Source organism: Empidonax traillii, unplaced genomic scaffold (genome assembly GCF_003031625.1).
Source record: "Empidonax traillii isolate 1590-97213 ecotype Southwest subspecies unplaced genomic scaffold, ASM303162v1 scaffold421:size509273, whole genome shotgun sequence".
Lineage (NCBI taxonomy): Eukaryota > Metazoa > Chordata > Aves > Passeriformes > Tyrannidae > Empidonax > Empidonax traillii.
Genome location: NW_020955614.1, coordinates 215,474 through 359,652, shown reverse-complemented (window position 1 = coordinate 359,652; position 144,179 = coordinate 215,474). Strand labels below are relative to the sequence as shown.

Here is a 144,179-nt window from a genome sequence, read left to right as displayed (position 1 = left end):
ATTATAGTTATTGATACATTGTGTCAGAGACAAAATACAGTTACTTCAACATTAAGTGGTAGTTCACAACTACGTTTTTAAATTTCCTCCTAAAAAATTTCATTTTATAGCCAATACTCAATTAGGTGCCTTATTTTCCAGACTGAAAAACAGGCAGAATTCTTTCAGTTAAATATCAACCACTGTTCCTGAATGTAATAAGCAATAGAAATCTAACAAATCCACAGATCACAAGAATATACACCATATTTGTAACACATCACATTTTTATACCTCAAAATGTAGAAATGTGCTTTAGTGAAAGAAATTGAAGCATTTGTTATTTTATCAACTTTACTTTCATTTAAAGGAGTCAAACAACTTTTTAAGAGAATGTATTTTCTTACCTCTATGTTGTTATTCATTAAACCACAGGCATCAGCGAAGTCTGGATGTTTGGTATTGATATAAGCTAACTCAATGGCCACGAGATTATGAACCTGCAATGCAATGACATTCACAGTTCAAAAATTCAGTTGGCTAATCTAATGCCAGTGAGGAGCAATGACCTTACAGTGCTGGGAAGTGTGGTCTAAGTGTCCATAGCAAAAGCCATTCTCACTGCCCAAGGACACTGAAGTTCTGATCCAGAAGGCAAGAAAATAATTCATTTATTCATCACAATACATTCAGTCCTTCAGCCACTTGGGATGTTACATCAGTTTAACCTTCATCAAGCTAACCCTCTCCAGCAATAAAAAACCAAAATTCAACAATCTAATGAGTGTAAACTATATAAAAACCACATACAACATGTGAACCAGTGGGAGATGGCTCACTGTGGGGGATAGTGAGTATACAAAGCAAATTTTGCTTTTCACATCAAACACAGCATCAATAACTGATATACTTTGTTTCCTTCCCAACAAGCAGCCCAAATCAGACTTTTATATTAAAGCATAATTACTCAAAGCTAGAAGTTGAATTTTTAGTTCTCACTAGCTAAAGGGCACTACAAGTCCCCAAAACACAATGAATAAGGACTATAATTTAATTTTCATCACTCCATCTTAAACTCCACAGTAAATGCACAGCTTCTGTTACAAGGGAGGGAAATACACTATATCAGAGGAACTAGGAGGTGTAGAATTGAAGTTTTAGTAAAATTCTTTTTGGGGAAATTGAAAAAGGGGACAATAAGCTGAAGAGGAATCTCCCCACCTCTTTGTTTTTTCTGAATTCATACTCTAATATAGAAGAAGTTTCAAACCATGTAGAAATTAAATAACTAGCTATTTAACAAATATAAGTTAAGATTCCTTTAACAACCTGGGTTCCTGACACTCCAACAAAAGCATCAAGGCTCCAGAAAACACACATTTTTACCAGCAAAATAACAGTAGATGGAAAATTACCATTTCATTTGTGACAGGAAGTCTTCTACGCAAAAGACAGGTTACTACTTCAACTATGGCATCGTGCAATTTAGGAAACCTCAGTAATTCCTGAAAACAAGCCAAAGATTTACTGATGAGACTTCTCCAAGTTTTAAAGCAAGTAGGGAGACAAACCATTACAAATCTAAACCTAAACTGTGCATTTTTACCTGGGTACTGTAATTACTACAGTGCTGGATAATCCTCTGCATTTCTTCGTGAACCAGCTCCACGCAGCGCAGGCTGGGCTCTTCTAAACGTTTGATTTGCCTTTTTACCAGCAACTCAAATGAAACTTCAGGAACAAACAAGGCAGGACGGGGACCCTGGTTCAAAAGGAGGGAAAAAGCTGCTGAATGGTGAATTAAAACAAGATGCATTTCTTAGTAGCATCTGATGAAGCCCAGAATAAATCAGGTCACAGTGCTCACACCCAACACTCAGAACAGGTCTTAAGACCTGTTACAAGAATTATTAAAAATAAAAGTTGTTATCTTTAAACTCTGCATTAAACAATGATTAGCAAGCATCCTTACAGAATCTTGGGAGATTTCTAGCTACTCCTGTCACCCTAGGCTTACAACTTTGAACAAATTCTTTTCACATTTGTGGATCCAAGTTTAATTGAAATTTATTAAAAAAGGCAAAGACATCTTCTTACTAATGTTGGAGACAAAAATTGCCATTATTTATTTGACAGTCCTGGGCATACAATACCACACCAACAAGATAGGTGGGTTTCAGTGTCACTGATTCACAGTGTTTGGGATAATTTCATACAGATTAATGCTTAGCTAAACATAAAACATTTCTTACCTGAAATTTCCTTTCTTTTTTTTTTTTTTTTAATTAAATGAGCTTTAGAAACACAAAGATGTTATATGCAACATAAAAACATGACATCTTTCCTGTTACTAAACACCATTTTTTAATTTTACATGTATAGAAGGATAGAACATGCACATTGCCGCAGAGCACCTCACAAGCTCCAAGACCATGCAGAAACCTGACTGTGTTTCCACACCCAACAGGACACAGTACAAAAGTAGACTGATGTGCCTGACACACAGAGTCAAGCTCTAAAGAGTGAACATTCTATATATAGGATTCTCCAAAATTTAAAAGTGAGCTTACTCTTAGCAATACCAATTCCCATATTCTCAAGAAACCAACTCTGTCGTGCAAACACTGAACCATTGCAGAGTTGTGCCCCTTACACAGAATTAAAATATCTGACTGTGTCCTAGCCCATACATCTCAGACTGAGTTGTCATAACTAACAGAAGTGCTTAATGCAATAGAAATGCAGAGTCAGTCTTCCATCACCATTCTGTTATATATTAACAGCTTCAGCACAGAGTTTCCAAAGCCTGGCCTGAGCTTTATTTCAGCCTGTAAATAACAGCAAGGAGGTGGAACCATTTACCTTAAACTCATTCCATACAGAGTAATGTCTCCAAATTCGGATATTGTAATTTTTCCACTTAAAGTACTAAAAATCAGGATTCAGCCTCTTCATATCAACTCATTCAGCTGATATCATTAATTCAAAGGACTGAAGAAGCACAAATTTGTTGAAACCTTATCTTCCTATCCAACACAGAGCCACAACACTTAGATATACAGAGGAACACTCACGGTAGCATTTCTAATGGCAGTCAGAATATCAATTGTGTTAAGGCCACCCAGTGGGTCAACAGATTCCAAAGTTCTTCCAAAGGTCTCATGAAAAATATAGCAGATTCTAGCTCCACCACATCTGAAAGAGTAAAATAACAACTGAAGTAGCAAACAAGAAAAAAGCTCTAATTGGAAGCATTTTTTACAGCTGTTTGGATTCAAAACATTTTGCAGTGTGTTATGCTCCAGAGCAGTGCTGTTGCCAACGAAAGCCAGTAAGAGCCACTGGATCAATCTAACCACTTAGTCAATATTCTAGGAGAAATTTGGTACTTACAGCTCTGAAGTCTCTATGTATTTTGCTGTTCCTTCAATAGTGTTACAATATTCTGTGGCAAATTTGGTAATAAGCTGCAATAAAGTAGCACTTTTGTCTTCAACGGGTTCCCCATAGCTGTTCAGTAGAGACTGGTACTGAGCAGCTAAAACATTAATTCTGGTTTTCAGTTCTGGCAAGCAATCCCTGATATGATGCATCAGTAGTCTAAAAATAGAAAACAGCCCCTCATTAGCAGGAAGGAAAGGTTTCAGTATTACTATCTCTATCAGAACAGAGAAGAGACAAAAATAATCACCAAAGGAAAACAATTACTCAGAAAAATTACAGTGAATTCAAAAACTGAGAGAATCAGAGTTTGGAATCCTAGTTTTCCTCAATGTATCCCTCTACAGCACCAAAAGAGAAACTAAAGTTAAAAAGGAAGGTATGCACACCTTTCTGACACATCAGTTTATATGTTAGAGCAATACCTGTTCAGTGTTCTAGCAAGATACTTGGTTCCGTTTCGGTTGGCTAGGGAAGGGTACTTCTTCTGAAGAAAACCATACTCATCACGAATGGAATCAGCCACACTCTTCTTGTTGTTAATGTCCAACTGACTCCTGAAGGTAAAAGGCAGAGTTGCACACCAGTTAAGAGATGCAAAGAAAAAAAAAATTCATCCTTATGCTTGTCTGGACAGGACATCTAACAACTGATTTTTGCTTTACACACATAAAAAAAAAAAACAACTTGAAAAGGTTTTATTTTTTGTTCCATGCTGCATAGTCAACAAATCAGTATGGGGAGCAGCTGTACACAGACTAAGCAAAGCTTTTATTAAAACCACATGAGATTTGACCTCACTAAAGCAAAAACTGAAGTGAGCAGTGATGTAGCCATATGCAGTTAGCACTAAAGTACACGGGATCTGTACTGGATCAGCGCTAATGTGAACAGCTGAGCAGAAGTATTCCTCAAGCTGAAGAACAACAGTGGAAAGAAGTGATGACACTACAGTTCTTTTGGAAGAAGTGTCTCTATTTCTTTCCAAATTACCAGCTGGTTGAATGGAAGAACAAAAGCTTTTGAGAAGTGAGCAACGAGCTCCTCGCTTGCTTATTCAGAAGTTTATTTCAACATTCTCACCCTATTCTTAAAACTACATTCATGGTTAAAAAAAGCTAAAAGCATTACTTCATAGAAGCACACTTTTAAAAATAGCATCAGTGGGCCCAGACAGACCTATTCACGACTCCAATGATGCCAAGCTTGACTGGAATCACTCTTCCCATGAGCACATCCATAGCATCAGTGCCAGCATCCATGAGATCCAGCTTTGTGATAACAGCAAGAGTTCTTCGACCTATCAAAAGGAAAACACACTCATAGGGATGCTTTGTTTTGATCAGAGTAACTAAAACACATAATACAGCAAAGTAAAGCAAAAAGTGACCTCTCTTTGTTTAACAGGTAAATACTGCACATCTAAACTAACAGGCTAATATGCCCAGGATTTGTCTGGACCCTAATATTTCCTGAGCTCTAGAGTCTGAAAAAAAACTGCCTAGAACTTTTTCTTTAAAAACATAATACACTTTTTGAGTCTTAAAAAAAAAAAAAAACAAACAACACAGCATCTCAGCAAAATCAGTAAGTTCTTTGGTCTTGAAACTCTCATGTGAGTGTACCTACTTTAGTAATTCAAGTTCTTCTTACATACCACTCCTCCTACTGAACCTGCAACATGATCTGCCTCTCCAGACCTTTAAGTTTCAGAATTCTGGGAAGTGATCCAGAAGACACAGTTATTCATCTTTACAGGGGTAAATTAAAAGGGGTCTGCTACCTTGAACCAGGACAATTTGACTAAGCAGACTGTCAGAAGAGGTTATGGAGCAGACAAGCCAAAGCAGATTTCAAATTTGAAAACAAACAAGAAATGTTACACTTTATAGGGAGAAAAATTTGAGGGTAAAGCATAACACTAAACTTTAGCCTAATTTCTGTATATCTATTTTCCAAGTGGACTATTCCATATTCTTTCAAATCACACAGTGCCATTTGTTAGTCAGTGGTGCTGACAGCACTTTCCAAAAGCAAGAAGCAGGCATTCAGTAGCTTTAGATCTGTTCCAAAGTAATTGGGTAAATATAAAATTATAATCCTCTTTTTAGATTAAATTAAATCAGTCATTTCTGCCACATATATGCAGGGCATCAAAATGGATACTAACAGTGTATATTAATTTTAATCTTACTAAAGTCCCTAAACTAACAGCTAGAAAGTCAATTACTACCTGCAGAACAGGATGGCATATTTTCTCCACTAAAATAAATAACACTGGACAATAAAACTCAAAGTTGCTTTAACAGACCTCTGCAAACTACTAAAACCCCCAATATTCTGTAAAACCATTTGCTGGTGTGAAAACAGAAGTAACTGTTTTGACCACATGTTCATAAGCCAGAAATCTGTCAGATATTAATTCAACCCAGCATTTCCTGAGTTGCAGAGACTGCAGCAAGCAGTCTTTAAGAAAATATAAAAATCATATTTTCTAGGAAACGTGGTGACATTTGCTTTTCTTACTACATTTTGCCCAAACAATGTCAGTTTTATTTTAGGATCTAATTTAGAGTATAAGTTGAGTTACAGCATCCAGTTTTGCTGCTTACCATCTGGATCCACTTCACGTGCTATTTTAAGTGCTTCTGAGGTGGCCATGTCTGTATTAGCGGCTGTGACTGCCAGAATAATCGAGTTCGGGTTGCTGATGAACTGAAGGATTAGCTCTCTTATTTGAAGTTCAATGTCCTTAGGCTGATCACCAACAGGCACCTAGACAAAAGCAAAACAGAACTGTTCAAAATTGTGTATTCATGCCTGTGTGACACTTGGTGTCCAAGAACCACCGGCACAACTGGCAGAGTGTGCACAGGCAGGGAAAGAAGTCATCTTGTAATCTTCGTGTCACAGAAAATTATTCCATATGAAACCTGAACAAACAGAACCTCAACATTTCCTCTAATGTATCCTCACTTTATACAACTTCTTACACAAAACACACATAACAACTTCTGGAGAAGCAATGTGGGAAACATTTTTAAACTTGCCAAATGCTCATCTCCCTGCAGGAACAGCTATGGTACTTGGAGTGCTACTTCTGTGAAAAGGAATGTGCAGCCCACATAACGCTTCCAGTGGGTTGTATATAGGAAGACCTTAAGCAACTCTACCTCTTACATCAGCACAGAGCATCCGAAACCCAAATCTTACACCAGAGGACAGTGACATGCCAAATTTATTTAACACTATTTAAACTTGAGGAAAACTGTCTATCTAACAATACAGGATAATGCTAAAGAGTGAACATGCACACCTTGTTAAAAAATACCATTCACAGAGAGCCAGAAAAGAAGGATTCCGCATCTTACCTTTGTCATTCCAGGTAAATCCACAAGAGTCAGATTCACAACGTTAGCTGAAAAAATCTTAAGATGAATAGGTTCAGGACTGATCCCCTAGGAATATATTAATTAAAAAAAAATAATTAGTGTACTGGGTTATTTAAATGTATCATTGAGAAAACCGAAAGCTGTAGGTAGTTACATACTAGAAAAACTTTCTTTCATCATACACCTACAAGGTAAGGAAAAGAAGCCAGACACACCTGTCAACTAATTTCTTTGTAATTGGCAGCAGCCCTGTTTTCTCCATCATAAAATGCAAAAAAGCTTTTATATGTGAGTGATTATATAGATATGCAAGAATAGAATACTCAATTTTATAATTACACATTAAGCCATATATGTGGAAAAATGAAAGCAAGTTCAACTAAAAGTTCATTTTTTTAACTATTATTACACAAGTTTGAAGTAAATCAACAATTGTCTGTCTTTTATCTGAAGTCATTTATCTCATGGACACAGTGAAAAAATGTCAAGACAGCAAGCAGCATTGCTGTGCTCTTCATTAGAACAGGTAAAATGCTTTTCACTTCTAGCAGCAAGAGAATCCATGGAAAGACAAAGATGGACAGTACATTTACCTTATTATTTCCCGAAATCCTCTCCGTTTCATTTTCTATTTCCTGACGAATTTCATCAAAATCTGTATAAATCTGAAGGAAGTAACAAAATGTTTAAAAATGAAAGACAGCATCGAGTTACCTAAATGCAAAACAATGCTCTCTTCTCCAAGAGACAGTGAATAACTCTCCTAAGTATACAGAATATGAGAAAAAATTAGAATTACAGTTAGCCCTTAAGCTGATGCTAACAGGATGCTAAAAACTGCAGAAACTGGAATCTTAGTATTTAATCTGTTGACCGATACTGTGAGATGGAAGTTGTTACCACTTATTATGCATCAATGTCAGCCACATTATTAACTGATGTTCACCTAAAGAGAATGCAAACACTTAATTCCATTTAGAAACTAGCTGCAATCCTTTTAAGTTAAAACAACATGTAGCCTGAACCTGTTCTCATCTTGAAGAGAATGAAGAATAAGGGCAGAGTTTCATTTTCACATTTTTCCGCTCTTGTCAAAACTATTCTCCTTCCACCAATCCAAAATAAGTTAGCACAGAGCTACCCTTGCACAGGTTCCCTCTGCAATTCTCTCTAGCTTTCCTTCCACTTCTAGGACTGTTTTAAGTAATAAATACTTATGAAATTCATCTGCCAACAAAAATATGACTTTCTTCAAGCAAAGAATTAAGCTTCGACTCTTTTATTTAAGTCTTCGGTCATCACAGTTTCTGCTCCTCGACCCTGATGCACATTCCTTCTTTTTCATAGCTTTCTAATAGATCTCTGAAGTTGCCAGCTCTTCAGTGGACTGAAATGACTTATGATTAAGCATATCCTCAATATTCTACCATATAGTATAACAGGCAGAATTATCTCCTTTTCAGGAAAGTCAAGGAAACAGATAATAGACTTATGTATATATACATATTTATGACAGTGCTAAACAGAGTAAACATACCTTATTTTTGGTATGAAGAAATTTACCCCATTCTGCAGCATCTACCTCTGAAAACAAAGAATTGATACATGAGGAAGAAGAAGTAGATGTTTCAATTTTTCCAAGAGCCTGATTGTTGAAAGCTACAATGTGATTTTATTTTTTTCAAGCAGTAAAAGAAAAATGAGTTAGCTTTCTACAGTTAGATGTTAAATAGCTCAGTAAAAATACATTTATGATTCTGCTTGTTGAGACATTTGCATCTTGTTACTGTGTTTGTCTCTCTTACACAAGGTCCACTTTCCTAACTGTGACTGAGACAATCAGCTGTCCTGCAATCTTTCAGAAATGGTCTAGTTCAGTAAATATCAGCTTGCAACAGAAAACAAAAGAAATATTAGCAACAGCTTAAAACACCTGGGGGAAAAAAAATAAAAAAAAGAAAAAAGATGGCTTGTAGCTTCTTTTCTTTTACCATGCAAGTGAGATCAAATTTCAGCTGAAAGAAAACGTTAGAAAAACCTGTAGGACCAAAACCAAGCAAACAGAAAATACATAAGAATTCTGCATAACAAAGAAGCCGTAAGAGAACATGTCTCTTCCCAAATCTGTCAAGGACCAAACATCTTCACTCTTGTCAGTCACCACTTAAGTCCAGAATTACTTGGGGGCTGTGCAAGAGCAGACCGAGAAACAGCAAAGGAGGTTTTGTCAATTCCTGCTTCGTAGCACAGGCAGCAGATTTGAGTCACAGTTTGAGATATTCACACTTTCACAATTAGGTTTCCAACTACTAGTGGTAAATTCTACTTCCAATTTTTAGTTTGTGGTCGTTTCCTCTCTGCTCCCTGACACAGCAGTCTGCTCTAGAAGAATAGTCCACCAGAAATCTGGCTATTTGGCAAACATACAAATTACCTACAATCAAGTCATCTTTCAAAACATTCTTTTCACTTAAGTTGAAATTCAAGATACTGATCAACAAAGTTTTTTTTAAAGGATTTGGGAATCCAAAGGGCAGGAAGCTCTATGAAGCAACAACGGCACAGAAGAAAAGTAAAAATCATCTCATACTAATGCAACAAAATCAGAAAACTAAAAATCAACCAGATAACAAGACTCAGCAAAATAATCAAACAACACAAGAGCTGAAGTGTAAAAGGAAAAGTGTAATCAACAATAACGTGGCATGAAATGTATGTGGTTAGTGTATATAAACATGCATTTTATGTGAAGGGAGAAAAAGCAAGTGGATAAAGGCAACCTTTAGAAAGGTGTCTTGGATTTTTCCATGTAGCAGGGTCTGCAGTTAAAGAGAAACAGCATTGAATGGTATTTAACATTTTTAACATCATATTTAATATAGCATTTTATTAACTTTCAGTACCAGATTCTATTACAAAGATCACAAATGCATGCAGACAGATGAAAATGCTATTCTAGTACTGATGAGAGCATGTAACATATTAACACTATGCACACAAATAAGATTTTAAATAAACACAGATAAATGAAGCATATCAGATACTCTGTACAACTAGTTTACTGGATGACGAGTATTGCTGCCATTCACCTAATTCCAACAGCTCACGACGTTTTTTCTATCTCAGCACAGAAAACAGCACCATTAGGGCTCCACAAAGCTGAACTTCTTTGGTGAAATGCTTCTCAACACTTACTCATGACAAGAACCAAAAAGAGTAAGAAAATATTTGTAATGTCCTGGAAGTAAGATTACTGTACGGGAAAGAAATCTGAGGTTTTGCATCAATATTTCTAAGACTCCATTAAACAATTACATCAGTTCTGAGACAGATTTAAGAAGAGACAACATAGATATCACCCTTTTCAACCTTAAATTTTCTCAAAGTATTTATGGAAATCTCATTACAAAAAAAAAAATCATTGAAGAGTTGTTGATGAATTTACAACTCTATTTTTATGTCATGTCTGTACAACTGCACAAAAGTGCAAGAATCAAAACAAACTGGTTAAGATATTTTTGGTTAGTGCCTGGTTGGTACAAAATGCAAACAGCACAGCAACAATCACCTAATCTGTCTGGAAAGTTCAGAACATCTGGAGAGTTATTTTAATGTCTTGCTCAGATGAGTAAGTCAAAGGCATGTGTATTATCAATGGAAATACGCTGATTTTGATAGATTGCATCCATTAAGGACAGACTTTTATACCCTAAACTTTTATCCTTACTGTTCCACAGGCACATGAGCTGTAAGAAACCATCGTTAGGAGGAAGCTTTTGTTTGTCTTGGTTGGTAAAGAGGCAAAATTACATCTCAGTCTCCAAAGGAAGTGCAAAATTAAAGGATTCCTTCATTACAGGTTATTGTACAGGCTTAGCTTATTTCCCCTTCAGAGGAAATAAAGCAACATGCACATATAGAAAAAAACTACAGTGTCTTCAGGATTGCATTGCTCATCTCCTCTTCAAAATTAAATCCAAGAGAGTAAAGAGAGGCATAAAGCCAGGAAGAAAATTATACAGCAATATACTGCCACTGCTACATTAGGGAGACATGGACCAAGCACTCTCCTGTTCTGTCCCTCCTCAGGAGATGATGTCCTTCTCAGACACACTGTTTTAGTCTCAAATTATTGGCTTTGTAGGAGCATAGGAATTTGCAGCTAGGTACTAGGCTTGATTCTACATATAAATAAATGAGTTTTTTCAGTATAATCTATTAACTTCTTAAAATATCTTCGAAAGGACAGAACAGGAGAGTGCAGTATATTGAATATCTCTGTTGTACTTGGCTTTGCAGAAGCACAGGAGAAAAACCTGGCAATCCAGTTGGCGTCAGGGATGGAAAAAAACGGTCCAAGATGCACTCAAGTCAGAGACATTGCATTTTAACTTGCTAACACCTACGGAAAAAATTCCCAATTGATCTAATTTTACACAAAGAATTTGCATGCTCTAAATGAAAGGATGCTCAAGGCAAGGAGAAAATATTTTAATTAGCCTACATTCAACAACTCAGTGTTCTGGTTTACATGCAGAACATTTTTTTTATCACTAGTTTAACTGGTAAATCAGTTTTCTCCTAGTTATGTTACTTTCTGGAAGCTTTTCAGGCAAAACCTTGAGGTGAATTAATCATCTGATTACATTCAAAAGTCAACATTAGGTAAAAGTGTGCATCTTGGTCATTAAAGAAATGAGTATTAGAGATGTTAAGAAATTATTAAGACAGCGGCTGTCAAGAACAAACAGATCCTGCCTTTCAAAAACGAAAAACAAACAAAACAAGCAACATAAAAACAACAAAAAAGAAAACAAAACAACAACAACAAACAAACCACCATGTCTCCCAAATAAAGCAAGCGTCTTTATTTTTCTGGCTTTTCACATCTTGGAGTAAGACCTGAAAACTTAAAACTAATATACATGACAACTAGACATATTACAGTATTTTTCTCAGGACTGCCATCCACCAAATTGTACTTGTTACATCCTACACTACAATACTCCTTTAAGAAGCTCAAATACAGTACAAAGTTTAGCAACTTTAGTTATTCATTTATCTCTTCTCCCTTTCTAAAGCAGTAGAAATGTTATTCATACACAATGGGAACACAGAAAAACTATTCAGGGTCACAAAAAGCCACCACCATAGAAGATTTCTTGCAGCGTGGCAATGAGAACTTCCCAGTTACTAAATTCCTAGCTTTCTGATTTTCTGTATCTTCACAGCTGCTGGATCCAGAAGGTGACTTCTCCCCCCACCCCATCACCTCATCCTTTCCTAGCTCTCTTCATCTAAACAAAAAATAAAAAGCCAACTTGTGAAAAAAGCATGCACGTATCTTCCAATCCCTTCTGCGTGTTGAACCATTTTTTCCATCCCTGACGCGAACTGGATTGCAACCTTTTTCTCCCGTGCTTCTGCAAAGCCAAGTACAACGAAGCAGGTCACACTGTTCTGGAGCTGGGGGTAAGAGATTCCTCTTTGAAATACAGAGCAAAAAAGCTGATGAAACAGTGCTGTTTTATCAAGCAACAGATCTGTATTAATTAATCATGTGTTCTATATCAACTCTATCTGTTCAGAATGTGAACAATGTTCAGTTTCCTATCTTACTACAAAAAAAACCCCCAAACCTATAAACATTTACCGATTGACCATTGATATGTTCCCTCTTCTTTTCTATTTCTGAACCAATGGGTAAACTACCAGAATAGATTTTGCTACAAGACCAATTTATTAATTCACAAGACCAGGCCCAGTTCTCTGGTTAAGTCCTGTTTGTCTTGCAATTGGATCAGAGAACACCCCAGTGTGGTATCACCAAAAACATACCATATGTGCTGAATCACTGGAGCCCAACAATAAACAGCAAAAGCACAATGAGAACATTTCCTTCAGGCCAGATCACACACATCTCTCTAGAATATATATCACTCTGAAATATCATGTTATGAAAACAAAGAACTTCGTATTTAATTGAAAAATTATCTCTGTTATTTTCTGACAGTCTTGATTTATTGTAGCGACCACAGTACAAAGGTCTCACATAGCTCATCCCTGACTTTGGGGAAAACGCAAGGATGATCTTTAGTGCTGTATATTAGAAAATTAAAGGTAGTCCAAATGTCTGGCTGCAATTTTTCTCAACAATCTTTCCAATGTGCTCCCAAGAATCAAATAAATAAATTTTAAAAAATCCAAAAGCAAAACCAAAAAACTTCCACACCAACCCAACAAAACCCCTGAATTGATATGAACTGATAGTCGTTGACAGCTCACATGCATCAGATGCCAAAATTAAGCCATTGGAGAGACACAAATTTTCCTTTGTAGCCATAAAGACAAGGCAATTGTCCATGCTTAAACAAATAGCACAGCAGTCAGAAATGCTTTGTGTTAAAAGCAGGGAAGATGCAAACACTCCAACAATGGTAAAATTTAAACTTGTAAGAATCACAGACTAGTACCTATTTCTAAATGGCTGTGTTAATATACAATACTAGTAGACATACAGAGCAAGCACTAGGATGGATAAAGGTGACAACCACAAAGCAGAAGTCCCAAACAGAGACAGCTGTATAGGAGTATCTGTACATACAGAGAGTTCAGCGCCAGCATTCAGAAAGTAGCATGCCAAGACTGATACTCTCTTGTCCAATAATCAATATGTAAAGAAGAAACCCCTCATCTTGACAAAATCCTTTTCTGCAAGACTATTTCTCTCTGGGAAATCCCAAACACATATTCAACCTTATCTCCACATTCACCTCATACAAAGAAAATTATGACCTCTAATGGCATAGTGACTTATTACAATGTCAGGCAGCACAGCCAGGGTAAGAGGTTGTCGTTCTTTTTTCTTTCCAAGCTACTTGATCCCATCTTCTCAGATCTGACAGGACAATCTGGACACTAAACTAGATCAGTGACAAAACCATTTAGACCATGATTTGCCTGAGTTTTGGAGAGAAGAGGCATTTCAAACTCAACTGGTAAGTCATAAAGGTTTCTCTGTTCTTACTAAACAAGCCCACATCTCTCTCACAGGAACAAGATGAGATTATAACAAGTACATCTTGCATATTGATTTTTTTCAAAAAAAAAAATCTAAATGGGCCTCTTAAATAATAATTTAGCCCAACATCCTTATGCAGTAATATCATTATCCTATTTTAAATTTAAAAGTCGAATCCTTAGATCAAATGCAACCTACAACAGAAAGGCTCTGCCTTGACTCAGAATACTTTAATTACAAAAACACCTTTTATACCTGTAAAGTTGTAGAACAGAACAAAGCAGTATTTTACCCTGCAACTCAGAACCAAAGCGTTCTGAAAAGTACTAGATACTATACGCTGCACAACACAAGCAGTGTCAAACTACATTTAGAGCGAGCAAATCTGCCATTTTTAAAAGACTGCCCTGAGACTCTGAATTCTCCATCCTTGTAGGTTTCCAAGACCCAACTGGATAAAGACCCAAGCAAACTGGTGTTGAGCTCAGTTGGCCCTTTTTTGTGGAAGAGATTGGACTAGAGACCTTCTGAGATAATTTCCAACCTCAGCTGTCCTACAATCTCTCACGTGGATTGCACACTAAAAGTTCTTAATTATTATCAACCCTAATTGTGTTCTCTGCTTGTGACAATAATGAAGACTGGAGCTTAAACCTTTAAACCTGCCCAGTGTTAGCTCTTCAGAAACCAGAGGCTAAAAATACTGCAGGAAAAGAAATACTGTAAAGAATTTCTGGTATCTTGGCTTATTGTCACTAGAAATAAATTCAGAAAAATATACCCCTGCTGCTCAAGAGCATTAGTTGGTATAGAATGAACATTAGAAGTCCCAAGGAATAACTGAGATCATGTTCTTGATCTGATGAAGAATAATACAGAAACATTACAGATGACAAACTTCAAACTGGACAGCCTCAGAATATTTAAAGTGCTGTCCTTGATGTGCTTGGACTCCCAGTGCAGCCCAGTAAAGTGCCATCTGTAAGCTATAGGACATGCCCATTAAATCCTGTTTGCATCTACTACAAGTTTGTTTTCATTTCTCCTTCTGCTCCATTCAGAAATTACCTCATTCCTAACCTCCTTCTAAAACGTCACTCATCCTCTGAATGAAACACTTGATTTATACAACAAAAGAGGAGGGGAAGAAAAACACACACACACAAAATCATGTTCTCTACACTCTACACAGTTATCTTAATAACCAAAATGCTTTCTTTGGCCTATTTTCCTCAAAAGCATTTCTTAAGAACAGGAAAGCTTAAAACACTAAGGATATTTTGAATGTCCTAAAAATTTTGACTTCATGACATTTGCTACATGGACAAAACAGATGTGGCAACAGCCGTGTTTTCTTCCAAGCAATTTTTAAAAAAAAATACACTTGAGTTTTAAGACAACAACTGATTTTTCAGTTAAAGGAACAAGAAAGATTTTTAAGTCTCTTTCCAACAAGGCAAAGCAGACTGTTGGATCACACTTACCATTTTCATCTCCAGCTCCTTTCCGACCATCCTCTGGGGAAACGTGCACCAGCTGCAGGATGAGGGGTCTCCGGGTGACAACTCCAGTACCTCGTGGGAGCAGATCCCTTCCCACAAGACTTTCCAACACAGAACTCTTTCCACTGCTCTGAAAATTGGAATACAGCTACATTACATTCTTAAACATAAAAATGCTGTGATATTTTAGTTTTAGTTTGCTTTCATCTAACTTGCAAACAGTTACCGAAGGATACAAGTCTACTACAAACCAGTAACTGCCTAAACCCACTCGGGATATTTAAAAACCATGGGACACCTAAAAAACATGTAGATAGATATATTTTCTGTCTCTTAAGGCTAAACTAAATACTTAACAGTTTTTTTCAGAAAAATTGGTATCTTATTTAGCATTTTCTACCACAAATATTGAACTCTCCAGATACAAGACAGAATTTCCTTCTGAGCATTATAAAGAAGGCAAAATGTATTATGCAACTTTCTAACATCTTTCAGTAACACTTTACTCAATAAACTAAAGAATTTAACTCCCTGTTAGTATTTGTGAAATTATCATGGGCTGACCCTGTTAATACCAACAGCAGAAGTACACAAACAGATATTAAATATGTATACTTGAGTATATTAAGCTGTTACAGTCTCATATTCCTTTCAGTTTGAGGTTTGATTGTGCGTTTGGGTTTTTGTTTTGTATCAGCTTCATAAGTGCAGACATTGTTTTATACTCTAAACACAGAAACAAACGTTGTTTTGTGCCCTCCCATACTCTGTCTGTGTATATATTTAAGTATTTACAACTTAATTGACTGCAAATATCTGTCTATATTACAACGAAAAGTAAAATAGGCTTTAACTGTCTACATTTAAAGTGTTCTCCTGTAGCACTGCTGTATAAAATGCAGAATTGGTCCCACAAGCAGCTGTGAATATATGGGGTTTAAAAATGATTCAAGACCAATACCATATTAAAACTAACAATAAACAAGAGACCAGCAATGTCAACATAATACTCTGAAAGTCTGATTGAGGACATTCTGTTCTTTTAATAGGACTGTATTAAACTCTTCCAGTTTTCTGCAGGTGGAAAGTCAAAAAACAACCTGCTCTGACAGTCACTGTCACCAGCTATGAAATGTTTCTATATTAATGCTACTACCAAGCAATTCTTGTTTAAAAAACCAAAAACAAACAAACAAAAAACAACCCAAACAAACAAACAAAAACAACAACCAAACAAAACACAAAAACTGAAAAAAAACCACCCCACAAAGGAACAGATGCTTCTGGCAGCTGGAATGTGCATTCCTGCCATACAACCTCCACTCAGCCTAGCAGTTCTGAAATAACAGACTTGAGACTTCAAGTAATGAGTATATAAACTCGTAATATAAGAGAAAAGCAGTGATGAATATCTTTAAATCTTGCACATTTAGTGACATTTCCTAAAAATTAAAATTAGATCAGAGACCAAGTAATATATCACTATCAGACAGGACATTTCTGATAACGCAGTAAAACGTATATGAGAGCCTTAGAACCTATTGAAATAGGAATTGTATGCAGAAGCACAAAATAAATACTAAAATGCAAGACCAAACCCATAGAAAATCTGAACAAATTAAAGCCTTCTTTCATTCTATCACCTTATTGTATATGCTTTATGGAACAGAAAAAACAGCTATTTTATCAAAAATATCATTCGTCTCAACAGGTGAACAAGAAATCAATGTGGATTATGTATATTTTCCAGTTTTCCAAATTTGACAGCAGTGAGCTCACTGATCTAGAAGGACCAGGGTCAGATGAAAAAGAAATACAGCCACCCAAGATTTTTTTTTTTCCTTTAGAAGCCTCCCCTAGAAAGTAATTAATAATTTTCTTCTTCAACTGACCTTCTCCGAACTAACTTTAGATACTTTCCCTGAAAGGAGCTTTTAACAGACCATTGGGCACTGAAGTCTTACCAAAAAGTAACTTAAGAACAACCTGACCAAAGCATGGATTAGCTCTGGAAACCTCCATGAGACAGCTCCTGTCTGGCACATTTCTGAAGAATTACAGGTATTACAGACCATGAGAAAAACAAACTTCACAGTGATGACAAATAACAAACCACTTCTTAACTTGTTTTAAAGAAGTGCAATGCCAGCTCAAAAAGATGAGAGATTATAAAGGCTCATCCACTGCACTGAAAAAAAACCAAACCCAAAACCCACCAGTTTCATTTATTAAAAACATTTTGAACATCAAAATGGATGTGCCACTTGGGGATATGGTCTAGGGGTGATTACGGTGCTGCTGGGTTGATGGTTGGACTACAGGATCTTGAAGGTCTCTACCAACCTCAGTGATTCTGCGATCTCTTCAGCAAGATTTCTTACACATGGATAAATTATCACTCAGTCTCAAAGGGCTGGAGGTGAGACTTAGAGGAAGTGGCTTCTCCTGAACATATAATCCAAGCACACAAGGGATAATAAATCCCATAATAAATAGCTCCTTATCAAGAACCTCATCAAGACATGAAACCAAAATCCATGGGAGAAGTTGCTGCACTGCTCATTGGTCTTTCCAAAGGAGCAGGAACGCAGGAAGCTAAAATGGGCACACACCAAACCATGTATAGAACTAAAATACCGTGTCTTACACCACTCCCACAGTTATCTCTGGACGGAGAAGGAACGATCTGGATCCTTTGCAAATGCGAAGTCATACACTAAATGAGACATTACAGTACTCCACACATCAGGAAATTTATTTTAAATTGCATTACGTTCCCAACTAAAGCAATTTGTTGTTGGAATACGATACATTATCTGATGACACACTCCTTAATCTGGGTTCCGTCGACTTCCATTACCAAGAATTGTCTGGGGGCATGGTCAGGAAAGCAGCAAACATGAAGTTGATCTTTTTCTGCCAGCAGGAGGAAGTGAGGGATGTGGGTCTCCTAACTATACAAAATCAGTTCAGCCAGTCCCTCATATAACAGGTGAAGACAGAGACTAATACTGATGACCAAGGGTACCACAGAATTTTTGGTGATGAGTCTGCAGAAGCATCGCATTTGTTTTGGCATCTCATTGCAATGGTCATCACGATTTTAAGTGTGGACAGAAATCCATAGATTCACTTCATGATGGGTCCGGAAAAGCATTAACAAACTCTAACCTTTCACAGCAGATCAGTCAGATTTTTCCTCTCGACCTTAATATCTGATCCTAATTTGAAATATCTATCAGCTGTGATAAATGGAGGAACTTTATACAGATTGCTCAGAAAATAAATGGGCAAATACAGGAACATCTGTGTCACTTCTTTAACCCTTGTGTCAAACCTCCACTGCTAAGTGCTTAACACTCTGCTGTGTTAAACAGCATCAGTCTCACAGATAAGCACCTAAGTTTGATGGATGATAAAACCATTTTCCCCAGAAATGCTAAGATAAGATGAGATGATTGCACACAGGACTTAAGTACTTTATTTACATCATATATACTGTCAGAGTGTGTTGAAATCTTATCAGCTTTCTCACTGCCTCCTTAACACCTGTATGTTAATTTTCGTCAACATCATCTTCAGGTTAATTTAGAGCAATTAAAGATGAAGGGCAGAATCACTGGGACACAACTGTGCACTTACTCTCACAAATTTAGAAGCTGCAAACTGTAAGAACTGTGATCCAGTCCAAAATGCCAGCATCTCTACTTTTAACAGTTGTCATGAACTGGCTTTTGCCTCCCCATCCTTCATTTCTTCTTTACTTGTCCCTGTATATTTCAATTCTGTGCATTTAAGTACCAAAAGCCATTTGCTCCCATCCATTACACTAATTCTTACAAGAAAATGTAGGTTGCAATCTGCTGTTTTACTGACCACATTTTTCAGGAATTCAGAAGCAGCAGACAGCAGTGTATGACTTCGTAATTATCCAGCTTCATTAACAGCAAGAGATGTCACTTCCAGAAACACTTCAGGGTTGCTGATAAGCCAAAAGGAAGAGACTCTATTGAAAATTTTCAAGTAACACTATCAGCAGCCATTCCCATTCATCTCAAACATTTACTTCACTGGCTTCCTTACTCTATTAACATTCCTATTTTAAGAGACTTATACCTTATACCCCATAGCATGCAAAGATGTTTTCTCCATATTGAGAAGAGAACCTTGGCCCAATCTTCTTGCACTGTTGATGGTTACCCTCCACTTTGAACCCCACCTATAGGTAAAAAGGCCTAGAAGACCCTGATGGTGAAGACCAGGGCAAAGAAAGGATCAAGTACCTCAGCCTTGTCCCTATTTGCTGTCACTAAATCTCCTGTCACAGTCAACAGCGAGTCTGTATTTCCCTTGTTTCTCTTTTCTTTTTTAAATGATACAGTTAAAAGATATAGCTGATACAGTGCTGGAAGTTCCTGTTGCCTTTGATGTCCCTTTCCAGTCACGTTGGCTTTCTTACTACATCTCCACATATGCAGCAGTATTTTTATACCCTTGGGCGAGCTTGTCCTCACTTCTACCTCCTGCATGAGTCTTCTGTGTTGAAGCTCAGTCATGAGTTTACCCCACACTGCTCTCCTTACACCTCTGTTCATTTTCCCAAGCAAGTTTATGGACCGCTGTTTTGTGCTTCAGTGAGGTTGTCCTTAAAGGGTAACCTGTAACTCACTGGGTCTCACCAATTTGATCAGTAAATAAGCAAAGTCTACTCTTTATTCTTACAAAGTCCATACAGCAAGAAGGCAATAAACACAAGACTCACCTGGAGTCTCACCAATGCATGAGAACCACGAGATTTCTTATAGTCATTTGCTCAGAGTGAGTGGTTGACAGAGTGAACAGTTGATTGTTGGCTATTTCAAATATTATTAAATATTATTAAAATTATAATGGACTTGTATCAGCTACAACAGATTTTTAAGTCATCTCACAAGAATCTCCTGCCTTTCTTTGTGGAACCAATGCACAATGCATCTGTGGAAAAAAACCTTTGTAAGGAAACATGTCCACTAAAGTACTGGAAAACTTACAAAAAGAAAATTAGTTGAAAGGGGTCTAAAACTTAGCTCATTACTTTTGCTAGGATAAACTGATAATTTTCGTATTATCTAATCAAATAGTAAACAAAGGGGAAGAACTCATGCAGCACAACACAGATTTGCTACAGGACAGGACAAGAAAATAAAGGGGCAGTGATATCAGTATTCTCTATGACTTTTCAGTGGCACAATCATGACAAGTATTTGCAAATGACAGTAAGGAGCTGAGAAGCAGGAGAGACTTCTCAGTGAGACCTAATAATTACTGAAGAATTCTATTAAGAAAAGCAATGCATCTGCTTTGACACCCAAGGTGGAATGGCGGCAATTCTGCAGTTTCTGTCATACAGGAACTATAAAAGTCCTCCTGGCTAAATCATGCCCTTAGCTGTATATACATAAACAATTCACTAAATTTTCATTCCTTTATTGGGAAATAGAAGCTAATGCATTCTTGCTAGGATCTCATCCACAGGAATATTACCCAGATAGGTGCTTTGAAAAGAAGTTACTTGCAGTAGCTACCCTGGAAGAGTTCAACATGCTAGAACTAAAAAGCAACAATATTTTTTTTTCTTTTCTTATTTGCAAACATGAATTACTCTGAAATAAAAGGTCAGCATACAATGCATTTCCAGATCAGTTCCACAAGGGAACTGCTTTGCTTGGAACAGCTATTATGACAAAATTTTCCTATTCAAACTAGGAACACCCCAAGCTAGGCTGGTTCTAAACAGCTAACAAAATTAAAAGTTTATTTACTTATCAGAAGAGAACGTTAAAGCTGTAAGCAGGGCACAATGAATTATTTTAACACATCGTTTGAAACAAAATTACACTTCTAAAAGATGCAGAAGAATTAACAGGGTGATCCCAAATTGAGAAAGCAGTAAAACCAGCACAATGCACTGCTCATTGTTGCAAAATACATTTCACTGTGAAAGACCTTGTCTGAATAACAAGATATTGTTCCTTCAGGCCATTCCCCATTTAGTTGAATAGAGAACCTTCCTGAATCACTCAGGAAGAAACTGAAGTCACAGGAACTACCTCCACATAAAACAGCTTATGTACTAATAGTAAGGAATGGTAGGACTGGCACAGTTCAGTCAAAATTCTTCAGAAATCCTGTATTTACACCGTATCTAACTCGTGCCAAGTGAGTATTTGAAGATTCACATATCAGAGCCAGATAAACTGACCTTATTCTACTAAATTCATGACTTACAGTAAAGTGAGTCAAAATAAAGCCAATTTGTATCTTCCAATTTAAGAAGTTCTCAACAACAGAGATCTGGGGATTTTTCAAGAATTTCACTGCCATTTTCTCTCCAGATTCTGAGAAACATTTCCCTGGGCTGTCTGCTTTAATACTCTTGCCACTTCTTTTCCTGAAAACATTGTTTCTTTTGCACTGTCCCTGCTGGACAACATACAAGATCCATCTGTTTTAATTAACTACAGGTTTTCTACAAAAGATAATTACCAATCAGAAGATGAACTTGACCCTGGCAATAAGTAGGGAAAAACAAACACAAAAAAACCCCAACAAAACAAACAAACAAAACCAAGCAAAAAACAACAACAACAAAAAAAAACCAACCTGAGGAGAGGGGGAAATTAACAAAAAAGAAAAAAAAATAAAATCACAAACAACTTCATTCATATCTTTCAACAACTGTGTATTCTGTGCACTCTTCCTACCCTTCCAAAATAACTGTGCATTTGCAAACAATAAAATTAGTATCTTCATTTAAACTACATTTATTATTGCTTTCACATGAAAAATCTGTAGAGCCAAAATGCAGGATCAGAGTTGCTAGACTTATTATTTTCTTTTAATTCATACGAAGTCTGCACTTAGACCCAGTGAAAATGCCATCCTTCCAATCATAGAAGCCTTCAGGACCTAGATGGTGCAGCTATTCAGAACTACAAAGAGCCCCTCACAGAAAAGAAACAGCACAACACTAAATGTTATTTGCACTGTATAATATTACCAGCAAAACTTATATTATGTCTGGTAAATGTAAACAGCTAATTAATGTCAGCCTCACTTTGCTGCTTGCCTGAAACACACACCAGAACTGTCAGGGCATGATTTGACACGAGCAAAGGATGGCAAAAAGGAAAACAGTTACACCCAAAACCAGATCCAGTAAATGTCAGATATCAAAGCAAACAGAAAAAAATAAAAAACTAAAACCAAACCCAGAAGTTTGCAAAACATTTGGGAGAAAAACAAGCTCTCCCCAGCCAGTGCTGACGTTATGCTCTAGTTACATGCCCTTTTACAAATGTAGGTAGAAATGTCTTTTTGCATCTGCTTGAAATCCCAGTGGGGAAAAAAAAAAAAAAAAAAAAAAGGAAAGAAATTCCCAAGCTGAACATAGCCTGGGGTTTTCCTGGTCTCCTGAAATCTATTTCACCTAAAACTGTTCTTTTGCCAACATAATGTAGGCTACATCGAACCAGCTGAAGTAGCTTAAATTTCTGTTTGCCTGACAGGGAAAGGTCAAGGAAGCTCCGTACAGTGCCTGAAACTGAAGACCAAGAGGCCAGTCTCAAATCAGATGCTTTGCATCCACTGGATTCTTCTCCTTATCCCAGCCAGGACTGTTACAGTAGCTTCTCATTGCTGTGAACTTCTTAACAGACAAATTATCATCCTCACTGTTTAGCTTAATAGAATATACACTTATTCAAGTGTATTTGCTATCTCAGATCGAGAAACCTTCCTCCCTGGCAACAAAAAGTGCTTTGGTCTTGAAATACCAAACATGATACTTATTCCAAACAGGAAAAAAAAAAAAGAAATAAATGTAACATTCAACTGTGAGCCAATCCCAGTGAATCATCCAACAGAACAGACTATGTTAAATATTGTCAACTACACCTCCCTATTTAAAGTCCTGAAACTGTATTAACTGAATATTAAGCAAAAGTACTCTATAAATGCACACCTGAAGGTTCGCTTAAAAATCTCACTGTGAATTTCATTAGTTGTTAGATCCATTTTCCCACAACATCTCAACTAACTCAATTAACTACCACATGCAAATAAAGCCCAGAGAGTGTTTTTAAAATGTCAGTATTGGAAGAATTTTGCTACATATAACTAGGATATAACTAGGTTGATGACTCCTAAAAACCCAGAAGATATTCCAAGAATTAATGACCTCCCCCGAAAAAAGCCAGACAATTCATTCTTACATACCTCTAGGCAGATATTTTGTTGTCTGGTTGGGTTTTTTTTAATTTTTTCTAAATCTCATGGCCACTTTTGTAGCGTAGACATTTAATTTTTGTGATATGTACCCTTAAAATACAAAAGGTGATAACTACCCAAATTGCTTTTCTTCCTCTTGCCTCCTTTTATTATAGTTTTAATGTGTTTGGTTGAGGCACTTCGATACCACCTTGTTATCCCTTACAAATACAGATCACAAAGCACTTGTATAAAACACATCAGAACACTGAGTGTTACAGCATTGTTGAGCAAATATTGTTTATATAATATTCCCAGCATGGATGGGGGTTCTTTGCACTTCAGTAATACAGCTCTAAAAATAGAACTGAAATACTGAATTGGGGAAAAAACAGAACACCTCTCTGGGAATGGCAGAAAAACCCTGAAACGGTGAGGAAAAATTGGCACTCGGAAGGTGTCCTCTGAGTTCCATCACCAGCAGAGTCCTGAATTTTCCTAACAGATCCTGCATTAGGAGACGTAAAAAACTTACACAATATTTAGGTGAAGAATGAGAGGAATTCTCATATGGCCGAGTCATGGGAAAACAACTAGAAGTGCAAGAGGTTATTTGAATGCGTAAAATTTACTGAGAAATATTTTGTAGTTAGTACCAAAAAGTATCTAGAGAAAAGAAAAATTAAAACATTACAATTGCTTAGAACACAAGAGCAGTAGAAAATTAATCCCAAAACAGAAGAGGGGCAAAGAGAACATGGGAAACAGAAAACACTCAAAGCTAAATTAAGGCTTATAAGCTGTTTCTAGTTCTACATATTCTAGAAAAGAAAGAATTAACTTGATGCACAGAAGTAAAAAGAAATGAGAACTGGAGAAAGACACAAGCACAAAATAATACAGGAGTAAAGAAGAGAGAGAGGAGACAGGTGAGAAAAATAAACAGCAAGCACTACTCAAAAAAGAATTTTTCTTCTCCTTGCTGAATATATAAAAAGGTCATTTAAGAAAAGCAACTGGCAAATTGGAAGGAAAAAAGCACAGCTCAATTAACAGAGTTATAGGAACTGGCAGCATTTCTTTCCTACAAAGAAAAATGGAGGTGCAAAATTTAGAACTGCTTATTGGGAATATTATTCAAAGAAGAAAAAGTAAAGACAGCATATGCCAGTAGGCTACAAACAAATCAGCTCTGTGAACAAAACTAAAGGCCGAGGCCGTGTAGCACTTAACCAAAAATATCTCAAGAAACAAGACTGTCTCAAGGCACATTTTAAAAAACCAAGGCACCAAGCTTCCAGCAACAAAACTATCAGCTCTAGGGCCATATTTGAGATATCTCCAGAAGTCTGGCCTGCAATAAACTAACTTCAAATGAATAAATGAATAAAACTTTATTTAAATTAAAACTAATTGTATAAAATAACCATCTGTGGAATTACCATGTGGGTAAAGACTTATTTCTCCCAACAACCCTGACTAAACACAAAAAAACACCCCAAGATACAGCTTGCTAGAGATTTTGGTATGAATTTTTCTGGAGTCTACAAAAGAGTTGATTTTGGCACGATAGGAAATTTCATACTAACTCAAGGAGGGTTATGAATATACTGAAAACAGCACTAAACTGACATGGATACTGACAGGTAGACCACTGAAGTCAAATGCATGTCAATACTGTCTTAGCTCTCAGTATTTATTTATAAAAGTATTTACACTTAGGAAAAAGAAACTAGGAACAAGTTGCTTCAAAGTATTTTTAAAAAATGCCACTTCAATGCATTTCATAAAGTGAAACTTCAAAAAATACTTTCTTAATCTTACGCAGAAAATGCCACATCTCTGCACTGCACTTTCTATTGCAGATCTAAACTGAAACACAGAAACAAATTAAAAAAAAAATACAGCTTGCTTGTATAAATTTTAATGTAATTAAGATTAAATGTCTTCATAAAGCAATTGACTCCTATTAGCCACAACATCAGCCAGTATCTAACACAGCTTACCAGTGCAGAGTCCCTCCCACCCAATCCAAGTATTTTAGATCTAGTCTATTAAGCGGCTGAAATAAAGTCAGTGAACCTACCCGATGTATACTGGGAAAACAGAATGACTGCTGGTTGCCTCACAACCAGTTTGACACTGCAGATGGCTTTGAGCAAAGCTATTCCATGCTTCAGCAACATGTAAGCTTTAAAACATACAACTCACGTTTTAGACCATATAATGAAACCCCTGACTGCAGAGCAGTTGGCATTAAAGTCTCTGGTAGGCAAGCTATTGTCTAGTAGCACAGCACACTCAATAGATACTGTTAATGTCACAGGAACGAGAGATCCATTACCTTCAAGTTTTAGTTCTGTTTAACGTTTCATTTCCTATTCCCTTATGCCTCATGCAGTTCTGGTCAGGGATATTCAGCTGCCAAAAGTTCTGCTGGAGAACAGCATGCCATTTGAAGAGATACGAAAGGGTCTGAGCTATCTCCAAGCCCAGCAGGAGCACCACCGGGCTGAGACACACACGTTGCAACTGTTGCACCCGACAGCGGCCGGCCTCGCCTCTCACCTTCCGTCCCCATCACGGGCTAAGACAAAGAGGTCCCAACGGCAGGAGAACCGAGAGCAAAGGGAAGCGATCCACGCCTGCAAGATGCCGTTCCGCTACCACATCCCTTTTATTCAGCCCTGGCTTCCCGGCGGCTGCCGGGGAAGGGAAGCCCCGGCCCGGGCGGCGATGGCGGTCCCGCTGACGCGCCGGGGCGGCCACCCATACCCCCGCTGCGGGGGCCGGAGCCACGGGAGAAGGGTGCCCGGCCCTCCCCGCAGCCCCTCCGGAGCTCCTCGGTCGAGAAGCGCCCAGAGGCGGGCGAGTGGTGCAAGAGGCGCTGCTTCACCGCACCGTGAGAGCGACGGGGAGGCAGCGGAGCCCGGGGAGGGAGCGCAGGGGGGGAGGGGGGACGCGGCCACCGAGGGCGTCCCGCCCGCCCTCTCCTGTCGCGTCTCCCCGTGCCCTTGGCGGGGGCAGCCGCGGGGCTGCAGCGGCGGGGGCGCGATGGACGCCCCGATTTCGCCCTCGGCGCGGCGAACGTGCCCGCCCCGCCCCGCCCCGGCCCGGCTCACCTGCGTGCCCACCACCACGATCTGCGGCAGCTGGATGATGTCGGCCCCCACCGTGTTGAAGACGTCCTGCAGCTTGTTAATAACAGGGATGAGCGCCTCCATGGCGGCGGGGGGCGGGGCGGGACGGGCCCGGCAGAGGCGGCGGCGGACGGACGCGACGGGCCCCGCGGCTCCCTCAGCCGCCCCCTGCGCCTGCCGCCATCGGCGCCGGCCCCCGCGCACGGCACGGCCCCCGGCAGCCCCCGCGCGCAGCGCAGTCGCCGCCCGGCATCATGGGAGGTGTAGTCCATGAGGGAGGGCGGGGCCTGCCCCCGCCCTGCCCGGGTGGCTGCGGGCGCGTACCGCGGGCCCTTCCCAGGTTTGGGTTCGTGTTTTGGTACGACAGTGCCAATCGTCTACGGGGATCACCAGTGGCAGAGCATCTCATAAGTTCACAGATTCACAGAATCGAATGGGTTGGAAAATACCTCTGAGATCATCGAGTCCAACCTATGACCCAGCACCACCCCGTCAACTAGACCACGGCACTCAGTGCCACAGCCAGTCTTTCCTCAAACACCTCTTTCCTCTCACCACCTCCCTGGGCAGCCCATTCCAACGTCAAATCACCTTTTCCAGTTTCTACCCTGGTGTAGAAATTCTTCCTGATGTCCACCCTAAATCTCCCATGGTGCAGCTTGAGACTATGTCCTCTTTTCCTGTCCCTGGTTACCCAGAAGAAGAGACCAACCCCTAGCTGGCTACGACCACCTCTCAGGAAGGTGTAGAAAGTGATAAAGTCACCCCTGAGCCTCCTCCAGGTTAAACACCCTCAGTTCCCTCAGCCACTCTTCATAGGACATGTGCTCCGGACCCTTCACCAGCTCCGTTTCCCTTCTCCTGACTCGCTCCAGTGGGTGCCACAGGCAGCCCATGTAGGGCAGGCTGGCCTCATCACCACACGGAGTTTTCAGCAAACAGCAGCAAGTAGCCACATTTATTTGAAACACTATGTTTTGTAAATCCCTCGAAAAACAGAAAGCAACCAAAGGTGTGCCCCCACTGCCCTCCTCACTGCTTCACCAGATCTGGCAGTGCTCCTGACTGAATACAGCAAGGACAGGTGCTGAATGGCAAATTGCCAGAGCTTGGCAGCATCTGGTGTCACAAAGCCAACAGAGCACAAAAATGAAGCAGCTGGGGGTGGGGAAGAAGCATTATGGAGGTCTCTTAGAGGAGAGAACAGGACTGGAGAAGACCTGCTCTTACAAACTGTTCAGTGAAAACAATGTTCTTCCATTTCTTTTCACATATTGAGAATTCACATATTGACAATGGACACATTTAAAACAGCTATATTTATTCTGTTCGCTTTCTCGTGGATATTTTTGGTTTTGCTAGACTCTCAGATAATCATCTGAAATTTTGTAACTAAGATGTATAATAGTAGGCTTGGTTGAGGTGACTGGCACATACATCTTGGGAAGTGGGAAACTGTGTGAGAGCTAATACTCTGCTGCGTTATAAAAAAAGACAGAATGAAAGCAGAGGATGCCTTGTGATGTGAGATCACAACAAATAAGCTGTCACATCTTCAAATGTCTTTCCCTTGAATGCTTCTTCTCAAAGATAGATTGTGAATACACCAGCACTGAGTTTAATTCTGAATTTGTCCTTTCTTGTAAGCCAACAGAGTAAAAGTGCTTCTAAAAGTTTGGAGTTTTAGAAGGCAACAGAATTTGTATTCTTAGTTTACATGAATTAATCTTTTCCAGTCTTCATGTCCTGAAACACTCAAAGGTCGAAGGAAAGAACAAATTCGCACTGCTTGTCAGAGGGCTAATCTTTTGTGATAAAACCATAAAGATGGTTGAGCAAATTGAAACACTCAAAAATTAGTGTATTCAGCACAGACAAAAACAGTTAATGTGTGTAAAATTTTGTGAAGAAGGTCCTGAATGCCCTGTTGGTGAGGGGTTTTTGTCATAGCCATACAAACATGATTGTCCAGTAGTTTTGCCCATCAGCTTTCAGCGTGTCACAGCCAATTGCTCTCAGAGTCCATTGATACCAGAAGGCCATTTGGCATCTCCCTCCTAGCTTCCAGGAAAATAGCAAATGTTTCCTGCGTTGTACATCTGACACAGCAAATAATCTTTTAAAGGGGTTTGCTGTTTCCTATCTAGCCTCATTTCCTCTCTCTCCTTGAGTCCCTGGAAGGAAAAGAAAAGAAGAAAGAAAGAAAAGCATCCCAGTTGCGCAGGACCAGAAGCTGCTGGCACCCAAAGCAGATAGAGAACAACCAACTTATTTCTCTGCATAAATCTCTGCTCCCACTGCTTTTATTTTGACATATGATCTCATGGACACCACTGTGAAATGGAGCAAGTGCATCCTGGTTTATATTTTAATTTAGGCCAGAAGTAGGACATCTCAGAAAGAATGTAGAACTGGAAAAGGGTCAGAGAGGGACAACAAGGATGATGAAAGGTGTGGAACAGCTTCCATATAAAGACCAACTAAGTAAGCTAGAAGCTTCACTCTACAGAAGAAATGGAACTGGGTAGCAAGGATCAGAGGTCTGTGTAATCATTAGCAACCTGGAGTGGGTGGAAGAGCATCAGATTTCTTTACTCTCCCTTCCAATACAGGTATTTGGGAACATCAAATGAAAGTAGGAGCCAGCTCAGAACAAAACAAAGACAGCCCTTCATGGGTGGGTTGGTGACCTCTTGAGCACCTTGCCAAAGGATGTTGTAGACAGTAAAAGTTTAAACTGGTTCAGGTGCTGTATGGACAAGTTTAATAGAGAGAAATGTAGTGCATTCATATAAAAAGCTATGCAGGAATCAAATCTAGCTCTGGATGTTTCTGAGCTGACCATGGGTGTAAGCTGGGAGTGTAGCCTGCAGAACCACTGTGTGTGCTCACCCTTCAGTCTGTCCCACTATGGCTATTCTTAGACTTTTATCAGTGTAATATTTCAAGAAGCATACAGAGGAAATATCACTTGCAGAACCAAGCTGAGATAACCTAGCCTGCCCAGAGTAGATGTCAAAAGGCCTAGCAGGGGCTGGACACACAAATGGAGAAGTACAAAGCAGATGAAGGAAGTGAATTAATAAAGAAATGCAAGAAGAAAGTATTGAAGAAGATACAAAGCTAAGAAACATCAGAATGTGAAGTTTAACACATTTTACATTTCTGGCTAAAAAGTGAGAGCTGGAAATACCTCTGATATGAAGTGTCACGTCCTTCACCAACCAACAGTTACCTCGGCCCAACTGAGGACTCTGCCAAAGCAATAAATATTTTACAAGCAATGGTTAGCTGTAGCTTTAACTTTCCATGGCTGACTTACATTGCACAGAATAAGAAACTCAGAGATCTGATAAAAGGCAGTAGTAGTCAGACAGGTTATTTACTAAAAGTTAATTGATATGAGGACACAGGAACTGCCACACTGAATCTAACCGGGTATCAATCTACCTCAGGACATCCTCTCTAAAACCATCCGGCATCAGCCGTCTGGGGAAAACATAAAAATGCAGTAATAAGATTTTCTGATTCCAAAACTCTACATTAAATAAATTTGATATTGCTGTAAGATCTGAAATAGACAGTTCAATATTTCTTCTGTTTTCTGTTCCTGGAGATGAGATTGCTTTATTCACCATATAATAGGGGTTTTGTCCTATCACACTAAATTCTTGGCTCTAGTGACAAGATCTGACAGTAAATTTCATTATTTAATTATATATTGTGCAAAAAATCAATTTGTTATGACTTTGATATTTGTCATCTTCTAATTTCATTATAAGCCTCCTTGGTTTTATGTTTGGAATCAGGAGAACAACATTTCCAGTCTTACTTCTCCATGATATGAATTTCTTTCTAGTTTTGCAACATCATCTGCTTCCATTTTTGCTTAGACAGCTGAGTCTCTTTCTATGGGCATACTGACATTAATGGACAAGTCATTTGCCATTTAATCCATTTATGCCAGACGAAGAAACCACAAACTGGCACCTCAGCAAAGCATATTTTCCTGCCACCCTATTTGTCTAGGGAATTATTACCATGCTGAAACATACCGAGTATGTAACATGGCATTTGTGCTACATACAGTCATACTGCTTTATAATGCACAAACACTGTTAGCAAAATACTTCTGTAAATTATTCTTTAAGTAATGTCACCTTTTGCAACCGTGCAATACAGCAATCACATGGGTCTGGCAGAGCCTGATTTTTATGTGAAGCCAAATTGCATGGTGTTTCTGTATTCTCCAGAGCAATCTCATCACAGAAGTAACTGTAACAGTTTCTTATACCAAACATCTGCACAATGAACACCATTAGAAGCTGACATAAATAAATTCCTGAAATCCCTTGACAGAATGACTCTCCATTTGGATGTTCTGCACAAACTGATGTATTCTAAACCTTGCTCTTTTTTTTTTTTTTTTTTTTTTTCCAGAAGAAACAGAAATCAGAGGCTTGAAATCCACAGTCCAGAGATTCTGCTGAATTGGCAGTGTGCTCTCTTGCGTGCTGGCTGTAAGAAGGTCATAGTGCTGAAAGGAATTCCCGACGTACAAGGAACTTGTTATCTGTGCTGACACCCAGTCTTTGAAAAAACAAAATTATCCTGGGGCAGAGATGCAATTTTGCTGGATAATATGATGAACTAAACAACTGAGAGTTCTTTATATTCTCTTACTCTCTCCACTGAAAAGTTATCTAAATTCATTGGATATTTGGCGTGTCACACAACTGCTGGTAAAACACACTTGTGGAACAAAAAGCAGTTTCAAGTTAAGGAAGGGGAGGGCACACGAGTTTAAGAGGCATAGGGCAAATGCAGCAGTCAAACCTCATAAATCAGTAACGAAGCCCGAGCACTCTGGTGTTTGTAAGACATTTGCATTTCTGGCAAGGCCAATAGAGTTAAAAGCTTCAGTTGGAGATTAAAGTGATCTCTGTATCGTTCTTAACTGCTGTATAGCAGTGCCCTCTCCCCTCTGCAATGGGTGTGGTCAAACTTCTTGAAAAAAATAAACACAATAGTTAATAATTGCTTCAGTAAATTATTTTCCCCACTCCAGTGGTTTGCTGTCCAATTTTCAGACGAAGACTTTTTATATTAAAGGACCAAGATTTGGGGAATAAAAGCAATATCCTCCTGTCTGCTATCAAGGAAGTAACCTTTATTGCTGAACAAAATGCACACTTAGCATTCAGATGAGGCAATATAACTAGAGAAGAAAAAAACTTAATTCAACCAAACCTTACCTCAACCAAAACTTGCTGGTATTCATGAAGAAATTAGTTTGTATCTTCTGCTTCTGGATCTAGTAGTTTAAATAAGGCTATCTCCTGTGGACTTTTTAGATAAAATACTGTGGCAAGATGATAATTGGGCACCTGCTTGTGATTGGCAGTTTAAATTTGAAATGTAACAACTCAGCATATGTGATTTGCATCATCATGCCCTGCTTATAAGACTAATGGATACTTGAAGTTTACTTATCTAAAGCTTTTTAGTTCAGGTCAGTATTGCAGTTCTGGAATGGACACTTGATGTCTCACCTGCCATGCTTTGCTTTGCATCACAGAGTTGTCTTGGAGTACCTGAATGCAAGTCTTTTCATGTGAAACAGAATTGTAAGATGCACTTCAGCAACTAAAGGGCATTCAGTTAACAGGACCACCTTAGTGCTAGTCCAAATTGAATTCCAAAATACAAAATAGGTAAGGTAGGTCTTTTGTAAATGTTGTGTCCCTGAGCCTTGAGCTAAAAGATTTGGATTCCCTTTGCAAGTCAAGCAACATTCAAGTAAGGTGGAACAGGCAAAGCAGGGAGTTCTACATATTAGGCAGTACATCTAAACAGAACTACAGTTGAAATGGTATCTTCTTCCATTAATTTTATTTCACACAGTGAAAAGGCTCCCCTATTCAGCAGCAATCAGAGCCTAACCCCCATTTTCCTGAAGGAGGGACCCTTGCCTAGAGTTTGGAAAAATGAGTTAGGCATACGACTCAAAACATGTTCAAAAGAGAGCACAAACGTCCAACCTTGCTTCAAAACACAAACTCACGGAGATAGAGAGTTCATTTCCACATGTTCTCCACACAAGAGTGCTGGGACTGCCCAGCTCTGAGACAGCAGTAGGAAGGGACTATAGAGAACATGAGGCCAGTGGAGGCCAAAGAGAGGGTAATCTCAGATTCTGCTCCCAAATCAACCTCTGCTTCTTCAACCATGTGCTATTTTAATACTGCAAATGCATAAACCAAATCCAGAAACCTCTGGAATCTTCAATTTAAATAGGGTGGATTCAGTAAACTAATACAAAGAAATTTTGGGATCTAGAAACTCAACTTCAACTGGCTAAGTCTTATCCTAGATTCCTAGTTAAAGCCCTATTTCATAAAGAGATGCCTCAGACAGCAGAAATTTACTTCCATTAGCAAACTAAACCATATTCAAGATTGGAGTTGAAATTTTTAGTGAATTTTCTTGATAAGAACCTGATGGCTGGAGACTATGTAAGTTCTGACTGGGGATAGCAGTCATTGAAAAAAAAAATCATTGAAAAAGAACCAAACTCCAACTGTAAAGATTATAGCTAACAACTGGAAAACTTACCTGGCTGTGTGATGGATTCTTCATAATTTAAGTCTTTAAATCAGGGAAAGTAAAGTAAAAGATATGCCATAACAGAAAGAAACGTAACAGTTTGAGATGATGGGCAGGCAGCACATCCTGCTCATGACACCCGTGTTATGCTTTTGAAACAGAAACAGCAACACAGACATGGTGTGGACCTCAAGCAACCAAACTCCCCTGTGTGTATCCTGACTTTTTACATGAACTGGGTCTGGTGAGGCTAAATATTGTCATGGCTGCCTGGTGCACAGGGCCAAGGAGACAGAGAGTAACCAGCTCCCAGACAAAAACCATCACAATCATAAAGATCGCTCCACTTTTCTATTAGACACGCCACAGGACCCTCCAGAGCAAAAAATTTCTTTAAAGCAAACGAGCTCGAAGTACTGTGTTTGCCAAGGGCTGGTGTGCCATTTCTCTCACATCAGGAAGCTCATACAGTGCCAAGAACAATTCCGTGGTAATGAGGCAGTATTAGTCAGGCTCTCTGGGAGAGCCAGAGGAGGCAACACCTACCACTTCCTTACCAACCTTGTACTTGATGGGCTCCTGGACAATTTGCTACCACCAAGAAATATCAGTGCTTATTAAACCTGCTGATTTAAAGGAATTAAGTAGGTTGTGATTGCGGATTTCCTGTAGCTTGAATGTTTTTAATTGTGTTTTCTTGTTAAAGCACATTGTAGGGTAAATTCTGTTATTTTGTTCCATGCAGAAGGCATGGCATTGTGTTTAATGAGGAAAATAATGGGTTTGGAGCAGCATTAATCACAGTGCGGAAAAAAAATCAGAAAAATTAGTCGGAAAAGTTGCATAAATGGAGAGGGAAGCATCAATTGCTGTGGTCCATCAGTGCTTATTTCAAATACTAATTTGTTTACTGTGTTTGCAAAGAGAAGAAGTAGAAACTAAACCAAATTCTTGAATGCAACTCCTTCCAGACAGGAACTAACAGGAACTAACTCTGTTTGAGAGAAGTCTTTTCTGCAATACCGTGCCCACCTGCAGAAGAATACCTAAATCAGATACAATCAAAATGGGTTTAATGTGTACAGACAATTGAAATTGGAGGCAACTGCAAATGGTTTGGTAAACCACACTTGGAAAAGGAGTAGCTGCAGCTTAAGTGGCACTTCCTTAAACTGAATCTGTGCTTAGCCAGTGAGGGATGATCATCCAGCTAATTGCCTGATCAGTTTTTTTGTTTTGCAGCACCACTTTAATTCAGTGCACAAGAGATCATGCTGAGCAGCTCACAAAATTTACTGGCCACATTCTTACTAAAGAAATCTGGACCTAAACCCAGGATTGCAGGGACCACACCTTGTATCTTTCCTACCTGTCATAGCATTATATACACTCAGAATAATATATATATAATAAACTCAGAATACATCTTTCACTGACTTAGCAGTACTTGTGAGTAGCCAGCACTTCAGAAAATTAGATACCAGTGTACCAAAGCACACACACAACTGGAAATGCCACTTAAAGATTTAATCAGCAAAGAGAACAGTAGGTGGACAAAAAACCAAAACAACAAAAACAAAAAAAAGGGACAAAAAACTTCAGTCAGCAATACTGATTTAATGATGCTTTTATTTTACAGGATACAAATTTCTTTTCTTTTTAAGTACTCAACATGAATTAAAGTGCTTAATTTTTACAATCTCCACCCCCCATTAGGACCAAATATACATATATTACAGAAAATATGTACAATATCTTCATTTTTTTTTACATTCATATACTTATTGACCATAAAAATGATGACAAATTTGCACAACTTACAATGGCATTTATATTTCACCTTTTTAATATTATTCACTTTCTGGCAAAACCAAAACAAATTTAAACATCTTCCAAATATTAGTAATTTTTTTAAAAAAGGGCTTTTGCAATTTAAACCAGAAATGTTTCCATAATGAAGGGGAATTAACATGTAGAGCCTGTAATTCTGATGTCAAACATTACCGCTGATCCAACTCCTACTAAAATTAATGCATTAATCTGCTGTGAGGGCTGAAGAATAGAAAATTTACTAATAGAAAAAACAATATTTCTGTTGCAAACTGTTCCCTAAATGCAATAAAATTTGGCTTCTTGAAGATACTAGGGCACATACATGCAAAAATGCTTTGACACAGTTCCCCCTTTTCTGAATGTTTACCCCATAAATAGTTAATGAATCTATGATGGTGAACTATAAACAGAAATAGGCTGGTGTTATGCAGTGGTTGCAAACATGTTTTATTCAAAGAAATCTGGTTGGGGATTTCAATAGAGAAAAAACCATGTTTTACATTCGTGCTAGGAAGAGGAAGGAGGGAAACAAAATGCCGTAGTTGAGTCTGGGAAGAAATGTAGTTAGGAGGTTTCAAAGGAAGCTGATTGAACGCCTTACTGGAATTTACATGTTTTGGGGGTTTTTTTGTTTGATTTTTTTAGGCTGAAATAGTAAACATGTCACAACAGCAGATCTACTTCTGTCAATTTTGTCTTCTGAAAAGCACACTCGACACAGACAATACACATTCTCTTTTGAATGAGCACAGTGTATTTTTTGATTGTAAAATACTGCTTGAAAACAAGTCATCTGAATAATTGTCTCATATATAAATACACATATATACATATACACACATACATATACATATGTGTATGTACACACACATGTAATCATTAAGTTAATGTTATATTCTGTTAAAGGAAAAGGATTTAGGAAACAATCTGACTAGCAGATTAAAACTCCTATCCAAGGAACATACTTCACTACAGTCCCACAGGTCAGAACCAGCTAGGTAAATTCCTCACACCAACAGGGCTACAGACAAGAAAACAAAATATTAACTCCATATATTTCATTTCAGATTTCAAATAACAGCACACCACAGACTAAAAATGATACCCATTTCACCAGTGAATTTATCTTAGGGATAGTCAATTCTGCCACAAAATTGTTTTTCTTCAATCATTTACTTTTGGATATAAATTTCCAGCTGATTACATACACCCTTACATCAAGTACCTCCAACTGAAACTCATCTGAAGTCCACCTGACCACTCGGACTCCAGATAAGTCTGTAAGTCAGCAGCAACCAAACTGGTGAAAGTTTCATCTTCCACAAGTGTCTTTATATATGTAAGGCAGATTCTAAGTGAATTTAAATCACTGAAGGTGGAATAGCTCCAGCAGGTGTATGCTAGTTTATACCAGCTAAAGATCTCTAAACAGACTCATGGAGAAAGCCCCTTTGTTATTGCCTAGATTTATTTCTACCTGTAATGTTTATTTCTTTCCTGAAAGCCTTTCCTTGGGTATAAGGAAGCAATATCCTCTGTTAATTTTTATTTTATTTTGTCTTTAAATGAAAAGCTGAGCATTTTTTATACTAGCTATGTGGTGATGAACCAAAAGAACCTGTCAATGTTCCACATCTTTCACATTTGATTTTTTTTAATTATTATATATGTATATATATTTTTCCTTCTGACTCCACTTGGAAATCTTTAGAGCATACTTCTATAATCTCACCTAAATTTTACTTAGATGCTAGTGTATTTATTCTACATTTAATCAGTGCCTTGTCTTCATCCATAATTTGAAAACATGAAGAATAAACCCCCTCTTTTCTAGGATAGGGATTTAGAATCTTTGAGGAGATATACAAAGCACTTTGAGATAGTTTTGCATGAAAAGGTGCCACTATATATTTGCGTGCAATTAAAGTGGTTTCATATTCTAGGCCAAATAGAAGAGAATGTTTCGCATTCTCGATATCTATTTTGCACATACAAGTTAAATACATTTTTGAATAAACAAAACTACTCAGAGTAAAGGGATTTGAAAGCACTCAGATCTAGGTTTTATAGCAGCTCTTCAACCAAGAAGGAGTACCTGATACCCGAAAAGAATTTTTAGATGGTTTGGACGAGCGGCGCAGACATGCAGATGTCACGATACACTATTTTCCCATGGGGGAGAGGGGGGAATAAGTAATTTCAAAAAATATATTACTATGCTCCAAAAAATATTAATGATAAAATTAAGCCATTTTTCTGGTTGAACACAGATAAAACAGCACAAAATAACTTTTGATCTGCTTTAAATCGCACAGAAGACTGATCACTTTTAAAGTGAGAAACAAGCATTTCTTGAACTCAAGAATTGCAAAGCTTAAATAATTCAGCAGAGCCATTCACATACATTCATGTATTATGAATGAATGCTCAGTTACAGTTTATTCCTTACACAAACAGCTTTATGCTAATAAATTTAATGCCTTTTTTCCTGTAAGAGGAATAGTAGAAGGGGAAACAGTTTCTACCTTGTTAGAATGATGGTTTTAATTTGACTGCTTTGGTCATAACCACTTAAGCCACAGCAGTTACAACCTTGAATTTGTTCCTTGGCAGTCATGATTTACAATTTAAAGTTTTGGATGCTGTAGGAGGGCTTGTCCGTGGAGAATGAAGAAAACAGGGTGGTTACATTTAAAGCAATTTCTTCATCTTCTGATGCCCTTTAATATGGCTAGTACATACTTGACCTACAAAATGCACACAGAACTGTATATTTGAGTGCCAAGGCATTCTGACTCAGAAGAGAACAATTCTGACCAAGGAACTGATTATGAGAATATGAAATAGGTTTCACTAGGGTAAATAAAATACCCTGTGCTATATAAATTTTAATGGCTAAGAGCACACACGAGGCTAACATCAAAATAATAACTCCAAATGATTTCAAATTGTTTATGCCCAAACACAGGGCTTCATCTGGGAGATGCTGCAACCGTTCAAGCAGCTTCAGCTACTCAATACCACTATAACAATAAGGTAGCACCAAAATGGCTGCTTCCAATAATTTTTCCTAGTAATTTAGCTGGAATAGGGCTTCCTACTTGACTTAGAATTCAGTTTGCAGGAGCTTAGAAAGCAGAATGCATGCAGCACCAGTCTGTGTGGGATGTTGGTCAGCTGGAGGATAGGAAGGCTCTTCCAGGACCTGGAAAGGCTGGATTGATGGGTCAAGCCACCTGTATGAGATTCAACAAGGCAAAGTGCCAGGATGTACACAAGTGTCACAACGTGACAGTACTGCCCAGGCAGTACTACAGGCTTGGGGAAGAGTGTCTGGAAAGCTGCCCAGTGGAAAAGGACCTGAGATGCTGGTCAACAGCCACTGAACATAAGCCAGCAGTGTACCCACATGGCCAAGAAGGCCAATGGTATCCTGGCCTGTATCAGCAATAGTGTCCAGCAGGATCAGGGCAGTGACTGTCCCCCTGTAGTTGGCACTGGTGAGGCCACACCTTGAATCCTGTGATCAGTTTTGGGTCCCTCACAACAAGAAAGACATTGAGGTGCTGGAGTGTGTCCAGAGAAGGGCAACAGAGGTGGTGAAAGGTCTGGAGCACAAGTCTGATAACGAGTGACTGAGGGAAGGGGGTTTGTTTAGTCTGGAGAAAAGGAGACTCACAGGGGCCCTAATCACTCTCTACAACTACTTAAAAGGAGATTACAGTGAGGTGGGGGTTGGTCTCTTCTCCCACATAACAAACAACAAGACAAGAAGAAATAGCAAGTTGCACCAGGGGAGGTTAAATTTTTTATCAGGAAATATTTCTTCACCACGAGGGTGGTCAAGCATTAGAACAGGCTGCCCAGTGAAGGAGTTAAGCCACCATCCCAGTAGCTATTGAAAAGACGTGTAGATGTGGCACTTAGGGACATGATTTACTGGTGGACTTGGCAGTCCTGGGTAATTGCTGGATTCAATGATCTTAGAGGTCTTTTCCAACTGAATCAATTCTATGATTACAGTCATCGCATCATATTATTTTCAGTATAGCTCAGTCCATCTTATCTTCTAAGGCAACGTTTTCCCTTATACTCTACAACTTGACTATGGGAAACAGTTTTTATACATTGGCATATGGTAAGACAACTCTCCATATCCCACAATTGCACTTGAGGCTCTTGTAGAAGATACCCACTTTGGGGAGATGGCCATTAAAGAAAGATAGCCGCTGAGAGTTCTTCTTGCTTACCTGAATGTTCCCCCATCCCTCGCCAAGGAGTACACAAGATGACATGTACTAGCTAGGGATACCTTGGCAAAGATCTGATGGTACTCACCAACGTGAAGAAAAACAGGCCTGAGCTGCCTATTAATAAAGGTAAACACAGCTGACAGCAGGAGTAACTTAAAATCTCTGAGAGAATTACAGAAGAGCTTGCACATAAGATAAAAGTAATACTAGGGTAACACGCAGAATAATCTGTACACATGGAGCACCCAAGAAAGAATTCAGAACTGACAGGCACCAAGTCAGCTGCAGAGTTAGTACTCTACAATACCGTGTCCTGATCAATACTAACACTGATGTAAAGCTCTGACAATTAAAGGCTACGGTAGATTTTGGATTTGGGCAGGTGAGAGCAAATTCCGTCCTACTAACATTAAGTTGCATGACATTCTTCTTGTGAAGGAACAATGGACACTGCATGCTCATGTGCGCTTGACGCTAAAAATTTAACAATCCATTGTTAAATGCAAAACAAGTTGGGTTTGGGTTTTTTTTCCCTATAATGTCGCAAAAAGAGTAAAGTGGGAATGGGAGTTCAGTGAGTACTTTCGGCAAACTCATTATAAAAAAGTAACAATTTAAATCTGCCCTCATATTACTAAATAAAATTGGACTTTAACCTGAGCTCTTCAGCTTGACAGGATTTAAAACACAAATTGCAGATATATTGAGAAGACTCCTGCATGTTCTTACGACAAGTTGATTGTAGAAGTTACATATTTTTCCTACTTAAAGGGTTCAGAAAAGGAAAGACAGCAATGATTTTACTTGTCTACTTGATAGTCAATCACTACTTCTCAGTTTGTTGTATTTCATCCAAGGATAATGACAGCAAAAGTTCTGGGGAGGTCATTTGCTTCTATGTATAAAAAAACTCTAACAGGAATGAAAGTTAATAAGGAACTTAATATTGTAAAGCTAACAAGTCCTTATTCACAGAAGCAGGAAACAAATGTTAATGTTAGTTAACACAACTTAAGATTTGCAAGCTCAGACTTCATACTGAATTTTTATAAACAGCCTCCACCTTACAACAATAATCCTTGAAGACTGTTGTCATAAATATTACAGGATCTAATCTTCTGCAGAAATTAAAAAACTTAAGTTCAGAATGTTCTTTTGTTTCAATAACCATAGTAGCAAAAGTAAATGTTCCCAGCAGGTTATTAGAATCTGTTGCTTTTCTCAAACCACATATTGCATTTGAGTAACAAACTACTGCACTCTTGAAAGCTACCAGTGATAGGACACGGAAGAAAAGCGACTACTCATTTAAAACACAACTGGAACTCATATGTCCATTGCATGCCACTTACATTACTGCTATTCTTTTGATGCATAAAAATATCTTAAAGTGTCAGCTATTAAAACAAGTCACTGAACAGTATTTTTCAATTTAGGACTGTGTTTAATTTCAAATAGAAAACATGCTTTTTTAAAATAAATTATTCACTAATAGGAACCCAGCATCATGAAATCAAAGCACAAATCAAGTATTGTACATTTTTAATACTGTACATATATTATATATAGTTTTCTCATATATTAGGCATTTATTTCTAGATTGAAAATCATTAGTTTTTTTTGTTCCTTGATAAATTGAAACCTTAAAAGCCAATATACTGGTGAAAGCAATTTGCATTACTTTAATTAAAAAGAGACAAGTGAATACAACATATGTACAGATCTGTGGAAATCAATCCATAAACTACATACATTAAACCAAACTGTCCCTGCATATTTAAGTACAGATCTATTTTGGCAATGTGGAGGTATATCTTTTATCCTGTTGCAAGTCCTAACATGTAAGTAGGAAGCTTAAAATATTTGCATTCTTAATGAAAGTAGCAAATGTTAACTGAAGAGCAACTGGATTTTCAAAAAAAAAAAAAAATGCATTACGAGAAACAAGTAGTACAGTAAAGTTAGTAAGTATTTTTAATAGCATTCACATTTTTTTAAAAAGTCTCTTAAATGGACCTGTACATCTCTTTTATTGACAGAACATAAATATAAGAAAAAGATCCCTAAAAAGACCAGAATTTTTCCCGAACATAAAGTGCCAAGATGTGTATGGTAGTAAGAAGTTTATTTTTCTTTTTTTTTTTCTTTTTTCTTTTTTTTTTTTTGATTGAGCAAAGAAAGGTTAACACAAAGGTTAACCACAATTTCAATTGAAATCTTTTAAAAATGCCATGTGTTCTTGAGCTTCAGCATTCAGATCTTTTAGAAGATTCAGGCTGCTCTTCTAAATTCACTTGCAGTTCATTTTGACATTCTGGTGTCTCACCTTTGACAGCTAAATGGATAACTTTTAGCCATTTCTGTTTCAGTTCCTCATTGTCAGCAGCAAAGCTGTGCACAGACTTAGACTGGGTCAGTTTGAAGCTGTGTGGGAGGTCAGCACTTCTTGGAGTGTCATCCACTGTATAGCCCAGAAGCGGAATTGTAGCCAGAGCTTTAACATCCTAAGAAGAAGAAGTTCTTGGTTAAGAACAGACTACTAATCTGCCCACTACCTCTTGTTTACTACACAGGCTGGTGAAAACACTTGGATCTTTCCTGCATTCCCGAGCTATTTGACTTTTCTTCTCCAGATGTCAGTGACAATAATCACTAAAATCTTTTCCGTTGTCTCTGCACATACCTGTGGAGCACCGTACATGTAGAGCACAAGAGCTTCCTGTTTAGGTATAACACACCAAGCTTTCTGCCAGGGCTTCGACTTTTCCATGTACTGAAGGAAGCTACATATGACACTGTTTCCAGAAACTTCTGCAGATTCAATCTGGGAGATGGTATAAAGCATAAAAAGGAAAATAAACATTCCTTAAATAAAGATTAAAAAGATACAGAACACAAAAGCAGAAATTTATCATCATTCATATAAAATTTTGGATAGTATCTGCAAAAGAGCTTCAAGAAATACCCAAGAAAGATCATGAAGGACTGAATTTATGAAGAATATAAATACTAAACACATATTAAATACAAATGTATTGCTTTAACATGTGTAATCTATTCCTTTTTTCATCAGTAATTTTGGATTATAGACTTCTAGATCTCTCTAAAATTCATTTTGCCACCATAACTAGCCTTTCTCTGTATCTGAGTATCTACAACTATGTCTGATTTCCAAAATAATATCATTAGGCATTGAAGTGCCACTAATTATCCAACATGACAACTAGTCTCTTTTGATAGTCAAAATATTACGACAGGATCAGATCCAAATACATCTCTAAGAATAACATAAGCATGGAAGCACTAATCCTAGAGAAAAGATTAGGTTAATTGCTTAAAATCTGAAGACAGATTAGAGACAATTAGAAAGAACACAATGATTATGTGTTAAAATTTCCTTGCACTGACTTTTTTCCTCTCCCAGCAGCAACACTGTCTGAATGCTGCAACATGGTACCAGCCACTCCATTGCCAAGAGATCCAGCTTGCAGACAAACACTTCTGAGACACTCTGTAACTCCTTCAACTACCTTAAAAAAGCTATCATGCCAAGAAACAGCAGTATCTTGACTTTAAGGGAAGCTGGTGGAGTTCTGTGCTCCTTACTCTGTCTCGCTGAAGAGAGTATAGTCAATCCATATTGGTTAGCCTACACTTAAGAACTGTATATGGAATTATAATCTGTATTTTAATTTTGCCTTCTTTTCTTATTGGCATTTAGCTCTAGGGTCCATTATTCTTTACTAATTCCCAAGATAAAGAAATGCCTCGACAAAGTTAGGATGCTCTTTCTCTAGTGTATGACATGAATTTTAAAAGGGCCTATCAAGGGGCATTTAAGAAATGTGAAGTTTATTACAATTCTAAAATGCCTCGTTCTCCTCCGATCATAAGAGAAACATGGTTCTTTATTGTCTGATTGAGACCTTGAATTTTTAGATGTCAGAACCTGAGAGCAGCTTGACACCTTAAAGGTACATTGTATATACTGATCAAAACTATCTTACTACTCAAGACTCTGAATAGCAAAATTCTCCCCCATTCTCCTCTTTTCTATCCCCAGTTCTTTCAGTCTGGGTATATGTTTTCAAGAGTCACTGCAGTTGCTGGGGGGTTTGTTGCCATGAAAGCTTAAATGCAAAAGAAGAAAAGATTTATAAGGAAAAGTAAGGTCTTATCACAGGAGCTGATGTAACTGAAACAAGCAAACAACCTCTGGGGTCTGTAATTCCCCCTTAAAAAAAGTTGCAAGAAACAAAGCAGTATTGCAAAGGTGGATGCTGAAAGCCAAAATCTATTGAATGGGATGTATTTGATCCATGTGGTTTTGATTTCTCAAACAAAAATAAGCCCTGCAGGAATGCTACCATTTTTCACCCACCAATGAGCCAAAATCATAGCATCCAGACATATATACTATTATTGAATTACATACCTCCAAGATGCCTTTCTTCTTCTTTTCTTCACTATCTGTACAACCAATTATAACATGATAGCAGTCCTTACAGACTTTGTTCAATTTATTGCCATCATATTCAAGATGTGCCTTGTAATCAGAACATTTCCAGCAAACCACCTTAGAAACAAAAAAGACAACATACATAAAAAATTTAAGTATTTATGAAGCTTTATGAAAATATAATTTAATTAAAAATTAGTATTATTCTACTTTGTAAATTTTAATTATATAGAACAAGAAAGATAATGCCTTTATAACATGTCAAAAATAACTTAATTGAAAATAATTATTTTCCAAATGTTTGCCATTACTTCTAACTAGAAGTGCCTTTTACTATTTACATGGTACAAATTTTGTACTTTGCTTAAAATCACATTAGGCTTTCAATTACATCTGTAGATTAAAGTTAGGTATAGAATCAGAATATAGCACAAGTCATGCTGCAGGAAGAAAATCCTCCAGTTTCTTTAGATGCCAATGTGAAAAGGTAAATTTACCATATGGTTTTCTATCAGAAATGAGATTCTGTGAATGAATGAAAACTACAATTGATATGCCCTTTTAATGATTAAAAAAATATGATAAAATCAGAAATGACTAGTTGTTTAACCTGCTACTAAACATTAGTGGGTTAAAATTCATATATAATTTATACTTTTAGAACTGATAAGCCACACTGATTTTTCCCAATTTTTCTTTTCATTACAGATATAAAGGAAATGCAAGACAGATTTGAGAGAAGTTTTTTCATGAGAAATATCTTCCCACAGAATTCTTCTTTCAGGTTAAAAATGAAGCTCTGAATAAAAAATATAAGTGTGGTTGTTTCAAGAAAGAAAGGTAAACAAATGGACTTGAACCACTCAGACACATGAACAGAATTTTACTGTGGACCAGCACTTTGCAGTACTAATTTAGATCACTACCTTCAGCTAGTAGCTCTAGGGAATAATAGAGAAGTATTCCCAATTAGTCACTGCTGGAAAGCCATTGCTGACCCAAATTAACTCCCATGAAAAAATGTTTTAAAATTAAAGTGCAAGGAGATGCGATAGAACAGGAATAGAGGGAAGTAGTTAGGAGTCTAAACAAAAGGGGAAAATAAAAAGGAAGGGTGCAGTTTTAAGATTAATGGAGTTTTAAAACAGAATGATTGGGGGGGGAAAAAAAACTGGAATCAATAATTCAGAGCTTCTGAAAAAGTCTCAAGTGTCCTGCAAAGCATAAACGCAGCGTTATGAATGCAGTAAGACTTCATTTCACATAAAAGCATTAGAAAGAAATCACTCAATATATCCTGTAACACAAATATTAAATCTGGTCTTGTACCACCCTCTGGTGGAGAAAGGCATAGCTGCTGCATGGCAAGAGAAGGAAACACGGTATGTTTCCTCTTCTTTTTTAACTTCTGAAAACTCTCAAGTCATACCACTATTTGGATATGTTTCTGTAGCATCCTACACGGAAAATAGCAGCAATATTCTTTCCCCATCCTAATATTCTCGCCTTCCCTGATGCATGTTCACACAGTTACACACTGAACACAGCTGGGAACAGCTCCAAGTTAACCCAGTGAATAACTGCAGGGTTTCATGGTCTTCTTGCAAAGAGGAGAGAAGATGTAGCAGAACGGAAAGCGAAGGCAGCCAGTGCTGCCAGAAATAATGCTGGATTATGCCAGCTTAATATGGTCTGGAAACTGTTCATGTTACTGGAGGCCACTCAAAACTAACAATACAGTATGTCCAGGGCTTGGGACATTTTACACAAACATGCATCTTCCACTGCTCCAAATGACTTCCAAATTTACCATGCCAGCTAAAGCAGACAGAGGGTCCTTTGTGGTATGCACAGCTGCTTCTTTCAGCTACAAGTGCAGCGACAAACTCCACAGCAATGGAACAGGCTGCCCAGAGAAGCTGTGGATGCCCCATCTCTGGAAGTGTTGAAGGCCAGGTTGGATGGGACTCTTGAGCAACCTGGTCTAGTAGAAGGTGTCCCTACCCATGGCAGGGGGGTTGGAATTTTAGATGATCTCTTTAAGATCCCTCCCAACCCAAGCCATTCTATGATGATAAGGAGCCATAGGAAGCCAAGCAGATGCTTGGAGACATTCCCAAGCCTGCTGACCAGCTACAGGCACTAGGGCTTCGCACTCACATGTCCACATGCTCTGCAGTGGTGCCTTCTCCTTGTCAGGGCATTAAATGGCTCCTTGCACTTCATGCACATGGTCACTTCATTGTCCCGTATCCACCTCGGTGCTCTCTTCCCAAGCTCAGCGTTCTGAAGTAGAGGCAGGAGGAGGTTAGAGAATAAAATAAAAAAAAAGGTAGCAAAATGTTGCACAGTACTTGGAACAGAGAAAATAATTATTCTCTTCCTCTGGAAAGGAAATGGCAAAACATAGTTCAAGATGCATTTTGAAATCTATAAAAGAAATAACAAAGGACCCAGTCAAAAATCACGATGCATCACTGAAAGGGTGCTCTGTTACGAGTTTCAAGAAAGAAAGAGGCTTGTTTATAGGATTTGGAAATATGAAGGAAAACAATTACCAACAAGATGACTACTCTCTAATTACTCTGCTATAAGAACAATGAGCTTGAAAACAAAGTTTCTGCCAAACTTTTTCCACTTATTGAAGAACAAAATGTGTACTAAGAAGGTTACAAAGGAATAACAGCAACTTACAGAAACCTCAACAGGCATGTCTTCATATTCTTTAGCAATAGCGTTTCTGAAAGTTTCATTCCTCTGCTGAAAAGCTTCAATAGTACTCTGAAGTGCCTAAGAGAACAGGGGAGAAATTCCTCAAACATGGTGAATTTAAAACAGACTCAGCATTCTGACCAGTTATCAATCAGTATAGGGGAGGTACAGACAGAAAATATGAATATTACTTTTTTGATTGCTTACGTGAAAAAATGTTTAGAAAATAAAAAATGGAGATGAATTTACCTTTATCCATTCTTCTTTATCTTGTTCAGAACTAAAAGAAATATTTGACACATTAGTCCAAGACTAGTTCAGGAAACATTAACTCACTATCAACAACTTCTTGCAAAAGCCAAGTAATTCTGAAGTAATTCTCAAGAATTTAAATTTAAAGAATACTAATTGTTAACTGTCCAACTTAAAAAAAACCAAATCAAACCAAACCAGAAGGCAAAATCATGATCTTAGGCTTCACAAATTTGCAACCACTAAAAAGTGACTTCAAGTAAAAAGTTAAATGCAAATTCATGTAAAAGTAGTAATAGTGTTTTCATTGTTAAACTTTTTTATGATTATTATTTTTTAAAACGGGATAGAGAGGAAAAGAAGACAATGCACAGCTTAAGTGTGTTTTTCTCCTTGTGTTTCATGAGTGATAAGTTCACACACTAATACACATTTCTTCCGTGTACCTCTTAAATCTCACTCCCTCCCCAAAGTGATTTCCTTAATGCTTTTTTGTTGTTGCTGTTGCAACAGTGACAGGAATTGCATCCAATTAAAGGAAACACGTTTTAATATTGTAAACCAAACAGCAGAAATGTCCCTTTTATGCATCAGATCAGATACAGATGACTTCACAGTAGTACAGATGAGATATACAGACAAGTTAAGAGATAAGAGAGGAAGCACATCCAACTCTAATCTTGTATGACAGCTTTGCCTTTAAATATATCAGCAGAACTTTGACATTCAAATATTTGGAAAGGCACCTTATATCACAAACAATAATACTATTAGAAATTAGCTAGTGTTAGTAAGAAAAAGTTTATCATCTGCAAACTTTATGTTAGAAACATAAGAATTAACACTTCAGTATATCTGGGTTTTCGAAAGTGGCCTCCTCCTTAGATACTGTTTAAAAACAGTAATTTAAAATGTAATGCAATAGTAGTCTGAAAAATAAATAGGAGGCTACTAATAAAGAATACAATACTCCGAGAGGAAAATAAACATTACAATACTGTTAATACAAGTTCACAAATTAAGGACATTAAGATACAGTGTACCTACAATACTCATACGTTAATAAAGATTATTTTAATATAATTGAGTAAGACCTTGTTTGGTACTTATTCCTTCACAATTTTGTACAGACTTAATGCCTTCCAATAATGATAAAGCAAAAGATGAAAATATGGGCTTCTCAGACCTAAAACAAACCAGTACAATAAACTCGCAATTACTGGTAATAGAGAAAAGTTAACAAAATAAACTTACTTCACTGTATAATTTTTTTCCAATTAAAACATGCTTTACAAACAGTACAGCAAGATGCCATCTTTCACCACTGAAATGAGTATATGGCATAAAAACTTGCAGAATACTTAGCAAGATATCATACAGCAGTTTACAATAGATGTGACTGATAGACAAAAACATGTCCCAGAAGTCTTGCAGACCTCAGTGGAAAGTTTTTTTCCTGTCATTTTTCAAAGTTTCCATTTAATTTCAAATTCAGTGACAGTGTAGGTAAATATTTATATGCTGTTATCTTTGCACATTCACTGCTGTAACTCTCATTAATTTTTAAAAGTTTGGTTTTGTCTTTGTTTTTGTTTTTTTCTTTCATAAAGGACAGTGGTTTGCAAGCTCATTGGCTAGCAAGCTATGGTTTGTCCCCGAATACAAGGTCCCAACACAGAACTGTATCCACCATGGACATCTTCCTGCTTATTTCATCTTCACCTCTCTGCAATGAAATCCTGACTGCTAGGAATAGGATCTTTAAGCAGGTCCAAAAGGAGAGGAGGAGCACCCAACTTTATTTGAAGTGGGGCAGTCTAGACAGAAAAGACTTAGTCTAGGCAATGCAAAAAGGTCATGGGAAGGTAACTCAGCAAGAGGAGGATACAAGCACTAATATGGAAAGCAGAAAAAGCACCCATCAGAAGAGTGTAATTGGAGAAAAAGGACACAAGAACTCAAAGCAGAACTTGCCTTCCAGAAGGAGGTTCACACCCGGGACTGAAGGAAAACAAGTAGACTGGAAATGGGCCTGAGGAACAGAGGAAAGTAGATGCCCATCTACTGCTGCAGAAAACTCTGTTCTGTGGAGATAAACTCACTGGAGTGGGGAGTTTACCTGCCCTGAGGTGAACACACTCATTTATACCAAGGTGGCTCAGGTTCCAGAGGCACCAATGCTTAACATATTCACTGTCCCAAAACACTTCAATGGGACAGACTGCCCTGGCACTGGATAGGTAAGCTGCTTTCAATTATCCAGCCAGTCCATTCACAGCTGTCTTAGGTATTTCTGTAAAGTAAGGCAACATCTTTGTAGATGCATCATCTACTCAGAGAGATTCTTGGACCGATAATTTATGATTTCTGGCAGGCTATTTTTAAAACAGTGACATTTTAATGACATCCATGGAACCTTTCTTCAAATCTATTTGTCCACTCTTTTGTGTGTAAATATTTAATCCTCAATAAACTAGCTAAAAAGACTGCTTACCTGGCCTGCAACTCCAGTGTTCGCTCTTTTCCAGACACTTGAAAAGTATGTGGATATTCTTCATTATGAGTTTCTATAATCTTCATACCATCTATGCCAACTCTGGTTCGAACTGAGAACTTTGATCCTACCAGGCTGAATTTGGGAACGCAGTAGAGCAACATATTGTTAAACTGGGGAAAAAATAAACGCACAGTTTTACCTTTAAAAAACCACAGATAAAGCCACAGTTTGGACACAGAGCTGGACAGTATTGCAAAGCTAGACTTGGTGGGTGAGGAAGCAGGCTCCTTCCTGATCAGTTGATGCATTAAGGCTTTGGTCTTCTCATGTAAGGCAACTTCTTTTTTCTTATTTGTTTAGAAGTAAGATTAAAGGACAGTTTCAGTGAATGTAAGAATAGTTGCTCTGTATATGCAGCAGTCTTCACAGCATTTATTATCAAGCTACACTCAGACTAGATATTATATACCAACGTAAACCTTTTCTAAACAAAACCCACATTCTTGTGCCTCAATGCTGCAAAATCTACTCTAAATTGCAGAATAAGAACTCTTTTCTTCCATATACACATTTATATTTATCCTGTACCAAAACCAGCTGGGTTTGTAGAAGTTGTAACTACTATTATTTGAGGACATTTTTTGCCTTTTATCAAAGACAGAAGTATATTTCTTAGAGTTTTTATTCCCTGAAACCCTCCATATCACAGGGGGAAAAAGAAAAAAAAGTACACGAGTAGGACAAAGATATATTCCTTTATTAAAAATTAGAACTTTAATAATGTTTAAATGTTTAAAGCCCCAGCCTGGAAGCAGAGTTATTAAATCAGATCTACAGTGTTTAATTTCCTCACATTTTTCTCAAAATTAATTATTAAAAAGAAAAACTCACTTCAGTTAAATCCTATTTCATAGAAATCCTGTCTAGCCTATTGCCTAGTCTGTATCACAGACACAGCCCATTAGAACTTGTCAGCTCTCATATGAAGAGAACATTATTTTAATCAGCTGTCTAGCTCCACTTGAGGTCTCCTTTTGTTTGAAGCACAGTTAAGCAGGAGTTGTGCCTCGATAACTCATTACTAGGCTTTATTAACCAGAGGACAGGCAATGCCAGAGGCCCACAAGCAAAAATGTATTAGCAATTTTTAATGCCTGGAAAGCAATTAACTACACCAAACCTTTTCCAAAGGAATTGCAAGGGAGTATGGCTGTAGCTTGTGAGTTCCAAGACAGGACACAGGCACCTGTCAAGAGGATGACCTGCCACTGTAACAAGCTCCCACAGGACCATGAGGCTTACTGGAACCTCAACACACAATCTATCAGGACTAAAATCCTAAGCTTTTACATTGCAGTTTAAAGAGAATGCCAAAGTTCTAGTGCTCTAGGAGCCACATTTATAATCAACAGCCACTTCAGTGTTTTTCTGGAGGGACCTGGGAGATACCAGGAGAACACCATGGAGCTGCAAGGACAGCATGTGCCAAGGAGTCAGCAGTAAATGAAGCTCACTGAGCACGAACCTGTTCAGCAGGTGGTCAACCTGAGATAATATTCTAAACCTGGCTGTGAACTGGCAAATGAGAGCTCTGAAACTGAGGGGACTGCAGTGGACACAGGAAAAGGAGTCTGGCAAGTGATTCATTTTACCCTCTGTGAACATTCACAGGCTGGATCCAGTGCAGCACCAATCTCCCAGCACTGGAGCAAGACAGGGTACCTCTGCAGCCATGGAGTGTACTCAGAAGAGCTTGTGTGGTGGGTGGTCAGTGACAGTAACCACCATCAGCTGAGTCTGCCTCCCAGCTTGACGGGCACAGCCCAACAGTCACCCCACGACCCTGGGCACCACAGGCCATGTGCTCTGCAGAGCAGCACACCCACCCTGGACATCAGCTAGAGAGGATTTCCCTTTCTCTTTAGCAGTTCTTTCAAGTCTAGAAAGGTATACAGCCACTCCTGCAAACACAGGCCACCGTACTTACTAGGAAAAGATACCGTTCTTGAGCAGACGTGTTGCGGGCAGCGAGTTTAAGGATCTGTCCTTCTTTTATCAGTTCATTTGAAGGGTTCACAATGTCCTCCTCTTCTCCCAGCATCTCATATATCTCTAGCAACTTCTTTAGATTCTCCTGTACAGTGAAAATACAGTTAAAAAACTTACTTAATTGAAAGCACAGATCTTTAAGCACATTTAAATTAAATGATAGGCACTTGCATAAGTCTGGAGAACGTTACTCCTTGAAAAACAAATATACCTGGTACACAGAGTCTGACTGATTAACTTAGTTGATAAAGTCAGATGTACTTTTAGATATGTTATATCCTTGGAAAGTTAAAAAATGCAGTTATACATACACTCTGCATTATTTCTTGCCCAACACTGCTCATATATTAATGAAGTACCTATCGTGCCCACCCAACAGGGTAGAGAAACAGTAGCTACTCTTTACAAACATTTGTCCTTGCGTCGATAGGAACAGACAAAACAAGGTTAGGAGTTCAGCACAGTATCAGTTATTTGAGCCAGGGGAGGAACTAAGTGTCCCATTTTCCACTTGAGGGAATTAAGTGCAATGCTAGATTTTGCCTATCATTCCCAGAAGCTGTATAAATACTTTAAGTAGAAGCAATCACTTTGACTCAGGAAACTAATTTTTGCCATTTTAGGGAAGGTTTGCAATTCACACTCCTAGCTTCACCAAATACTCAAATATAATATATTGAAAAGTGAAAAGGAAAACAAGGATCATTTACCATCTTTCTAATTGCACTATTCGAGTGACTTGCTGCAGTGGATATAATTTCCAGGGATTCTAGACAGAAGAAAAAGAAATAAGTATAACCAAAAAGCTGCGTTTTTACATATTTATATTTTACACAGGAAAAAGAAAAGGATGTTTGTCCTTTTTTATGTAAATGTTTGTCATTTTTATGTAAATTACAAAGTACAATAAATTTCTTAAGTTTTCCATTAAAAGAAAACAAGGTAAAGTGGAAAGCATAATAAAGTAAACTACCAAATAGAAATTATAATCTGTAAAGATCAGAAGAGAATTACTGCAGATTACTCTAGTGCTTCAGCACTCAGTCACATTTTTTTGTGACAAGAACAGTCACGGTCTCTCCCTTCTTTTCTCAAAGCAGTTCAGAATGTCAAACTGTATTTTTCATTGAAACAGCTCATCTTACAAGTGTTTACTGTAAGGGTACTAACAATGAAATATTGCAAAAATATATCTGGCAAGTGATTTTGAACAACCCATGGAAATATCTTGAACTGTTCTTGGGTAAATACAGAGAGCAAGAAAATTGAAAGTGGACTGTTCTTTTTCCCTGAAGAAGCTCAAAAATACAGTGAGGCTAACTTCGCTTTTTTTACAAATAACAGTTATACGTTCCAAATGTGCATAAAGCAAAGCAAAATGCCAACAAAACAAAACCAAAAAAAAAAAGAAAAGCCATCACAAGCCCTGATCATCTGTAAGCAAACAAATCAAAACCTGTACGCTATTCCAAAACTAAGGCAAAAATTCAGTGCCCCAGGAGAAGAATACTAAAGGTTTTATGGTTTTCACATTAACCTCAGTTCAGACAGACTTTTTTCGAAGAATCCTATGACTCGCTTGAAGAAATTGTATTATTTTTTTCACTTTATCTTTCCTAAAGACATCTTTAATTTACAGTATCCTCTTACTAATATCTTATTACAGCTCTTTTAATGGCCTGAAGATATTTACTTTCAGCATCTTTCCAGTCTAGAGAATCCTGAGGCAATTTCCTTAGGTAGTCCTTTAGAAGCATCTCGTAGCGTGGAATGCGTTGTACTGGTTCTAGCATGTGATGTTGCAATGTCAAATTTCCACACACTTTTTCCTTCTAAAAAATTGTAAACATATTTCAATGTAGCAGGCAAAAATGTTATTACGATATAGTAAAATAAAAGAGTTATGATTGATGAAACATAATGTATTTTGAAATATGCGTGACAGACCTACTGAAAGAAAATAGAACTACTTTACCAAACCAAATCATTAGAAAATCTTTCTTAAAAATAACTGTAAAAACTTCTCTAAGCATCCAGCAGTAAGTATACAACCCATAAATAGAAGTCTTACTAAAAAAAAATCTCCTAAACTATTTTAAATGAGGTTTGTAATAATACAGACAAAAATTACTTCTGAATTAATAAGAACAGTTCATGACCAAATATTAGAAGCAGCCACTTAAATGGGCTACAAAGATATATTTTACCTATCTGAGGAGGGAATGCTTTCATTTATAATGCAAACTCCCTCAGCAGTGCTTTAAGATTTATATTCATTTCCATAATCTTAGATATAATTAGCTTAGGGGGAAAAAAGATTACATTAAAATACATACAGTTTCCTTCCCTGGCTTACAATCACAAGACCCAACAGAACAGTAAAAGTTAAGTAGAAATGCTTTATCCTATTTCTGACTGCTCAATCTGCAGCAGAACACACACCTGCCAATTCACAGAGACACCCACAGGGAGCACTAGAGGGCACGAAACGAACCTCTCACAAGGTCGATGCCTTGCTGGACTCTCAAGCTTTCTTAACCTTTTGTGGCTCAGCATTAGTGTGAGCCAACACAATATTATGGATTCAGAGCAAGGATCTACAGTTGCACTGACAGGTCACTTTATCCTGAAACATTGTTTACTTGTGGGATCTACAACAAAATGCAGCATTTTTCAGTCTTCACACGTTTCTACCTTTATACTTTGCTTCTCTATTTTGCAGGAGAAAAGTCTGGATTTTTGTGGGTGGATTATGCACATATGAAGGAAGAAGGAGAAGAAACAGAAGGCAGTATGAAGCTGACAAAAACAACAACCCTTAATTCTAGGGCATTTGGTATTTAATTTTCTCTTAAATCCCTTTTTTCATCCACAAACCTGTATATTTTTATAAATGCTTGTATTGCTTGGAGATTTACATTTTTTCCCCATTACCTGAATGTCTTGAATAATGAATTTGAATTGAGGTGACCGTTCAGTCCATGTTTTCACCAATTCCATTGCATTATCAAAATTCTTCACATACTCTCCATACATCTTGAGGAAAGGAGCTAACTTTTGCAGAATATCTCCAATTCTAGGGGTGGTAGTCCTGCAAAGTAAGAGGGTGGAATCTCAGAGCAAACAGGAAAGAAAAAAAAGTACCACAAGGTTATAAAAAGTTTCAAGCATTTGATAGAGAATCCAACCTTCTGTTTGGGATCACCTCACATGGAGTTCCAAAGGAATCATTAAAACCGATCTGAATTAACACAGAAAGAGTGTTTGTGTCATCTTTGATGGTGTATAAGCATTATAGGTCATGTAGAGCACTAAAGAAAGAAAAGCTAGATATAATGAAAAACTTGGAAGATTTGATTTATAAAACATAGCCTAATTTATTTTATTTGCAGTTCCTTAAAATTATACACTCTTTTACTGACTTTACTTTAACCTCTAAAATATCTAACCTGTGGTTTTGTTTGAGGACTAAATCCATGCTGTACAGCTTCCCTTCTGTGCCTTATCTAAACATATATATTTACAATTTTTAAAAAGTATTATTTCTCTAAGACAACACGTGAAGTAGAGAGAATCTCTTGGATTCCAGTCTTTTGTGAGAACTTTCCCACGTTTTTCTCAATTCATGATGGCATCTTCAAATAAAACAGAACAGTAAAGCAACTGATGGAGAAGCTGAAAAGCTGCCCTCTCAATGCACACAAAGAATGTGGAGCAGCACACGTGCATCTCCAAGGACTACAACAGGAAACACATTTCATGTCTTGTTTTCAAGGACAGACTCAGAAACTCAGTATCTCTGGATTTCTCAAAGTCTGAAACCAATGTCGTTATTGTGGTCTAAAGTGAAGCAATCTACATTATTTTCACAGTCTACTCCAACGCACCAGTTCTCCAAAAAAAAAGTGTGCAGAAGAGAAAAGTTACTTGAATAGTGAATGTTGCAGAACTGTCAAAAAACTGGTCCAGCTCCAGCTGTCTCTGAGAGGGCAGAAAGTACCTACAGAAGACCTGGCAGAGGTCTGTCCTGCTGGGCCCGGCAATTAGGGGACAAGACAGGCAGGGAAGTTGGTCTCTGAAATCATCAAGGCTCTCCACCCTCAATTAGCTTCACACACTTATTCAACCACTCTACATGCAAGCACACAGATACACTTTCAAAGGAAAGGTAGCAATTTAAAACAAGCCCCCTTTGATTCTCCTCTGATTCACTGAACCATTTCCCTGGGTTGTCAATTTATGGCAATATAGCAATGTAATTTTAACTGAAAATAAAATACAAATCATGCTTATTCTGGCAGAACTGAAGGAAATATATTTCCAAAGGTCAACAGAAAAAGAAAAACCACCAAAAAAACACAGACCTTACTAGTCAAGGTTTGTAGCATCTCATTTCAAACTGGCTGCAAGAAAACTAAGCAAAACTCTGTAAAATCACACCACAACAAAGGTGACGACAGAACAACTGTTTCTTTTCCAACATAGAAATTAACAGATATCTAACAAAACTGAAAGTTGCAGTTTCAAAAGCAAAATAAATCATATGAGTAGATGATGTCTAATTGATGCAGATTCTGAAACTTTGTGTTGAGAGAATGAAATAATTTCTTCATCACCACCATTACCCCAAGAGGCTATCATGCTGTGTCCTTATATTCTTCCCAAGTATCTGGTTTTGGCCATTCTTGGGTACAAAAGATGTAAGATATTTTATCTAGCTATTTTGTTTGATAGTCTAGTGAAAGGTACCCCTGCCCACAGTAGTGGGGTTGGAACTAGATGATATTTAAGGTTGGTTCCAAGCCAAACCATTCAATGATTCTATGATATGGGATCACTGTGATGCTCTGTTATACTCTTTTCATGAGAAATATATTGCTACAAGGCTGTTTCCAGTGTTTTCAAGGCATATGTTGTACAAGAGAGATTCGGCTCCAACTGTTGCTCAACTCACTCAAAATGCAACTACCAGAGAATTCCATTTTTACCTGATAAGCTTAGATTCACACTGCCTTTTCTTCCAAAAAAGAATCTGCTTCTGATCTGCTTTCCCAGTTGCAAAACTACATATTTTTACTGTAAGTTTTCCAAACAAACCACAACTCAAGGGAAGTGTCAGAAATTTTTATCCAGCTATTTTTGTTGGAAGCTAAAGAATAATAGAAGCGCATAAACCTACCCAGAGAATATACTTAATTTTCTGTGTCTAGCGAGAGGAACTGCCAAGAAAAGACTGTATTTGGCAGAAGCTTTTGTGTCAGACAATTTCAGAGAGCGGCGATGGGGAGAGAAAGTTATCCCAGATTTTTCTTTCAGCAACGATCAGAAGAGGTTCTCTTCACCTGCACCCTTTTTTTTAACCCCTCCCAACAGCATAATGTTTCAACATCATTTAAGCTGTCTCAGTTACAGCACAAAGGTTGTTTTCAAGCAATGTGGAAAAGATAATATCCTTGTGAGGAGATTTATTAGCTTTGCACCAGTAGTTGAAGCTTATCTGCAAAAGCACTTTTCACCCTTTGAAGAGATATAATTATATACATTATATTAGTGAGCAATTTAGCATTTTGCCAATATGTAAAGTAGTGCAACCCATCCTCTGGGCTCCATAAAGTGTCTGGAGCAGAATTAGAAGATTATATCATGAATTTAATTTCAAATATATATATACAGCACTGGCATAACGTAGTGTAAGCTGTTTTTCAAACAACTAAACTCCAGTGCTCATGAACATGCACCCTATTATAATCCAGGCATTTGTATTTCCTATCAGAGTTTTTTAATTGATTAAAAGAAAAGGTTTGGCTTACCTCACACAGTCACTCTGAAAAGGAGCATAAGCTGTAAGCTTTCCTATATTTCACAATGACTGTATTTTATTTACTTTCTTGAATTATAGACTATACAGAGCCACCATGTGTTTGTGCATGGTAACTATTCTACTTTAAAGAATCATCATTTTAAAGGGGAATCATCTTAGAGAGTCAGAAGACATACAGTTGTTATCTAAAGCACCACTGTGTGGTCTGAGATTTTCATATATGTCACAAAAACGTATTATTTCCCTTTTTTAGTGTGTGTTTTTTGACAATAAAAGAGTTATATGAAAGTGTAACTAGAAATGATATATGAACAAACACTTGAAGTCCTCATAAAAAATTCTAGGTAAGATGGAATAAAGGAGCCAAACAGGTGCTGAGGTGAAACAACTGGATGAAACAATATTTGTAATTTCTTTTTAAATTTATCCCATTTTATTGCAGAAAGTATTAATGACAAAGGTTACTGTGATTCAATGTTAACATAAACCACATATGTATTATTTATTTCAACTTTGTATTCTGTACAATGAATTCACCAGGTAGCACATAATTTTAGTCTGAACCCCTAATTTAGCAAGGCATTTGATCATGAGTAATCTCACTGGCTTCAGTGAGATACATGTCCTTTATTTTGAGCAAATGATTCAAGTCCTCTGCTGAGTCAGATCCTGATAAAGAGTGGAAGAGCAGATGTTCTCCTACCCACAGGATTTCCTGGGCCTGGAGCACTTAATATGAAGGTACCTTCCCTACCTCAACCCTGCAATAGAGTTTCTACAGACATGGTTTTAGTAGCATATTAACCAGTGAATTGCCTCTTACCATTCTTGCATTCTTTTTTCAAGTTCTGGAAGTAAGAATTTACTGTGGAAGGCATTTATTGACGAAATATTAGAAAATATTTTATTAATCACTTCAGGTGGAAAAGAACCTCTGTTGGCTTCCTCGAGGAGTCTGGAATAGAACACCTGCAACACAGAAAAAGAGCCCCAAACCTATCAGCCTATTACATTTAATCAGTGGAAGACTACCTATCCACCCCTCCTGCTACAACTGAGGCAACATTAATATTTCAGTAATAGACAGGTAATGATGAACTCATTTATTGTCTTTCCTTCGCCAGAAGGGAAAAGCTTCTCCTCCCCTTACACACCACTTTCCTTCTTGTAAGCCAGGAGAGCACTGCAGGCAGAGCAGACATAAGGGAAGCCAAACTGAAGCAGTACCATTTTGGATCAACTCCAGACATCCTGTCTGTTTTAACAGCTAGATCATCTCAGCTTTCCCAGTCTTCTAGTCACATTTTCCATTCTGCCTTTCTTTTCAGTCATCGTGATGTCTGATCATGATGTTTGATAACTTTCTTTGTATGCTGTGTCCCCTTATCCTTTTGAAATCAAGGCAGTTGACTGACTATGAGTGGTCCCCACACAGTATTTAGAGCACAGAAGGAGCCCAGTTCTATATACTCTGTTACAGTTTCTTTTAAAAAAAACCATATATTCTTTCCCCATCAGTGGGCTCTGCCTGACTAGGTGAAGCTACAAAACAGCTGGAGACTTGTGCATCTGTTAATATGCACATCAAAAAAAAAGTATGAGAGCTATTGTCCCTCTGCCTCCCTCTCCTATGCTTGAACAGACTGCATCTCCCTAGAAAGGGCTTCAGAAGTTTGGGTAAGGACTTGCAAAAGAGTCTGAAGGCAGGAACTTTGATCATCCCAACTGAGACAGCAGTCTTAAAAGGAAAAAGCCATACACTTCCACATATACCTTTAAATATGTTCAGTTTGCTGCAACTCTGAGAGGAAAGGTTTTTGGAGAGGAAAGAAAAAGGAAATTTTGACAAGCTACTTTGAAGACCATAAAGATTACACAACTTTTTTACCAAATTTAGAACTGTAACAGTCCCTTCCTACTCTTCTGCTTTTCTCTCATTAGCAACAGTTGAGCAGCTGTGTTTGAAATTCATTTTTCAGAACTCCATCCAGATAATATTTGGAAAACAGGCATAGGAGTAATGCACTTATGAAGGCATCAAGGGAAATAACTGAACACTACCCATCAGAAAAATCTCTGAACAAAGTAAACTTTATTCCTTTTTATTTTTAGACTTCTCTAAATCAAAGATTTTTTTTTCCCGCAATACTTTGGCTTTTAAAAGTTACCATATATCCATCAAAATGTGGATCTGCTACGTAAATTCACTTTCATGAGGACAATTACTTAGATCCCTAAGAAGCCTGAACAATTATTGTACCAGTTGAGTCTTATTTGCTTTTCATGATTTGCTTGTCCAAGTCTTATGCACTGGACCTGAGAAATTTAAGCAGTGGTTTCTGCAAAAAATATCATGGAGTAAGGAAATGCAAAGCTAGAGGTACCCAGGTAAAAAGTTTATGTGTTACATGAATAATGAAACAAGACTTGGGAAGAAAAATACTCAAGAACTACAGACTTTGGCATTTAAGAAATATCAGTTGGATTCTACAAAGCGTAAGAGTTCAACTCTTCCCTTGCAGGAAGAGTAATTTCTGTTCATTCAGTATGACTTAGTCTAAACATACAGTAGAAAAAGAGAGGATATACCATTTGGAATGATCAACTACTTAGGTTCTTCAGCGCTAAGGAAAAATTCTGATAGGGTGGTTCAAATTAGAAGGATTTAGTAATCTTCCAGTGAGTGGGGGATTTCAGCATTATAAAATTATACTCTTTTCCAATTCACCATAAGCCAAGACATGGTTATCAATCTTCTTTTTGGAAGGGCTACCAGCATGTAATACTATTGCTTACAGTGACATCTACACACAGAGAATATTTGGTATTAATATCCAGAAAATTCTAATACTTTTTAAAAATGTAGCGTTCTTAAAATAGAAGCATAGGCAAAGTCGTGTGGCAAGACCAAATAACTGACTGGAAAATCAGCAAAACGTGAAAGACATACCACATCTTACATAATTTATATCCACACTTAGGCATAGCCATCTGGGTGAATTTAAGGCAACACAATAAAAGCAAATTCAAGAGAAATGTACCCCATCTAGGAGGTCAAGTCGGCTCACGTAGGCTTTTTCTGTTTGCAGAAGTTCATTGGCAATTTTGTGACGTTTCTGGTCATCTGTCTCCTGGAAGAAAATCAGAGCAGCTCTTGTGGATACGTAAGGAAAACATAATTTAATACAAAAAAAAATATAAAAACTGAAAAGACTTACGATTACCTTACAGCCCAAAAAGCAATTGAAATCCAAGTTTCACATTTAGTTGTGAAGTAGACACCAATTTTGAAAAACACAAACTTTCCAGCAGTTTAATCAACAAATACAAAAGTCAGAGAATGATAAAAATCAATCAAATCGTGGAGCAAAATTCAAAGCCTAAAACATTTAGTATTTCCCAGTTTGTACAGGGATCTTTGCCAAAGCACCAACTCCCTACTTAACAGATCAGCTCATATCCTGGTAATCGAGTACCACTGACCTTTCAGAGCTGGAAGAACTGATTTGCAGAGTAAGAGGAAACAGATGGGAGTACTCAGTGTTCGCCCCCACCCCCATTTCAAAAGTTGTTTGAACTGCATGTTCTTTGCACAACAAAATTACTGAAAAATACCGTACAGAATGTTTTATGTTCATCAATACACTCATGGCTGAATAAGTGTTGACTGCAATTAGAGGGCTCCTTCATTAAGCCTTTACAGAAGCCATTTTAACATCTTAGTGGAAGACTTCATTTTAAAGCCTTTTATTCCACAAAATATATTTCTGATTCTTTCGCCGAACAGAAACTTAAAACATCCATTCAAATTTCAACATGAAACTAAATACGTTAGAATGTATAATTATAAGTTGCTAGGCAAAATTACTTCAAAACAAACAGTGAAAGCACAGCCTTCTACAATATTAAAACATTAGGGAAATGCCTCAAGCTTGCAAGTGTCAGATTCAACAAAATTACACTTCCACTACAAGATTCTTTCTCCAGACCCAGTGCTAGTCTGTTCACATCTAATGATGCCCACATTTTTCCTAAGTAAATGGCAGTCTTATCACAGTGCTTTTGGGAAAGTGGTGGTTTCCAGGCAAACCAGAAAAAGTGTCCATTAGAAAATTAGAAGAGAGCTTGAAAGAGTGATTTCTGATTTCAAACTGCACACTGCTTTTCACAAGAGTGTGATAAACATTTGCAAGTACATTGATAAAAGATGGTTTGCGGTATACTGAATATTAAAGCACAATCTTACATATCAGGGACTCCAGTGGCTATTTTTCTCTTTTCAGTATTCTTTAAGTATTCCAAATTTCAACACAGTTCAGTTCTAATCTGCAGTGCTAATGGTCACACTGCTACACGGCAAACCTCCTCCCTAAATACAGGCTTTCAGTAGTGACTTCAAAGCTGTTCATTAAATCTGTTTAAATCAGCATAGCAACCACAGTAACCTACAGAACTGTGTTTTAAGTGCTGTCAAGAGACATTGCAGGGAGCTGGAGGATTAGCTATTACAGCTGCAGCTTGCTGTTTAGTGCAGCCCTTTACAAAGGATCTCACTTGTGGAGTTGAGGCTACTGGTTCCTCTGCAATTTAATTTTCTTTTTCTCACCCCAGAACCCCATGTCTCCCTAAGCAACTCCCAGAGTTTTCAGAAGATTACTTCTAACTAAAAGAGAGAAAATCATACATAACAGACACAAAAATACCACATAAAATCAGTTGACCCCAGCTTTCCAGTCCTCTCAGTATCCACCTTACACATCTTCCTAATTCTTGAACCTCAGCCTCCTTTCTACAATTGCACTACCTGGCACAGGGATCTTCTATGTGGGGAAAAATGCACACCATGGATGAGTTATCTTTTAATCACAGAACAAAACCACCCACCTACAGGGTTAGATCAGTGCAAAAAATATCACAAAACTGTACTGCTTTTCTTTTAGGAAGTTCTCAGGGTGGGGGGTGGAAAGGCAACTTCTCAATTATTTCAGGGAACATTTCAAACTTCTGTGACAATCTGTAACACATGGCAACTCAACATACAAAACCAAGCAGAAATGTGTGCTGTACAGAGGTACATGATTTCAAATGCTGATGTCAGAAGCATAAAATAGCAACAGGTGCATCAGGGGGAACTGCAAACTTGCACCTCTATACAGATGCTTACAGTAAATATTTCAGCTGGGTCTAGTTAGATATTCTTTAGTACAAAGCTGCACATCAGAATCATTGCATTACTGTGGATGCTTAAGAAATGAAAAAAAGTAATTTTTAACTCTGAAATAAAGAAGAGGTATGAAAAGTGCTGCTGGAAGTATGAACTTTTTGTTCTCATTTCCTAAAATTGTTCTTCAACTGTCCTGAACTTGAAAAAAAAAAACGTTGCTGATTTAAAACAGCTTTTAAGTAAGCCTAAATTCCAATTTAGCCATAACTTAACATTCAAACCAAAAAGGAGCCATCTTCTGCCAAGAAAACTATACCTGTCATCATGACAGTGATGCTGTATATGATTCACTCTTATTCAGGCACAGACCTTGCCCCAAGGGCTTTGATGGACTATGTTAAGCAACACAGACAGGGTGAGAGATGTAGAGTGTATGTACAAATATAATTTAATTTACACTGTGCTTGTTTCTTGCTTGCTTCTTGCATAGTAACCAAGAAAGCAGTAAAGATCTTGGTGTCCCTAAAGAAGCACCTATTCACAAAAAGATTTATGCCTTTATATTGGGCATTAAAGATATGGAACTTTGTCCACATCACTGTTGCTAAAGGAGACCCAAAAAATTGTAGAATCAAGAAGTTGGTAGAACCTCTCACGTGTTTTAATAGTAAAACATTTCTTGGCAGAAAGTTAACTTTGCAAGAAAAATTTCACCCTATTTAAATCAAAACTTCACCTGACATTTAGAAATACAGGATCTCCACCCAGTTTTGCATCCAAAACATCAGAGCCCCCAACACTGTCATTAAAAGAAGACATCACACAAGGACTTTGTTAAGGATGCACAGTGGTTTCTTTTCCATCTGTGGCATGCAAGCAGTCTATATGCCTATTGCCTACCAGTCTCACAACAAACACTGAAACATTTGTCCTCTTGTCTTCAGTTAGCACTGGCAGCAGATTCCCGCAAGTTGTTATTCAGGAAGTTAATTGATTGGGATGTTCTTGTACTATTCAGCCTCCGCAGTTAAGATAAATCAAATTGTATGACAGGAGGTGTTTCTGCTGCAAGGCAGGAAACTTTTCACTTTTAATTGTCTTTTTGCTTGTTATACTTCTGTTTCATTACTTGCAAGCTAATTCAACAAATAAGAGAAAGCATACTCTACTCTGCCTTGTTTGGGAAGGCATTTCAGGTCACTGTCAACTTTACTGAGTCTTGCTTAACTTTTCCAGAACCTTCAATAATCTGTCTTTAGTCAGATCTACAGTGATAAAAGGGAGGGAAACAATGGTAAGAACAACACTATTTCAAAATAAGTCTTCTTTTCCAAGTCCAAAAAGCAATCTCTGCTCTGCTTTTGAGCCATTTCCCAATTTAATTCACCCCTTCCAGCAGTGGACTTAAGATTACTTCTGCTGTACACATACATATTTACAAAGAGAGAGCACCACTCTCTTCTCTTCCCTGAATTAAGAAATATGGCATGCAAGAGACAAGATACTTTGCATCAGTACCAAAATACATATATCAGATGCATAATCTAAAGTTTGACTATGACTCACGTGCATCTGCTCCTTTTGCTTTTACCCAATTGGACCTACACTTTCTTAATTAAAAAAGGCAGAAGACGTCTGTTAGCCTGTGCAGTGCAACTTCAACTGGACTGCATCCCAGTTTTAATATTCCATAATGACTAAGTGGGTGCTTAGCAAAATCACAGATTGTCTAATGCTCTTACTTCTTACCAATGCCTGCTTGGATGCAGAAAGAACTTAATGCTCCACCAGAAGTCCATTGCTTATCACCCTTTCCCTATTCCAGACAGCATGGATGCAGCTACTTAGACCACCACAGGGCTGATTTCCATCTATTGGCTGCATTAATCCAAACTAAATCAGTGTTTGATTCTGTAGAGGGTGGCCCCTGGATCGTTCTGTGGCAGACAGGCTTCTTAACCTCACTAGACTAAAGGGGATGTCCTTGTTCCACAACTGAGCTGGCATTTCAGGAAGTGCTGTTGTGACCCAGCTCAGTTATACAGATTCAGTTCTACACCACTGCAGACTCAAAAGTCATCCTGCATGGGTTTGGCTTGTTCTGGTTTTTTTACCCTTCAAGCACCAGTGAACAATACATCTAGTAACAGTCACATTGCACCTACAAGTTGACTCCGTCAATATAAGACAGATCACGTGTGGTTCCAGCAGCTCAAAGACAGATTTTAATGAGATTGCTGCCATTAGCATTTGCCCTGTTCCTTCCTTAACTTTACAACAGAACTGCTTCTCATTTCAGCTTTTTCCTGAAAATGCTGCCAGCACCTTACTGCATGACTTGGATTCAACTTTACAGTGTTGCCGAATGAGAATTCAGCACTTTCTAGGCCCAGAGAAGGAAACAGGCATTACCCAACAGGAGACAGAAACATAATGAGAGGTGTGGCAGGCTAAAGGTGCCTTGGATCACAACCAGGCTTATGCTAAGATGGGAATCACAGCGATCATTCATTACAGGAAAAAAACAACCTCTAAAACAAACAAGAAAACCCGCACAACCCAGCACTTTCTTGTCATTGCCAAGGATATTTCATCCTATAATGTATGAGAATTTGAGATCCACCTTTCCCACTCACAGAATTTTCCTTCAAGCATGCATGTATGTGACCCCTAGCTAAGCAGACTCAAGGGCTTGGAGTTGTCTGTAGCTAACTGATGCAGGTGTACTCCTGACAGCAGTGAGGAGCTTTATCAGCACACAGCTGTTTGGCTTTGTGGTGAAGAGGAAGACCAGGAGGGACTGCCAAGCTGCCCCTGCCATGAGTCACGCAGGGCACAGCTGGACCAGAGATGTCAATCACATTCACTGCTTCGGTACAAGAAGGAAAACCGCATAAGCAAACTTTTACAAGTGGAAATATGCACCATTTTTCAGCAGTTAATTTCCCAAGACAGATTTTCTTTCACCTACTTACTTCTCTTAAGTATTTAAAACCTTCCTTACAAGAAGGTTCAAATTCACCAGATATAAGTTCTCCTTGCTATATATTTAGTATACTCTGAACATTCCATCTAGCTGATAGCTAGCAGACTGCCACTGCCTTTCCAGCTTTGACTTGACAACTACATCCAAATTATGGATTCAAACAACAGTCCTGCCTGAAGCTCTGTCATTGCAGTTTACTACGTGTGAAATTTTATTTTATATACACCATTAACATGTGTCCTCATAGTCTGGCACAGCTGAAGCATAGTGCCAAATACGTCCACATATTTCACTTTCACCTGTTTTTTAAACCTCAGATAGCTAATGGGGAAAGAGCAAAGGGCAAAAGGGGGAGAGCAAAGGAGGGCAGGAGGTGGGAAGATGCAAGCAAAAGTTTTTTTCCCAGCTTTATTTTCAGAGGAAAAATAACCAAAAGAGTTTCGACTTTCTGACCTGCTCTTGAAAGCCTGTTTTTGTGAATAAAAACCAAGAGAAAATACACAAAGCAGTAATATATCAGGAATGAAACAATTTCTCTTTTTTACCTTTGTTTCTACAGGTTGATCTTGTTTACTGATTTCCTCAGTTGGTTCTTCCTTCACATCAGTACTAATTTCTGGAGTTTCACTTTCGGGTGGGAGCAGCGTATCGCTGCTTGGAGTCCTGCTGCAGCTGTTAAGCATCTGCTCTTCACAGGTAGTCATACTTTGCAATGACTCCCTGCAAGTACTTTCTCCTTCCCCATTTATCAAGCTGCTGTCAATGACTTCATCTGGAACTGGAGTGGACACAGCAGAGCCATGATCTGATAATCTCTTGTCCTCATCTTCCGCTTGATCTTGTGCTACTACTCCGTTGGCTGTGTGTAGCTGTGCAACCTGAGTTTTGTCAGTATTATTGTTTCCCTGTTTTTGTAGTGAGTGCTGGGAGGGGAGTTTGGGCTGAGGTGATGGTGTTGACCCATATCTTCCTTGAGATTTAGTAAGGTGGAGAACAGAGGAATCTTTCTTCAACTCACTAGGATTCAACAAGCTAAAAACACCAAACAAACAAAACATCGATGAGAGAAGAGTTAAACATGGACTTATAAAACATCATGGTATGGTGAGTAGCAGAGTTGCACCATACAACCAATTCCTCCCAAACTATTTTTTTTCCTGTGTTAATATCAGGAAGTTCAGGCCACTGAGACCTGGAATGCACTGAACCACATACAAACATGCATCTCTTACTGGAAACCCAGAGTGCCATCCATACTGCTCCACTGCATCCTCATCTGTCTTGAATCTCATCTGTAGGGGAGATTTAGATGGGAAATTAAGAAAAATTTCTCCATTGAAAATGTTGTCAGGCATTGGAACAAGCTGCCCAGGGAAGTCTTTGAGTCACTATCCCTGCAGGTATTTAAAAGGCATGTAAATGTGGCACTTGAGGATGTGGTTTAGTGGTGGGCTTGGCACTGCTGGGTTAACAGTTGGATTCTATGATCTTTTGCAACCTGTCTCTATTATTAGCTCCATGTAACAGACAAGGAAATCAAGAAACTGATAGATGGAGCATCTTGCCCAAAGTGTCCCAGAAATTACTGGCGGAAATGGAGCAAGACTCGTGGTCTCCTAAGTCCCAAGTGACTTAAAGTAACAAGTAGCCTATTCTCTAACTACCCTTTAATTAAAAAAATGATTTAAACATGTCCAAGAGCATTTAGCATCCCTTTCCTTAGTTCAGCAGATTACAGAAGGAGCTTTAAATTTTTATTCCATCTCTTCCCCTGTTTCCTTATTTAGCAGTGTCCTTCCATCATGCTGCATCTTTTCTGAAGGTCTTTTTCCTCCATACTTTATCTCTACTTTAAACATATTATCCTTTGTTCATACCTTTTATTCTCCCTTTCTGTTTTACTTTTTGAGATTTTCATTTTTAGGCCAATATAAATTCTACTCTGCTCTGTAAAAGCATTTGGACTCATTATTATTCAGGAAAAAAAGCATTATTGGAACCTGAAGTACATTTAACAAGCCACATTCAACTTGCTATAAAAGTATCATAACTGTCCTTTAACACATTGTTCCCTGGACCTCCATCTTTTGGAAAAATGATAAGTGCTTACAAACTGTATGTTTACTCCTTATTTATAGGGGAGTTTACACAAATATTGCAAACACATTCTGCAGTCTGACACACAGAGCTCCAAGAAACACATTAGCTCTACCTTCTTCCATCATATAAAAAAAAATTAAATCAGTTTTTCTTTAGTTGTGTAAAGATTATACCTTTTTTTTTAACCAGTAAGCTTAACTGTAGGATAAAATTAATGTACATTTTTCAATTGCCTTCACAGAGCAAAGAGGTTTAATTAACTTTCTGCCATGCCTACATGTTTGTGGGCTGTACAGACTAATGAAAATACGTTATCATAATTGAGAATCACAGTTTGTAGTTCATGAATATGCTACCTAGCCATTTCAAGACCACTAATTAAAACCGAAGTTCCAACTTCACAGAAAATACATTGTGTGAATTGAGTTCATTCAAAAAACAGGGATTGCCTCCACTGTCAAAGCAGGATATTCCAGAACTTAGCATTCTAATTATGGAAGTTTCTCATAAGCAGAGATCATAGACTTGAGGAGAATTTAGTCACTGGACAGATATTACTGGGTGTAAGCAACTCAACTTCCCATTGTCCACAAAATGTCCCTACTTTTAAATGTCTGTGGACAAGAAAGGTTTCCTTCCCTTCTTTATAGTTTCCTTTGATTGCATAATATTGAAAAAGTTCCTTTACAATACACCAGGCATTTCTAGCAGGAAGCAATGCAGGGCTCAGTGGTGTAGGACACAATGTACCTGAGGAGTTTCCTTTCAGAAAGGATAAAATTGTTTTTTCTAAGAATACCAAACTGTTTAAAAAATTTGGAGGAAGACTAGGAAACAAAGTTGGTAACAGGGTTAGAGACTTGTGCTATAAGAATTCACAGGACTTTCAGTGCTGCAGTAATCTCTTTTTCCCATCTTTAAGCTCCTGCCTCGACCAAGTGTGAATAAGTCTCTGCCTAGTGACAGAAGTTTCTTGCAGATGAAGCTCTGAAATTATTTCTATTCCAATGGACAAAGATACTTTTACAATGCTCAGCTGCTTCCATGTAAAGGATTAAATTTCACCCATCTTGAGGGGAAATTCTTTCAATGAAAGTCTTAATAGTCTGGCTCCTCAGAAGCTCATGCTCTTGTTGTACATCATGCATTCATTCTTGAAGGGAACATCCCTTCAGAACACCAGTATCCCAAGGAAAAATGAGAAAACCACATCCAAAACTTGCAGCGCTGAACTGGCACTGGACTGTTTCTTGAGCTGTTCCTCTGTCATGGGCTTTCTGGAAAGTTGCTCTCTTTACACAGAGCAGATTCCTTTCAAGCCTTCTTTTTTCAGAGTTTTTAATACATCCTATTAAAGATGTATCACGTAGATCCAATTAAAGACACACACTTTAAGTAACACTATTTTGTGAAAGCATTGTCCACTGAGGTTCATCTTTCCCACAGTTCCAAATGTTTCCCGTAAAATGCAGTATCAAAACTCCAGAACACTGAGCTATGCCAAAATCACCAAGTACTACAAAGGAAACCATTTAGAGAATGTATGTCATATCAATACAAATAACTCGTAGACTTCACCCTCTACACATGAATGGTTAAAACAGTGTAAAATGAAAATCAAGATTTCAGGTTTTTCAATTTGCTTATAAAAGTTTTTTTTTTCCTGCAAAACCAGAAGAATTTAATGTTAACTGCAATGTTTTGCACTTAACCTAGCACTTATTTCAAATCCCTACCATTTTCCAGGATGCTTTGAAAACACTACAAGTTTGTTTGTTTCCTTGTTTTGGGGGTTTTTTTTAAAGAAAAATTAAGGCTAGCACCTCATGAATGAGCACATGCTGTATAGGCCAAATATACAATTGGCTCTCACGATTTCAAAACACGTGCAGTTTTGCCACCAAGTCCTCTGGCAGGGATGGGTGTGAGCACTACTGTGGTACCAATGTTCTTCCTCACAGGTTCAAGTTCCAACAATCCATATACAACAAGCAGAGTTACAAGCCAACTGAAGTTCTCTTACGTACCTGCCTCCCTCAAAGCGATGGATGAGATCCGACACTTTACTGGACTTCTCCTTTGCAACACCGGAAACAGCAGCGGGCGTCTCTTCCTCCATTCTTGGTTTGTGATTTGCTAAAGCTTTATGCCTGGGGGTTTGGTATGTTGCCTTCTGCAGATGAATTGGCTTTGGAGGCACTGCAAACAACAACAACAATCAGTCAGTCACTCATGTTTCTCTGAGCTGCCAGAATGCAGAATCATAGAATGGTTTGGGCTGGAAGGGACCTTAAAGATCATCTAGTTCCAAACCCCCTGCCATGGGCAGGAACACCTTCTATGATGCCAGGTTACTCTCACATATGAGACTTTTGCATAAGAACCTACTGCAGTAATGAAAAAGAGATGCTCAGGCTTTAATTAACCTTAGAGCTGCGATACAGGGACTTCATATAGCCCTTTATGCACTGTTTGGTATAGGGGATCTTATTACATTTCCTGACTAAAAGCTGAACCATATGCTACTTTGACAAGCTAGAAAACTAGGGAGTTTTATAGTTTGTTTGGTTTTATAGTATACTGTAGTAAATACATAAGTGGTCTCCATAAATGCAGGCTTTATAATAGAAAAGAAGTGAACACAAAGGATCTAACTGTACTGTGAAGCTCAAGACAGAGATTTAAATTGCTGCCCCAAAATTCTGGTGCTCTCATTCTTTACCTTATCCCTTGTGACCTCAGTAATAATTGTCAATGGAAAAGGTATTTGCCTTCAGCTTTAAACTTCCTTTACTCACTGAACCTTTGTCTAATTATACTGCTGAAAACCTTCCCCCCTGAAAATACTTTTTATTTGTCTTGCTTTTCCCTCATCCCTTCCGTAAGTCCTTCTAATTAGATTGTTAATGATCAGCTACTGTTTAATACAGCAGTGACTAGAGCACAAAAGACAAGGTGACACATAAAGCAACTAAAGTCACATGTCCTAAAGATCTTTAAATTAACTTTTATCCCTTTAAGCAACTATGCAGCATTTGTGGGCAGCAAAAGCACATCCCAGATGGGGCCCAAATGTGTTCCACTGTCGCAGTAATGCATGTCCAGCTGCATCAAAAAGAGAGACTTAACAGAAAGGTCCTTAATTCCCAAGAACACAACTCTGTTCAATCCCACACATATTTCCAAAACATATTGTGGGGAAAGCAAAACCATTTGATATGGCATTGAAAAAAGATTTATTAAAAGGTAGGCATAAATTGGCAAGAGTAGGTAATGCCCTGCCAGAGGAGCCAGTGGCCCCAGAGGCTTGGCTGCTACTCCACAGACACCCCATCCAGCATGTCACAGGCACTGGCCCTCCAGCAACTACAAAGACCTGCCAGGGAGCAACCCTGAAGGGAAAGAGGACAGGAATTGTCATTAGGAATCACATGCCATTCTCATGGTAGGAAAAAAAAAAAAAAAAAGCATTAGTACAGGGTACACAATAGATGGATGTGAAAAAGCCATGTTCTTCGCATCACTGACTCTAGAATAGCTTACTAACTCATCCTGGAAAATCCATGCACCACAGGAATGAGCTTACATCTCATCAACTGACAATTGAAAGGGGTGTTGTAAAAATTCTTGCAAATATACTAATCATAGACTATGATAATCAAGTGTTTCTACAGTTTGGGGGCAATTTTACATCTCTACCTTACGTTAAATTTATGGGAGGTAATATTTGTGTTTCCAATAACCTAATTGCACTTAAGTTGGATTGCAGTGATTGCTGCAATCTGAAAAATATCATGAGAGACTCTATAAAGAAATGAATTTACCACAAAAAGCTTTAGACTTCAATCATATCAACTACAAATGCTAATAAATGAAATGATCACAGAACACAATTACTGTAGATCAGATGCTTTTGCTGTGCCTATGTGCACACTTGGTTCTTGGAAGCTTTATATATATTAACACAAGCAAGAAAAGCAAGTTTGGAGAGGATGCAGTACAGAAAGATGACTCAGTCACTTTTGAAATAGTTACAATGCAACCCTGAAACAAACAGGCTATTAAATTGTGTAACTGCTTCAGGATCTGTAGTAACTGAAGTCCCTCCTGAGAAGCCGCATGCAGTTGCTCAGCTGCAGCTGCAGTGCAGTGGAGTAGCTTTCCCTACATTCCCTCTTCTCAGGGAGTTTGAAGGTCTGGCAGAATTAGGCCAATGAGCATCAGATAATTGTCCAAGCACTGAATAGCTTGCTGCGCTGACAAAGGCAAGGGGACAGTGGAAAAAGGTGACACAAGCAGGCTGGGAAAAAGCAGGACACATAATTGAGCGTAAGCACTGCCATTCCCTCAGGGAGGAGATGGACAGGAAAGGGGTCACCGAGTGGATTTGCTGACCAGCACCACACGAGTTTGTAGGAACACTTTTTGCTCTTGCAGTGGACTTTGTATAACCCCCATTCTTGTGAAATCTCTTATGTAATGGACTCATACATCTCTTCAATTATTTTGTACATCTCATAAAACACTAATATCTTCACAAGGATATATTAAAACTACTAAACTATAGGGAATTAATGTCTACTGATAAAGCAGAAGGAATTAGTTGGAGGTTATTTTTATACTGGATCCACTGGGACAAAAATCAAATTCTAGGACATTCTGTGGAGGTGTCACACACTTTTGCAGCTATTAGTGAAAAAACACAGCTTAGCAGCATTTACGTAGGGCGAGCATGAGAAACCACTGGTCAAACTGGACAAAACCCATATACTGAAAATCCCTGTAATGTCTTCAGAAGAGAACCACAAACCAAAGAGCCATACCAACTCACTTTTGCAAGATATTTTATGCTTTACTTCCTATTAGCATCTCAGAGAGTGTATTTCCTCTAATCTGCTGCTGCTGTAGCTACTGTATGATTTAGAAACAGAGCAATGGAGAAAGGGTAGTCACAAGATCAATGGAAAGAAAAGAATCAGTAGTGTAAAAAACCCCCAATCCTCAAACCTTCCTGTAAGGTCAGCCTTGTTAACAGGGATTATGGAAAATAAATTCCATTAATTCTTCCCTCAGTGTACTTCTGCAGTGTTTTGTTTTAATCAGATTATTTTTCAATGTGCATACAGCAAGGAAGCAAGGATCTTAAGAGAAAAAAAAAAAAAAAAAGAAAAGAGTGGCCCATTGTAGTAACCTGCATAATACAGAGCTCTTTTGAGTCTATAAATACTCTTGTCTCCACACTGTAGAATTTTGAGCTCATGAACTGCCCATTCTGCTCAAAGAAAACCCCTCCATATACTCAGGTAGATGGCACTGTATACTGGCCATAATCAACATTTATGCTGCAGTGCCTAGTTGTGCATTCAACTTTGCATATATGCATAAGGAAATGGGAGTTAATGCTGCAACTGGCTCAGGAGGTGCAACCACCTTTGCAGACTCCAAAGCATATTATCAAAGGTCATTTATCTCTTCCCTTGGAAAGCATCATGTGTTCAACCTCCATCCATGTGTTTAACTCCCCATGGTTAAAAATGCTGCTGTGCCTTGACTCGATGAACAATTAAAAGTTCCTGGGGCAAGCGACTACAGCTCTCCTGGCTGAGTCATCCATCATCACCTCCTTGCAAGCTCCATCACCTTAAGGAAGATGAAATGAGCACAGCTGGATGCCAAAGACTTACTCTCTTAAGAACAGTATGAGATAACTAGTAACCTAGACTCAGCAGAAAGAGAGAAAGAGCCATCTTCTCTTTGAGATGTGCATTTCTGCGTTTTTAGATCACACATTGGAAGAAATATCTTCCAATACTGTATTAAGAAAGATGACCAATATTAATAAGATGTACTTTGTTCTCTCACTTGTCTTCTTCCCAGAGATAATATTTGGGGTTTGTCAGTTTTGCTGATAAAAGAGACTTTGTAACAGGTTTCTTAAAGCACCACTGAGAGTGAAGAAGCCTACCTAGCAACAGTTTTCAGTTTTAGTTCAATCCACCATTAACTGTACAAGTTTGCTAGAGAAGCACAGTCTACATTTCAGACCTTTATGAGTTTTCTCAGCTTTTTTAAGTCAAAGCCACTGAACATTTTCAAAACCACAGAATATATTATAATTAACTGAGAAAGGAAGACAGGATTGATGCTACACAGCAGACAGTCAGCTAAAACTGACTGCTGAAGTCTATGTGCTGAATGTGTTGGGTCCTTATCATTTCACAGTAGCACAAACCAGGTTGTCTTTTGGAGTGGAAATTCATCTCCAACCCAAACAAAAATGCCTCTTCAGCCTCAGCAGGAGATTCATAAAAACTGCTAAGCTCTCATTAGAAAAATTTTAATGAGCAACTGATGCACCATCTTGAACTGACAAGACACTTCACTGCTCTGAAGAAGTGTTGACATTTCAATATATTTTGCATCCTACAATAAAGCTGCCTGGTACAGACAACAGCTTCGGTACCCAGTATTTGGTACCTGGGCATCATAAAAAAACTAATGCAAAAGGTTCAAAAGGCAAGAAATAGAAGGAACTTTTTTTTTTCCTTTAAAAAAGAGGTCTTTTTTTACATGTTATTCTACATGCGTTCTGCTACTGCTAGCTTCAGATGACTGCCCGACTATTTGTAAGTAAAGGCAAATTTCAAATTATTTAACAATTTGCTTCCTCTCTCATGCATCACCTTCGTCTTGGAACCTGGTATCATATTTTACTATTTCCACTATCTCCAGTCTGGATTAGTCCACTCTGTCAGAGAACACACTGCATTGGTGCAAAGGCGAAGCATCAGGTTCCACAAGCAGTACAGACTGTGACTGCTTTGCTCCACAGTCCTGATTTCTTTGCTTAACTCCCTCATCGGCCTTCAGTCAGTTTCAAGCTTTGTTCCAAATTTGCAAGGATTTTTGCGAATCAAACCGTACTTGAGACAGAAATATGACATATGAATTGCTAAATTGTTGATGGAAGGAACAAAAATTGATGGAAGGAATTACTGGAGAACAAAAATTGTTCTTTACTGCCAGTGCATCAGACAGATTTTTTGTTTTTTTTTTTTTTTTTTCTCATTGAAATGCCAGGGGAAAAAATGAAAATGAAAAGAAAGAATTTTATATTGGATTCTATGCAGAAATTTATTCACTTGACCTAGCTACCCTAAGTGAACTGTTTCCAAATATTTCTCAGAGACCAAGTGCAGACAAAGCAGGGTTCACTTCAAGTGCAAGATTTTGGACCTTTCTCCTCTATATTAAAGCTCTATTTCCTCTATTAAAACTAAGTTTACTGAAAGTAGCTGTACCCTACTGGCAACACAACCTCAAAGTAATTTTTATATCTCTCATTTTAATTATATGCATTCTGGTAGGTTAAATGAAGGTCATTTTGCAGTTAGTTCACCCACAATCAAATATACTGGCATTGCAATTCAGGTCTGTCATCTTGTTTCCTCTCACTATAAAAGGACATTTAGTATTTGCATGACTGGAACAACAGTTTGGAAGAACATTTCCTACTGCTATAAACCAAAAATGTTTCTGTACCTGTGCATGAAAAGCTCTTTAAAAAAAAATACAGTGACCGCTTTTAAACCAGTAAACTAGAGCAATCTAGTCTGCTTACATCATTTGGACTCCCAAATACTTATCTCATTAATTGTATTCTGGTTTGCTTGAATTCAATTAAAAGCAAAAAAGATATACTATAAAACTTCAATCTGGTGCACATATGTAATAGAAATAAATGGAGAAAGACATAGGCCCATGAACAAAGCAGACACAAAATACTATTTAAAACAGTATTATTAAATATAATCTACGCAGCTGCATTTCTTAGACTACAACACTATTCTTGGCTGTGGCACAATTTGGAGTAAACAGTATTGACAAACACACAAGTCATGGCTATGGAAGAGCAATAACAGCTGCATAACTACTTGCATGAATGGGGTCCAATAATATACAAGTCCTAATTTATCTAATGGCTAGAATTTATAATAAGTGTGCTGGCTTTGTTTTTGAAAGGCTTAAAATCTTTTTATTGATTGCCCATTTCTATTTCCCTATTAGTAGATTTCTAAAATATTTTTCTTAGGAAGAACACATGTTCTCTTGTTAACTTTGCTGCAGAGAACTTGTTTCGGAGACATAGGAAATGGTGCAGAAAGGCTACTCAGATAAGTAATGTTTACATATAACTGACAAAAACATCTTAGTTTACTCAACAATACTGGCAGAAGTTCTATAAAAACAAATTATACAAAAAAATAACAGCTTTATTTTTCTTTCATTCTCCTGAAATGAACAAAACTTTCTTGACACCCTAAAAAATTACCTCCCCCCTTAACTCTAAGATGAACTTAGGACTGATGCAAAATCCTTCGAGATGCATTTTCCCATTAAGTGATACACATGTTGTTGTATCTACTACAAAATGACCCTGTGTGATTCTCATTTCCATATGTGATTTAGATGGGCTCTAGTGTATTGGGTTTGCATGGCCAGGTTTTGGTGAACCCGCTGGCCAAGCCCAAGTCAATCCGAGAAGGTGGTGCCACATCTGTGATAACACACTCAAGGAGGAAAGAAAAGTTACTGCACTCAGAGAAGAAAGGAGTGAGAATATGCAAGAGGAACAACCCTGCAGACATCAAGACTAGTGAAGAAGGAGGGGGAGGAGGTGCTCCAGGCATCGGAACTGAGATTCCCCCCCAGCTCGTGGTGCTTCACCCCATGGTGAAGCGGTTGTGCCCCTGCAGCCCATGGACATCAGTGGGGGTGGAGAAATCTGCCTGCAGCCCATGGAGGAGATCCACACTGGGGCAGGTGGATGCCCTAAAGAAAGCTTTGATCCCAATGGTCAAAACCCATTTATTGACCCCATGGGAAGCCTGTGCTGGAGCAGGACCTGTGGCCCCACGGGGAAAGGAGCCCTTGCTAGAGCAGCTGTGCTGGCAGGACTTGTGGCCCTGTGGGGCACCCACGCTGGAGCAGCCTGTTCTTGAAGGACTGCACCCCCTGGAAAAGTGACCCATGTTGGAGCTGTTTGTGAAGAACCATGGGAAGGACTCACAAGGGAGAAGTTCAAGGAGAACTGTCTCCCATGGGAGGGACCCCACACTGGAGCAGGGGAAGGACTCCTCTCCCTGAGCAGCGACAGAAAAAAACATGTGATGAACTGACCATAACCTCCATTCCTGCCTCCCTGAGCTGCTGGGGGAACGAAGTAGAGACTGGGAATGAGGGAGGGGTGGGGGGGAAGGCGTTTTTAAGTCTTCTTTTATTGTAATAAATTCAATTATTATCCCCAAGTCAAGTCTGATTACCATGATGGTAATCAGTTTGTGATCTCTCCCCACCCTTATCTCAACTTATGAGCCTTTTGTATTTTCTCTCCTCTGTCCAGTTACAGAGGAGAGTGACAGAGCAGCTTTGGTGGGTATCTGGCATCCAGCCAGGGTCAAACTACCACATCTAGTTTTCTACAAGTAGTTCTTGTTTCTGTTGTATCAGCACTGCGTCTCAGAGTCCAATTCACTGAACAGCATCATGATATTAGTCCTCTAACCTCACTCTTTTTCTTTTAATTTTAGGATGAACAAAGTTCCAATTGTGTGTCATTTCTAAAAGACATCAGTCCAGACTTGCTTTGAATTCAAGATTTCTGGAATGAAAGTGACTCTTTGCTGCAATCAACTTCCAGAGAATCATCAATATTACTGAGAAGACCACAAAAAAAGATGGTTTGTGGTTTGAGTCAATATATATATATATTGTCTTTATATCTATATATACACATGACGTACGTATAGATATTTTTACATATACATATATAAAGTATCACAGATAAAGTATTTATAAATATAGAGGTTGACCTATGTAGCTTTTAAAAGTGAAGATACTATCTATGGACAGAGACAGAAAGAAGGGACATTTACTTCTACTTTGCATACATTACTGGTCAGCTTTTACTCCACAAACATGAAGTTCCCATCTTTCTGAAAACTCCTGCAGAGCTAGAACTCCAAAAGCTCTGAATATCCTCCCCACCACTCCTGCCTTGAAGCCAGCCTGTCAAATGCTCCAATTCAAAAATAGTGTCAAAACCTCCCAGCTCAAATACAGCAATACTTTTGAAAAATAAGTCAGAAATTACAGAATCATAAGGCATTTACAGAACATTTGTATTTCAGTAAGAAGCTTTTAGCCTATGGTTTTCTTTCTGACAAATACAGTTCTTTCAAGATGCTCTATTTCTCAGAAGTCTGAGATGAAGAACAACTTTCCTAACAAAAATATTTGAGACTACTTACCTTGTGGCTTTGGATTTGAAGCTGAACGTGGGGATTGTTTGACTGGCACACTTCCATTTATTCCCTGAGCCGCTTCATTGCATACATTCTGCTCAACTAGTCTGGTTGTGGAACTCACTGTACAGGTTCTAGACAATATTAAGGACTTTGGACAGATGCTGCTGCCTGAAAAATACATACAGAAACCCGAGAGTAAGAAACAGGACTAAATATAAGATATAATGACTGCAAACACATTTATTAGAGTGCTGACAGTTCTCTACAGAGAAAATCAAAATATTCATCTTCCCTTTAAGAGTGTCTCATCCTAAAAATGTGTTTTACCTTTCACTGAAATTTATTATGTGGTTTAAACCTTAAGGAGCTTGGTATTAAAAAATACTTCCACCATGAATAGCCTAAGCTCTTCTATAGAAAGATTACAATCTCCAACAGAGATATTTTTTCCTTATCTGAATTTTCAATGTGCTTGTTCAACACAACCGTAGAAAAACCACCATTTTTGTTTGGCTATACTACTTCTGCATTCCAAGTGTGCACAAAATGCTATACATTCAAAAAGTTTACTTTTATTACTGATGGTAGGATCCAAAATTACGCAATTTTTGTTGTTAGGAAAAGGCCCCTGTTTTAAGTATTAGGGGGAAAAAAAAAAAAGGCAAAGCACAAATCTAGCCAACTCTTTCCTAACAGAAAGGAATTTATTCTGATTAATAGGATCCGAAGAAATCTGCTATTGGTAAGAAATCTGGAAGAAAATATAACGGAAAGCATATTCAAACAATAGAAACTGCAATAAAAACACTTATTAGAATGTGATTACTGAAGCCTATTGCTTTGGTGTGTGAAAGCAATTGGTTCCCTAAACTCAAACAAAAACTTGAAATATTAACATGAAGGACCTTGAGATGTCACTTAGGTCAATATTCATTCAACTCTGAATCAAAAAAATCCACAACTTTTTTGTGGGAGGAACAAGGGAAAGGAAGAAAGCCCACTGTTGTCATAATTATTTTCACTTAAAAACATTATTAGGGTAGATGTTGGGCACCTCAATTTATTGTTATTATTTGCCATCATTTTAACCTTTTCTCACCTTTACTGGGCTCTTCTTTGCACATTTCTATAAAAAGCAAATCCAAAACTCCCATTTCATAAGGTGATCCTCTGATGCCTTACAAACAACTGGTCTGCAGAGTTTGGACACTCTGATCTAATCCAGCTCCCACTCCCACGGCAAAATCCACCATATCAAGCCATTCCTAACCAAGCCTGCTCTTTGTATAGCCATGGAAAGAGACACCATAGCTGTCGCTCTGTGCTGCTCAGTGATTCCTCAGCCTTCTGTGGATTCCAACAACATTTTCAAGTATTTATTCTTTACTTCTTAGAAGCTTATTTTTCCTTTTAAACACCGAGGTACACTTAAAGGCTGCCTCCACAAACATGGAGGCTTGCAGAGGTCCATGGTGAGATCAACAATCCACACTACAAAAGCACCAGTACTTGGATGACAATGCATGCATGACACCCACAGCTGCAACATTGCATTTCTCCCTCTTCCATTTCATTCAATTACCAAGGGACCTCCCAGGAACATAAGGGTGGCTAGTTCCAGAATGATGAGGATAATCTAGCAAGGCCCACCATATCCAGAAGCTTTTCAGACATCTGCAATCTTAGGCAGAAATTCCTCTTTCCTTGGGTATCGCCCCCATACACAAAAAGTTGTATTGTACTACAGCAGTGTAGTACAATACTCTGTCCCACATCATTCCTCAATGCCTAAGAAGATATTTTCAGTGCCATTTCTGTCTCTCCTATGGAGGTGGGAGTACTGAAAGCTTTTAGAAAGACCAAGGTGATGGTACAGAGAGTTGTACCAGCAAGTTTTCCTGGTCTCCATCAAAGAGCTGACAGGCTGAATTTCCCTTTCCTACAGAATCCCATACCATACTGTAGCAGTTTACACTCTAATCCTAAATTCAGAAACAAATTTAAAAAGAGTAACTCCTATGGGATCAGTATGATGCACAAATTGGGTAGGCAATTGCACATAATTTATAAATCTACATGCAGATCACACTTACAACTTTGCAATGAGAGTGAAAGCGTGAAGTCTTAGACCTTTCTGAAAACTAATTTGCTAGCAGATTTGACAGCTAGTATGCTCCAAAATCTCCAGCTCCCAGAGTGAAACTCAGTAAGGGGCACTGCTGCTGTCAACTGCTCAGGCCAAGGCTAAAATTGTCCATCCAAGTGGTACCTTATTTATTAAAAGGATTTCCTAACAAAACGAGAAACTTCTGGGGTCAGAATAGGAACTTTCTTTACACACATAACTTTATCAAGGCACTCCTGTTCAAGGTTATCGCTCACAATCACTTTAAGCCCGGGCTGTTGCAGAGCTGCTGCTGACAGGCCACTCTGTGGTCACCCACTTGTCCTCCCTCCCCGGCGCCTTCTGCTCCAGCTTCTGCTTCTGGCTACTCCTTCCCCTGTGCCAGCACCAGCACTGCAACCACACAGCAAGATGAAGAGCAGGAACAATGAAGTTGAAATCTGGAGTATATTTTGGGCTGGTTTGACCTCACAGCCACCCCAGCACTGCTGCTCGCATACGGGAACAGCTGGGAATATGGCTGGAAAGGGACAGGACAGCTCCTCTCAGCAGCAGCCCTTACTTAGATCTGCCTGATGAGGTCATTTAAATGCAACTCCAGTTCCTCAAGCAGATATTTGAACTTCGATTCCACTTGGTTTACATGTGCACATACAGCCTTAATACCAAGTTCAGCAAAATCAGAACAGCTGAAAACAAACCTTTGATGCAAAAATATTAGATGGCTTTAAGAATAGTTTTGTTGTCAGCATCACATGCCCCCACTAGACTGGGAAATATTAGCTCCTTTCAGTGGGCAAAAGCCATTTTGTAAAGCTCGTGCACTGTAATACAAAACTGTACCACAAGCAACAGAAAGAGTGCTTCTTTGTAATGGGATCTTTTGCAACTGCTTAAAAAACCCAAAAGCTTCAAGAGGTATTGTGACCCAAGAACTGCTCCAGCTTCACACCAACAACTCAGCACATGGGGGTGTGGGGAAACAGGAAGTTATCAAATTAATTATTGTCGTACAAGGCATTAAATAAGTTATCCATCCTCTCTGGAAGCCTTATTTTCTGGAGACATTTAACCTATATTTCAAACTAGTAATTCTGTTAATTGTGTCACATCCTCAAGCCATGTAAAGCTGGAATGGAAAAAGGTAGTGGAAATCTAGCCAGAGCATACTTCTATGCAAAATTGAGCAGTCAAATTCTCTGGATAAAACACATCCCTTAACATCCGTGCAAGTCTGAGCCCTGGTTTCTTTACACTGAACAGTATCACCCTCCAGGTGAGGTAGACAACAAAATTGTGGCAGAAATACTAACTTCTGGTGAAAATTCCTGTATCTAGTGTATTGTATGCAAGTGTATTATACGGCAATAATAAATTTGGTCATAACAAAAGCTCAAGCCATGCAATACTCAGCACATCACAAAATGCCAAATACTTGCTCCACAATTAGCAACATACATTTTAGTAGGGCTTCTCAATTCTCTCCTCTAAGTAAGGAGTAACACAGTCTACCTTTACAAAATACAGTTGTTGCCCTGTAAATAGAACATAAAATCCCATCTGATATGCAAAAAGGCAGACATGCTGCAAAAAGCTGCAGCTTTTACTGGGCTGAAGTAGATTCCCACTATGATTATTTCTGACCTGGTTAAAGAAGCACTTGCATATTTCTGCTACTCCTATGCATTATAACAACTGAGAAATTTCACCTGAAGTCAGAAATGCAATGCACAACAGATTACTAGCAGCCAGTTACTGTGTTTACTAGTACATGATTAATATCCCCCTCTTGTAATCAGGAATGATTAAATACATGGAAGAGCAGTGAAAGGGGGTAAAAAAATTTAAGTAAATTTAAAATGGGGGTAGACAAGAATGTAAGGGAGAAAGAAGTAATAAATAACTAACGAAAAGAGAAATAAACACCACAAACTTGATAAGCACTTAATTATTTTCCTTATCATTTGTGAGGAAATGAGAAGCTAGAATGCTTACCAACATGCTTGCACCTGCAAGAATGTTTGAAGCTAGGTGGTGCATTAGCTATTTTTTCAGAGCAGTCTAATTAGGAATAACTTGTAGCCATGAGCATTTAGACAAACATAATCAGCCAGCTTGAAATACCAGTAACATGAGAAAATGGCTTATTTATATTCACAAAGGTTACACTAATGTTTTAGTATTGGATAGGTCCTTCATCAGCAGTTTCATAAACCAGTCTCAACACCATTAAGTCTTCTTTTATATTTATTTTTATTCCCACTTATAAGCACATAGTGCATCTATACTGCACTGTCTAATTTTTACGGCCATTGTGATCCCTCTTCAGATCATACATTCTGACTGAAAGAAATTCAGTATTTCTGGATGTAAATAAAGTCTACAGGAAAAGGATTAGTCTCTTGTGACAAGAGAAAATTCAAGTATCAGAATTACTTCTCTTAAAATTACACAGAGGTATACCTCATGCGTTAAGTCCCAAAACGCCTACCATAGTGGTTGTGGTCTTGATCTTCTACTGCTAAATCTTTTCATGTAACATCAGTGCAAAGCTCCATGCTTCCTACCCATCCCTGGGCATAGGTGGGGGTTCAGCTAATACCGTCTCTACCAAAGCACTGGTTTAGGCACTGTAACAAGCCATGCAACCTCCTGATCAGCTCAGGAGAGTGTTAAGTAGCATTGATGCTACTAGAGATGAACTGAGCCCATCCACTTACTCACCAAACACTACAGGAGCTGTAGCAAGGAACAGAACAAGAGTGAGCAGTTTCCTGACCACAAACAAGAAGGCAGAAAGTGGCCTCTCACCCATGCAGTTTTATCACCACATATGTTGAGGTCTCAGCAGGAAATGCAGTACATTGGATCACAAATTTTGCACATAGTTGTGAACCTGCCCTCAAAACTAAGTTTCTACTAACTTGGTACCTACCCTTCACCGGTTTATCTTTTCTGTGAGGGGAGCCAACACGCTACTGAGATGCTTATACTGCTGATGCACACCCAAACACACGTCAATAACAACTGGACTAAGCTCAAACTATCTGAAAATCAGGAGTATGGAGGAGGAGAATAGGAGGTTTGGAGGTCCAAGTTTCTCTCACCAAAAAAAAAAAATAAAAAAAAATAAAAAAAAAAAATATCTTCCTTCCTCCAATTTCTATTAAATGCTATCCTTTCAAGTTAACTACAGATTTGTGTCTTGATGTATATTCACCTCTCCTATTACAGTGGTGATAGAGTTGTGAATGGTTTGCAGCTGCAGAATAGTACAAAAACTTCATACACATATTCTGTTTTGTGCAGATGAGCTCTAAAGGTCAAACATCAGGCCAGCCTTTACTGTGGTGAGCCACTGCTGAAATACTGCAAATAGCTGATAACCAACACTGCAAAAAGAGAAATAAATAGCTTTTGCTGAAGTCAGGAGGGCGATCTCACCAAAGATATTAGTTTTCTTTCTGCAAGAAGGTGCTGGCCAGAAAATAAATGGCAAATAACAGACAGTTTAGAATTATCTTTGAAAAATGGAATCTTGGCAAAGTGTAGGGGACAGATCAGGTTCTATTAAAGGATTACTTCAGATACATATGCTGACAAAATGCAAAAATGTAGGCTTTTTTTCTTGCAGAGCTATTCTCCACACACAGGCAAAAAGTTCTAAGATCAACAGAAGACCATTTTCTGGGAATAAAAAAGATGTAAAGCATATAAGGCTCTTATTTCTCACTGCACACGAACATTAACAGAACTACCAAACAAATATTACCCTCCATTTCATAACATTTACTGTATGGAGTAAGTAAATCTTCCAGTAAATATGACAGGTACAAATTGTAGGTTGCAAAAAGTGTGCTTTTATGTGAATGCACTCACAACATCTGATGGTAAAGTTAAACAGGAAACATTACTGAACTTAAAACTGGCAGGCCAGCCACCACACAATACTTGCCAAAAACTAGAAGATATTTAACTTCTTCGTAGATATGCTACATTACATAGTAACAGAAAGCAGAGGTTTCCAAACTTTGGTATCTATAACACTCAGTATGTGAACCACTTGCAACAACACACAAGAGCAGTACCACAGAAGGAGAACCGAAACCAAGTTCAGCAAGTTTAATTGTGCACAACACACAAAAGATATTGTAAAAGAAGAAACAATTGTTGAAATAGTTTCATTTCTAATAAACTAAAGGAGGATATGCAGGGCATCAGTCATAGAACTAAACACCAAGTAGAAACACTGTCATATCCGCTTGGTCTAAGGTAAGACATTACTGCACTGGTTTGGTTCGTAGGTATTCACAAGACTCGAGCATTCAGTATTACCTTTCCTGTGTTTTATCAAGGTTTATCAATCAAGGTTTTGTCAATCTTCTGATTGGAAGAAGCCACGCATCTTTCCCACAGTAAATTTCATTTTTAGGCTGAAATACAGCTTATAGTAATTGCTACTAAAAAATACATAGTTTGCCAAGTTACCAGCTATGGATGCCATAACATTTAGGTAGGATATCTATTTAAGCTAACTTACTCAAGATTAAAAGTTCAAGCTTTAACAGGGATATTAACAGAATAAGATGTATCAATTATACCCTGATCTCAGTCTCAGCATACTGTGCATCATGCAAGTAAGGGACTGAATGACGAATTCCACATTCACTACAGATGTCCAGCACTGGCTACAGCAGACAGACTCAGTGCGCCTTAGAATGTCGTCCTGTCTGGCTCTGATCTTTGTTCTTTTGGCTCTGGTCTAACAGTCAATTCCATGCAGGCAAACCTGGGCATCTGTTGTGATTCTTATTAAAAGGAGAAGCAATCAATGGAATTATCTTTCAACATTTGTTTAAATTTTGGATTAGCACAATAATATAACGTGCACCGCTGATGCTGTTCCAAAAAACAAAAAGCATTGTACAGGACTTCAAATGACTGTGGTTTGAAAGCAGTAGTCTATGACTGAGGTCCTCCAATAAAGCCTCAGCATTTCTTACACTAGTTTTTTATGAGTTGTCTACACTCAAGGACAGTGGCTTTGGTGATGGTTGTTGTTCTTCAACAATTTAATGAATAGTGGAGTTTTCTTAAACGGACAGAGAAAAGAAATGTTCAAACCACATCTCCGGACATATGAAGGGAGAGCCCTGAGTATGAGGAGTTCTGTTTACAGGAATAAAGCACTGCTCTTTCCACATACTTGGTTCCGGTATTACAACGCATTCCCTAAAACCTTTATTTTCACTTTCATCTTTGAACATATATTATCAAGCCCAAAATCTAAAGAGAAAATATGCATTAGTATTCTTTTACTTATAGAGACGTTTCATGTCTTGTGTTTCACAAAATAATCATAGAATCTGGTGAGCTGGAAGGGACCCACCAGGATCACTGAGTCCAACCCTTAGCCCTGCACAGGACACCTCAAGAATCACACCACTGCTTTTGTTGAACTCTGCCAGGCATGGTGCTATGACCACTTCCCTGGGGAGCCTGTTCCAGTGCCCAAACACCCTCTGGGGGAAGAACCTTCTTCTAATATCCAACCTAAACCTCCCCTGACACAGCTTCAGGCCATCCCCTCGGGTCCTGTCCCTCATAACCACAGAGAAGAGATCAGTGCCTGCCCCTCCTCTTCCCCTCACTAGGAGGTTGTAGACTGCAATGAGGTTTTCCCTCAGTCTCCTCCAGGCTGAACAGAACAAGTGCCCTCAACTACTCCTCAAAAATCTTCCCCTCAAGGCCCTTCATCATCTTCCTTGCCCTCCTTTGGACACTCTCCAATGGCTTAATATCTTTCTTATATGGCAGTGCACACAATATTCAGGGTGAGGGCCGCCCCAGTGTAGAGCAAAGCAGGACAATCCCCTCCCTCGACCGGCTGGCGATGCTTTGCCTGATGCTCCACAGGGCATGATGGTTGGCCCTCCTGGCTGCCAGGGCACAATGACTCAAATTCAACTTGCCATTGACCAGGAGCCCCAGGTCCCTTTCCGTCCATAAGGTCAGTATCTCTCAGCAGTTTTGGACAATATATTAAGACAACAAGACCTACAAGTGATTCCAGCTTCTGACTCCAGCCTTCAACCATGTACCATGAGCTTCATGAAACTTAGAACCACAAGGCTCAAAACCACAAAACAAAAAACACCAAAAAAGAAAATGGGTACGATAAGTAGCAGCAGCTTCATCGGTCCAGGAATAGGCAGGGTAAATTGACCCTGTTGCCCACAACAGCTACCCTGCTGTCACTGCTTCATTTCTGCAGCAGATAACTTTCCAGGTAATTCCTCCCTCCTTGTCAGCATCGCCTTTTCCCCATTCCAAAACACAAAATGGCAACTTCCAGCTCACAAACTCCTTCTCACATGACTATATTTCACGAAGTTGCAGGAGTGTCCTGAATACATATGTCAACTTCTTCCCCCATTGTGATAATGGGAACGTTGGTGAGCCCTGTGTCTGAGGGCCACTTCCTCTCCTCTCCCTCCCCAAAGCCCTTTACAGCTTCCTACATATTCGACGAAGGAAGGGGTTGAGGAAGTTTTGTGTGGCTTTCTTGAGTTCCAACTGAATTAATAGCCAATTTGATTAGGAACCCTAGCACAAGAAATACACCACCACTGAATTTTCCCAAAATTTATTGTTTCATTTGAGTTTTCAGCGTAGAGCTGTGTAAAGTGAGCAATGTCCCTTCAACTATTGTTTTAAGTAACACTGAAATTTTTCACTGTTTTTAATTGTCACCAGCGTATTTTGCACAGATGGTAGTCATCATTTTCCAAATGTCCCAAGCTCCTATTTACTAAACAAGACACCCCATTTGTATAAGCAGATTTACTGATCGCAGAAGAATCACTTTGTCTGGCCAAAGGTTGTAGCACCGAAACTTGTGTTTCTTTCACTTTATTTGTCAAGTTTTAAGATGATTTATTGTCTTCTTCCTTTTTATCATATAACAGATAAACAGGATGAAGCCATGCTGGGCAGCAGAGTCTAACATCATATTAAGGAGAGCAACTCCAATCCCGGAGTGAAGTGAATAAAAAATGCAGCTATCTCATAAAAACCACTGGAATAATTCAAGACAATACATTAGCACTTACTTACCAGGCAAGTGCAGTGATTACTCAGCCAGTAACAAAGACCTCCCCTTCCATAATTCATAAGCCATTATAAAACAGCAGTGTGCACAGATAAATTTGATCTAACTACAATTTTCACCATTTTGCTCAGTATACATTGCTTCTGAACTTCTCTAACCAGTCAGTCACTGACACTTCATCTTGTTCTCTGCCCAGTTATCTGTACAGTTCATCTCAACTCAGAGCTATTTTAGAAGATGTCCATATGCTTTGAGACATGAAATTAGCTGCTTCTGTAGATAAAAGGACTAAAGGAAGCATTTTTAGAAACAGGATGCTAAAAAAAAACAAAGTAAAAAGCCCTCACAAACCCAAAGGGGGGGAAAAAATAAAATACCTATTTAGAGAAGGTTGAAACTGTAGCTGATGTTTTATTTCAGAAGATCTGACCCGAAGTTGTAGAAATACACACACTTGAGAGCATTCAAATAATTTCAAGATATAAATACATAATATAGTATATTCAAAATGCAGAACAGCCAAAGATCCAAACAGAAGTCAATTATTCAACACAAGCCAATAAAATTATCACTGATAGATGGAAACTGTTTCCCTCATCCAACTGCCGAGGCAGTCCATGTCTCCCGCCAGCATCTGACAAGCCGAAGCTCATCCAGCAGCCAGCTGTCACGGACACAAGTTGTTCCACCCACTTCCCTCCCTCCTCCTGACTGCCTGCTCCCACCACTTTCTGTGCACCAGTGTTGGCATGCATCTATACTCAGGATGCGGTCTGGAAAAGTTAAGCCATCAGAAATGTAATCCTGCCAAAAAAATTAAGCGGCCAGTTTCATGCTTTCATGCACCTTAGATGCACTGAGGCCTGGGCAAAGATGCAAAAGTATTGATAGGGAAAGGAAGACAACACTTCCTTTCCAGAAGCAAGTAGCCACTAGATAATATTGATTTGGTTGAATGCTATCTCAAAGGAGCAGGAGAAAACAGTAGGGAAGGAAAGGGAAAAAAAAAATTAATAAAAAAACTATTATCTAAAAATGGATGGCTTGAAATACGCCCTAATTATAGAAAAGGCAGCAGGGTATTAACTGCACAATAGCACGACAACAGGCTACCAGGCATTACTCCCTGTTACATGAAAGATTACAAGAAAATGTAAAATCGTGCACTTCATGATCAAGAACAAAGCGCGGGTGGAAAGGAACACTCGACCCTTCAGAGCGGCACCAGCGGTGCAGCTGTGCAGCACCCCGGCTGCTCCGTTCTGAATGCCTTTCCTCCCCCAGGCCCGGGGCAGCCAGCCTGCTGTCAGGCTCCCCAGGCACTTCAGTCTCCCTGCCAAGTAATTAACAACCATCATCTACGAAACAGAAAAACAAGCGGTTCCCTGGGAATGCTCGCTGCACCAAACCAGAAATATAAAGAACCCAAAGCTGGACACTTCACAAGAATTCAAGTGCTTCCTGCTTTTGACCTGGTTGAGGGGAAAAAAGTGAAGAATAGCCACAAAAAGCCTCGTTTAAGTACATTTAGAGCCTTCCTGTGAAATCATTCAAGAAGGACCTTCCTTGCCCAGTCCCTTCAAAGCCTACCACAATCATGCCAGCTTTTACGCTGTCGCTTTTCCGTAAGGAACAAGAGACCAATCACCATTTCACACTTACTCACAGTTCGTAATCATCCCTTACGTGAGGAAACCAAATACTAGTTGTCTGAAATCCAAATGGGGAAAAACCCCTTGGCCCTCAATTGCCAGAGGATGACCACTGTTTGGGCTGTCCATATAATGCACCTCAGATTAACAGACTTGCACATGAACACAGTTGCCTCTTGAACATTATACACATTGAAACAGCTTTACACTTAATGCTATGAACTGGCTGAGATTCAACTTCAGAACTATTCTACTCTTTAGTCCTCTCTCCTCTCTTTTCCAGACCCCCATTTGAAATGTCTTTTTTTTTTTTTTATTAACAGAAAAAGAACAACTGTATTATGAATTTTGAACATAATTTCTTAAAACTTGTGGAGAATTCAAATATTTTTTGATGCAGACATGGATGAATATTTACCATACTGTTCCAAAAAGCTTAATACTCATAAATATACATCTTTGAGTGCGCAAATAGATAGGAAATATATTACAAAAAAAAGCAGTCACGCAAAGTAAAAATGCATTAAACACAACCACACTTCAGAAAGAGAAAAAATTTTGTAATGGCTCCAGTCTTGTCCAGCGCATCTCAAAGATGTGCAACCTTTCACTTTGCAAACATTTCAGAATGAAAATGTTTGAAGGCCCCAGGACAGACCAAAAAAACCTCTGCTCCCACTCAAACCTCAGCTACCCCAGACAGAGCGAGACAGCCCCTCACCAAAACGAGCAAGTTTCATCCTCTCCATCCCCCCACATTCCCATAGCTCCCACTGCTCACTTCTTACCAGCTTTAGGGATTTTTGGGTTTCTCTCCAGGCCAGTGCAACCCCCTGCACCTCACAGCAAGCTTTAGCACCAGAGTTTTGTGCCGTGGGAGCGAGCTGAACTGCTTCACGCGTGAGACCAAAAGCCTGGGAAAGTCCCAGGGAGGGACTGGGCAGCCTCTTGGCAGCAGCTGCCCACTGGATCACTTGAGCTGCTCACAGAACTTCAGCCCAACAGAATGTTGCTGACTCCTATGCAATATTTACTGTTTTCCTTAGAGCCTCATTTTTGGCATCAGAAGAAAGAGCATCAAAACATTCACTAAAAAAAAGTGGATAGTTTGCATGTTGGGGAAGAAAGTTTTCCAAAACAGAGAGCAAATAAAATCTACAAAATTACTCTTAAAAAGCAACATTTGTTTAAGGTTAAACATTTAATTTTTTTTATAACACAAGGTTTGGCAGTACTACAATCCCTCTGCACCTCACATGACCTAAACCAGCTGCTGCCTCCCCTTCTTTTTATTTCCTTTTTTTTTTTTTTAGTGACAGGTCATGACTGTAAGGGCTTTTTCACAAGCAAGCAAGAGCACTCATAATATGTTAAATATTTTATGGCAATCTAAAGGACAGTTTCCTAACTACCTGTACTTTTCAAGGTCAAGCACTGACTGTTAAACTGTAAGAAGTGCACAGGCATGAAATTTCCAAACTCTTAACGTTAAAGACATTTAATCCTTCTGTTTTACAATAATTATAAACCCAGGGCAGAAGGGAAGAGATAAGGAAGAGGAACATTCCATAAATATTTTGAATTTTTAGTAAAGACTCAACAAATTCACTGAGTTTACAAGCAGTGATGTAAACTAATAGACTGTCTGTCTCTGTTTATATAGCACCTACCACATAAAAGACTAACATAAAACTCAGTGCTGCAGTCACAAAGAAAAGCATAGAGATGGCACTAATGAAAACACTGAAGTCCATTGTTGACTTCTGAGTCATGGCATCAATGGATCCTTCAAAATGACATTGCTCAAAAACAGTTTTCCTTATACTGAAAACTAATACATCTATAAAAATCTATAAAGTCTGTCTTCAAAAACGTCAAAGCTCCAAAGAAGGTACATTCTACATATTTTCCATATTTGTTATGGGCCTTTAGTACTTGGAAAAAGTGCTTTGCTCAGGTACCTGGATACACTCAACTGCACATTGCGATAATTATGAATAAAGTGCCATGTGAATTTATACCTTCCCACAGACACTGTCTCTCCAGGCATCCCACTCCCCTCTCACCTGGTCCCAGCACTGCAAGGATTTCTTTCCATTTCAGACTGGAGGCAGCCAGCGCTTCAGCAAGCAACTCACTGCTTCTCTCAGATACTGTTTAGGGGTGTCCAGGGATATTTGTCCACTCGATTTCAAACTTACACAGACCGGAACTATTGCTGTCACCATTTCTCTGCACACTATCTATATCCATAGGTCTCCTACAACTTTCTGAGAAAGTGACATGAGGAGGTATCTATATGCTATTCCACAGGCCAGTAAAAGTTCTCAAATTCTTACCCTTCCAGCCAGGTATTCACACCATAGTCTGTTCCTGCCTTAACTGCTTTCATACAAATTCTGTCACTGTTAGATGTAAGTATGTTGTAGGCCTCAGCCTCTGTAAACTGAAAGTAAGCCAAGGGGCAAGAGGAAAGATGAGTTGTACTACCAAGAATAGCAGTTATGGCACTACATTATACTTCCTGAAAAATCCATAAGGGTGTACTGTCTCATTTACAGGAAAAGAATATGCATTACATATCCTAGAAAACAGCTCTTACGAAACAGATCAGTGAAAAAGAAGTTTCCTACATCCACATGTAGATTCAGCAAAATGACATGCAAAGAGTGGGAGGAAAGGTATGATTCCCATCCTTTTGGTTGATTATTAAAAGCTAGAGGGACAAGGGCAGTTTCAAACCTCATCATAAAACAGATAAGGAGCCAACAGAATTATTTGAAAACAAGTATTCTTTGATCCCAAGAAAAATCAGATGCCCAGAAGTAATGAATTTAGGAAAGCTGAGGTTAGAACTATTTGCATGCACCTATTCCAAGTTTCTCTAGCAAATCTCAATCTCACTCAGCCAGTGATTCCCTTCCCTCTCTTTAGTCTCAGAGGGCTTTCCAGAGAGGAAGCCTGGTATTCTAAGCCCAAACTTCCCACAAGTCAGCTTCATTCATCTCTGTGTGGAAAACTTAATTCAGAATATTTACTATCTTATATTAAGTTGTTAAGGTTGGGTATGCCTTTTGGTTGAACTTACCCTAAGCTGAATGTCTTCCAGAACTGAAAAATGTACTCAAAAGTAAAGCAGTATTTTCAATAGTATGCTTTGAAACTCATAGGAGTATAACATGAAAAAAATCCAAACCCTTCACTGGACGGTGCAATAAAAGAAAGCACTCTTTAATTCTGGAAGCCAATGCTGTACATTTATTGTGGCATAAGCATCAGTTAGATAGATTATTGCAATAGCTTACGTGAAAGGTTTAGTAGAAGTCACAAGTGCATACCTACTTCCTAAAACAATGCGAGATACAAATCTTAGAGCCAAGGCTTACTTATAGAAATGCCCCATAGAAATCTTACAGCTATGAACAGAGGACAATGAATCTGGCAAATAAGCTAAGAACTGAAACCACTTATAGACACCGCAAAACTGATCTGCTTTTAAGGAAGTCTCGAGCTGGTGAAAGCAGCAGCAAACCAAGCCAAAAGTAGCAGAGTTCTTGGTGTGGCAGATGTATAGGCAATCAGTTCAGGAGACTTCAAGCTCATTTACTGAGAATAGGAGGAAAAAGCCACCAGAGCATTCCAGCTGTATTGCATCATAAAGCAGCTGATGTTCACCGGCTTATTTGCTTCAAACTAAAAAGTTTAATTCTTGGTGTTTCTGGACACAAACACAGCCCGGAGTCTTGAAGAGATTAAACTTAAACAGAAGCAACCTGTTCAGTCTTACCTGGTTCAGAAGACATGGTTTGCAAATATAATCCAGTACCACTGCAGGAGAAATTGATTTTGCAATGGTAATAACCCTACGGCAGGCTCACATTTATCCTATTTACAAGCCCTGTGAGTTGCCAGAAAGGACTTCTCCCCAGATGTTCGGTATATGCTGACAGTTTACATGCTGTAATTACACTATGCTCCTCCTCTTTGAAGGCAAGCCTGTTCTGAGAGGAAAAACGTAAGCATGCGAACCAGTCCGCTCACAGAAGAGAGTGAACTCTGTTCACGAGTAAAGAGGAAAAACAAAGAAATCAGCTTATGTAACCTACGAACTGCTGGAGAAAGGAGGAGGAGGGACTACTGTAAGTTGTTTTGTCTAATACTTCAGCTATTATGAAAGTTTTGTCACTATTAATTGCATTGCTGTTTGAAATTAAAGCAGTATCAGGGTTAAAGGACAAGTTAGTACACTTTCCGCTTGGTGCTTTGTTCTCCCTTTTTGTTGCATGATGCTCATTTTGAATCACCTTTTGCATTTCCTAATCTCTACTTAAATTTACACCTAGAATGAAAAACATACAACACACAGGATACCAGAGCAGTGACCAAAAGAGTCTGCATTAAAGAACTGTTGGGAAAACGTTAGTTAATTTGGCATAGATTAAAAACAACTAAAATAATTTAAAATCAATCTTTAAATGGCATGAACTAGATATTGTGCCCCAGGGTATAATGCAAAGATATTAGAGTGAATTATGAACTGTGAAAATGCATATTTTTAAAAAGCAAAAGGATTAACTGAAAAGGGAAGCTGCTGCAAGTAACTTTCTTTTATTTTTCAGAGCTCCCACACCATGTGATCCCTGGTTGGCACACTTTCATCTCAGCAGGAAAAAAACTGGGATTTAAATCCAGCCCCGTCAATTTGGATAATATGAATCAGAATATAGCAGCCAGCTTGCCATTTGCTACAGCTGAGGTCATCTTCAACCTCTGCATTGGTCTAAACCACAGCTCCCACATCACTGGCCACTTGCAGTCCTCACATTCAAGGCTTGTGCAGCAGCACAGCAATGCAGATCTGCTTTGAAGGACAAGTACTAAGGGTTAAAGGGAACACACTTGCAAAACAATCCATGAATATCTGTTTTTCACCCAGGGGAGAGCCCTCTGGAACAGGGCAGATAATTATTTCCTTTCTCTTACAGATGTTGAACGGCAGGGGGTACTGCCAAAAACAGCAAAAAAACCCCAAGTACTCCTCCAGTTATTTCAACACTTTGGTGTATTTTGTTCTTGAGATGAGCTGAAGCAAGCTCCTGCATATGGATTTGAAATCTAAATAGAAACCATTTTTACCACTTTGGCCATGATTTGCAAGTGTTGTTTTTGTTTTTAAAGTGTTGTTTTATTTTTAAACTGCTGGGCTAGGAAGATGCATTTCCCCATCCTTGATACTCCTAGCCAGCAATCCCAGGCTTCTTAAAGACACATACAAATTTTGCTCACCCAGGCTATCAACACATCATTAAAGCAAAAAATAACATTAGCTGAGTTTCATAACCAGCTAAGAGAACTCCAATCCATAGGTTATATTTCTATTTTGAAGTTTACCTCCAAGAGTTCAAAGGTTGCCTCCCTAAAGAATGCCTTGTCTCTCCAGGAAAGACTTGGTTGAGAAGATAAATTTTCTGCTCAGTTTCCCATATTTGAAGCAAACCATTTTCCTCACAACCCTGGTTTGTCCATCTGCCATTGAGGGCTTTGGCAGCCTTTCTCCAGCCTGGTGTACTCTTTCCAGCCCAGGAAAACCACTGATAATGCCTATCATACAAGGATGTGACAGACTTTAAATTCAGATGGGATCAGCAATATAGTTTTTCACTTTTCACACAAGCAACACAGTGGGTTGGAAAACTCGCAGACAAATGGCTACAAAATAAGAAGCAATTGGTTCAGATATGCAGCTACATAAATAGTTACTGACCACTTTAAACAAAGGGGAGTGAAGGAGACACAAAAGGAAAAGTAGGGGCCAGGCAAGAAATCCAGTCTCGCTTCTGGGGAAAGCTATACAGTAATTGTTACAAACTTTGTAACATGACATGTGGGAGAGGTGACATCTCTGCTCTCCCTCAGTCCTTGTCACAGGGAAAAGGCAGAGAACAGGCAAGGAGTCACAGCTCCAACCAGCCCTGAAAGGTCCACCTTGGACCACACAGGCAACCCCCCAACTCACCACAGCCTATGGAGAGTCATCACAGCTCTGCTACCACTCAAGGAGGGAGAAGGAATTTCACACACATGAAGGAAACTGGGGATTTTATTTCATTTCCAGAAGTAGCAACATTAAAACAGCTATAAAGAAGTCACCACTGCCCACCTTTAAAATACGTGTTTTACTTGTCCTTTTTTAAAAAAGGCAAAAGATTGTTTTATCTCTATTTGATTAGCTAGACGATAAGGGGATTTGGGAGAGATTAAAACTGCTAGAATGGGAACATCTCATTAAACTATTCCCTTAGTTTCACATGTGTTCCATACCCAACTTTGCTGGCTCTTAAGAGCAGAAACATCCAAACTGCACAACACAGTTAAAGTGGCAAGTATTAGTAGAAAACTCATCAACAAAAGGTGCAGCTGTGTCTGGCCTGTCACCAAAACATGCCTGTGAACTTTGAAGAAAAGTTAATTTAAAAATAAAGTAAGTTTAATTAGTTTTCTCTAAAAAGCAGATGAAGAGGAATGGAGAACAACTAGTTAATAAAATGTTGTCATTAGTGTGTAATTAAAACCATACTACTAAAATCGGTAGTTGTTGTCATTCAGTATGAATGGAATAACTACACAAACTAAACCCAGTATGTTTTTAGTCCTTGCACAGCAGACTAGTTCCATGAAACTATGTTACTTCAAATCAACATTATTGCCTCATGTACCACTTTATTACCACCACTGATTAAAAGTTTTCCAGACGTCTGACAATAAATAGACAGCACTTACTTTCTTTTCCAAGCGTTTTCCAAACTAAGCACCACAAGTTTTCTCTCAGAACTTTCCCCAATTTGCAGATAAGGAGACTCAAATTATATACATAAATCATTTGAATATTCTTAATGTGACAAAGGAAGTTGAGAAGGAAGTCACATGAGTACTGTTAGGAAACCTGGAAAGCTGAACTAAGTAATACAGAGCTACACAGGCAGCATGTCACACTGACACACACCCCCCAAACCAAATCGGCTCATGTGACAGTGAATCACAGTCCAGCATTCAGTGTGGCTGTCGTGGGCTGTCTCCTCCTTACTGCAGGCACAAAGTGTTTGAAGAGGTTTGCTGAGGATGCTGCATCAGGACATGATACACAGTTTGTGCAAGCCAGTGATTTTTTTCTCATCCAAAGGATCAGTAAACCCACCTGTCGCCCTGACAGAATGCAGAACGAGCACTTCTGAATTTCCATATGAAAACACCTCCCAGCTTTTTTTTTTCCCATGTGGGAAAAGATTTAGGCAATCTCAATGAGATGAACAGAGAAAGATTCCTTTCACAGGACTCCCATACAGTAGTTGTGGTCGACTCACACTGACCTACCCCTCTCCTCTCTCCTTTACATCCCAATACTTCAAAAGCACAGCAGTTTGAGTATGGTCAAAAATAAAATCATGCTTTGTCCTCAGCCCAAAATAGTTCCTGAGGTGCTACTGAAAGCCTCTGTCAAAAGCCAATCAGGGGGATTCAACTTGGCTCCCAGCTATTCTTAGGGCAATGGGATCAGCTACCGAGACACTACACACTCTTGTCCCAAAGTGACCCTCACTTCTGTCAGACCTTCCACGTCCTGCCCTTTTCATGACTCTTGGGTTAGTCTAAAATCAGTAACAAGTGATTTTGTGCAGAAGCCTCGATGGACACAAACTGTACCTTAAACAAAATACATAAAAAAAACCAAAGTACACAACTGGTTAAGTACTGCTGTCTTGTTAAGCTGCATCCCTCAAGCTCTGCCGCACAGGCACATGAGGAAGGAAGAAACAGCCATATGACAACTCAAGATCTGCAGGTATATAATGAATAAAAGGATGGGGGAAAGTTATCTATTAAGCAAGTGACCTGCAGAAACTAGTGACCACCAATAAAAGTAGAAAAGAGGAAAAGTCCGCACAGAAGTGGGCGAAGGCAGGGAGGGAGTTTAGGAGCGAGTATTTAGGACTGCTGCAACAATGAAAAGTAACAATAGCACCTGAAGAAGATAGGCATCTAGCTCCCAGAAAGGTGAGAAACACAAAGGGATACTCAGGATCTGCAGCCCAGACAGAAACAAGTTTGTGGAAAGGATATTTGCCCCTCTCAGTTCTGAAAATCAAAAACTCCATCACTCTTCCCTAGCTCTCCTGGTTCACATGCAAGGAGATGCAAAACAAGCCATCTCAAGGTAGATGGAATAAGCAACTACCATGCCATAAGTAGAACATAAACAACAGTATTTTTACATCTTTTTTTTTTCCTTTTCTTCCAGTTCAGTTGTATGATGTGCCCCAAAGGGAAAGCTTGTGGTTGCATGAACACTCAATAAAAGTTCTTAGGGGAAAAGAACTTTTTGTCCTATGTTTGCACAGCATTTATTGTTGAAGCATCTTTGTGTCTGCAATTTAGTCCAAGCACAGAAGTAATACAAGCAACTACAAAACTCTCCAAACAAATAATGAAAAGGTTGCAGTTCAGACAGAAACTGAGAGAAAAATCAGAGAACTATATCAAAGATCAGTGAGAGCCACGTCACTGACATCTATTTTATTAGCATTTACAAAAGGACTGGTTTTGCTATGGCAACTGCATGTTTTACACTAACCATATAAAGATGTTTTTCTGTAGCTTAAAGTATCTTCAATACTTAAAAAAAAAAAAATATAGGAATCTCTGGTTCGATTTTCAGTTAATCTTCTTTACTAAAAAAGATCAGCAACTGTTAAAGGATTTTTAGTTCTAGACATGAAAAGTGGTCAAAGGCTTTGCCTTTATCAACTGGGTTTGATTTGCCAATTCTTCTGTTTTAAAAAAATGCTCCAAGAGTTCTTATTTCTAAAACCTCCTTCTTATATATATATATACATACACATATATACATATGTATATATATACACTATAAATATATATACTAAAAAATTGAGAGAAAGCATGTTATGATTTAGGGAAGAAGAAATCACTATTGATAGTGTTATTAGCAAATACCCACGAAGTGAAGACACTCTGGCTCTGCAACTCTGCTTTTTTTCATGCCCTCTTCACTGCTTTCTCCTTCCCATGCCTTCCTCCTTGAGAAGGATGCTTTGTCAGGCCTCCTGCCTCCCACACAGCTGCTGTCTTGTCCCCAGCGACACTATTACCTCTGATGGTGACATTCCCACCTGCCACTGCACTCCCCTGCCAGCCAGAACCTACAGCCAGACCAGCAGACCAGGCGGCATTAGACCAGGAGGACGGCTCTGGCGCCTCACCAGCATGGGGTAACGATGTAGTTGTTACGACAAAAACCCATATTCTTCCTTGAAGAAGAGTGGAAAAAAGTAAGGAGGGAAAAGGCAGTGGTCCACCTTAAGAATGTTGTGCCATCCACCTTTACTCACCTTCACACATCAAATATCATTTAATGTATTTCCAAAACAGCACAGACTAATTTTCCAGTTGATTTACCTACCTTTGGTCACACATAAACACACAAAATACACATGTACCCCACGAAAAAAACCCCACAACCCAAGCCAGGAAGACCATCACCCAAAGGTCCCCTAAGATTCTGCAGTAAAGTGAAAGGCTGAATTCATCATTTAAAAATTATCCCTGCCACATTAGAAATCCAGACAATAAAGACTCAAGTGAAGCAGGTCAAATTGCAGAGACCATGATTTCACCTCCATATAAAAATCAAATTTGGGCAGTGCTAGATACTAAAAATAAAGTACAAATTATTCTTGGTTTGAGGTAATAAAAAACTGCATTCAGTTTTTTGCAGATTCACAATAAACAGAGTGGAATAATCAGCACATTGGGGTTGATAAGAGCATACACACCATGGTCAGGAAAAAAAAATAATTAAAAAAACAGTAGCAAATGTTTGGGTAACCTACACAGAAAGCAGCATCAATTTATGCACCACCCGTGTCAGCAGATGCATTTGGGCAATTGTACTTTACCAGATGCTGGAAGCCACATTCACCATTAATTTCTTTAGTTTTTCCCTGAATCTCGTTCATTTTTCTTAAACAGAATATGTGACAGCACAGGTCTTTTCAATCTATTCCACCTTAGCTCTGACTTGGTATTTTCTGAGGAAGAGAAATTTGCAGGCACAACACATTTTTCCTTCTATTTTTCTCCAGCCTTCTTGTGACATTATAGAAAGTCAATTAACTTTCTCCAGAATATGTTAGTTCCTAAAAATCACAGAACCATAGAATGGTTTGGGTAGAAAGGAACCTTCAGTCCAGACCTCCTGCATGGGCAGGGACAGCTCTCACTAGATCATGTCAGGGAAAAAAAATGACAATATCTGTTCACAACTATTTCCTTCTGCCTCAAATAAATATACAGCTTTAATCTCCTGAATTTGTCCTGTTATGGCCAATTTGATCTAGTACTTAAAGAATAGTCAGCAAATTGGGACCTTCTTTGTAGAGCTTTTCCTCCCCTGCCATTAATACATGGTACTGCTTTTCTCCAGTCCATCCAGCCTTACAGATCTCAAGTGCCCAGAGAAAAGTGATCAAAATGAATTCTATGAACAAATTTCTTTCAAAAAAGGATAGTAAAAATAGAGACAGAGGTGACAAATAAGAGAATGTAGATGTGCATTTCAGCTTTTGGAGTAATAAGAGTGCAAACTCAAAGACATCTGTGACTGTTTTACATAGTGAAGTTTTGTTGATAGTTAAACATAGCCTTTGAGACCACATCAGCACTAATGAAACTGTAATTTCCTTTAAATTATTGCCATCCACACACCAGACCTCATCAGCCAGTAATAACTTTCCATCATTTATTTCAACACAAAAGCAATCAATAAGCTTTTCCCCACAGTTCTTTTACTGCTATCTCTGAATTCTGAAAAACCTAGAGTCAGAGAAGATGCCAGCCATAAAACAGACACAGTCAAGTTTCACTGTTGTCTTTCTTACGGAAAGAGATTCTAAAACACCACCCGATTTTGAGATAAACTGGATTAAAGCAGTTTCAACGCAAGGAAAACCTTAATCCATTAAAACATGATGAACAGACTACATTATCAAAGAACAGTAAGTAGATCACAGTGGATTGAGAGGCTTTTCCCTCTCATCATTACAGTGTCCTGGGCATTGTTTTGCACTGAAAATGTTTAGTATCAGATTGTGGGAATATCACCCTTCTGTTCGCACAAGCTGAGGATGCTCCATGGAAGACGCTCTTATACACAAAATACCCACCTCAGCTACCAACTAAAGTTTTACACCTGTGCTAAGAAACAAGTAAAAAAGCATTCTTTAGTTTTCAGAATTTTTCAACAGTAGGTAAATTTTGGAATATTTTCAGGCAAACCAGAGAAACATCAGGAATAAGAGCAGTAACATCAGTGGCAAGGTAAGTCTGGAAAATTTAATTCAATTGGTCAGAAAAACTATATGTTACAATCAATAAAATCAGCTTTATAAACACATACACATAAACCAGAATGTTCTGCCTCTTACACCAGAAAGCAGTCCAGCTTGCAGAATAAGTGGTAATATGGGGACAAATTGGGGAGCAAGGTGTTTTATCTACAGTTTTATCTACAGACTAAGATTTTAAAAGGAACATTTACCCAAAAAGAATGCTAGCAGGCAACAGAGGAGTGCAGCACTGCTGACTTTTCTAAGGGCAAACAGGGCTCACACTGCTGTGAATATTTCATTGTGTCAGATTTTAACTGTTGTGTTCCAGTTCTTAGGCAAAGCTCCAATTCCACCCTTAGGCCTTCAAATGTATTTTGGTTTATAGCAGTTATCTTTAAGAGTGTTTGTAGTAGCTTCCACAGTTAAAACTGACTTACACACAGAAATCGTGACAAGCCAAGGGACTAAAACACTTGCCAGTTACATTACAGTGGGTGGCCAAGTCATAACAGCAACATAAGGCTCCAAGCAATGGCGTGAACAAGAGCTACTGAAGAGAGCCGGCGTCAAAATTAGTCTTGGAAGCTGCCTTGTCACACAGAGCTGCCAGAGAACTACTTCAGCTGTAAAGAAAAGTGGCATAGGATATTTAAAGAAAGACAGCAGGTAATCTTATCTAATCTGTGAACCTTTTTGATATTTTAGGGAGCTGAACAATACTTAATCATGTTGAACACAAGTACAATAAGCATCAAATTATTTACTCTAGGTATTAGATCTTGGTCTCAATATAACTGCTGCAAGGATGGTATGGGAAGCCATAAAACTATTTTGAATTACAAAAAAGAAAACCACTTCATGCTTTCACTCATCTTCCTGAGCATCAGTGACCTCCTTAAGAAAGGGAAGAGAATAAAAAAATAAAATAAATACGAACTTTTGTACAAAATGGGACAGGAGTGTAGGAACACACAAAGGATGCTGGAATGAGGAGGAGATACTAGGAGGAAAAATTCCAAGTGAGAAGTTCGGGTCCTGCCCTGCAGGAATAACTCATTACAGAATCAACTTGATCTTTCAAGTTATATTACAAGCTCTTGAGCTAATTTTCCCTCTGCTACTCAAACAGCAGATATGCTCGGCACCACTCCAGGGAATATACCACACCACCCATGGCACTACTCAATGCCTAAAAAACAAACCCCTCGTTTGTAGAAGAGACTGTAGTTCAGGTCTTCTGCAGCCTCAATCCCCAGTCCACAAGCCTTTATTAAAAAAGGTTTCACGATATTTTGTTTCAATATTAGCTATCAAATCTAAAACAGGTACTTGGAACTATAACCACAACAGCACATAACTGGCCAGCTGAAGGTGGATATTTTTTATTGTCTTTTTTTTTTTAGTAAGTGTTACTGCAAGTAGAAGTGGAACAGACAACTTGCAACACTGTTTAATACCAGGGTTAGCTGCATCCATATCATCTTCGCGAAGGTAAAGTGCTTCTGTGGAAAAACCACAGCAAAAAGTTCAGTCTGAAGAATACACAAGTCAGTAACTGTCTACAGATAGTCAAGAACAAGTATGAAAAAACTGAACTGAAGGTTCCTCCAAAGATCAGCAGATGGAAAAGCACTTCTACCACCACCTGTCAGGACCGGATGACTATTCTTCCCTCTGATTCAAAATCTGGCTGCTTTGGGTTCCCATTTTTCTGAAGCACTGGAGACTGACTGCGGCTATTGAGACCAGAAAGTAACATCCTGCTAGAAGAATTAATGTCTCAAAGTGCCTGTTTAAGTTTTCTACTACTAACAGGAATCTCATGACACTGGCAATGACTTCAAACTTTCTTGCACAGTTTCTGAAGCATAGTGTAATATTGGCTTTTCATCCTTTAGTACAGTTTAAAGTTCTGCTAAAGTTTGCTTCCTATAGCCAGGAACAGTCCGAGATTCACACTGTGCCAGAAGAAAAGCCTATTGAACATCTAAATGACATGTAACTTATACGGCTACCTGTGACTGAGGGAAAAGCCCCCACAAAAACCCCTCAGTGACCAAATGGCTCCTTCCAGTCCTCAGTTCCACATTCCCAAGTGCACTCAAGGACTTACTTTGCTGAGATATTCATCAAAAAGTAAACAATTCCCATGTCTCTGTCAGTCCAAGTAGTATTTTTATACTTAAAATGAACAGCTAATTATACAGTAAGAGCAACTGGATGAACTGGAAAGAAAAAGTCAGAAATAATCCCTCTTCAAGATATTCTGTTGCTGGCATGCAGCCATTTCTCCCCACCCTGTTCTTCTCCCAACTTTGAAAAACAATTACCAGGGAGGAATATTTTCTGAAATCATTCGCAGAAGAGCTCTGAATCTTCAGGTTCTCCAATTAGGCACCTCAACAATGTGGAACTTCTAGGAAGGACAAAAGTACTTCTGTACTAAATGCAAGACTCCTTTGAAAAGGCTAAAAAACATGCCACAATTCCCAGACATATCATAAATCTGGACATTGCCAGTCTCTCCCATTTGGTTACTCGTTGTCTCACTGCACTAGTTTAGTGTGGTGATCTGCTCCGGAACAAATTCAGCAAATTTGGTGTTTGCTAAAATCTGGTAAAGCTCTTTCCAGCATCCAGGAAAAAAAGTGTTACTGCCTGCATTTTGACCTCACCCATGCAAAGCATAAAAGGCACCAGCGATTTTACATGACTAAGGCCCAGTGAACAGACCAACAGCAGCAGTGCCTGTGTCAGCAAGTTTATCCTCCCACATCCAGCGCCGGGAGAACTCCATTATTTGATGGGAGCTGCAAAGAGAACAGTTTGTAAACAGGCACCAGGACTCTCTCAAACAGTTGGCCCTTCAGAGAGAGTTGCAGGCTTTAACCTTGAAGTAGCCATGCTGCTGTAAGGAGACAGTAAGGAGCCTGGGCTTGTTTGTTTGTTTTAATGTTCACTATACACAAGTAAACAGCAGGAAAAAAAAAGTGCATTGAAAACCAAGCACGTTTAAAACCTCCACTAAGCAGCAGCCCAAACACAATGTATAAATAAATCCAAGTCATGTCAAACAGCATTCCACAGTCATGTGTCAAGTGAAAAGCAGAAAGACTTGTCTGTTTGAAGAAAACAATTGTGATCGTTTACGCGCAAGCCAGCTTCCTATATATTGACTCAGGATTTTACCATTTCATGACAAGTTTCCCAAAAGCTTAGTGTGTAAGACATTACAAACAAGTTTATTATGAGCCCACTATATATTACTACATACTTGGTTGTATTTCTAGACACTATTTAGCTGGGAGTTTACTTAAAACGTCCCGTTTTTTGTGAAATTAAGTACCTCAATGTAGCTTACACTCCTAAAAAAACTCAAAACAAATCACTGCTCAGTATGATCCATCACCTCTGCTGGTCCCCAAAGCCTGTATTTTAGAATAAATCTTCTTCAAGAGATCATGTAGCAGATTACACTGACAATCATTTGTTTCCATTAAGCAAAAAACATCAGAGCCACTTGTAATAATCTACCAAAGATTAAAAAAAACAGTCTTTAAAAAGAAAAAAGTCATTAGTTTCCAACAGACATTTAACAACTCCTCTGTTACACGGAAATGGGATGTCTACTATGAAAGGCCAGATGCTCAAATGGATTAAAGAGTGTCTAGCCTTTAAATCCTGCATCCACAAATCAACACTGACCTAGTGACCTAAAGTAAAATGTAATAATAAAAAATAAGTAACCAGACACATATAGACCAATCAAGACAGAAATAAAAAAATTGTTTGCTGAAGACTATTTCGACATTTACATAGCGCTTATCAGAGAATATAATAAGAGCTGGAGAAGGCAGAACATGAAGTCCCCTATTTATCCTTGAAAGAGGTTTAGCAAAGGCAATGGAAAAACAAGCTTCTCAGCACACCACCAGCTAGCAATCAGGAGAAATCACCTCTGGAAAGGATATACAAGGCTTTACCTTTATGTCACGTATAATTGTTGCTATCTGTGAAGACTTGCCAATGAGACTATAATTCACACACACAGCGACAGTGAATCCTGTGGGCAACAGCAACCTTCCTAGAAAGCCATCCCACACCAGCATAACCTTGGGGTGGTTGCCCTTCCCTCCAGCTAGGTCCAGCATAGCATCTGAAGGGTGAAAGTCTAATCTCTTTCCAAGCACAAAAGCCAATCTGCCCCCTGCACTCTTTTTAACAATGCAATTACAGACCGGCAACTTGCACGTGCGAACAAGTCCACTGCAGCCCATTAAAGGCAAGTTTTGCATAAATCACCCACTCAAACGGCAATGCAATAGCTAAAATCTGGGAAAGGAAGGGGTTAAAAAAAGGTGGATTTGTGGGTTTTTTAATGATAAGATGATACAGCTTCCATTAAGAGTGCTCACCCAGTTCCACCAATGTGCAAGTGCAACATAAAAGTCTGAAAGGACTTCATGCACATACCAGACTCCTACAAGCACAAGAAAAGCTCACACACCGCAAACAGTTAAAGTACTCAAAGAAATAAAAACCCCCTCAACCTCCCACACGCACTTTTGTTAGGCACCAAGACTTGGAAAGCATCTTGTAGGTTAAAAATTTATCCTAGGCAAATATGTTGCAATCGTGACTTATTAACTCTCAGTAACTTCCCTTCCAGACTCCAATATAACTGACATTTTCAGTGCATAAAAACAGAGGGCAAATAGGTTGAATTAAGACTGACACAGTTTTAATTAAAAGCCTCTAGCAGCGTTCTCCCCTGCACCAAATAAAAATGGCAGTTCTGGCAAGAGGGATGCAGCATAGGACCTTTATTTGAAAAGGGAAAGCCCATATGAGACTAAAAACATCTGCTGAAAGTAACACTTTGTCTATTTGGGGTGCAAAATTTTAATGCCCCTCACTTAAGTCAGTAATTTGAATTGCACTAAAATGTTCATCATGCATTTATTATGAAAAAAATAGCTAGTTCCTAAAACACACACACACAAAAAAGTCTTTTATAGGACACAAAAACCTTACAAGCATATACTTCTGATTTTATTTTCCCCTTTAAATGAAATCTTGCCATCAAAACAGTTACAATATTTGCAGAATATTCTGAAAACTCATGTCAAGTCCCCATACTATTAAGCTCTGTAAGAGAGAGTCCGAAGTGTTTGGTCAGTTGGTGAGTTAAAAAGAGGGGCAGAGGGTGGGAACGCAGAGTGGAAAACCTGCTCCTGCATTCTGCCTCCCTTACGCTGCTTCCTCTGAGCAAACTGCATAAAACACCCTAAACATCCATTGTATCACCAGCTCTGTTTGAACATTTCCCCCTCATCTCACCCTTCATGCCAGTATGAAAACCAAACACGTACCACATCCAAAAAGAAATCACTCAGACAAAAAGCAATCAGCGTGAAAAGACATGTAAATCAAACAGATTTGGCAGCAAACAGCATTTCATAAAGACAAGAGATACGAATTGCTCCATTTGTGCCAGTTTGGCCAGTTATTGTTCTGACTTACTACTTTAAAAACCCCAAATTAAACTGCTTGAACTGAAACAGATAGACAAAGATCCTTAAAACACAATACCCACACACACCCTCTCAACAATAAGCATTATTTCCGTGGTGCTGCCATCCTTAAATCATAAAGCCACCACACCAATTAAAAATTACCTACATAAAGAATGAATTTAGTACTGACCTTGCAAAAAGCTTACTCCTCTTGGCTAGAAATCATTAATAGTTTTGATAAAATCCCTTTATGTGCTCCTCCAGCTAGCTAATTCCAGCCTTCCATTAACGCACTCCATTGCAGATAATTGCCGACAGCACACGCTCCCCTGCTTTTGCTGGTTCCCAACCCAGCGAGGATAATCACATTCCAGCAGGGAGTGAACAGATGGCAGCCTCCATGGTAACCAGTCCTCCCCAGCTAGTGGTAGCACTGGGAGACTCCCGGGGACTGGGGCAACAAGCGCTCTTTGTGCTCCAGCCTCCCAAAGCCCGAGCCCAGGGAGAGCCGGCTCCTAGGGCTGACTGGGCATGCCTGGCAGGTGCTTTGCCTTCGCAAGCAGGCACGACACCTTAACAAAAGCTTGCGACCAGGTTTAACCTTGACACTGCCTATGCCCGCGTTGTGCAGGGGGGAATGGGGGTAAAACACTCGCCTAAAAATGGAGGTGAAGCCGGCGAGAGTTCTATTTGCTATTAAAACTGGGCGTTCAGAGAAATTAGCTGGGATCTGCTCTAGCCCTGGCAAAATGATTTTCTGAAGGCAGACTTACTTCCCCTGAATGGGTTTGATTTCAGCACGTTTGCTGCCTGATCTCTATCTCCTGGACCTCTAAACTGCTCCCCTCAGGAATACTATAATCTATTGCACAACAAGAACTGCACAGACCCTCTGTTTTGGTCTTCGAGCTTCTGCCAGGCTTATCTGCTCCACATCTGCCGAGATCAATGCTGATTCAGCAGCAGGCAAAACCACCCTGTCTCTCTGCTGCATGACCAGGCTGCCAGGGGAGGCGTGTCTGGAAAAGCCTTTTTTTTTTTTTTTCTCACATCAAAGGTGTGCCTGAAACCTTTGCTCTCACTGGGCCAGATCCTGCACAGCTACACACCTACAGCGATGATGTGCACCAGCTCAGTGAATTCCCACTGGTGCTGTCTGGAGGGAAAAGGGAAGTGGCTTTTCAAGTCGAACTGATAATGATCTTGTCTACAAAATAAAAGGGCTTTGAAAGAACATATTAAGGCTTTTAAATACTGATCTTTTGCACAGGACCACATCTCTTTAAGGTCTGAAACACTGGATGTACAACAGCATGCAGCACAGTAGCCTGTTGACTCACTCAAACTTTCTCTCCCTCACTCTCAAAACCACTCAGAGCTTATGACTAATGATGTGTCAAAAAATTGTGGGTAATTTTACTTAAACCTGAGCTGAATTTGGACTTCAGGTTCCTGCCTGCTAACTTGGGTCTAGCAAACTATTCTTTTGAGGAAGGGAAAATGGTTTCCTTTCTCCCCTAACACCACCAGTCTTGTAGCTGGTCCTGCAACGCAGTGTTTGTTTCTGTAAAAGACTCAAAACCCTTTTGCCAGAACCCACCATCACAAAAATACCTCTTTCTCTTGTGGGTGGCTCCAGGCACAGAGCTCAAAGATTCCCTGCCTCCTTAGGCCCAAATTTTTGGTTTCCCTCATCCTCACTGCACAGGGATGTTTGTTAGTTTTGTTTCACAGCAAGCTCGATGAAGTTTACATTGGTAAGAGGCATCACTATTGAACCGCTGGATATATTAACACTGGAAGCCTTTCAGATTGCTGCTGACAGTGTGGGAGTATCTCTAACCCATATGAGAGTTCCTACCACAGGGAGCTGAAAAGGACCCAGATTTCAGAGAGGACTCACAGAACTCACAAGGGCACTGCAGGTACTGGTGACAGGCATGGGACCAAACCCAGGTCTGCCAACTTGCCCTCCATGATTCGTAGATCATCCTGACTTATGCTATTAATTTGAATCAATTTTCTTCCTCCAAATAAGCCAACTTTAAATCATTACAAAATTCGTAAGCAAACATGGGCACCAAACTGAATTACCCATCAGCTACAAGGGTAAAATAAAGTAAGGAAGGAAGCCAATATCCTATTTAACTTGCCAATTGTTAATAATAAAAACTTTTCAGCATTTTAGCATCATGGAACACCAACTGCATTTCTTGTTTTACCTCTTAAAAACAAGGACCATGGCTCAGAAATTAATTTTTATATACTAATAGATTTTATGTATTTATGCATTTCTGGAGGGGAAAAAATGGAGCTATTACAATTCTTGGCAAACTGACTTCAGAATTATAGGGATTCAAGTTCAGTTCCAGTCTTTTATCCTTCATGAAAGAGACCTCCTACAAAGCAATTTCCTAGATTTATGTTAATTCTAACTTTGTATTTAAAAATTATGTTGTTTACTGAAATATTATAAGCAATTTTGGCTTGTTCCCTACACCATAAAAAACCCTTAGACCATCTGTTCTTGAGTAAGTACTAGCTGTATTCATTATAGGAGGACTGCTAGCAGAATGAAAGGCAACAGCAGTCAGAATCCATTTCAGCTTCTTACTTGGATTTTCTTTCATTATTAAGTCTGATTTTACACAGGTACAATGGAAAAAAATGAATAAACTACATGGAGCAGCCATCATACACGGAAACGGGCAGTTTGATGCACTGCAACTTTTGACAGAAGCAACAGGTAAGTTATATGGAGCAACACTAAAATACATATCCTCTGTACATATGACAGAAGTTTTAATCAAACTACTTAAAAGGGAGAAAGGAAAACAGCACATCCAAAATGAGGAGGGGTAGACAAGGAAAAGAAAATTTAGCCATCTCCCCTTTTGATTTGGCAGAGTCTGAGCCAGATAGACGTTTAGGAATAAATTGGGTTTAGCTGGAAGATATGAATGGAAAATAAACAGCATATTGACATCCTGTCTCCTGAATTGATTCCATTGAAAGGATTGTCTTTTATAACAATGACACCATGTGCTTCAGCTTTTTCCATCCCCAGCTGCCATCTGATAGACCGAGACTCTGGCATTTTATTCAGGCTAATGAAGACTCAAACTAGGCTTTAGAAATCTACGTTTTTCAAATAGGATATAGTTTGGGTTTTTTTGGTGATGACAGCTTAAAAATCTATTCACCGAAAACAAGTTATATGAAATTAGAATAAGGCACACTGAAGCAGTTAGTCTCCATTCTCTGCATAAGATTTGAAAGCTTTATAAATAAAGCCAACCACAGCATCTATGTTTGTGATGCCAGGCCTCACATATGCATGGTTTTGAATTGTTGTCCATCTGTCACACCATTTTTTAGAGTTCTACTTAAACAACCTTGGAATTTCTGGCAGTTGTACCAACTGCACCTTACTGTCAGACATAAAGCAAAACAACAGACCATTGATCTTCTCTATTACAGTATCATATCACCTTTGTTTCTAAAAAGAAACCAACTTCAGTATCAACACAGACTGATAGAATTGTTTAGGTTGGAAAAGACTTCCAAGATCGTTGAGTCCAACTGTTAACCCAGCACTGCTGTACTTATCACTAAACCATGTCCCCAAGTGTCAGATCAGATCCACACAGTTTTTGAATGTTTTCAGAGATGGTAATTCCACCACTTCCCTGGGCAGCCTGTTCTAATGCCTGACCACCCTTTCAGTGAAGACATTATTCCTAATAGCCAATCTAAACCTCCCCTGGTGCAACTGAAGGCCATTTCCTCTTGTCCTGTCACTTTTTACCTGGGAGAAGAATTGATCCCCATATCACTACAACCTCCTTTCAGGTAGTTCTAGAGAAAGAGAAGGTCTCCCCTAAGACTACTTTGTTGGAGACTGAACACCCCCAGCTCCTTCTGCTGCTTCTCATAAGGCTTGTTCTCCAGACCCTTCATCAGCTCCACTGCCCTTTCCCTGGACCTGCTGCAGCACCTCAATGTCCTTCCTGTAGTGTGGGGTTCCAAAACTGAACACAGGATTCAAGCCACTGCCCCACCAGTGCCGGGTACGGGGTACAAAATATGTATGTATTTCTTTTAGCTTCACACCATCTAGTATTGAGGAAGTTCACTTCAAGGGAAACAGGATATCTACATTTTCAAGAGTATAAGGGTTGAAATCTGAGAATATTTCCTCTTATTCCCAAGATTTAACCTTTTTTTTTTTTTTTTTTTTTTTTTTTTTTTTTTTTTTTTTTTTTTTTTTTTTTTTTTTTTTTTTTTTTTTTTTTTTTTTTTTTTTTTTTTTTTTTTTTTTTTTTTTTTTTTTTTTTTTGATAAGCACAGAAGGACTGAAGCTTCCACACTGGTCCGAGATGCTCCTCCCATCTTGCCTCAATTGGCCATTTTCCAAAAATCCATGGTACATTGCAGAAGGAAAGCAATGAATTGAGCCCTGCAGACAACAAACCTCTGCAGATACACAGCAAATGGAGACCTTGTGCCTGGTGAGTTGCACTCCCTTTACTTCCACAGTGTTTTCAGGTCACACAGCTTCACGTTGGCACATGCTTCCTCAGTGTCATAAGAAAAAAGACTGTGGCATTTCTCTCCCTTCAGAGGGTGGTCTCATAACCTGGGAGGATGTGTGTGCTGGGCACGGGAGAAAGGGCAGCAACTGTTTTGCTTTTGCTCTAACAGACATTGTTTGATTAATATGATGTCAATGTTTCGAGTGATAAACCTTTTACTTCCAAACTGTTACTGCTTACAAAAGTGGGATTTGCAGCAGGGAGGGCAGCTATCTCCTTCTCACCAGTTCAATGACACAGACTCTTTCCATCCAATATCACAACAGCTGTTTCTGTGGACATTTCTTTTTGGCAACTGTCTTTAAGGGACAACAAAGAAACATAGACAGAAGTCATACTAGGCCATCTTAGTGACTTATTTAGTGTACAAGCCTGAAAGTTATCCTTCCTTCACAGGCAGTTCTCCAGAATAACTTTCAAGTTACAAAAATGAATGCCTTAAAGATATAGAAAAAACAAGACTTTAACTGTTACGTCTCCAAAGATAGTTATTTTCAGATCAGGCATAGCATCAGCCCAATACACTTAAACACATTCCATAAACCAGAATTGCTTTAGTTTCCAAATAGTTTATGGCACCACTCCCATTGGCAATAGTGCCTCCAAGTTAGTAATGGCTGCAGAAAAGACATTGTTTCTTCCTAAAGCCAATACCAAAGTATATCTAGATTTAGCCAGGCACATCAATTAACATAATTTTCAAGTATTATGAAAAATAAATTATGTAAAATGTAATTAAAAAAAAAATCCATCCAAATGCTCTAGATCTGAATCCCTTTCTGTAGTAAAGAAAATCTTGGAAATCTTGATAAAAAGGTACAGCTAGTTAAAAAAAATTTTTTTTGCTGTAAACACAGAGTTATTTTTATGTCAGCAGTAAAATGTAGTGCATAGAAGAGTTTTTAAGGAGAATGTGCAATTGCACAGTCTCCCTCAAGAGCATAATGCAGCTCAGGCCTTGCACATACCAGTCATGAGACAGCTCATACTGCTGGTACCTACCCAGAATCAAGAGGACAGGAGCTGTTTCTGCAAGATGTGAACAAACAGAAATGGAAAGACAACATCAAGAGGCTTATATTACAATAGCAGAAAAAACTGTGAGATTACTGCATTCAATAGGAAGAAAAAAAAAAAGGCAAGAGGGATGACAAAAGCAGAGAGGATTTCAGCTGCAAAAACTCAGTTTGTCAAGGTGGACAATTCAGTTCAGTGTCTGGAAGCATCCAACAATAGGGCACAGCAACCTCCAGACACGCCTGATTATTTCTGCAATCTCATAGAGTGTTTCCATGGAAAAGCAGCAGACTCCTAGGTTTGACATTAAGCATCTGACAGCTGAGCCAGCCGAAGCTCAGGCTCACAAGGCTCACAGAGAGATCACAGACAGCTCTTTGGACGTGGTTCTGAGCAATGCAAGAGTAAATCCAGCTCTGGGGGAGAGTCTTACCCCAGGGGCTCTGCTCTGTGCCCTTTATTTACCAGTTAAGTTCCCAGTGACAGCAGAGAAGACATCAGAGTAGCACATGGGTGGGAACTGTGACCACAGGGCTTTCCTTTCTCTTTAGGCTTTACTAAAGAGTTTCTATCCTCTAAAGAGGACAGGAACTGCAGGACTGCTCTTCGACCTGGCTTGGACAACCCCTGGCAGAACTTGCAAACCAAAGATAGAAATGGTGTCTCTGGAAGAAGAATAGCCTGCACCACTCTCTATTCTGTGTCCCTGGTGGTGCAGTGGCTAAACCACAGCATTGTCAACGCTGAGATCTGGGTTCGATTCCCGGTTAGGACACTCCCCGGGCAGATGGAGCTCGTTAGCCCATAAGGCAATCCATCTACGTCCTGAGGACCTCGCTGCCACCGTCCAAGCTCGCTTGGCCCCGGCAGATGAACCTCAGGATTAAAGGGTGGGCTCAGTTCCGCGCACACTGTGTCTCACCTAAAAAATCCAATGCGCGGGCTGGAAGGTGTAAAGACCTTCCCCAGTTCTTCATTCGCGAAGAGACTGGCCATTACAATAAAGACCACAAACAGTAAGAGGGTAAGGAAATGTTGAAAAATCAATGCTACCATAATTAAATAATTCAAGATGTTATGGGTATTCAATGTGCTAGTCTCCTCCATGCAGATACAGGAAGATGTCATACTTCATCAGTTAAACTTGGAAAGAAAAAAGTTTTTATAACTCCAGAACCTGAATTTAGACTATGTGGAGGTAATCTGAGGTATGCAGCAGGAGCAGTGGTATTTGAGCTGCATTAAATATTACATCAGCATCCTTATGCCTTAGCTCGCTGCAGGTGGCTAACTTATTAGTGGCAAAGAATACAGAAAGAAAAATCTTAAAAATTCATTTAGCAGATCCACTCATAAAACACACATTGATTTGATTTAAATTCCTTTCCAAACTTGTCAGGTACTGCTTTGCTACAGATTTCTATGGTCTAGAAACACCTGTGGTAGATCCAACACAAACAAACACTCTCCTGAGCAGCCTGTAACAGCTTCCTGAACAATAACACATTTATTTCACGATACACCTTGCCCTTCTCCAGCCAGAAGCACCTTCTGCAGGTCAACAGATCAGCCAGCAGGCAGTCGTCTAAAGAAACCAGGCTGGGGTATTTGATAAGGCAGGCACGGAGCATGTTCCTTACATGCTGACAGCTCCACTGACAAGCCAAGGAAAAGCAGCATCACAGGATTTACTGGTGTCTGCCAAGACAACACCAACAAAACCCAGAAATTCCACCTACCTCCCAGGCTAGCTCACATAAGAGAGTTAGTTCTTTACAACCCAAATTTATAGTACCATTTAGGCCAACAGTAACTATGTACTCCACTGGAGTCACCTAAAATACTCCTGGTTTTATTTTGTTTATATTTCAATGGCTCAGAGATTTCTTTGCAGTCTACCTCTTCGCACAAGGATAAGCAACCAGTTTCACAGCTGCCAAAAATAAAAGGTTTTGTCAGCAACTATTTAGAAAAATCTGATGAATGCTGGGATCTTGGTCCCAGTTGGGGCTTCCAGGTGGATACATGACAGATATATGGCATTAGGGGCATACAGCAGAAACCCACAGGTGATCTTTATTTTATTATTTTCAATAAAGTAATCAGCCTAGTATAGCCTATTACAGTACAGCATTACTTGCAGTAAGCACCTCGTGAAGGCTTGTATTATTATTGCTGTTAACAAACAACAAAGAGGGACCTGGCAAGGATTTTATTTTGCTACTAGGAGCCACCAAAGAATATTAGCACATGGGTCACTCCAGTAGCTTGAAAGGTCTAGACTTTTCATAGTTTGTTTTTAATTGCACTTACTATACATAAGGATAAGGAAAAAAAAATAACCAGCATGTATCAAGACATGGGTACAAAGAAAGACTTCTACACATTCTGAGGAATGAGTAATGACTGACACATATACACACAAAGCAGAAGCAATAAGCTGATCTTCCTCACTAAAAAGGACTTTGGAAACACTTTTGAGGTTTTGATTGTCTTTGCACCGGTGAGCAAAATGAGTCAAAAGAATACAGTATGAACACAGGTGAATATTTATCTGCATTTTTATGTTCCTCAAGTAATACAGCATCGTTTAAATGTGTGTATAGAGTGTATATGTGCACTACAGCAAAATACTTTCGATCCAGTCTGCCTGTACTTACATTTTAAACAGCCAGGATTAGGCACTCTAGCAGACGTAAGTATTATCTAAACTTCATTTTCAGGAAAACAGAATATTTGGCAATGCACTACGAGGTAATGATGTGGGGGGCCCTGGTGATGTGCACCCTTTATCTCCCATCCATAGTTGCAAAGATCATCACTAGTCCGAGACTGCGTGTGACACAAAAATAGGAAGGAGTAGTCAGGCGAGTGTCAGAAACTAAGAGTTCAGATGTGAAGGCAAATCCACTGCATGCTATGAGGAAGGTCACAAGATTCTATTTCTCTTTGTGGGGATAGCTGCCTTCACACTCCTGTTTCCACCCCTGCTCACCCAAGCGATGATAATTCAGTTTAATGCAACTGCCCTTGGATGCCAGCAGATGACTTGGTGCCTCAACAAAAGCAAGAAACAAACTCTCACTGATATTAGCAGAAAAAGTAGATCTAGACTACAGAATGCACTCCTGCATAGAAAAGTTTGATGACAGGCTACTAGAGGATTTACTTGCCTCTTGCTGATTCCTGATTCTTTAGAAAACACGTGTATATCAGCTACAGGCCAGGATGAGAAAAACTACATATATCATGATTTTCAGATACTTCTGAGCCTCTCCCAGAGGACATATATTTACTTCAAATGCATTAAACTATTAAGGAGGAAAAAAAAAAAAAGAAAAAACCCCCAAAAAAGATATCTACTTACAGTTACCCATGCCTTATACAGGAATGCCATTACTGCCAGCAGAAATCCTTACATTCCAATGACTTTGTACAAGTAACTCTACTCATCTAAGAGACAGTCCTTAAACTGGACATAGAATGAGCATTATCAACTCATTCTACAAAAAAGGAAGTTCTGAATTTCATAACTTAGTGACATAGCTCAGGAAATAAGCAACAAAAAATATTTCAACACATACTAACAGTAGACTGTATGAGTGGGCACCTAAGTCAAAAGAAACATATCTTTGAAATGTTTCTTTATACAGAAAAAATCCTTACACGTCAGGACTCGCTTGTCTCAGTGCCACCAAGAATAGCTATTTTCTATTCCACATCATTGTAGCTACATTCAAGTCACATCTTTAAGACCTTTTAGGAACCCACACTTCTTTAGGAAACATTGAGCAGCTCTGGCAATGCAGAATGGCTGTCACTCATGAGAAAAGCAGTAGAAGAGCAGTTTGGTATTTTAATTTGTAAGGAGCTAGAAGCACATGAAAAAATCCAGAGAAAGCATTTGTATGAGTTGCTGCTATCTGTAACCTTGCTATTCTTTTCACAATAATAAACTATCTAGTAGGGAGTTATCATTTTCCAGTAGTAGGAAACTTGCAAACAACACAATCTAATGCTTTGCATTTGGTGCTCTTCCATTTTTGCTTCTCATCATTGTGGTCTTTATACCCAACTTCAACAGAAGGCCTCTGAATCTTCTACTGCTACATATTTGTGCCATGCAAAATTCAGCATAGAAAGAAGTAAGCAGTGACTGCCAAAACCTCTCGACTCTTTTCTGCATTGAATATTCCATTATTGAAATGGTATTAGAGAATTTCCTGGCAGAATAAAAAGACCTGGCATTTTCCAGCATGCCTCAATAAAAAAGACTCTTAAAAGAAAATCCCAAAGAATGAGGCATGGATGATGCCAGCAGCTTTCTAGACAGCCAGACCTGTCACACTACCCACTCCATGCAGCTTGTTTAGAAGTCCATTTCTCAGATTGATTATTTTTTAAATCAGAAGGCACGACGAGCTAAAACAAAAAGGGGAGCATGTGTCCACTGCTCTCTCATTGTCTCCTAACTACTAGCAGGGCTAAGGTCCTCAGCATTCCCATTAAAAAAATGGATTTTAAACATCATCGTCTCTAATGCTGTCCACTATCTCACCCAGAAACCCATCTTACCCTTTCCTGCAAGCCCTGAAGCTATTATTTGAAAGCTCAGTATGAAATACAATGATCTTTTGGTCATGTTGCTTCTAGCAACCTTCTGCAACTCTAATAGCAGAAATACTAAATTTTCACACTCTTTGTTCTTGAAAATTCAGTTTATAGGAGGAAATGGTAGCTGAACAGAAATTAATGAAAGAAAAATTGTGCTTTTCACTTTGCAGAGTTACCTTTGATTTCAGCACTTTAACCATTAGCAGTGATTGCTGTCATCAACAGGAAAACAGCTGCATCCAACAGTCTACAAAGAGCACTAATTCATCTGGACCACAGTTACTTAGAATACAGTAGCATTATATCATATATATTAAGGCTACGTTGTAGTAAGACTGTGATTCCCCCCCCCCTTCCCCTTGAAATAGTCCATTTTCATTGTTCCAGTAAATTCTAATCTAATTTTAAGGAAATCCCATAGTATCATGGGACATAATATAGCAAAATATGTAGTCTAACAGGTTTCAAATTCAGCTATTAATCGGTCCCTCTATTCCATAGCAAGTAGAGACTTTAATAAGTTGTGACATTCATAGCTGGAAGCTGCAAAATGGAGACAGAGCACCCCAGAAAAGATTTTTAACTCAGTCTTACGTGGGGCAAAACGCGTCCACTCCTCAACTCAGAAGAAATTTATCACATTCAAATTTAAGACATGCAGTTGTCACACCAAAGACATATACATTTATAATTTATCAGAAGTGATGCTAAAAATGGATATAAATACTTCAGCTGACTCAACACAGCACAGCAGTAGTGGAAGACTGCCAAATTGACCTCAGGTACATTCCTCTGAAACACAACAGACATCCTGTACCTTTACCACCTCCCTCTAAAGCAGCAGCTGGCAGCTAGAAACACCTATGTTGCTTATTCAGTGGAGGGAGAGACTGCTCAACACTTTATTTTAAAAAGGAAAATTCAACCATTTTGTTATCACCAAGACCTCAGGAAACACCGAAGAAATAGCTGAAGGAGACTCAAGTCACAGTTATTTAGACTATGAGGACACTGGAAACCACAAGAAGCCTTACTGTGTTCCTCAGCAGTCTCTCTGGAGATTTGTGGGATTGTGCTATTTAGATGTGGAAGCAGAAAGGTCTGAAGTTCTTTTGGGATATACAGGAAGCTTACGTATTAAGTGCAGAACATGATGGTAAATATTCTTGCTATTTCCCCTTCCCTTTTTGACAGAATATATCTCTACTGAATACTGAAACAGAAGTCTGCCAAGGAGCTGTATTTTGGGAAGGCCACCAACCTCTAACCCAAAATAAGCAGAAGTGTGTTCAGAGGAATGTCTTTATGTTCACACCATGGTCTCTCTCATTTCCAGAGAAATAACAAAACAATGGCTATGTTTTATTATATTCAATAAACTTTCTTTTTAATAAATGACCAAAATGAATGACTATTTCCTTTTTAGATTGTGTTGCTCATGCTCTACATTACAGCTAAAGGACAAAGCTTCAGGTATTCTGGAAACAGTAGCTTAGCAGAACTTTAGACTCATCTACTCAGATTCAGTAGAATAATGAGCAGGAAAAAAAGTGCTAACTCCTTGAAACAGAAAAATCTGGTAACAACAACTGAAGCTCATCCAGTCCAATCTGTAATTTGGCTCAGATTTGCAAGTGAGAAACCTAAAGAGGAGCTGCTAGAGAAGACCAACATGCAAACAAGCTCAGAAGTTTTTTCATATCAGGGGAGGTGAGCGTTTTGGGGGGGTGTGGTGGTGAGGCTGTTTGGTTGATTGGTTTGAAGTCTATAAACAAGCTGGGCCCTGCAGAGTTATTATTAATCACGATCAAATCGCATCAGGTTGTCAACATCTGATTGCCCTTACTCTTGTGTGTTCTGCATGTGTCCCTCTGAATTAAAATGGTAAAACATTCATCAGCAGTGGCAGCACACAAGATTTTCTCATGCAGCAAGAGCAAAAAATAGCTCTCAGACCTGAACAAGCACAAAGCTCTTCAAGTTTACTTCATGCCAAAATCTTCATGCTAACTATTTCCCTATTCAGCCAGTAGATACTGGAAAATTTTTTCCCTAAATTTGCTTTTAAACACAGAAGTGTTCATATGATTAATGACATAAAAACAAACAAACAAACAAACAAACCACACACACAAAAAGATACCCACTTTAATTTGGACCTCTCTCTCTTTACTGCAGATTCTGAACAGCCAGAATTTTGCCAAGTCCATGGCCACATACACCCATGACTCTGACTCACCATTTTAGACTGCAAACACTGCTACTTATTCTTTAGTTGCTTCCTAATTTTTTTATGGTTTAGAGCATTGCATCTTCATTATGACTTTGAAATTAATTGCAGGTGGAAAGACATATTGTAGCCAGAAGAGCTCTGTGGTATATACTCACACCTTTAAAAACTAAAAATAAGAAAAGTGTTTGCAAACCACAAAAAAAAAACCCTCAAAACAAAACAAAGAACCAAAACATCCACCAAAAAACCAGTTCAGCTTTGCCTTCTCCAAAGATCTCTTTGATCTTTTCTGTACAGGGCTTGGACATCTTTATGGTCTTGCAACACGTCTTAGGCATTTGTCAAAATAGTTTGTTAAGCCTTTCTATCAACTATCATGACTGACTTGAGACTGAGAAGGGGAGAATTAGGGGAGGGGGATGGTGGAAATGATGAGTTTTTACCTCTTCCAGAACTGAAACTATTTATCTGTATGATGATATTCTTGTAAAACTCTTTCAAAGAACGTGCCTGAAGCTGGACAATCAATTCAAAAATCAAGCTAATAAATATCCAGCTATAACAGGTTTCTATTTGCTGCTCCCACTCAAGGAATATTTGCAAGATTTGAATCCTAGAGCTATGATCATCTTATCTGGTATTTTATTATGTACCTGAGCACTTAGAAGGAAAAATGAAAAATGACTGATCAAGAATAAATTTTATATTAAGTTTACAGTTCCTTCAGGACAAAAGACAACAGTAACTAAAAGACCAAGGAAGATGTTTCAAGATATAGTATCACGTATTATATATTGAGTGAAAATATAACTTAATAAATTCTTGCAGCTACCATGCTGAACTAGATGGAGCATGAACCATGACCACAACACTCTGCATGGTTTCTTTTGCTATCCAAGACAAAGGGAGTTGTGACTCTTTTTCTTCTGTAGAAGGCAAAACTACTTATTTGCCTTATGAAGAACAGCAACCAATAACAAAGATTACTTCGATGAGGACTTGCTTCACTGTTAACCCTCTTGTCATACATATTCTTACTGTCTTACTGCTGTAAGTGTGTGTTATTACATATTATTGAAAGAAAAAAAGTAAGTAAAAACCCCCATCTGTATGCTTTGGGAGGTTTTAATTTCCTGTTAAACAGTTGGGCATCTACACTTTTACAGGCATAGTTGCAGATCACAACAGGCAATCTAATGAGCGTTGTCAGACCCTGTCTCATTCCAACTACACTGCCCACTAATCTCAGCTCATGCAGCAGTTTAGTTTTGAAAGAGTTATGGAATGGTTTGAGTTGGAAGGGACCTTGTAGATCATCCAGTTTCAACCCCCCCTGCTATGAGCAGGGACACCTTACTCTAGACCAGGTTGCTCAAAGTCCCATCCAATCTGGCCTTGAACACTTTCAGGGATGAGGCATCTGGAACTTCTCTGAGCAGCCTGTTTCAGTGCCTCATCACGCTCACAGTAAAGAACTTCCTCTTAATAGCCAGTCTAATCCCACTCTCAGTTTAAAGCCATCAGCCCTTGTCCTATCACTGCATGCCCTCGTAAAAAGGCCTCCACTGTTCTTGTAGGTCCCCCTTTCCGTACTGGAAGGTGTTCCAAGGTCTCCCCAGAGCCTCCTCTTCCCAGGCTGAACAACCCTAACTTGCTCAGCCTGTCCTGGTCTAACGCCCTGCTCAGAGTAAGGCCAGCTTACATCAAGTTGCTTGAGGTCTTGGCAATTGATCTCCGATTGCCGCCAACGATGGAGATCCCCCAGGCCCTCTGGGTACCTCTTCCTGTGTTTGACCACCCCAATGCCAAGTTTTTCTTCCCCTCATGTTTAGTTGGATTTGTTGCAGTTGCATCTGTTGCCTCTTGTGCTAACATTGTTTATCTCTAGGGTCTGTCTCCATCACCCTATTAGGTAACATAAAATAGTAATAAGTTACTCTATAGATATCTCTTCTGGAAAAAAACTGGTTCTGTCAGGCTCTTACATCATATGTGTCAGCCTTTGATCCTCTTAGTCGACTGGGCTTCTTCCATTTCTTCCCTGCACCAGGAAGGCCAGAACTGGAGACAATACTCCAGGTGTAGTTTGACCACTACCAGGCTCACTTTCTGTGACCTGACACAGTTGGTCCTGCTTCACCACAAGGTCACACTGCTGACTCACATTCCTCTTCCTCTTCAGCTCCCCACATATCTGCACTGTTCTCCAAGCACTACCTTCTACTATCGCACTGAGATTTTTCCAGCTAGAAATTTATTTTGCCCATAATGAACTGCATGAGGTTTCTCTCAATCCATTTTTCCAGTCGGAAAAAGTCCTTCTGAAAAGCATCCCTACCCAACTCTTGTCAACTGCTCCCACTCCATGTAATATCATCCACAAACTTGCTGAAGATGCCCTTCCTTCCACTGTTGAGGTAGTTAATGGCAATATGGAACAGCATCAAAGTCAGTGTTAACCCAGGAAAAAGGAACTCCTTTTCCTTCCCTGGCTGCCAGGACTTCTAAAAGTGCTTTGGGAGCCAAAGCCATCTACAGAATTACTGACCATTATGTCCATGTCCAAAGGGCAACATTCCAAAAATGGAAGTACAACAGTGTAAGGTAGCTCCTCCTCTAAGCTCAAATACCAAATTACCACTGGGCATATTGCTTTACTTAGAGTATAACTTTAAGTACAAGAGCACCATCAGTAACTGTTAGTCACTATCTTTTTCCATCTGCAAAGTTTCCAAGTGTTTTAAGATTTTTTTCCTTGCCCTGAACTGTTTGTGTACATCAAAGAAAGAAAACATAAACAAGAAAGAGACAAGAACAACTTCGCAAAACTGTTTTGGTGAGTTTCTTTCCCAAGGTCCTTTGAAGAGCTTTAGAGTTGAGCAGCTTAATAGAACAGAAAGAATTTTTACATTTTTGGTGTATGAAGGCATAGCACAACTATTTGTATAAAAATAAACTGGCACATTAAATGTCAAACTAACATGTTAGGTTTGGGTTCTTTAGCTTTTATTTGGAGAGGGGCTGGGATTAAGAAGAAGGAGGAAAGCATAAATAATAGAGATATCAATTTATCATTATTCACAGAAAAAGAGTTTGCAGACAATTTCCATGGATGAAATGCACCATCGCCTTGGACCTTAGCTAAATTCATATGCAAACTGATGACACGGTGCTCTAGGGAATTTGGAAACTAAACAGTACTCACAGCTACTAAAACATCCCATAAGACAGTGCAGTTCATACCTCAGAAAAATATTAATTTGGACTCTCACTTATCTGGATTTTTTACTTATGGCTAACTATTAACTCTTACACAGTTTATTTAGGGTAGAGAAGAATAACTTACCCCAGTACTCTGAAACAACAGCGAGATTAAGTGTAGACAAGAGATCATAGATTATCAAGATGATACTACAGAAAACATGTAAAATTAGTTTAATAAACCTTTCCAATCAGAAAGGTGGCCTCACCTTCTACAAGATAAATAAGCTAGTTAAAAACTAGGATGGAGCACAGGACACATTCCTCTGATTCAAAGAGGAAAGTTCACCCACACCACTGTGTCCTCCTCACATTCAATTGCAAAAACAGTTTAGAGGTATCTGCATTTGTCATAGAGATGCTTTGAATTAAAAACAAAAACCAAAACAAAACAAAAACATGAAACAAAACAAAACCCCACACACACATAAAAAAAAACCAAAACCCAACAAAAACAAACAAACAAACAAAAAACCTACAAACAAAAACCAGAAAACTATTAATGAAAAAATGGAAAAACATGGTAATCCAAACAGGAACCACTGATGGAATTACTATATTATATCCCATGTGGAGAATTTAAAATGTTAAAATTTTCTATGGTAAGCCATTACTTCAAGAAATCTAAGTTCAAAATGTTTGACTCTACAATGAATTTTTTGTCCTCAACATATTCCTTAATTCTCTGTGCAGACTTCTCTGTGGATAACCCTATTAATCCCACTGACTATGAACATAGAAGGAGGAAACAATCATTAATTACTTGAGGCTGTGCAGATATTTATAAGGCAAGAAAAATGAACATGCAGTTCTTGATGGCTCCCATGGTGTTTTTAAGCAGTTACATGACTGAGGGGAAAAAAAGAATGACTCAGGAATCAAAATAAAAATCAGACTTTGTTCTAATATGGGACAGAGGAAACTGCTTTCCCATTAGAGGACAAATAAATATCACCAACTGCCTGACACAAAAGGGAAGAGGAAAACAACAGGAAAACTTTGCCAGCTGGGGAAAGCAGTAGTTAATTGCCAAGGATCATTTTAGGGTTGCAGCTGCTTGTCTCTGCCAAGTTTAAAGAGTTAGCTGTTCTAAAAGTATATTCAAAAAACGCCACTAGGGAGTTCAAATACTGACCTTGTAAGGAAAAATTTCACTGAGAAGACAGCAAATTTCCAGGATCCCGGGAATTTTGTTAGAAGTCATCTCATGATTTCCCAGGTTCAGTATCAAAACAGCTATTCCAAAAATGCAACCAATGTTGCTTTTTTCCTGCTCACATCCTTACCCACGGAGTTGCCAGTCTCCCATGTGCCTGTCTGGATTTAGTTCTGCACATCCCACTCCAAAGGGAACAACTTCTAGACTGAGACTGTTGCTACTACTATATCATCAGCAATCTATTTTTACTGGGTGATGCACGGGGCTTCTGGGAAGGCAGCAGATATAACATTTCTCTCAGTATTTTAGGACTACTCATGTACAGGGCTCTGAGCAGTACTACTTTTTGAGATTTTAGAGCAGCATTGGTGATAAGCACACTTCCAAGTATTTCAGGACTTAAAAGGGCTAAATCTTATTTAAAAAAATGCTACCAAAGACAAAACAACCCAGGAAAAAAGTACCAAGGTTTTCCTCACAGAAAAGTGTGTCTATGAAACTGACTTTTTTCAGATTTTTTTATTTTTAAACTGAAAAACTTGTCTGTATTGATATCAAGTGACATGAAGGATGATCAAAACACCTTTCTGGTATTTCTGAGAATGTAACAGAAACCCCCTTGAGCAAATGATGAAGGAAGAAAGGAAGGTGCCCAAACCAACAACAACAACAACAACAACAACAACAACAACAAAAAAGTGAGTCATTACAAAACATCTGCACTTAGGTTTCAAATACATCACATACAGTATCAGCTGGAAAAAGCATAGCAAAGGCAGGTGCAGGAAGAAACACAGATCCATAAGCACAGTGTAATGTTCTTTAACACTCCCAGAATCAGCTGACACTTATCTTAAAGACAACCAGGGAACATTTATTCCAGAATATAAACTTTTAGACACAAATTATGCTACCCTTTCTCTTAAATCAGAAGCAACTGAATGATCTAAAATCTATAATTTTTGAGGGAAAAGGTAGATGTTATTTTGTTCCTCTGTAGTAACAGACCAGTACCCAATCTGTGTGAAGAGGTACTTAGCACTGAAGGTGATAACTGGCCAGATAGATGACTATCATTAGGTATTGTTATAAAGCTTAAATATGTAGCAAGCATGACAAAACGTAAAAGCACTGGAAAACACAAACATTATACCAAAAAAAAAAGGTCAGAATCCTACTGCTACCTGACAGCTCATTATTTTAGAGCATTCCACTTCACTATTATCCCTACAGAAGCAATTCAGCCACGGTTATTGTATTTCACTGCTGTTTCAGAGCAATCAGCATAGCTGTTACTTTCAGTGACAGATCTCTAAGGCAGCGCACATTTCCTGCTGAAGAAGTAGCCAGCCAACCATTTACTTTTCTATTTACGGAACAAACTAGCCCACAAAACAGGAACCTCAAAAATCTTACTTCAGCCTCAAGAGTCTTATCAAGTGACACAGAAGGAGAGAGAAAAACTAAAGAGAATAGGACACCAAAGAAGTTTGCCGTGAGTACAGAGTGGCTTGAGTACATTCAAGAGCAAATAAAAAATAAAAAATAATAATAATAAAAAAAATTAACATTCACACTGAACAAGTCAGTTAAGAACAAAAGATGTGTTTCTCAGTTTCTTAGCCATTTTTTTCCCTCTGGTGCTAACGCATCTACAACAATGATATTTAAAGGTCAAGTGTCAAGACGTGTAAAAGTTCAAAGAAAGTTTATCAAGTTTACAATTACCGATCAGACACCCGCCGTACCTTCCAGAGGTATCAAGATACAAACACTTCTCTGGAATACTCTCAGGACAAAGACGGAAGTTTTAAAAATAAAGTTAATTGCACACATCGCCACTGGCTCACCAGTTTCATTTTGACTATTACAGAGAGATATGAGGAACATTTGCGCTTTTTTTAAATTTATTTATTTTTGGTATAAAACTGGACATGAGTTTCACAAAAAAAACAAAAAACAAACAAACAAACAAAACAAAACAAAAAAAAAAACAAGCTGTTCTCTGATATATGTAGGTGATCAGTGGGATGCTTCACTACATAAAGACTGTATCTGCTCAGTTCTAATTCTCATTGCAGTTACAGTGCTCTGTACCACAGCTTTTATGCTTCACAAGTGGTTATAATGCATTCTGATGGGGAAAAAAAAAAAAGGGAAAATAAAAAATATTTAACATGAGCTATTTCTAGGCAATGCCAGGATCCTAAAGGTAAAAATTCACAGGAAGATCACATATCATGGCAGTAGGCAAAAGAGTACAGGGCTAGAACTTCATGAACTATGCCAGACATCTCAGATAAAAGGACTTCCAAGAGTCCCAGGAGACAAGGAGAGAGCAGAAACAGAGAAAGCAGCATCTGGCAAGCTCTGAACTAGATCACAGAATACACTGATTTGGAAGGGACCTATCAGGATCATTGAGTCCAACTCCTGACCCTACGCAGGACACCCCAAGAGTCACACCATGTGCCTGAGAGTGTCGTCCAGACACACCTTGAACTCTGTCAGGCTTGATGCTGTGACCACTTCCCTGGGGAACCTATTCCAGTGCCCAGCCAGCCTCTGGAGAAACTTTTTCCTGATATCCAACCTAACCTCTCCTGACTCAGCTTTAGGCCATTTCCTCCAGTCTTATCACTACTTATGACAGTGAAGAAATCAGTACCTGACTCTCCTCTTCCCCTCACAAGGAAGTTGTAACTGCAATGAGGTCTCCCCTCAGTCTCCTCTTCTCCAGGCTGAACAGACCAAGTGACCTCAGCTGCTCCTCATAAAGCTTCCCCTCAGGGCCCTTCACCATCTTCACTACCCTTCTTTGGCCACTCTCCAAGGCTTAATACTTTTCTTACATTGGGGCACCCAAAACTGCACACAATACTCAAGGTAAGGCTGCCCCAGTGCGGAGCAGAGTGGGACAATGCCCTCCCTCAGCTGGCTGGTGATGCTTTGCCTGATGCCCCCCAGGACACAATTGTCCCTCCTGAGCAGATTGCAGACAGTACCATCACCCAGTGCAATGTAGGACCCTTAATCTACAACCTGCTTTTTAAAACCTGCACTCTGCTTTTGGGTAGAACACGCATTTTTCCATTTCTTTTTCCTTCTTAGTGCTCATTATGGCTGCAACCTCCACTTATGAACTGTGGTGTTTACAGTTTTACCCAAGACCATTGCAGGCCCCTGAGGTCACATACCTGACTAATTTTGAAACTTAGTATTTCTGGATTCTCTCTCAAAGTTAATAGAGAAGTAAGAGGTTCTTATTACTAAGAATTTTGAAGTTCCCATTTGATGAAGTTTATAAAAGAAGTGAGTATAGGATGGGCACAAGTGGACCTTTTTATGATTTTCTGACTGCAGGTGGTTTGGTTAGTCCTGGTTATTTTAGACACACAAGAAGCAACTTAGGAAAATGGGAAAGGTTTGGGTTTTTTTTAAAATGTGTGACAGACAACACATCATCTAGAAACAGTAAATGTCTCAGTCATCTATGTTTTTTTGGTTTTACAAAAACAAAACTGAACTCCCATTCCTCCCCCAGCCTGGCTTCTGTAAAATTTACAGAACTGAAATGAGCAAGATAATTTTAATACACTTTATTCTAAGCAAACATTTTCCATTGAAAATGGTATTTCATACACAGAATATCAGCTCTTTACACTGTGTTCCCAGAACTCCTACAATAACACAAATGCCTTGTTTAAAGCATCATTTTCTTCCCTCCTTACTTCAAAGCACACACAGCCCCATCAAAAGAGGACGACTTCATGGTTTCATCAAGGCAGCAGAGAGGAAATATCTGAATCTAAATAAGGCTTTTCATTTGTCAGACAAAACAGACCTAATGTATCTCATTCTTTAGGTCATGCAACATTTGTGCTTTGAGGTTATGCTCTCCCAAACACGGTCCCATCTGCACTTCAAGTTAAATATAGTGAGTAGATTTACCAGAGAGAGAAAGAAGAGGAAAGTAAGTCTGAACAGCTACATACAATTCTGGTGAAGTTCACTGTACTCAAAAGCTTGACTTCTACCCTTTTTCTTCTTCCCAGATGCAAAAAACCCCTACCTTTCCTGTGGCTCTCGCCTGGTTGAAATCATAACCCTCTTTGAGCACAGAATAGACATTTGAAGTAGACTCCACATTCAGATCCCACCACACTACGTTTAGTGCAGAAAATGTGAAGGACTGTAAACATCAGCACATAAATCACCTCCAAAAAAACCCACTGATAAATAGAGGTCTCAATCTGGTTTCAATACTCCAGCAGGTCAAGCCCACTGAAGTTCATGTGGCCAGCGTGCAAACACCACAGCAATGTCTGCTGGATTGGGCTGGTAATCTAAAGCCTGGTACCAGCACCAGTGGTTTGTCACTGCACCATCCTGCAACTGTTAAATTAGAGCAGTCCTGACAGAAGTCACTTCCAATACGCTTTTCCATTAAAACGCCAGGTAATATATTAAGTGATCACTGTTACCAATATTAATTGAGAAATAAAACATTTCATCACCTGAGGCTTTTTTAAAGAAGAAACGAATCCATATACATTAGTGCAGGCTTCCAAGTGACAGATTCAGGAATCACGAACACCATGAGCCCAGGAGTCAGCAGAAAGAAGGAACATTTTACTTTACATGGAGTGGCTCTGGGTACTGAATACCTGCATGTTCATAGGGTGCTGCAAGAGTTTCTGAGAACAGCCTTGATTACTACCAAATCGTGTTAATAAGCATAAAAAGCATGATAAATGAAAGAAGCAGAATTTGGGGGGGGGGGGGGGGGTGTATCCATTTTTATTGCTCATAGCAGCATACCTAAGCTGAATAAAACTATTTAGTTGTTAATGTTTCACAGAAGAACTCCCAAAAGTTCTCTCTTTCATTTACCTTGCTCCAAAAGGAAATAAGTAGTATTCCTCTTCTTTCATGGGAAAATGAGCAGCTCTCCATCTTTGGTACTTTCTTCTGTAATTGTGGAACTAAATAGTGTAACAGAGACCTCAGTGACACGTTCTTCATCTTAAGCCAGATTTAGAATAGCCTTAAAAGAAGTGCCATGCCAAGACTCCTTTTCTAATAGAACCCCTTTCTTCATCTTTGATCCTGGCAAACTCGCTCTGACAGCTACAATAAAGAAGAGGTTACCACCACAAGCCAACTATTCTGATCACCTCCTGGAAGCCGGCACCCCAGGAAAGATGTAGGAAAACAATTCGTGGGAACAGCACAAATAAAGGAGTGGACAAAAGGAAAATTCAAGGGCAGTAACGTGCCTGGCTACTGCATAGCCATGCCATACAGCTAATGGAGTTACATGGCAGCAGTTTTTCTCGGAGAACTAAATCACATAGAAAAATTTCTGAAGCTTGTCTGCCAAACACCTAAATTTCATTGATTATCCTTTCACAGAAGCAAATAGTTTACAGGCTCCCTCCTTCAAGTTATGAATAAACATTTTAGACTGATCTATTTACCAAAACCAAAAGTCACATTTAAAAAAAAAAAAAAAAACGTGAAAATTGTTCTTAAAAGGCAGCTATTGGAGCTTGTAAATCCCACAACAAAACCTTTGTTACTGCACACACACATAATGTACCCATACACCTTGCAGTCCTAAGCAACTTACATTTTTCTTGAACTACTTCCAGCACTTTTGGAAAATGGGTTATTTATTCTTAGAGAAAGCATGTCAATTATTCCATGGATGGGCCATGCAAGCAGAGCGTGGCTGCTGTAGCAGGTCGATAAGGCACTGCAGGAAGGGCAGCGTTGCTTTGCTCCCCCCTCAAAGACAGATCACAAGCACTGCCTTCATTAACAAGTATTGACTACCCTCTCTAATTACTGCATTCTAGACCTCACATTTTTACTGCAGCACAAACCTCAGCTGTCCACAGACGCCATTTGCTCAACTCAGATTTTGCTTTTACTGACAATTTCACACTCAGAAAAGGGGTAGGAACTTTTTTTTATTTTTTTAATACCTAGGGACTTTTGTTGGATTTACAAAAATAGTCAAAATATCTAAAATGTACTTGCTGACAATAATCTGCCAAATTATGTACCCAAACCTGTTGGTTTGCATGTCTAAAGTTAGAAATAAAAATCCAATATTCAGACTTGCAAATTAATGGAGTAATTTTCAGAAGAGCTCAAACTCCATACCTCAGAAAAACAGGCTATTTAGCTGTTATGCTTGTAAAACCCTGGCTGTAGAATGGACAACTTTCAGTCTTGTTCTCACAACTCCTGATTAACCCCACTGAGCAATACTTTTGCTTTCCCTATGTACAATTTAGAAACCGAAAAATCAATCCTACTTAACTGCAGGCAGGAATTTAATTGTGAATAGAATACTGTTTTTCTTTTTCTTTTCTTTCCCCCCTTTCTTTTTGCCCTTTAAATGTTTCTCAGTAAACAAATCCCTGCTACTATTTTTTTATTAAAATATTTGCTGCATTAAATATTTGCCTTAAGAAAAAAAGCTCTATGGAAAATGATGACACCCATACCCCACCCCTATTTTGTCTACTCACAGTAATTTATTTACTTACCAGTGAAGACATCGAAGAGCATTTGTTAAGAAATTATAGATTTACTTTTTCTCCTTAGGTCAAAAGAATATTTATTTCTGCACCATGGGGACTTCCTGCCATATCCTCAAAGCTGACACACAAGGTGGCTGCACAACCTACACACTGAAGGGTTCACAGTCTCTTTCACTTCCTTTTGAGGCTTTTAAGGCCAAAATGAGATGGAGATCTTTTTTTTCACCAGAATATTGCGTTCCTTATTTATTTTATGAATATGTGAAAATGTTTTTAAAGCGAGAGCTTTGCTCCTACTTTCTGATTCATTCTCTCAGACGTATCTCCTCCTAGATGGCAAGACCCCAGACAAGCTTAGAATATCTCCACGTCATTCTCATGACTCTACATGCATAACATACTCCAGAAAGCAGATACTTAAGTGAACATTAAAACCCTTTCTGAATAAATGGAAAGCACACTACTGTGGCTACCAAGAGAATACACTGTTAGACTGCACTTCACCATTCCCTACAGAGCAATTTTGATGCCTGCTGAGCATTGCCAACTATTTCTATAGGAAAGCCTGAGCTGGCATCAGTAGCAAGTGGGATCTTTGTCACCCATACACAAGAGCCACGTCTTTTTCAGACACCCGATCCTTGTCAGTTGATCTGTAAAACAAGGCATCCACACGGAAAATACTTACAAGATTGTCACAAATATACTTCATATCTTATTGCAGCTATTTGGCAGAAGGAAGAAGTCATTTTCATAGGAGATCCAGGACACAAAGAGACCTCAGCTTCCAGCAATTTCTTCTCAGATTCACAAGGAATATAAATATTTCAAAGTACTATAAAACAGTTTTGTAATAGTCACGCAGCTGAAACATCCGGTATTCATTTTATATTAGGTCAATGTTTTGAAGGATCTCTTCACCACACTGCTGTTCAGGCAATCTCAGTATCAGCAGAGCGCACCAAAAGCAGTAACCAGATAAGTAGTTCTGGTTTCACTAATTTAATAGTCTGTGGTGTAAAAACACCCCAAAAAAGTATATAGAAGCATCACCTGCAATCTTATGCAATCTTTTCAATTGGTTTATACAGCAACATAAAGCTTTAATAATTATTTGTCCAAGGAAGGTAGAGATATCAATCAAATAAATCATAGTAGATGCCTCCTCTTTTTGAAAGAGGAAGGAGAGCTAATGATCCTTTAAAATTTCTTTTGCACAGAAGGCAGTTCTGGAGGTAAAACTATACCTATTAAACAGAGTACAATAAAAAGGTCAAAAATATTTTATCAAAGGAAATATTTGCAAAACCTTTGGAGGCTGATGATTTGCTCCTGAGATGAAAAATATATATACAAATGAGAACATTACAAATGAAACCATGCTGGTTTTGAAGAAATGAGTTGTAAAAAGCCCAATCCTTTCAAAACTGCATTACTTGGTATACAGGGCTGCTCGAAAATCAAATAAAAATGTAGCTATTATATAAGCAACACAGGCCTAAAACCAGATCAAAATCTTGCATATCTACAATAGGTTGCTTTGTTTCTTAAAGAATTAAACCATGAAAAAAAAATCTGTTTGAAATAACAAGACATTTATTTTAATGAGACCAAAAAATACCGGTTTTCCATCTCACTTGAAATGTAATCCACAGTTCTCACTTAGAATCCCAGAAATACAACAGCAGCCAGACAATCTCAAACTCCAGACAAATAGATTTGTCTTGTGAAATGATCAGCCCATGTTGCCATCGATCTCAGATCTCTCCACGTCATCCTGTAAGTCACAGTCACCGCACCAAGGGCTACTGCTGATCACTCAGTGTGGTAATTTAGTAAAACCAGGGCTGACTTTCCCAGTCAGGTCAATGATTTGAAGTGGGCAACGAGATACATTTGAGATAAATGAAGTATGATAGTGGCTTTAGTGTAGTGGCACACAAGTCAAAACCATGAGATAAATGTTTTTTACTAATTTCGGACTCAATTCAGTACAGGATCCAGTGTTCTGGCCTTTGATTTGGCAAAACAGTCCTAGAGATCATTTGTTCTTATTTAGCTGGAAGCATATTTGATAAGTACCTCTGTTTCACATGTCCAGAAAAATACAGCCAATACCTTGTATGTCATTTCTTATTATGCTGCTCAGTTGTAAGAAGGAGGGACAGGAAAGAAAGTTGCTAAGACAAATTTTGCCAACTGTCAGCAGAGTCACTGATGGATTCAGAATGGGTTTCACTAAGCTCTTCAAGCAGTCACTGAAGGTGAAGTGTTAAGTTGCATGGAGACTGGGAAAATGAGAAGTGCATCTGCACCTTTTTTTTTTTTCTTTTTTTTTTTCTTTTTTTTTAAGGGTATCTATTGCCATGGAAGCAGAAAGCAAAACTGAGTTTTAGAAAGGTTTCATTATTCAGCATAAGTAACCACACTCCAGACAGGAACAGAATAGTGGAGCAATTACAACAAAACCAATGCTGACCGCTAATAGGTTAAGGGTCTTTTGCCAGCATTATAATCATCTTTATCCATTTCCACAAGTAATTAATCCTCAGTTCCAAATTGTCATCATTGACCTCCAGCTCCAAGTTAGCCACTCCCAAAGAAAGAAATATGGAGGTAAATCACCCTGTTTTCATACTAAACTTCAAAATAAGGATAGAAACCTATCATGCTAAGCTACTGCTAAATGTAACCATTTTATAATTAATCATAAATTAATCTGTGAAAGAGAGATCTTCTGAGTGGAGACTCTAGGAAACAAACTTATGTTCTACCTGGTCATATTTCTTTAATCCTGAACATAAAAAAATACCAGATCTGATTAGATATAAGTATGCAGCTGATAGGTTAGAAATCTCCTCACCTTTCATATCACATGGCCAATTTACTCAGCACAACCATTTCTTACTGAATCTCAGTATCACCAGGCACAGCATATTTGCAAATGATTCATGCTTAAACTAAACCTTAGAGAAACCAAACCTGGTTTACTGGTTGTAGGTCAGTACTCATGAGTTTCAAAGAGTCGAAAAAAGTTCAGAGTATGAATATTCATAAAATCAAAGAATGGTTTAGGTTTGAAGGGACTTTAAAGACTTATCTACTACTTCCAACCTCCTCCAGCATGGGCAGGGACAACTAAGACCAGACCAGGTTGCTCAGAGCCCCGTCCAACCTGGCCTTGAACACAACTTCTCTGGGCAACCTGTGCCAGTGCCTCAACAACCTCCGAGTTAAGAATTTCTTCCTAATATCTGATCTAAATCTCTCCTCTTTTAGTTTAAAACCATTCCCCCTTGTTCTACCACTATATGCTTGTGTATTGGTTCTCTTCCATGTCAATCGGTTTGCTGTTTTGTTTCTTGAAGCGAGGAATTTCATCTGAATATACATATAAAAGAAGACATAGGAAAGCATGCACAAGAGTTTGATAACAGACACATGAACCTGTTGTAATACACTAGGGAGCATGTTCCTCCATACAGTCACAGGCACTTCATATATGATCAGTACTGTTACCAGTTCATCTTCTTTCCCTGGGTATGGATAGCTCAGAACCTCTAAGGAGTTTCCCTGGTGTTTAAAATAATGCCCCTAGACACTGCTAAATCAGAACAGAGTCCCTAGCCCAGGCCCATAATTACTAGTGGGAAAGAAAAACCAGATCGGCTTTGCTGAACCACAGCCAGCTGGAAATACAGCAGTAGCCCCTGCCATCAGAGCACAGCACTGCCACTGCCACCACCCACCAGCTCCGGACCAAGGAATGGCAGAGGGAGCTGGAAAATTTTGGCAGTCCGACCTCTCAGTCTCACCATCCCCACTCCTGTTTGTCCCCAAACATGTTTGCTGTGGCAAACGTGGCACAGAGAATGAACCAGGCTGCAGCCTGTACATCCTGGTTCCTGCACAGAGGCAATTTCTTCTTTTTTTTTTTTTAGTATAAATTGTTGGAGAATTCAGTAAGCTGCCATGAGGGAAATAAGTGTTTAAATTCAGTTACAAAGTCAAAAAAAAAAAAAATTACTGTATTTGCTTTGCCTTCCTGTTTTGAGCCTCATAAGTGCAGGATCCCTACTCAAGTCTCTGTACCAACATGGAGTTAAATATTCTTCTGTCAAGACTTGCCTACATATTGTTTTATTGACATCTGTCCTACAATGTTTTATTGATATTTGTCAATAAACAGCAATATGCAGCTGCCTATATTTTAAGTTTCCATAGTTATGATGTACTAATATTTGAATTCTCACATTTTCAACACGGCAAGGCACAATTCTGTGAGTGTAAACCAACATGATAAAGTTTTGGAATATACTGAAGTTGAATAAAGTTACCTATAAATTACCTTATTAACTTTATACTAAAATTACCTTGACTGAAGTTGAATAAAATTCTGCTTTAGACTTCAAAACTCAGATTCTTGTCATATATATAAGATTATAAGTTACTTGCATTTTGATCTCCAAGGAGCTGTAAAACACAGGTGTGCTTTTTTTAAATTCAAACACACAAATTAGAATTATTATAAAAAGCTCACACCTGCTTCCTGTTTAATAACAGATAAATGAATCTGAGAGGACATAGAGACATTTTCCACAATCCACTAATCAGAAAACAAGCATTATGCTTCTTTTCAGAAAGTTATTTTGCCTTTATATTCCTAAATGTGTCTGCTAAGTCCTAATTAGGATAATATTTAAAAACAACAATTGAAAAACCCACCCCACAAACCCAAACCCCCACACCTTCCACGTTAATAAGGTGCAAAGAATAGAAGAGTTGGCTTTACTCTTCTCATATTGTTTTGCTGAGGAAAAGTAACCACAGGGAGCAATGAGCTGAAGGACAATCCAAACCAGTCTCAGGTCACATCAAAAAAACCTTCTCATTGACTCCATATGCTGTGCTAGAAGGATCTTCAACTTATTTTTCTTACATTATAAACACTGGTAACTTGATTCTGTCAGTCTACTACCTGGGGCTTGCAGGGGCCACTGTGCTAACAGGGTAGGCAAGCAGCATTACTTAGACATTCATGAGAGCAGATAATACCGAAGAACAATCTCTGCTGTGTCGCCATTTTCCTTGTTACTCCATAAAGTAAGGACATGGTTATTTCCAACGCAAGACAAAGAGCAGTAACTGAAAGCCTCTGAATGAGCTGGAGCCAAAAAAGAAAAAACAAACAAACAAAACCCACAAACAAAAAGAAAAAAATTCTAGTTAGATGTGGCTAAGAGCTATTGCTTCTGATCTTTACTCGCTAATACAGAGAGCAGCAAGGCAGGCTTAATGTCAGAATAAAAAAAAAAGAAAAATCACAGTATACAACTGAAGGTTTAATACTTGAAGGCATTAGCCATTACCTATCCTAATGCAGTACAGTCTATCAAACTACGTTAGCGATTAGATTTGCTCCCCGCTGTTTTATACACAGAGAATATTTTTAGATTACCACTAAAATCTCCTTGGATGAACTACCTAGACTGCAATGAACATGACAAAGCAGGTGCTTTGAGAAATCAGTTGCGTGGCTACAACAGTGCAGCACCTCAGCTGGCTGAAGCAGCCTGTGCAGTAAGAGTGCTGTGAGCTGGCAGACACTTAGCATGAGAAACATTCTGCTCAAAGACCCTTTATATTTTCATAATCACAGGTTTTTAGTTCCTTATTTTCTTCTTTAGCTTTTGAATGTGTTCCTTATTTTCCAGGAACTTTTAGGTAATATTTGTGTAGATTGCCATTATGTCCCAAATAGTTAAACACTGACCCAATGCTGCTTATAAAAATAATAATTAAAGAAAAAAAAATTTAATCCTTTTTTTTTCCCCCACAGTAGTTTGCCTGGGGTAAGCCACATATAACCTTTTGAAAACAACACCACCACCATCAATATATGGATGTGATTCATTTCATTTTACATAACATTGAAGTGTCTCAAATAATCTGCAACTTCAAGGTTATAATCTCTCAAACTGCCTCCCATTTGCTAAAAAATTTTTAACTCATCTTATTTTTTAAAAATATCATGTTTTCCATAATAGGACTAAAAACCACCAACCAAAAAAAAACCCAAAACACCAAAACCAGAACAAAGCCACGAAACCCCCCAAACAAATCCAACCAACACACCCTTACAGGAATCATGCTGCAATTAAGGACCACACTAACAATCCCCAAACAATTAATTATGTAATCATGCAGATCTTCAATGGCACAACATCCACATACAGAAAGAAAAGATAAGAGAAGAAACCAGTACACATTCCACACCAAATTTGACTCTGTTTACTTGAATGTATGTCATTAAAGAGTTTACGGTAAAAAAATTGAGGTTCTTCTTCATTAGTACAGGATTACCTTGTTTTAATTTAAGTGGCTTGTTATCAGCTGGTGTAACACAGTTCAGAAGTTTTCATTTAAAGTTTAACATGCTTATGAATTACCAGGATTCTCCTTCCCTCTTTCAGTGTAAGCCCACGCACCAAGAAAAATAAAGCAAGTAAAATAAAAAAGAAAAAATCCTTAGGATAAAGAGTCCTCTCAGCACTATGCAGGCAGCTTGCAGTCCTCTCTCCTTAGTTACTAAATAGCTTCTGCTTTTCTAATCCCTTGTGTACCATACCTGGAAAAAACCTTTATCAGAAAGCTAATCCTGCTTCTACACCCTGAGCCACAGTAAACATTGTATTTTAACTTCAAACAACCTGCCCTTCCACACGTACTAAAAAAAATAGAAATAAACCCAACTGCAGGACTCAAGATACCTCAGCTCTGTGTATTTCAGTTTCCAGCTCTGCCAGCCTTACCCACATTTACTGTTGCCTGTCACCCCACTGGCTGTAATCAGATTTTTTTTTTTTTCCTGCAGGAAACTCTCTCCAGAAAGTCACTCTCATAGAGAATTTCTGTAATTTTGTTCCTGATCTGTGGAATATCTCCCAAATACCTCTAGGCAAAAGGAAACAATTGGAAAGCCTGGTGCTGCACTTGTTACACTTAGTGGGTCTGAATAACATAACTGGAGTTTTCAGCTGCACAGTTCTGTAGCCACTTCTCTGCAAATGATGGTTTGGATTCTGTAACTTCACCATATTTGAGTATTTATTATATCACACTTAGACATATGAACTGGAAAAGAATTATGTTAAGCTGTTGTGCCCCAGAGCTGTCCCCCATGCAGATAATTCAGCAGCCTTATCAAGCCAGCTTCTAGACACCAGCCATTTTCCTCTGTGTCTGATTTAAAACCACTTTGCTACTTGAAAGGACTATGTTAATATTCTCTCAGAAAGCCATATTAAAAGTCATGAATTTTAGAGAATAAGAATCTGAAATATCTGGATCAAAGAATTTTTAGAAGACTGTGAAGACTTTCTGATGCCTCGTGGTCCTGCTCACCATTGTCAGATACTGCGTGCTATTTCAGATGAATGCTGAACACAGATGCCTTGACTCCAGCAGAACATGACCAATCAATAAGGGCTTGCCAAATGCCTTTAATCATCACTATCTAACCTTGTGGGGATGAGAAGTAATCTGAGTATTTGAGATTCATGCAACAGCCCTAGAAACACTCCTGTTTTCTAAATGACAAAAATCTTTACATCAGTGAATCATAAGACATGCACAGTGAAACTACTTAATCCCCTTTTCACTTAGAACCCACTACTGTCGTATCTCAACATTTTCTGTAAGCGACATGAGGCATAAAACCCAATTAAAGACTCATTTGAATTAGGATCCAGTCCCACACAATAGCTGAATGGCATTTAGGACATAACAAAGAGGACACAATATTCATGGAGATAAGATAATACAAGTTATGTGCCACATTCCAACATCCTGATATTACTCAGGTTTTAAAACAAGCCTACTTTTCTGTAGCAGCTCAACTGCATTTGTGGAAAACAGCCCCAAAAAGTCCCACATAAAACTAGTGAACTGTACAGTTGGTATTGGCCACATGAGGAAAGCAGATATTAATGTGTTAAAAGTTAACAGTTGTTAAAACCAGGAAGTAATAATTCTCCACAGTTAGGATGAACAGACACTTGTTTGTTTTAAGCTCCATGAAAATCCTTGGAAGAGGTAACTCATTTGGGTTTTGAAGCCTTTAAACTCCTTATTAATACACACAATGCAAATACTGTTCTCACTTCTATGAACAAAAAGCTTTTAATATATCCTGTGCACAAGCAGTCCTTACGCAGAAAATAAGTAGGATGACCACTTAAAGAGGCAATTCTCCACACTGAAGCTGAAGATCCAGGGCAGCCACCACCAGCACCACTCAGGTCTCTCTGCTGGCTGTACACAGCAGTTAGGATGGATGTGTTTCCCTCCCTTCAACTGTATGTCAAGAATGTTACTCTGAAGATTCCCTTTATGCTTGATAAAGGACAGGGAATGAACGTCAGGAAGTTTAGAAGCACCTGCACAGCCAAGCACTTGGGTTGATGCATTTTGACTTGCTGACACCCCTCCATCAAACCCAATCACAAAAGCCACTGCAGAGCACCACAGCAGTTACCTCGTGCTACCTGACCTGGCTTGGCAGGCTTAAACACGTTAACAGCCAGCTCAGGTGTTAGCACGCCCTTCTTCTGTGAGTCCGCCAAGCCTATTTGTCCACTGGATCAGTTATACATTAATAAATTGTGAACAAAAGCATTTACTGCATTATCATGCATAACTCAAGAGCACATGGGGGTAATAATAACAGAGCAAGAGTTGGGTCAGATTGCCAGAACCTGATGAAAATCAACTTAAACTGCTGCGTTAACAACCACTCTTTTCTCTGAAATGGACGATTATTTTTAGTAGTAACTCGATGCAACTTATTCTCACTCTTAATTATTAAGTATTAAATATGTATTAAAATACATCTTAAAAGAATTTACATTGATCTATATTTAGAATTAGAATGGGCTAAAACAAAAATGCTGAATAATTTTATGCACTAATAGCAATTCTGATTTTATCGCACATACCACAAAAACTGGGTGTTTTGCAAAGCCTTCCCTAGAACAACATTTTCACACAAGAATTTCCAAGCTTTTGTTGTAAAGACATAAAAGCCCTCTTTTAAAGTTTTAAGAATTAAGAAGTTACAGGTTTTTGAAAACTATGCTCAGGTGTCTCATCTGGCATGACCATCTTGAATGGTATACGGTACTGCTAGCCCATAGGAGAATAGCTGAAGTATAAAAGGATTTTACCTTCACAGATGAAATGCAACTGCTTAATGATGACATTAAGTTAGTATCAGACTGAGTGAAAAGGAAGGTACAGTATGTTTGTATTAAGATAGGGACATTTTGGCAAGAGTCAGTTGAAGAAAAGGCCAGCAGTTTAATTGCATAAAACTGAAAAAAGTTTCAATTCTACCAAAACAACTTATTTTTTTCTGTATCAGTGACTTTGCTTTGATTCCTAAACCATCAGTTCAGAAGAGAGATCTAATTAGCCAGTAACTCAATTACTGATGTTAATATAAATAATGCATATATATTAATATTCAATCAAGGAAGTGAAGTATCACAGACGAGATGGTGAATGGTGGTGAGAGCAGAGGAAAAACATTCTGATTACTCACTGCAAGAAGCTGTCATCAAGCTCTTGTGATACAAGCCAAGACATTTAAAGAGAAACCTGTCTTCAAATATTATTTGCTTGAAAAATTTTACAATTCAAGTAATTTATAGAGCTTGGGGTTTTTTTAAGCCTGCTGTAGACCCTAACCTTGATTTTTCATTTAAAATATCAGTTTCAAGGTAGAGGAGAAACTAGGAGCCTGTTCTCCTATGGGCTAAAAATACTGTAGCATTCAAGAAAGTTATGCAGGATGACAGACTACTGAGGATGGCTTTCAAAAGGCTTAAGCAACCAAACATCTCAGCCCAGTAGAAATACAAAAGACAGCAATATAACCCTCAAGTAAATAAATAAAAAGCCACCCTACCCTAGAATTATGGCTGGAGTTTAAAGACTAGACAGTCCCTACAAGGCACAGTGACTGGTCGGGTCAGGATCCTCAGCCAGAAGCAGAAGCAGTGTCAGGGACCTTTAAACTCTCTCCCTCCATCTTCTACCTCCAGAAGCCACCCAGCACAGGTGGGAGATTCCTCTCTCAAGTTTTCCAGAGCAAAGGCCTCTTGTTCTTCACAGAAACAGAAGACAAACCAAAGACACAGTCAGAAACCTCTCAGTTGACTTTTGCTTCTCATGTGCCACAAAGTCCCCAAAGAGATCTCAGAGGAGCCACATCAGGAATCCAGCTCTTTAAGAGAGGATTCTCTTAAAGAGAATTGCCTCTTTAAGTGGTCATCCTACTTATTTTCTCTAGTAAGCACACAGCCCTAACCCTGGAGTTCAGACAGCCACTCACAGCCCTGGCACCTGCAGCACTGTTTCTCAGGGGCAGCTCAGACCCTTCAGGTTTCAAGTACACAGGGGCTGGACAGAGTTACCATGTAACTCTACAGCTGCAAGGGTGGGTGCTGTCACATCACTGCAAGTCCCTGCCATGAGGACTCGGTCACAACAGCAACCAGGAGAGCCAAAAATCTAGCACAGAAACATCACACGCTCAATGAATAAAATGCCAAATCTTTAAAAAGGCCAGAAGAAATCCAGCCACTGAATCAATGATTTTTAATCATTGTTCACCATTTTCTCTCTCCTATCCTCATCTACATCTGGCCTCACCAGCATCTATGAGGGGAAAGTTAGACCTCTAAGTCAGCTGCATCGTGCCCTCTGCTGCAAGAAAACACTGGTTCAGAAGTCATGAACAGATCACAGGATTTCACATCTCCCATTACAATTCCACCACATTTTTCCTTCTTTCCAGGATATTGAACTTGTTTTACATTAACATCTGACATGCTTAGCATTAATACTTAAAATGAACACTATTTTATTGCTCTGCCCTACCTTCCACTCAGTGTCTTTTGCCTCCAGTTTTATTATATTTTCTGCTCGTGTTTCACTGAGTTTCAGTGTAATCAGAGGTGTCAAACTGCTCCGAAACTCATTAGAAATACATTTCTTTACATGTCTAGCTTTGCAGACTACTGTAGCAGTTTAATTTTCCTCCTGTCCCGCTTTTACTCAATTCTCCACATGTTCTGATACTATCTTACTGCTGTGCATTTGCATACTGGGAGCACACCTGATTTCTACACAGTTTGTCAACATTTCAACAAAGCTCCAACCTTCTTCCCAACATTTATTTCAAAAGTCTTTTATTCTGCTACAGTCATCTCTGCAAAAACCCTCTTTCCAAGGCAGGCAGTTGAAGAAACCATTAAAAAAAAAATTCCTCTTTCAATTTTCTCCTCTATGCTTGGGTTGTTGACAGAACCTAGTGCCCTGGGAATGCCCTCTCTAAACAGCATTCTCTCTCCCCTTGTCAAAAGTACAGGAGTTTGTTGATAACAGCCTGAATATCTCAAACTGTCCACTGCTATGCATTTGATTAAAACGTCTTGAGCATCAGGAGCTGGAGGCAAAGTTTATTCACAGATTTACCACAATGAAAAAGATCCTTCTGGTCATTTAAGTGCAACTATTAATCCTGAATCACCTAATATTCAGGAGAGCTAATACATACAGTATCCCATTCTGGAAGAGAAAACCATCTTTCCCCTCATAGGAAAAAAAATACAGTCTCAGCTACAAGATTCACAGTCAGTAACGTGATTAAAATATTGAATTGACAATAATGTTTTGAAGAAAGTCTACCCACTATTAATGGAACTAGAGGGAAAAGCCCACAAGTGTCTCACTTTAAAATTTGCTTGCTTCATGTTTTCCCTTTCTCTGACAAATCCTTCATCCCAGGAAGATAATTTGCCTTATGCATCAAATGGATAACACTACTTTAAGACATAACAATGCAAAAAACAGCAGGTAGAGTGCTTTATCACAGATCACATTGTACCCAAGACATACTAACAAACAGGACCAAATACTGCCCAGTTATAAATGGGATTTTGACGAAAATGCTGGGAGATTAGATAGTCCCTCACCACGACTTAAGAAGTGGGTAAAAAGTCTGATAAGTGCAGTTTTAAGCAGCATGGGTACTGACAGAAAAGGGACAAAAAATAGTCAAGGGCAAATCATAACTTTTTTATTAACAGATTCCTTTCCCAATATTTGCATTTTACTGGTCACCCAAAAGTAACACATTCCTAGAACAAGCTCTCCTTTTCCAATCCAGAAATCTCCCAGACATATTTATTAATTTACCTACAAAAGCAGCCTGCTCCTATGATTCTGTACAAAAAACTTTGGAAGTGCAAATTATTTCTTTCCCAGTTTCAGTGATGCCTAAAACCATTTCCACAATGGTAACTTACTGGCACTTCTGCAATTTCGCCCTCTCAGGGTATATTTAAAAGAATTCTCTCCAGCAAGGAGTAAACTTAATTTTCAGCAAATCCATGTCAAATTGCAACTCTTTTTTAAAACTTTTTGTGTATTGTCCCTAGCAAGTCAGGTAGTGAATATGAATGCTAATTTATTTAAGGAAATCACCATCATGATCACCAAGGCCAACCACAATTACTGGGTAAAGTAACCCTTGACAGCCAAGGGTTAAATAGACACATCTAGCCAACCCCAGATACATATATATATGACCAGAACTAAACAGTACACTCTCATTGGCTTTAAAGAGATTATTTTGACCCTTAGTATTTGGAGGAGAAGTGGGGGAAGTAACCGTAAAATTATATTCTGGAAGCAAAGTTCCATTTCTTGGCACTTCCACACACACTTACTTCTCTAGAAGGCACAGGGGATTAATTTGGCCCACAGAAACAGGAAACTCTTTAATGATAGGAAAATGTATTTTCATGCAAGTTCTGCATAAAGTGATTTTTTATACTTTACTTTCCCTCATTTTTGAAGGGAGAGGAACATTTAGAAGCAGCTTCCTCCTATTCACCTTCCTTTCTCAGCATTTTTAAGTATCAACTCTCCTTGGTAAAGCCCAACTTTAGAAAAATGTCAAAAACTCTGCAATAACTAGAAAGATGTGTAAAGCAGCTAGTTCTCTTTGGCAGTAGTCTCTAATAGATCTATAGGTGCCAATTCATGCTAAGATTAGCCCTAGATTGTATAGGTTTTCCTTGAACACACCATATAGCAATCAGATTTTCAATCACTGAAGATCAATTAACAAAATGCACAAATTAACAAAATATACAAAGTCAAAGGGGAATGAAAGTCCAAAGTTCATTACTTTATTTTCAAAGGTAGAACAAAGACAACAGCAATGAAAAACTATTGGGCAGGGCACATTCATCCTTCTACTGCTTAAAAAACAAACCCCTCAACAACAGAGAGACTAGAGGGGTATGCTATTAGAGTCTCATTTAGTTATCTCCCACTGCAAGATGGAAACCCAGAAGACTGCTGAAGTTTTTTTAACACAATCCCCTAAAATCTTGTCCATTTACAGGCAGTGATACAACAGCAGCAGTAGGAAGCTAATTTTTTTTTCCTGTCAGTGTTAGCAGACACCTTGCTGCAGTGAATGCTGTCCTGAATGCAAATTACCTCAGCTCCCCAAGAGGCACACTGCAATGTCTGAGACTGCCAATATACAGTACAGTGCCAGCAAATATGCATTTAGAAAATTGGTGGCCAGAAGAAAACAGTCCAAAAAAGGGTGTGAATTTGTGCTTAAATGAGAAAAGGCAAGGAAGAAGTACAAGATTTGAATGCCACAGAAGTTAAGCTAGGCCATGTGCAGCCAGGACAGAGGTGACTGTACTGACGACAAGCATAAGCTATTTCTTGCTGTGAAAGTGAGTTACTGTGTCCTTATGTTCTGAGTGATGGCTTCACATCTTAATTTACACAACTAAGCAGAGATACAACCTTCTAGAATAGCTTGATTCCATGCAGAATCAAAGTAGTGCCATACTCACACCTTGCAGAGCTCTTGGCTTGTGAAAGGTGCTGAACAAGCAAGCAGTAGCCTACAGCTGTTTCTTGGCAGATAGCTAATTTGAGTTTTCATGCACACAGGCATTTTGAAGTAAAGATTTGCCCAAGTTTGCACAAACTCCACTGAATGCCCTTCTCTAAACCATCTCCAGCTATCAGCTTTGATATTTTTCATCCATTTCAAAGCATCTCTGAAGACTGAAGTAGTCTTCTGTCCTAACTTTTAGACTAATGTCAACTTCTAATGGGAAACAAACTTTTTTTTGTCCTGTAGGCAGTTAAACACACTAAGCATTTTTTACCTCAAATGTTGACAAAATTTTATTGCCACTTCACACACAACAAGGAAGCAAAATTACTTAGGCTATAGTTAACGTACTGTAGAAAGACTTTTCTAAGTCAGACACTGAGATTGCAATGCACAAGAAAAGGCTGATGCTGTAACAAAAACCTGAAGTAGCTAATCTCAGCATGAGAAATGTTTTCAAACAACACCAAGAATGAAAATACTCATTGATCTTCTACATCTCAGCATAGAAAAGCTACAACATTCCCTACTTCATCAGTCCAGTCAAAGGCTGTGAGGAAACTACTGAGTATACAGGAGTTGTAATAGGCCTTTTAAGTCTTCGCACTAATTAACACACTATTTACTAGTCCAAAAAGAGTTCTGATATGCACACCATAAACATAATCCAGATTTTTTTTCAAATGCATTTATAAGCGATTCTGGCTCATAGAATACATCTACTTTCTTGAGTTGCTTTCCAGATACAGATCTGAGACAATTGCTTGAGTCCTGTCCCCCAAGCAGTAATGTAGATAAACTGGCATATTTCACAACACTTAACAGAGATGAGGAGTGGAGATGAGCTACACCAACTCCTCCTTTTCCATAAGATTTTCAAGCAGGTCAAAGGCAACCTTCCACCTTAGAAAAGCCCTTTAAGATCCACTAAGTATTTTGTAAGCCAGAAAAGTGTAAATACCTGCCTATTTTTTTTTTTTTTTTTTAGCTTCATGCTGCACCTGGGGATTAGAGTTTATTGCAGAATGAACACAGTCTGGTCAGCTTTTGTCAGCCACAGAAGCAAGTGCAGTCACATTCTGACTACAAAGAATAGAGAGGGAAGCTACAAAGCTATCCTAGGATTATAGGATGCTAGAGCATGAATAGAAATCATGTACACAGTGTTTCACAATGTTTCTTC

General features: G+C 38.7%; 2 protein-coding genes across 10 annotated transcripts in view; both read right to left on the bottom strand.

Moving 5' to 3' along the window:
• The window catches only part of DNM1L (dynamin 1 like), a 37,530-nt gene extending 10,598 nt beyond the window's left edge, over positions 1 to 26,932 (bottom strand). For 4 of the 7 annotated variants that reach the window (XM_027894228.1, XM_027894227.1, XM_027894232.1 and 1 more), the window contains exons 1-14: positions 26,705 to 26,932; positions 15,318 to 15,465; positions 9,593 to 9,631; positions 8,350 to 8,396; positions 7,406 to 7,477; positions 6,792 to 6,878; positions 6,033 to 6,195; positions 4,600 to 4,720; positions 3,846 to 3,977; positions 3,373 to 3,579; positions 3,054 to 3,174; positions 1,586 to 1,741; positions 1,395 to 1,484; positions 387 to 479 (exon numbers count right to left, since the gene is read on the bottom strand). In XM_027894228.1, the coding sequence (XP_027750029.1) occupies positions 387 to 479; positions 1,395 to 1,484; positions 1,586 to 1,741; positions 3,054 to 3,174; positions 3,373 to 3,579; positions 3,846 to 3,977; positions 4,600 to 4,720; positions 6,033 to 6,195; positions 6,792 to 6,878; positions 7,406 to 7,477; positions 8,350 to 8,396; positions 9,593 to 9,631; positions 15,318 to 15,465; positions 26,705 to 26,806 (1,578 nt within the window). In that variant the 5' untranslated portion in view covers positions 26,807 to 26,932. The remainder of the gene's footprint in view (positions 1 to 386; positions 480 to 1,394; positions 1,485 to 1,585; positions 1,742 to 3,053; positions 3,175 to 3,372; positions 3,580 to 3,845; positions 3,978 to 4,599; positions 4,721 to 6,032; positions 6,196 to 6,791; positions 6,879 to 7,405; positions 7,478 to 8,349; positions 8,397 to 9,592; positions 9,632 to 15,317; positions 15,466 to 26,704) is intronic. The other 3 variants (XM_027894230.1, XM_027894229.1, XM_027894233.1) reach the window with 1 other exon arrangement.
• A 13,905-nt stretch (positions 26,933 to 40,837) lies between these two features.
• On the bottom strand, positions 40,838 to 106,099 carry FGD4 (FYVE, RhoGEF and PH domain containing 4). 3 transcript variants are annotated; one of them, XM_027894223.1, is made up of 17 exons: positions 105,758 to 106,099; positions 77,765 to 77,929; positions 69,482 to 69,653; positions 65,900 to 66,386; positions 60,246 to 60,335; positions 58,028 to 58,173; positions 54,318 to 54,474; positions 53,077 to 53,215; positions 52,094 to 52,152; positions 51,322 to 51,468; positions 49,332 to 49,504; positions 46,835 to 46,865; positions 46,568 to 46,663; positions 46,034 to 46,159; positions 43,850 to 43,990; positions 42,098 to 42,238; positions 40,838 to 41,918 (listed from the first exon to the last, which is right to left on the bottom strand). In XM_027894223.1, the coding sequence occupies exons 3-17, from the start codon at positions 69,571 to 69,573 to the stop codon at positions 41,661 to 41,663; spliced, it is 2,283 nt and encodes a 760-aa protein (XP_027750024.1). In that variant the 5' UTR covers positions 69,574 to 69,653; positions 77,765 to 77,929; positions 105,758 to 106,099; the 3' UTR covers positions 40,838 to 41,660. The 3 variants fall into 3 exon arrangements, with proteins under 3 accessions (XP_027750024.1, XP_027750023.1, XP_027750025.1); XM_027894222.1 differs by lacking the exon at positions 105,758 to 106,099 and adding an exon at positions 92,437 to 92,582; XM_027894224.1 differs by lacking the exon at positions 105,758 to 106,099 and adding an exon at positions 89,438 to 89,519.
• Between the last annotated feature and the right edge of the window lie 38,080 nt (positions 106,100 to 144,179).

Bases quoted from the DNA above. Each gene is read 5' to 3' on its own strand.
- FGD4 (XM_027894222.1), bottom strand. The intron at 51,469-52,093 runs GTAAATGATCCT...TTCACTGTACAG, and splicing joins ATAGTGCAATTAGAAAGATG to GAGAATCTAAAGAAGTTGCT. The intron at 46,664-46,834 runs GTAAATTCATCT...CTGTTCTCTTAG, and splicing joins ATAAAGAAGAATGGATAAAG to GCACTTCAGAGTACTATTGA.